Below are 120,848 nucleotides of genomic sequence, written 5' to 3' on the forward strand. Positions count from 1 at the left end.
GTATATTTCATATAAGAAAAAAAAGAACAAAAGAAATACATTTTGGAACCCAGTCTGGTAGTTCCCCAAAAGTTTAAACAAGGGGCTAGGAATGTGGCTCAGTGGTAGAGTGCTTTCCTAGCATGCATGAAGCCCTAGGTTCCATTCCTCAGTACCACATACACAGAAAAAGCCAGAAGTGGTGCTGTGGCTCAAGTGGTAGAATGCTACCCTTGGGCAAAAGAATCTCAGGGACAGTGCCCAGGCCCTGAGTTCAAGCCCTAGGACTGGCAAAAAAAAAAAAAAAAGTTTAAACAAAACCCAGTGATTTCCTTCTTAGCTAGAGACCACCTAGTTGTGAGAGAAACCCCCATGGGAGAAGGCAGGGAGGCTGGGGGCACAAGCAGCAGTCTGGGACAGACAAGCCAGGGGATTGACCTCACAGGCCCCAGCATCCTGGTCTGCCCGGAAATAGATGGAATCAGCAGAGGAGAAGGAAGGGTCCTCATCAAAGAAGTTGTAGGGCCGGAGGAAGAAGCCCACTCCATTCCCCACAGTCACCGTGTTGGGAATATCCTCTGCATGGGGGATGTGCAGAAATCCAGCTGTCACCCAGGCCACCAAGTCCTTAGGAGGGGAGAAGAAGAAAGAGGATCATGAAGTTGTGCTAGGAACATACTCTGCCTCCATAATGGCCTTACAGAAAAGATCTCTGCTCAAGAGCTTGTACTCTTTTAACATCTCAGGGGGAAAAAAATGAAATCACAGAACTTTTCTTTCCTTCCTTCCTTCCTTCGTTCCTTCCTCCCTCCCACCCTCCCATCCTCCCTCTCTCCCTTCCTTCCTTCCTCCCTCCCTTCCTCCTTCCCTTCCTTCTTCCTTTCCTCCTTCCTTCTTTCCTTCTTGCTAGCACTGGGGTTTGAACTCAGGGCCTTGTGTTTGCTTGGCTGGTGCTCTACCACTTGAGGCACTCCTCTAAACCAAAAAAGTGTGAAATCATAAAATTTTCTTCGGCAATTCTCAAGACCCCTGAGAAGTCTGGCTAGGGAGAGAGTGAGAGTAGTTTATTCTTGGCTTCTATGCTCCCTAACTCCTATTCCCACCTTCTCCTTCATCTCCCACTTAGCTTACCTGCCCTGCAATGCTCTCGTTGTTGATGAAGTTGGTGAAGTCCACAGTAGGTGTCCAGGGATCATTCAGATTGTAGATGCTTGTGCTACTGGACTCTTCCTCCTTCCGCTGAGTCACTGCCAGCTGATACCTACAAAAGAGAATTTCATTTTTATTTTTTGGTATGTGCTGATACCAGGGCTTGAACTCAGTACCTCATACTTTCCCTTAGATTTGTTGCCAAAGGCTAGCACTCTAGCACAGCTCCACTTCTGGCTTTTTAGTGGTCTACTGGAGATAAGAGTCTCTCAGATTTGGCTACCCAAATTGCCAGAGCCATGATTCTTAGATCTAAGCCCCCTGAGAAACTAAGATTACAGGTGCAAGCCACTGGGGCTGGGCAAAGAAAAAACTGTTTTTTGTTTTTTGAGAGAAGATCATGCTGCATAACTTGGGTTTGTATTAAAATCACTATGTAGCCCAGAATGGCCTCGTATCTACAATCCTCCTGTTTCACTCTGCTGGGTTTCACAGGCATAATGCCATTACATCTGGCCCTATGGACAATTTTGATTAGTCCTACATGGTCATCCATTGGTCCTACTGCTGGGAACTAAATTATAAAGGGAACATAAACAGGAAATTAGCACAAAGGTCTTGAAGGTACTGAGCATCTTTGTTATTCTCTGCTCAGTTCTTCTTTCCCAACCCCATGGAGTTCATTTCTGCATTTACTCAACCGTATACCTCAACGATCACATGGCCTAGAATCCAAATTTTATCCACACTTCTAGATCAGAATCTGATGTGTATCCTGTTCCTTATATCCATATTTATACAAATGCCCTGATTCACCCAAGGTAAGGTTCAGGATCTCAAATACCTGCATTTGAAGGAATATTGCCTTACTCTTTGGGGGTTTTTGGAGGGTTTTTTGGTCATGGGGCTTGAACTCTGGGCCTGAACTCTGTCCCTCAGCTCTTCAACTCAAGGCTAGTGCTCTACCTCTTGAGCCACTGTGCCACTTCCGGTTTTCTGAGTGGTTTATTGGAAATAAGAGTCTCATGTACTTTCCTGCCTGGGCTGGCTTTGAACTAAGGTCCTCAGATCTCAGCCTCCTGAGTAGCTAGGATTACAGACATGAGCCACCAGTGCCCGGCTTACTCTTTGTTTTTAACTCCAACCTTTATTTTGATTTTTTTGTCAGTCCTGAGCTTGAACTCTGGGCCTCAGTGCTGTCCCTGAGCTCCTTTTGCTACCATTTGAGCCCTAGTACCACTTCTGGCTTTTTCTGTGATTTAATTGGAGGTAAGAGTCTCACAGACTTACTTTCTTTCTTTCTTTTTTTTTTTTTTTTGTCGGTCATGGGGCTTGAATTCTGGGCCTGGGCGCTGTCCCTGCGCTCTTCAGCTCAAGGCAAGCACTCTACGGCTTGAGCCACAGCGCCACTTCCCGGTTTCTAGTGGTTTATTGGAGATCAGAGTCTCCCGGGACTTTCCTGCCCGGGCTAGCTTTGAACCTTGATCCTCAGATCTCAGCCTCCTGAGTAACTAGGATTAAAGGTGTGAGTCACTGGCACCCTGCTTATTTGGAATATTTTAAACACACAGAAACATTGAAAGGCCAGGTGCTGGTGGCCCACATCTGTAATCTCAGCTACTTAGGAAGCTGAGATCTGAGGATCAAGGTTCAAAACCAGCCAAGGAAGACAAATCCAAAGATGTTTTTTATTTTTTGTCCTGGGGCTTGAACTCTGGGCCTGGGCCCTGTCCTTGAATTCCTTTTTTGCTCAAGGCTAGCACTCTACTACAAAAGCCACAGTGCAAATCCAGCTTTTTCTGTGATTAGCAGGCACCAGTGGTTCACCTTGTAATCCTAGCTACTCAGGAGGGTAAGACCTGAGGATCGAGCTTCAAAGCCAGCCCAGGAAGGGAAGTCCTTGAAACTCTTCTCTCCAGTTAACCACCAGAAAACCAGAAGCGGCACTGTGGCTCAAGTGGCAAAACACTCTCGAGCTAAAGAGCTCAGGGACAGTGCCCAGGCCCAGAGTTGAAGACCCACAACTGATTTAAAAAAAAAAAAAAGAGTCTCATGGACTTTCCTGCCCCAGTTGGCTTCAAACCACTATCCTCAGATCTTGGCCTCCTGAATATAGCTTGGAGTACAGGCGTAAGCCACCAGCACCTAGCCCAAGAGACTCTTTTCTCTAACTAACAAGCAAAAAGGCAGAAGTGGAGGTGTAGTAGAGTACTGGCCTTTAATAAAAAAGCCAAGCAAGAGCACAAGACCCTGAGTTAAAGCCCTAGTACCGGTATAAAAAAAAATGGAAGAATTGTGAACACTCACATATTCACAATCTAGATTTTATCATTAACATTTTACTGTTTGTGTTTCAGTGCATAATATTTTGCCATCTATCCATATACCCATCTAGGTGATCATTAAGAGGAGGTTGAAAACCAGGCACCAGTGGCTCATGCCTATAATCCTACCTACTCAGGAGGCTGAGATCTGAGGGTTGCAGGTCAAAGCCAGCCTAGGCAGGAAAATCCATGAGACTCTTATCTCCAAATAACCATTAGAATAGCCAGAAGTAGAGCTGGGAAGGGGGCTCAGTGGTAGAGTGCTTGCCTCATATGCATGAGGCCCTGCGTTCAATTCCTTAACACCACATAAACAGAAAAGGCTCAAGTGGTAGAGCACTAGCTGTGAGATGTAGAGCTGACGGACAGCATCTAGGCCTAGAGTTCAAGCTCCACCCATGACTGACGAAGAGAGAGACAGAGAGACAGACAGAGAGAGACAGAGAGAAACAGACAGATACAGACACAGAGACAGAGAGACAGACAGAGACAGAGAGAAACAGACAGATACAGACACAGAGACAGAGAGACAGACAGAGAGAGAAGAGCTGGAAGTACAGCTGTGGTCCAAGTGGTAGAGTGCTATCCTTAAGCAAAAGAAGCTCAGGGACAGTGCCCAGGCCCAGAGTTCAGGCCCCACAATCAACAACAACAACAACAAAAACCTGGCCACAATAGCTTGTATCATTCTGGATACACAGGAAGTACAAATAGATTCACAGACCAGGCTAGCTCAAGGAAAACGTGAGACTTTATCTAAAAAAATAAAGAGCAAAAAGGGCTGGAGGCACAACTCAAGTGGTAAAGCACCTGCCCAGTAAGCATAATCTCCTGAGTTTGAACCTCAATATCACCATAAAGTAAAATGACAGAACATGTATATGCACCAATGGGGTATAGGGTCCACCTCTCCAGCCCTGTGGGACCGCCCTCCACCCACCTCACCCAGCTGAAGGCTTTTCCCATGGAGCTCTCCTGGGGCACTGGTTTCCCAGCAAAGCTGAGTGTCTGGATGCGGTAGCCCCGTGGGTGACCCCACTTGTTGCTGAGATTGCTAGCCAGGTACACGTAGCGGGGGATGGGACCTCCCATGGGGAAAGCAGCCTGTTCCTCTGTCTCCAGCAGCTTCCGGGTCACCTGCAGCCTCTGTATCTGATACTCAGGATTCCAGGGCACCGCTGTAGGGACAAAGGCCATGTCCTCTGCCCAGACCCAGTTCTCTAGTCCTGTGTGAGATGAATGAGAGAGATGGTCATGCAGCCAAACCATCCCTGTATGATCTCTGCCCCCACCTAGCATGAGGACACCTCTTCCTTCCCTTCTCTCCCTCCAAGATCACCCCCTCTCCAAAGATTTGGAGAAAGCCTTTCTCCCTTATGGCATTTCTAGTAATATTTGTGTGTGTGTGTGTGTGTGTGTGTGTGTGTGTGTGTGTGTGTGTGTGCGTGTGCGCGCGAGTGCACACACGCCACTTCTGAGGCTTGTACTCAGGGCCTGGGCACTGTCCCTGAACACTTTTTCTTAAGGCTAGTCCTCTACCACTTGAGCCACAGTTCCATTCCTGGCTTTCTGGTGATAAGAGTCTCACACACTTTTCTGCCTGTGCTGGCTTAGATTTAAATCTTCTAAGTAGCTAGAATTACAGGTGTGAGCCACCAGTGCCCAGTAACAGTAATTGTTTTTGAGATAGGGTGTGATTTCTTGCCAGGCTCTCTGGTCTATTATTCTTCTATTTCAGGCTTTTCTTTATAGCTGGGATGATAGGTGCACATGACCATGCCCTGCTTCTTCCACTGAGATGGAATCTTGTGAATTTTTCTGTGCTGGCCTGAAACCTCAATCTTCTGAATCTTAGCCTCCCCAGTACCTAGAATAGTCGACTACCATGGACAACCGTGCTTTCCTATGACCTGAGATGGGGACTCAAGAACTTTTCTGCAAGGGCTGGCCTTAAATCACTATCCTCTTCATCTCAGCTTCCCAAGAAGCTAGAATTCCATGCATGAGCCACAGGTACCCAAGTTATAACTTGCATATCTACATCATATGCTTCTGTATGTTTAATGTTTCAGATGAAAACTTACAGCTGGACAAGGAGCATCCTCTGATCCCCTTACCCCTATCAGGATGTCTTACCTGCCACATCCAGATCCACCTTGAAGTGAACACTGTGGGTGTGAACCGTGCCCAGCGTGTGCTCCCCAACTCGGTTTCCATACCTTAGGGCATCACCGAAGAGGAACACTGAACTGATATAGCCCGTGGTGTGGACCTTGACTTCTATAGCCCCATTGGGATGGAAGATCATATCCCATACATAGTCATAGTTGAGCATGGTAGAAACAGATCTGACCACTAACGCTGTCTCCCCAAGGCCCCCAAAATAGTAAGAGTCGAATTCTGAGTGGTGTCGCCGCAGTGGAAGACCCTGGTTCTGTTCAAACACACAAAAGGCATCACGTAGAGTTTTGGGGGTCTGGGACTCCAAAAGGAAGTGCCAGTCCACATAGGTGGCCACGTAGGGGCAGTCAACTCCACGAGTTAAGGGTGTTGAGAAGTGGCCTAAGCCAAAGGCACTATCTATATACCAGGTTTGCAGAGCAATAGGGGAATTCCCACCATACACTGCCAAGGCCTCCTGGACGCTCACTTCATAGGCCACTCTCTCTCCTTGGAACCGGATGTCAAAGATCCTCAGACCGCTGAAAGCTCCCAGGCCAAAGGAGAAAGTCCACAATGGAGAGGACACTTGGCTCCCCTGGACACTGAAGCGAGGACCTTGGGGATAGAACTGCAGAGGAGGAGCCACACCAGGGGCTACCGGGGACTTCAAGGACCAGGACGCACCTGTGCCATTGTCTGGGACCAGCACCACATTCACCAGGCCTGCCTCAAACTGCTCCTCCAGCTGGACCAGGCTGTCATAGTAGCGGCCTTGATAGAAAACCTTCTGGATGGTCCAGTGGGCAGGGTCCAGGGCCTTGTGGTCTACCAGCAGCTCCAGCCCCACAGGGTGCAGGAAAAACCCAGCTCCTGAGAGTTTGTAGTAGAGGCCAAACCAGGTAGCTCTGTCCCCTGATTGTAGTCCACGGGGGGCTGTGTTCATTGCCAACAAGTTTTGGCTCTGGTGTTTGTAGAAACAACAGTGATGGAGGAGCCCAGCAGCCTTAGGCAGCTCTTTGTTGAAGATAATCTGGCGTATGTCCAAATACTCTCTTTCCAGCACAGGGCGTCTGTAATAGGGCAACGGGCCTCCATAATGCTCCACAGTCACATCCCGCATGTAGGAGGGGTGAGGCAGAGGCCCTACAACCAGCTCACTCACATTGGGCTGAGGTTGTCCACCAAAGAAGACGATGGCCAGTGCTTCCCGAGCAGGTGGGGGGCCCCCTCTGTCCAGGTGGGCCAAGGCTGCAGCCTTGGAGGGCAGCTGCAGCTCCACTGAGAAGACACAGTTGTCGGAGGGCTGAGCCTGGGCTGCATCCACCAGCCCTGGTCCCAGTTCCTGGATGAGAAAATCCATCACAGCTGTCAGCTCTTCTGGGCTGAGGTCTGCAAACATCTGGCTCTGGCTGGAATGTGTCCACGGCTGGCCACTGGGAGGGATGCAGGGGCCATGAGGAGAGAGGCCCGGTTGACATTCTCTGTCTATGGTTTTTCTCCTCTCAGCCTCACCTTCACCTGTGCCTGTCACCAATACACTAACTAGGCAAAAAAGCATAAAGGCATCCACAGCTAAAGCTTGTGCCATCTCCAGGCTCCAGCTCTACGCAGATGGGAAATGGAAATGCCAAGGGTTAAACAAGACCTGGGTGCAAGATGGTTCTCCTACTTACCCTCCAGAGGGTCTTGGTCTGTGAATGAGCTAGAGGCTCACTAGGAAAAAAAGAAGCCTTGGGGCAGAGGGGTGGAGCCATAGGGATCAGGCCATGCGCAGTAGTGGGGCTCAGATAGGAACCTAGACTTTGAGTGACCTACAGAGGCTTATCTTTTCCATTCCAAATTAAACAACACATTCAGGGACAGAAGTGGGGAGCCAAGTGGATAGAGGGGTGGGATTTGGAGACTACAGCTGGCAGGAGGCAAGAGGAAGGGGAAGCCACTCTGCCTAGAGACTCTTCTTTCAGTACCCTGCAAATGGAACCAGTCTCCTACTTCCAAGGCTGATGACCAACTTTACCTGTTCCCATCTCTGTTAGCTGGATTTCTTATCTTTCTCTCCTTCCCTTCCTCCTTCCCTCCCTCCTTTGCTTGCTTGCTTGCTTCCTTCCTGCCATCCTCCCTTTTTTCCTTCCTTCCTTCTTTTCTTTAGTTTGTAGCACCTTCTCTGCTCTGTTCCTCAACACTGTCTCCTGCTGCTGAACTTCCAGCAATCAGAATTCTCTCTGCCACACAGTCTAAGTTAAAGAGAACATAAAGCATCTGGGAAGTGTTGAGGGGGATACTTTGAAGGGATGAGTCCAGTGATCCAAGTATTTTAGTCCTTGGAGGGAATCATTGTGGTACAGAGAAAGTCAGAAGGTTGACACTTTTTTGTTGGTGGGACCTATGTAACTGAGACTCTTATTCATTCTCTCCCTGTCTCTGTCTCTGTCTGTCTATCTCTCTCTGTCTCTCTGCATTTACTAGAGATTGAAGTCAAGGCCTGGATACTGACACTTAGCTTTTTAATTCAAGGCTACTAGTCTTGACACAAGGGTCAAGAAACTGAGAGCTGAGGATCATGGTTCAAAGCCAGCCCAGACAGGAAAGTCCATGAGACTTTTATCTCCAATTAACCACCAAAACACCAGAAGTAGAGCTGTGGCTTAAGTGATAGAATGCTAGCCTTGAGCAAAAGTGCTCAGGGACGGTGTCCAGGCCTTGAGTTCAAGGTCCAGGCCACACTCTCTCTCTCTCTCTCTCTCTCTCTCTCTCTCTCTCTCTCTCTCAGAGAGAGAAAGGTGAAGTCATGTCCAACTTTCAGTGGAGAACACAGAATCAGCTGGCTTGCGTCTTTGTCTTGAGCCGTGGTACCAAGGAGAGGTCAAAGATGTTCAGTGTCAGGGGGATCACCAGGGTCTCATATTGGGGAAGTAGGTGTTCTAAGGCTGAGCACTTCACCTTGGTTACCAGTGGGTCAACTGGTACTTTCCAAAGGAACCACCATTTCCATTTTCTCTATCTCTCTTTCACATTGCTCATTCCAGTATCTTTTCACCTTAATTTTATTAATCATCATGCTGATGAGCCTAAAAACTTGTTGAAAGCCGGAGGGGTGTGTCTTGGGAGAAATACTCAGAAGATGGGACTACAACCTCTCTTTCCCTACTAGATTGATTTTATTTATTTATTTATTTATTTATTTATTTATTTATTTATTTTTGTCAGTTGTGGGGCTTGAACTCTGGGCCTGGGCACTGTCCCTGGGCTCTTCAGCTAAAGGAGAGCGCTCTACCGCCTGAGCCACGGCACCACTACCAGTTTTCTAGTGTTTTATTGGAGATAAGAGTTTCATGGACTTTCCTGCCCGGGCTGGCTTTGAACCGTGATCCTCAGATCTCAGCCTCCTCAGTAGCTAGGATTACAAGCCTGAGCCACCGGTGCCCGTCTTAGATTATATTTCTTTTTCTCTTCTTTCTTTTCTTTTCTTTTATCTTTTTTTTTTTTTTGCTAGTCCTGGGGATTGAACTCAGGGCCTGGGCTCTGTCCCTGAGCCTCTCTGTGCTCGATGCTAGCACTCTACCACTTGAGTCACAGAGCTACTTCTGGCTTTTTCTGTATATGTGGTACTAAGGAATTGAACTCAGGGCTTCATGCATGCTAGGCAAGCACTCTACCACTGAGCTACATTCCCAGCCCTAGATTATATTTCTCTGCAAAAAAAAATTCAGCTACAGCCTTTCTGAACTTGTAAAGATGAATTTATCACCTGAGAGCCAGAACCCACCCCAGCCCACAAGGCTGAGGACAGGGCCAAGGACATGATGCCTGAGAGGAGCTGTTGACCCAGTGCAGATGGCAGGTCACAGTCCACTCTGATTTATGTTCCAAAGAGAATGCTATCACAGAACTGTTTACCACAGCGCTTTTCACAATAGCCAAATAATGGGATCAGTCAAGGTGCCAGCAATGAATGGCTAACAAACACGTGAGTCATATATGCGTGTGTGTGTGTGTGTGTGTGTGTGTGTGTGTATGTGTGTGTATGTGTATACATATGTATACACATACACACACATATACACACACACACACACACACACATATATATATATATACACATGTGGAATATAACATGGACAGAAATAAAAATGAAATCATTTCATTGACAGGAAAATGTCATGCAATTTCAGAATAGCATATTGAGTGAAACATGACAAGCACAAAAAACAAAATATCATATGTGTTCACTCATATGTAGACCTAAAAGACACATATATCATAGGCATATATACTTGTGTATATATATATACAAATTATATTATATGGATAACCACAGAACATGAATTTAACTAGAGAACTACTTAGGAGGAGATAAGGAAGGGGAAAAAAGTTAGAGGGTGAATAATTGCAATACTATGCGAGTCTATGTGAAAACAGCATGAAGAACCTCAATGAAAGTTGTAGGGGGATGGGAGGGCAGGAAGGAGCAACAGGCTCTGTTCAGAGGTGAGTCTCAGGGGGAGGAGGTTGAGCTTATGAGGAAGATGAAAGAGGTTGAATACAGTTGAAACAAATTGTTTGCACCTCTGAATATAGAACAGTAAAATCTGTTGCATGGTTTAGGGAAGGGAGGAGGAAAAGTGATAGAAGGAGTAAGATTGACTGAAATGTATGATAAGCATGTATGGAAATGTAACAATGAAATCCTCCTTGTATAATTAATGCAAGTGAATAAAAAATTGGCACACAGGTGCTAGAAATGTGGCTTAGTGGTAGAGTGCTTAGCTAGATCCACAAAGCTCTGGGTTCGATTCCTCAGTAACACATAAACAGAAAAAGCCAGAAGTGCCATTGTGGTTCATAGTAGTAGAGTGCTAGCCTTGAGCAAAAGAAGCTCAGGGACAGTGCCCAGGCCCTGAGTTAAGGCCCCAGGACTGGCAAAAAAAATTGGCACACATCCTTTTCTTTCCTCTATGGTATCTCAGTGTGTCCTGTCCTCCATCCTTTCCTGCCCATCTTTACTCTTGCTTCTGCCCCTGGCCACATTATAAATGAAGTCAGCAGATGCTGGCCCCTGCTCCTTACTGAAGTTTTTCTGCTTAGCTTTGAAATTTGATTTCTCTCCACATGCTGACTCTTCCCTTCCATTGTTCCACTGACCTCAGGGAGAAACTGGGCTTGGAGCAAGACAGACAGAGGCAGTGGAAGGTTCTGTGGTACCTGAGATGCAGAACATGTTGTAAGCTGAGTAGCATTCTAAACTCCTTCTGGAACTTTACCTCCTGGCCTACATCTATCAAATAGAACCTCCCCTTTCCCACTGCCTCACATTGACTGCTCCTTTGAAAGAGATAGAGGTGAGGTAAAGTGGGAAACTAGCGTTTGATGTTTCCTAAAAAAAAAGGCAAAGGAGAGCCAGGCGCCAGTGGCTCATGCCTGTAATTCTTTTTTTTTTGGGGGGGGGGGGTCCGGTTGTGGGGTCTGGGCTTGGGTGCTGTCCCTCAGCTCTTCAGCTAAGGCTAGCGCTCTACCGCTTGAGCCACAGTGCCACTTCCGGCTTTTTTCTTTCTGCTTATGTGGTGCTGAGGAATCAAACCCAGGGCCTCAGGCATGCAAGGCAAGCGCTCTACCACTGAGTCACCTTCCCAGCCCTCATGCCTGTAATTCTAACTACTCAAGAGATTGAGATCTGAGGGTCAGGGTTCAAAGCCACTAAGGGTAGGAAAGTCTGTGAGATTCTTTTTTTTTTTTTTTTTTTGCCAGTCGTGGGGCTTGAACTCAGGGCCTGGGCACTGTCCCTGAGCTTCTTTTGCTCAAGACTAACACTCTACTACTTGAGCCACAGCTCCACTTCCGGCTTATTCTGTGTATGTGGTACTGAGGAATCAAACCCAGGGCTTTCTGAATGTTAGACGGGCACTCTACCAATAAGCCACTTTCCCAGCCCTCTGTGAGACTCATATCCAATAAAGTACTCAAAAAAAATCCAGAAGTGCAGCCAGGCGCCAGTGGCTCACATCTGTTAATCCTAGCTAATCAGGAGGTGAGACCTGAGGGTTGTGGTTCAAAACCAGCCCAAGCAGGAAAGTTGGAGAGACTTTTATCTCCAATTAACCACCCAGAAAACTGAAAGTGGTGATATGGCTCAAGTGGTAGAGCAGTCACCTTGACCTGAAGAGCTCAGAGATAGCACCCAGGCCCAGAGTTCAAGCCCTATGACTGACAAAAAGAACAATCAGAAGTGGCACTGTGGCTCAAATTGGTAGAGCAGTAGCCTTGAGCACTGAGAGGCTCAGGGACAGCATCCAGGCTCTGAGTTCAAGTCCCATGACCAGCAAATAAAAGGAAGTGCTGGAGACCATATCCATATCTCTGGGTCTCAAGAACTTGAAAACTTAGTCTCAGAGCCCACCTTTAACTCACTTTATTTCTTTTCTTTTCTCTTTCTTTCTTTCATTTCTCCCTTTTTTTCTTTCTTCCTTCCTTCTTTCTTTCTTTCTTCCTTCCTTTCTTTCTTTTTCCTGTCCTGAGGCTTGAACTCAGGGCCAGGGCAATGGCCTTAAGCTTGTTTTGTTCAAGGCTAGCACTCTACCACTTGCACCACAGTGCCACTTCCATCTTTTTTGTTTGTAGGATACTGAGGAATCAAACCCAGGGCTTCATGCATGCTAGACAAGCACTCTCCCACTAAGCCACACTTCCAGCACCCCTCTCCACCTTATTTCATACTCTTCACTCACACACATCTGTTCCCAAAAAGCATGTCAAGCAAAAAAAAAAGTCAACTCTTGTCTGGACCGATTTATCATTTATTTTTACTATGCAATACAGTCATAGGGTTTAAGATTCAAAATGTTCAGAAAGGTATATTAAGCTAAATTCCCTCCTTCACTTGATCCTCTCCCCAGAGAAAACCAGTGTTACCCTTTTCTTCTAAATATGCATAGATTAAAAAAACCATATATGTATATTCTCCTCCTTTCTAAAACATGAATGGGAAGTTCCCTAATACACATTTCTGCACCTTTCCTTTTTTCACTAGAAGAGGATTTAAAGACTCACAATCATTTTTTTAGCGGTATAATATTGCACTGTAAGGTTGCAACAGAACAGATTTGACCAATCCCCTAAGGAAAGACATGTCTATTGTTTGGTTTTTGGGTTTTTTTGGGGGTCCAGTCGTGGGACCTGAACTCTGGGCCTGGGCACTGTCCCTCAGCTCTTCAGCTCAAGGCTAGCACTCTACCACTTGAGCCACAGTGCCACTTCCAGATTTTTTCTTTTATACTTATGTGGTGTTGAGGAATTGAACCCAGGGCCTCATGCATGCAAGGCAAGCGCTCTACCACTGAGCCACTTTCCCAGCCCAATTCTATTGTTTTTAATTCCTTGATATTTCTTTGTACCCATCTCAAAGGAAGGCAAAAGCTGTGGTGAAAAGTCCCACCAGACAACTGCAACTTCACCAGAGATCTAGACTCATTTGCATGTGTGCGTGTTATTGTACAGCTTTGACCTGGGGGTGGAGTTCTCAGGACTTTCTGCTTTTTACTCAGCCTTCGTTTCCTCCCTAGCTCTACAATCAGGCTGCTTCAGCACACAGAGACCATTGGCCAAACATAACCTTGGGTTAAAAATGATCATTAGTTATGATCATGTTACCCCCAAACCAACTGCAATGTTAAATTGAGCTACTACTGTCTCTAAGACTATTTTCCTCAAGGGAGAAAATTAAGACAGGCAGAATGGATAGACAACACCTTCTTCAGGACAGGGATAAGAGCAACTACAACACATAAGTGACAGATGTAACACTATGAGATGTTCCAATTGTTTTTTTTTTGTTGTTGTTGGTTTGTTGTTTTCTGGTCCTGGGGTTTGAATTCTGGGCACTGTCCCTAAACCTCTTTGTGTTCAAGGCATGTACTCTACCAGTTAAGCTACAGTGCCACTTCCGGCATTTTTGAGTAATTTATTGGAAATAAGAGTCTCACTGGGACTTTTCTGCTCAGGCTAGCTTTGAACCACAAATCCTCAGATCTCAGCCTCCTGAATAGCTAGAATTACAGGAGTGAGCCACCAGTGTCTGGCTCCTATTGTATCTTTTAGACTTCCACAGGCTCAGGACCAGAAGAGACTGAAGTTGAGAAATGATGGCTGGAGGGAATGTTAGGTATTAGAGGGAAATTCCAGAATGTTAAGAGTAGGTAGGAACTCAAGGAGGGAGTAGGCAAAAAAGAAGAAGGTGAGGAAGGGACTTGCAGAGGGGGAGTGTGTGTATGTGTATGTGTGTGTGTGTGTGTGTGAGTGTGTGTGAGTGTGTGTGTGTGTGTGTGTGTGTGTGTGTGTGTGTAAGGATCCTTCCAGCTCATTTATAGATTTGTAAGACTGATAAGAACCCTGTCATGGAGTCTCTAGGATATAATCCCCATTGCAAAGTTCCTAGAGATGGCTTAATATTTTTAGAAAGCCAGACAGAAAGCATCTGGGGAAAAGCAAGCCATCACTACAGGTTCCTGGTTGGACCATTTGTCTTCTCCCTAGACAGAAACTCAGCAGAGCTGGGGTCAACAAAGCCATGTGTTCCTGTGTCAAGAATCATAGACTCAAGATATTCTTACAAGGGAGGGAGAGGCTAGAGAGGACAGAAGAAGAGAGATGAGCTTAAAATAGACATTACAAGTGTGGGGAAAGAGATGAAACAACCAGGCTGTCTTCACCAGTGCCTAACCATACAAGCAGCACTCTGGTCCTGGGATACCTGGTCAGATTGCCCAGGCTAGGGACCACCTAGTTGTGAGAGAAACCCCCATGGGAGAAGGCAGGGAGGCTGGGGGCACAAGCAGCAGTCTGGGACAGACAAGCCAGGGGGTTGACCTCACAGGCCCCAGCATCCTGGTCTGCCCGGAAATAGATGGAATCAGCAGAGGAGAAGGAAGGGTCCTCATCAAAGAAGTTGTAGGGCCGGAGGAAGAAGCCTACTCCATTCCCCACAGTCACCGTGTTGGGAATATCCTCTGCATGGGGGATGTGCAGAAATCCAGCTGTCACCCAGGCCACCAAGTCCTTAGGAGGGGAGAAGAAGAAAGAGGATCATGAAGTCAGCTTGTGCTAGGAACATACCCTGCCTCCATAATGGCCTTATAGGGAACACAACTCCCTAGTCCATAAATCTTGAGTCTTTAAACATTTTTTCCCTTTCTTTCTCAGAACTCAAAGGATAGAGAGTCCATTTCATGTTGGGAAGAGCTGGTGGCTCACGCCTGTAATCCTAGCTACTAAGGAGGCTGAGATCTGAAGATCACAGTTCAAAGCCAACCCAGGTAGGAAAGTCTGTGAGACTCTTTATTTCCAATAAACCACCAGAAAACCAGAAGTGGCATTGTGGCTCAAGTGCCCTGGCACAGAGTTCAAGCCCCACAACCAACAAAAAACAAAACAAAAAACCTCCACATGTTGGAAAGAACAGCTGTCTCCCTAAGCCTGACCTGCATACTCCCATCTCTTACATTCCCTACCACACTGCCTTCTACCTACACTGCAGTGGTGGTGCCCATAGGCTTCTTCAGCTTCCCTCTTTCTACTTTACTTCTCTAAGAGTTGGCAAACAATAACTAAGGATAAAAGAATGAAGGAGGGAAAATCAGGGCTTGGTAGATAGAAGCTGGCTAACATGAAGAAATGCACCCTTCTGTGGTCAAGGTTGGGATAGGATAAGCTTTGTATTAAGAGTTGTGATCCTGCCGGGGGCCGGTGGCTCACACCTGTAATCCTAGCTACTCAGGAGGTTGAGATCTAAGGATCATGGTTGAAAGCCAGCCCAGGCAGGAAAGTCCGTGAGAGTCTTTTCTCCAATAAAGCACTAGAAAGCCAGAAGTGGCACTGTGGCTTAAGTGGTAGCACACTAGCCTTGAGCTGAAGGGCTGAGGGATTGCGCCCAAGCCCAGAGTTCAAGCCCCCAGACCAACACACACACACACACACACACACACACACACACACACACACACACAAAGAGTTGTGACCTTGGGGCTGGGAAGGTGGCTCAGTGGTAGAGTGCTTTCCTTGCATGCATGAGGCCCTGGCATGCATGAGGCCCTGGGTTCGATTCCTCAGCACCATATAAGCAGAAAAGCTGGAAGGGGTGCTGTGGCTCAAGTGGTAGAGTGCTAGCTTTGATCAAAAGAAGCTCAGAGAGCTAGCCTTGAGCTGAAGAGCTGAGGGACAGCAGCACCCAGGCCCAGAGTTCAGGCCCCACGACCAGATCCAAAAAAAAAGAAGCTCAGAGAAGCTGAGCACTGGTGGCTCACGCCTATAATCCTAGCTATTCAGGAGGCTGAGATCTGGTTCATGGTTCAAACCCAGCTTAGGTAGGAAAGTCCATGAGACTCAAATCTCCAATAAACCAGAAAACTGGAAGTGGTGCTGTGAGTCAAGAGGAAGAATGCTAGCCTTGAGCTGAAGAGCTCAAGGACAGCACCCAGGCACAAAGTTCAAGGCCTATGACCAAAAAATAAAAATAAAAAATAAAAAGTTGTGATCTTTCCTGGTAACTTCCAGTTCTTGAATCCTCCAGCCTGGAAAGGGCTCAGTACACAAATCTGGGACTTTCTGGACTGTATGGGGTCATGAGGACAGTCCTGCTCCTTGCCCAGAATTTACATGTGACTTCCTAGCTCAGGAAGGATATAGATTATATTGACCGGAGCAGCTAAAGTACAAAACATATCTGCTTCACCCCCCAAGGAAATGAGACAATTTTCAAGAATCCTCCTAAAAGAAGGCAAGTTTCCTCCTTGTATTCTACCTCATTCCCATACAACTCACCTCTCCTGCAATGGTCTCATTGTTGATGAAGTCAGCAAAATTCATGGTGGGAGTCCAAGGGTCATTCTGATGGAAGATGTTGGTACTACCGGGCTCCTCCTCTTTCCGCTTGGTCACAGCCAGCTGGTACCTAAGGGGGTACTGGTTAGATCCCTGTGGTCAATAACAATATCCTGCCATCTCAATGTGAATGATGGAAGGGAGCTGAGTACTCTCACCTCAGCTTCCATTTGCACTCATACAGCAACTAGGGGCTGTGGAGTCACTGAGGCCACCCCAGTGAGGGGTGGGAGTTATATCTTCCTGTTGACCCTACTGCTATTGCTCAAGTCTAATACTCTGCCACTTGGGCTCCACTGACACTTCCTTCTTTTTGCTGGTTAATTGGAGATAAAAGTCTCATGGACTTTTTTTGTCCAGTGTTGGCTTCCAGCCAGGATCCCCAAATCTCAGCCTCCTGAGTATAGGATTATAGATAGAAGCTATCAGCACTGTGAGTACAATTTTAAACTATTTCCAGTGCCCTTCCAACTCTCCCTTCTCATGTTCATCCTGACAGCCCGCCACTCACCTCCCCCAGCTGAAGGCTTTTTCCATGGAGCTCTCCTGGGGCACTGGTTTCCCAGCAAAGCTGAGTGTCTGGATGCGGTAGCCCCGTGGGTGACCCCACTTGTTGCTGAGATTGCTAGCCAGGTACATGTAGCGGGGGATGGGACCTCCCATGGGGAAAGCAGCCTGTTCCTCTGTCTCCAGCAGCTTCCGGGTCACCTGCAGCCTCTGTATCTGATACTCAGGATTCCAGGGCACCGCTGTAGGGACAAAGGCCATGTCCTCTGCCCAGACCCAGTTCTCTAGTCCTGTGTGAGATGAATGAGGAGAGGGCTAGTCATGCAATAACATCAGCCTTTCCTGGCTTCAGAGTGGAAGCCAAAAAGCAACCAAGAACTGAGTGTGCTTGTGCCCTCTTCTTTGCTTCTCTTGCCCCCAAATATCTCTATTTTTTTTTTTTTTTTTTTTTTTTTGCCTGAACTCTGGGCCTGAGCACTGTCCCTCAGCTCTTGAGCTCAAGGCTAATGCTCTACCACTTGAGCCACAACACCACATCTGGCTTTTTCTGCTTATGTGTGCTAAGAAATTGAACCCAGGCCTAATGCATGCAAGGCAAGCACTCTACCACTGAGCCACCTTCCCAACCCCAAAATATCTCTAAACCTTCAGGCAAAGGTGTTGACATATAAATTTAAATATTTCTTCAAAGGTATTATTTATTCTTCCTTTCAACTTTTTTTTTTTTTTTGGTCAGTCGTGAGTGTTGATCTCTGGACTTGGGCGCTGTCCCTCAGCTCTTCAGCTCAAGGCTAGCCCTCTACCACTTGAGCCACAGCGCCACCTCCAGTTTTCTAACGGAGATAAGAGTCTCACGGACTTTCCTGCTCAGGCTGGCTTTGAACCACAATCCTCAGATCTCAGCCTCCTGAATAGCTAGGATTACAGCGTGAGCCACCAGTGCCCAGGGCTCTTTCAACTTTCTTTAGCTGAGAAGACTGTGCTTTACCCCTAGGTATGGGTATAGAGACAAGCAAACCACTGCCTGGCCTGCAGTGTGAAAGAGATGCAAGTAAGGTAGGGTCTGGGTTCCAGGAATCCAGATTTAGGCAGGAAAAGGACCCTCTGGAGGTACCTTTTCTTCCTGGCCTTCAATGATGTCATCAAAAGAGGTCACAGGGGTTGGGAATGTGGCTTAGTGATAGAATGCTTTCCTAGTATGGATGAAGCCCTGGGTTTGATTCTTCAAAACCACATAAACAGAAAAGGCTGGAAGGGCTCCGTGGCTCAAATGGTAGAGTGCTAGCCTTGAGCCAGAGAGGTTCAAGGATAGAGCACTGGTCCTGAGTTCAAGACTTGGGACTGGCAAAAATAAAAATAATAAATAATAAAATAAAATGCCTGACTGTACCTGATGGGCTTTATGCCCAGGGACAGGGAGGATGTGGGTCCCCCTCTGGCAGAGCTCAGGGAGAGTCTGCTGGGCAGGTTAGAGCTGTTCTGAGAAGCAAAGGGCCTTGTAGTCATTCTGGTGCTGGGGAAAGTGAGGCCTGTGTGAGCACAGACTGCCATGGATGTAGGAACCTCTGAGAGCAGGAGTAGACACGATCTGAGGACATTGTGAGTGTAGGCAGCACTAAAGTGGTGACACCTCCAAAGGCGACTGGCAGTATGACCCAGTGAGAGTTCTAAGATATTTCAGAGAAAGAGAAGAAAAACAGCTGGTGATGACTCACATGGGACAGGAACGTGAAATGAAAAAGATTCAAACTTGAAGAAATCATGGAATACTGGCTCTCTTCATGACCAAGAACTCCAGAGACTGTCTGAAATCCTCTACCAGGTCCATTCTAACCCTTGCACTAAAGTGAATGGCTCCTAGACAGAAATGGAAAATCAGGGAGGAAAAGCTCTCATCTCTCAAGGAAATGCCTAACTTGAGATTTTCCATGACGGGGCCTACATGTACCAGAGACTTGGCAGAATGCAAAGAGATCCTTCCACACCATAGTACCACAGGCCAGACATAGAGAACACTGAGCTGGATGATAAATGGCTGTATTCTTGAAGTGAGGCTCACATAAGAACAAAAGAGAAGCCGGGCGCCGGTGGCTCACGCCTGTAATCCTAGCTACTCAAGAGGCTGAGATCTGAGGATGGCAGTTCAGAGCCAGCCCAGACAGGAAAGTCCATGAGACTCTTGTCTCAAATAAACCACCAGAAAACTGGAAGTGGTGCTGTAGTTCAAATGGTAGAGTGCTAGCCTTGAGCTGAAGAGCTGAGGGACAGCGCCCAGGCCCGAGTTCAAGCCCCAAGACCCACCAAAAAAAAAAAAAAAGAGCAAAAGAGATAATAAGACAATGGGAACCCTGTTAATCCAGATCCTGCCTTCTTCCTGAGCATAGTCATCAAGACTATGTATATGAACTTGTACAACTGTGCACAGAGCCAGTGAACTAAAAACCAAATGAAACTCAGTAGCTAATTACTTTCTCATCCAGCCAACAGGGAAACATGAAAAAATCACATCATTCTTTCCTTGATAACTTACATGAAACCCAAAGCAAAGTGCTAACCTTGTAAAACCCTGTCAAGATGTCTTACCTGCCACATCCAGATCCACCTTGAAGTGAACACTGTGGGTGTGAACTGTGCCCAGCGTGTGCTCCCCAACTCGGTTTCCATACTTTTGGGCAGCACCAAAGAGGAATGCTGAGCTGATATAGCCTGTGGCATGGACCTTGACTTCTATGGCCCCATTGGGATGGAAGATCATATCCCACACATAATCATAGTTGATCAAGGTAGAAACAGATCTGACCACTAACACAGTCTCCGCAAGGCCCCCAAAATAGTAAGAGTCGAATTCTGAGTGGTGTCGCCGCAGTGGAAGACCCTGATTCCGTTCAAACACACAAAAGGCATCACGTAGAGTTTTGGGGGTCTGGGACTCCAAAAGGAAATGCCAGTCCACATAGGTGGCCACGTAGGGGCAGTCAACCCCACGGGTCAGGGGCGTAGAGTACTTGCCCATGCCAAAATTGCCATCAATATAGTGAGTCAGCATTGCTGCTGGGGAATTCCCACCATACACCGCCAAGGCCTCCTGGACGCTCACTTCATAGGCCACTCTCTCTCCTTGGAACCGGATGTCAAAGATCCTCAGACCACTGAAAGCTCCCAGGCCAAAGGAGAAAGTCCACAATGGAGAGGACACTTGGCTCCCCTGGACATTGAAGCGAGGACCTTGGGGATAGAACTGCAGAGGAGGAGCCGCACCAGGGGCTACCGGGGACTTCAAGGACCAGGACGCACCTGTGCCATTGTCTGGGACCAGCACCACATTCACCAGGCCTGCCTCAAACTGCTCCTCCAGCTGGACCAGGCTGTCATAGTAGCGGCCTTGATAGAAAACCTTCTGGATGGTCCAGTGGGCAGGGTCCAGGGCCTTGTGGTCTACCAGCAGCTCCAGCCCCACAGGGTGCAGGAAAAACCCAGCTCCTGAGAGTTTGTAGTAGAGGCCAAACCAGGTAGCTCTGTCCCCTGATTGTAGTCCACGGGGGGCTGTGGTCATTGTCATCAGGTTTCGGCCCTGGCGTTTGTAGAAGCAACAGTGATGGAGGAGCCCAGCGGCCTTAGGCAGCTCCCTGTCAAAGATCATCTGATCTATGTCCAAATACTCTCTTTCCAGCACAGGGCGTCTGTAATAGGGCAACGGGCCTCCATAATGCTCCACAGTCACATCCCGCATGTAGGAGGGGTGGGGCAGAGGTCCTACAACCAGCTCACTCACATTGGGCTGAGGTTGTCCACCAAAGAAGACGATGGCCAGTGCTTCCCGAGCAGGTGGGGGGCCCCCTCTGTCCAGGTGGGCCAAGGCTGCAGCCTTGGAGGGCAGCTGCAGCTCCACTGAGAAAACACAGTTGTCGGAGGGCTGAGCCTGGGCTGCATCCACCAGCCCTGGTCCCAGCTTTTTGGTGAGAAAATCCATCACAGCTGTCAGCTCTTCTGGGCTGAGGTCTGCAAATATCTGGCTCTGGCTGGAGTGTTTCCAAAGCCGGCCATTGGGATAGATCGAGGGGCAATGGCGAGGCTGGCTAGCTTCACCCCCAGCTCCACTTTTGCTGGCTAGCAGGACACAAACTAAAGCAAAAATGGTGATGACAGCCAGAGCAAGGAGCACCAAGGTGGCCTTCTGGGTCATTGTTCCTTGAGGAGGGGCAAAATCCTACCAGTGTAAAGCATATATTCTTAGGGCAAGATGAGGCCTTCTTGCCTGTTGTTAATCGGGGCTCTGAGAGTCTGGCTGAAGTTTCCTGTGGACTGATGCCTATGCTAGGGTGGGAAGGAGCTGGGAGGATTCGGCCAGGGGAGGAGCGTGCCAGCATTGGGAGGCGGGGCTGAGCAGGCCACAGAGATTTCCTCAGACCTTACATGGCCTTGTCCGCCAGGCTCCAAATTAGGCTCTGCTCTCTGGGTCAGGGTTGGAGTTAGGGAGAGCTGGAGTTGGGGGAAGGGAAGCAACCCAGTCTGTATACAAAATTCCATACCAGCAAGCATCTGGGTCTGTCCAGCAGCATCTGAGCCCCTCAGCCCAACTTTGTCCCCAAGGCCCCCTCCCTCTACCCCTTCTCCAGGGCCAGATGTTCTTTTTCCTGTAACTGGGAACTATTGTTCTCTTCCCAAGGAACACCCACCTCCAGCCCCTTAAGTTTCCCAAGCAACTTTTCTTGGCCAGATCTACCCCCTTGCAATCTTTTCAGTGCTAATTTCCTTGGCCAGAGTCCTTAATACTACCATCCCCCATCCCATGGGAATTCTAGATACTTAAAAATAGGATACAGGCACTTGAAATTCTAAGACTTTTTATTATCAATTATATATAACTATTTCTTTTGTATGCACATATATAAGGGAATGCCTTCTATAATGTGAACACCAACTTCTTTTGAGATGTAGATTTATGACTTTTAATATTTCAACATTACTTTGTGTGTGAAGCTGGGCATTGATGGCTCATGCCTATAATCCTAGCTACTCAGGAGGCTGAGAGCTGAGGATCACAATTCAAAGCCAGCCCTGATAGGAAAGTCTGTGAGACTCTTATCTCCAATTAATCAGAGAAAAAGTCAGAAGTGGCACTGTGGCTCAAGTGGTAGAGTGCTAGCCTTGAGCAAAAGGAGCTCAGGGACAGTGTCCAGGACTGGCAAAAAAAATTGTGGTTATTGCCGGGCACCACCAGTAGCTCACACCTGTAATCCTAGCTACTAAGGAGGCTGAGATCTGAGGATCACAGTTCAAGGCCAGCCCAGACAGGAAAGTTTGTGAGATTCTTATCTCCAATTAACTACCAGGAAACTGGAAGTGGCACTGTGGCTCAAGTGGTAGAGTGATCACCTTGAGCTGAAGAGCTCAGGGACAGTGCCCAAGCCTAGGGTTTGAGCCCCACAACCAACAACAAAAAAAATGTGTTTTTGTGTTGGTCCTGGGACTTGACCTCAGGGCCTGGTAATCTCACCTCAGTTTTTTGGCTTATGGCTGGCACTCTGCCATTTGAACCACACCTCCCTCCAGTCTAACTTTTTTTAACTAGTTAATTGGAGATAATAGTCTCTAGGGACTGTTCTGTCCTGGCTGGCTTTGTACTGTAATCTTTACATCTCAGCCTTCTGAGTAGCTAGGTAGCATGAGCCACCAGCATGTGGTTTAAATTTAAAAATGAGCAAAACTAAGAATTCATCAAAGGAATACATTAAGATTTAGTGTGGGGGATGCTGTTCCTAAGGAACATTCAAAGTGGAGGCCTGGGGAACACATGTTACAGAAACACAGGGAACTAGGAGGAAGAGAGGCATATCCCACACGCCTCCATGTCCCACCATACCCTCAGGCCTAGAAGTCCTAGTAAGAGGAAAGAGGCAAGTCTGGAACACAGGCTGCTAGATGGTGGGGGGGTGCATGCCACAGGATTGACACTGCAGCACCCAGCATCCTGGCCCTTCTCAAGGAGGTAGATGCTGCCTGGGGAGAAGATGGAAGGGACCTCATCAAAGAAGTTGTAGGGTTGTTCACCATGGTCATTGTGTTGGGAACAGCCTCGGCATGGGGAATGTGCAGGAAGCTGGCTGTAACACAAGCCACCAGAGCTGGAGAACTCTGGAGGTAAGATACAATTACTCCTCCAGCATGATTCCCAACCTCTAGCCTCAGCCTAGTTTCTGCCTCCTCCAATCCTCATTTCTACTAAACATGCAAAATGGCCTGTGTAATCAGGTTGGGGGCGGGGAACAGGGTTCTAGAGCTTACCTAGGATGATCTGCATTGGTCATCAGAGAACTCCTTGGCCCCCCAACTCTGAGAACTGGAAATCATTCCCTCCCATCTATGGTCCGAGCCTGGGCAGCCAAGATGCCAGGCATAGAGGATTTCTTCTCCCCTTTGTCCTTTGAGCTACCAACCTCTCTTAAGAGGGTTTCATTGCTGATGAAGTCAGCAAAGGCTGTAGTGGAGCTTCTGATGTCATTCTGGTAATGGATACTACAGCTATGATTCTTCTTCCTTCCTCTGGGTCACAAGCTGGTATCTGACCAGGAACTTTAGGCAGTGTTGGAAAAACATCAAGAGCCTTTACTAGCCTGAAGTCCTATGGATTTGATTCTGTAAAACTACTTCCCGTGGGCTGGAAGGTGACTCAGTGGTAGAGTGCTTGCCTTGCATGCATGAGGCCCTGGGTTCGATTCCTCAGCACCACATAAGCAGAAAAAAGCCAGAAGTGGAGCTATGGGTCAAGTGGTAGAGTGCTAGCCTTGAACTGAACAGCTGAGGGTCAGTCGCGCCCAGGCCCAGGGTTCAGGATGGGGGAGGGGGAGGCATGACACACTTCCCACCCTTCATCTACTTGTATTTAAGGGAAGGTTCAGGGATGAATGATAAGCCAAGGGGTAGAGTTGAGCTCTTAAAGGGCTGGGAGGGATCCTTCCACCCCCCACTGCCCAGGGCCCTCCTCACCTCCCCTAGCAAGGAACTTCTCCCTGTTGCTCTCCAGGGGTACATGTATATAAAGGGGGCTGTGAATCCAGATTTGGTATCCATGCTGGTGACCCTAGGCTGGTTTAGTCTGGTTGCTAACCAGGTAAAGGTAGCAGGCAAGAAGGCTTCCCCAGGAAAATACTTGTCAGGTTCTCCCTTCCTAGGACCTGCCATGTCAGTTGTGGGCATAACAACTGATGCTATGGGTTCTAGGGGGCTGGCCCAGGTTTAAACACCATGTCTGCAGAGTAAAGGAGAAGAAATCCACACCAATAAGGTTCACCTGGTGCCCAGGGGGCACTAGCCTAACCAAAGGCATCATAGAACACACAGTGAGGGGAACTTTGGACAGGTGCTAGCCCATTTTCTTCCCACTTACCTTGTCCAATAGAATAACTACGACTCATATGTGGCTATTTAAAAATTCAGGTCCTCAGTTATGCCAGCTACATTTGAAAGCACTCAAAGTATTGCTGCACTGTGTGCTGCACGCCTATAATCCTAGCACTCTAGAGGTGGAGGCAGGAAGATCCAAAGTTCAAGGCCAGAGGCTGGGAAGGTGGCTCAGCAGTAGAGTGCTTGCCTCGCATGCATGAGGCCCCAGTTTGATTCCTCAGCACCACATAAGCAGAAAAAGCCGGAAGTGGCGCTGTGGCTCCAGTGGTATAGCACTAGCCTTGAGCTGAAGAGCTGAGGGACAGTGCCCCAGGCCCCATGACTGGCAAAAAAAAAAAGTTCAAGGCCAGTTTAGGCTACAATAGCAAAACGAGAGTCTCAAAAGTACAATCAAAACAATAAAGAAGCCATTGGTGGCCTACACCAGTAATCCTAGCTACTCAGGAGACTGAGATCTGAGGATAATGGTTTGAAACCAGCCTGAGGAGAGAAGTCCCCATGAGACTTTTATCTCCAATAAACTGTTCAAAAACCGGAAGTGATGCTGTGGCTCAAGTGGCAGAGCATTAGCTTAGAACTGAAGAGCTCAGAGTTTAAACCCCACAACTGACGAAAAACTAAAAAACCCAAACAAAAAACAATAAAGAATTCAGTAGCCACATTCATCTAGAGGCTCCTGTATATCACAGAAAGTCTATTTATATATTGCTCTACTCAGTAAACCCTGGTCCATTTGCTTCTCTGATATCTCTGCATCAGGCATGATGAAAGTTGTTTCATGGCTCTGCTCAATAAATAGAAAAGCACATCACAAGTGATTAGTCACATTCTTATAATTCTCAAAAGGAACTTGTCCAGGGAAGTTAAATGGAAAAACCTAATCCCCCTTCAGAGTCTATGTTCTGATACTTTCTCAACAGTCTCTTTCCAGAGACTGCCAATATCTACCGATTGTCTAAGAGGACTGTATAGACTTCTTTTTTTTTTTTTTTTTTGGGTCCAGTCGTGGGGCCTGAACTCTGTGCCTGGGCACTGTCCCTCAGCTCTTCAGCTCAAGGCTAGCACTCTACCACTTGAGTCACAGCACCACTTCCGGCTTTTTTCTTTTTGCTTATGTGGTGCTGAGGAATCGAACCCAGGGCCTCAGGCATGCAAGGCAAGCGCTCTACCACTGAGCCAACTTCCCAGCCTGTATAGACTTCTAATGGACCCACAGCCTACATTACCTAACACAGCACTTGATCATTTAATGTGAGGACTTTTCGTCTCTTTAAATGTGACTTGCCACAAGCCACCTGACACACAGTTCCCATAGCAGCAGCCCAAGCTGAAAACACTTGTACCCTATGTTACTTGATTTGACTTCACAAAACAAGGTTCTTGAATGCCAAAAATGCTGAAGAAACTTCCAACTGGAAAAGTCATAGTCCAAATATGTCAGAGAGCGGTCTAGCTAAAATGATTGTTCCAATCATGTTATTTTCTTAGTTCTGTCTCCTACATCCCCACAATTCCAAGCACCTGCAGGTCACATATGATGGCCTTCATGCTCAAGGTTAAGATTTTTCACTGCCTTATACATTGGTCAGAAACTTCCTGCCCCATCTACCCCTGCCTGCCTTGGTTTCCCGAACTATAAAATGGAGACCACCTGGTAGATTTCTAATTTTATTAGATCTAGGTCTGGGCCTTGGTAAGGTTGTTTTCTGTCCTTGGCAGTATCAGGACCAGCTCTATGAGCCTTGAACACCACTTGAGAAAGCCCTGTTACACACTTGTCTCAACATTGGAGGGTTCACTGTATTGGAGGGTTCATTGTATTGACAGGATAGCCCTTCTCAGGGATGAATGGAGTACTAACTGGAGTAACTGCCCCAAGACCCCAGGTGCACCCATGGCAAGACACTCTTGAGCCAGATTGCTCTCCACTGCCCATGTTCGGAATTAGCGAGCAAGAAACAAAATACATTGCTCAGCTCCATCCACTTTTGACTAGGCTAACTTCCCCAGTGTCATCCAAAGCTGGCAGCCAGGCACCCATTATATTCATACTAGTTTCACAATTATAGCCAGTACTAAAGGTTCGTATGGGGGCTGGGCCCAAGAACCTCTTTCACCTTTGGCCAGATACCAAGCCACGGCTGCAGCTGCACACACTGAGTCCTTGCTCCTGCCTGTGGAAACCATTGAAGCTGGAATGTCCTCTTCCCTGAGATTTGATCTGGGGGATTCCTTCCCCTCTACCCCACTCCCAACCTTCAGTCCTCACCCAGAGCACTCACCTGCAACATCCAGGTCCACCTTGAAGTAGAAGGCATGTACACCACTCCCAGCATTTGTTCTCCCATAGGGTTCCCAAAGAGGAGGCTTTCCACTCCTCTGCTCAGGAAAGCTGTTGATATATCCTGTGGCATGGACCCACCTTCAAGGACCCCATTTGGGTACAATATAAAGTCTCAAATGTAGTCATAATTGCCTACAGCTGACACAGACCCAACCACCAGGGCTGAGCTGGCCAAACCACCGAAGAAATGACTCCCAACATAACTGCAGTGCCTTTGAAGTGGTAGTCCCTGGGCCTCCTCAAATACATAGCTCCCAGAAGCAGTTGGACTGTCCCAATTAATACACTGATGTCCACTACTGTGCCTTGATAGCGGCACCATTCCCTGAACCAAGCCTCAGCTGATCCGGCCAAGTTGATAGTTATATCCATTATAACGAGTTATCATCTTGGGTGAATTGGCATTGCAGACACTCTGAACACTGACTTCACAGGCCTCTCACTCGCTCTTGAACCAAACTCCATGGCCAAAGGGGAGTCCAGAGGGGGATATCACCAAGTTACCTTGTACACTGTACTGAAAACCCTGGGGTAAGAACTGAAGAGGGGGAAGAGGGCCTGGGGTAACTTGGGACAAGCCTATTTGGTGAGGGAAGAGGGACTTTAAACAACTTCTGGATGGCCAGCCCCGCCCCCCCCCCCCCCCCCCCCCGCTTCTTTTTCTGTTTGGCAGTTGTGGGGCTTAAACTCTGGCCCCGGGCACTGTCCCTCAGCTCTTCAGCTCAAGGCAAGCACTCTACCACTTGAGCCACAGCACTACTTCTGGTTTTTTAGTGGTTTATTGGACTTTCTTGCCTGAACTGGCTTGAACCATGATCTTCAGATCTCAGTCTCCTGAGTAGCTAGGATTATAGGCATGAGCCACCAGTGCCCAGCTAAGATGGCCAGCTTTAAACTCCTCTTCCAACTGGCCCACGTCTGCATATTAGTGACCCAGGTAGAAGACCTTTGGACAGCCGGTGGGCAGGGTCCAGGGCTGTATGGTCCAGCAGTAGTTCCAGCCCCCAGAGGATGAAGAAAAAGACCAAAACCTGAGATGTTATGGTAGAAGGGTACCCAGGTAATCCAGTTCCATGAGCAGAAGTCAGTCACTAGAAAAGGCACTCAAAGATGTTCAAGTGGAACCACTGTAATTCAAAACAGAAGCCAGGAAGCTGGGTGCCCTGGGTAGCTCCACCTCTTTCAAATGCCTTCCACATCTGGACAAACAACTCTCAGTTGTGGGGGTGTTGGTGACAGAACACTGGACCACCATGATGTGCCAGTCACAACCTGCACGTAGGAGTGGTGAGGCAACAGCCTCACAACCAGCTCACTGACACTAGGTTGGTGTTGTCCAACAAAGACGATGGCAGTGCTTCCTGAGCAGGTGGGGGGCCCCTTCTGTCCAGGTGAGCCAAGGCTGCAGCCTTGGGGGGCAGCTGCAGCTCCACTGAGAAAACAGTTGTCAGAAGGCTAAGCCTAGGCTGCATCCACTAGCCCTGGCCCTAGCTTTTTGGTGAGAAAGTCCATCACAGCTGTCAGCTCCTCTCGGCTGAGGTCTGCAAACATCTGGCTGGCCACTGGGATATACCGAGGGGCAGTTAAGGTGGGCTGAAACCACCTTACTTATTAGTCAGCAAAACATAGGCCAGCACAAAAATGACAAAGGACAGTACCAGGAATATGAGAATCACCTTGAGATTCATGGTAAGAGGTGCCAAGTACTCCCAGCAGCTCTTTCCAGTTCTGACATCAAGGCAGGGCTTATATTAGGATGGTGAGATATGGAGAAAGCTCTACGTTATGGGTAGGACAGGAAATCCCTGACTTTATGTAATTTTGTTCCAATTTTCTGTCCTGTGATTTGGCTCAGGGTATTACTTCCACCTGTACTGTCCTTTCCTTGCCCCATGTAATGACTCCTACTGGTAGCAGTTGGTACCAACTATTCACTTCCTTCATTTAGACCAGAGGAGAAGCCATCTGGACCAGTGATACTAAACTTCACCTTCAACCCAGGAATAAAAATCTCTAATGCCCAATCCTGTCCTGTATATAAGTAGACACTAATAGATCCTTATTAATCTTCTTAGCAGGCATTACACCTCAACAGCTCTAGGATCCACTGCTGGGTTCAGCAGTGAGCACTCAGTTCTGCCTGTGACCTGAAGCTAACTAAACCTTTGATTTTGGAGTCTAAGGCTTTTTTAAAATCTAGTCAGTGAGAAATGAGTAGTTGAGAGCCTAGGCTTAGAACTCAAGTTGTATACTGATCCCAGATTTCTAAGCCATGTGACTTTAGGGGAGATACTCAATCCTGAGTCCTTACTCATAGAGAAGGCATAACTACCCTACACATTCTTAAGAGATTAAATGTGACTGAGCAGATCAAGTGTGTAACAGTCCAACAAAGGGTAAAAAGTTGCTAGCTATTAGTAACTAATCTCTTGCAACAAAAAAGCAGATATACCTCCATCGTTGGAGACCTTAAAACTCTTTGCAGACAATGAGGGGTTAATTGGAAACCAGAAAGCTATTTGCAAGGTAGAAAGTTGAGGAAACTTTTATTTCAGAGGAGATAAGAATCCTAGGCAGCCCTCCAAGTAATTTGAAACCAAAACCAGGAGTCTCCTCAAGAAATTTAAGACATTATTCAGAGAGGAGAATTAATATAAGGTAAAGAAAATGACTAGGTAGGGTACATGTTGAACAAGTAATTCTTCACATGGAACTACAGCAGCCTCTACTGGCAGCTCATGGGTATCACTGAGGAAGAAACGGATCTTGTGCAGGGAGGACAGAAGGCAGCTTAGGTTTGGAAGAGCTAACTTTCCTATTAGTTCAGACTGAACACAACCAAAGGACTCACCCTCTCCTCTTTCTCAGCAGAAGCCTGTCTTTCCTTATCCCAGAGACAAGAGGCAGCTCACTTGGCAAAAGAATACACAATTGGGTGGCTACATGTGTCTGTGGAGGTGGTATCCAAGAATGCATGCACACATCAGTATGTCCCTAGCCACCACAGCATGGCACCAGGGTCTACAGCTTTAGAAAGAGGTCAAAGTACCTGTATTTTTAATAATTTCTTGACATTGTAAAAGAATTTTACATTACGATCCAAGGGTGGTAGGGCGAAGGGGGGCAGTAGAACAATCAAACCAAAAGGGAGATGGAGAAACACATGGTGGGAGGAGGGAAGGGATTTAGTTGGGGCTGGAGGGTGGGTGAGGGGTTCCGCTCAACTAAAATGCTATTGGTTTGTTACTGAGCATATTCATGGGAAGAAAGCATCCAGACTCCTTTTCTACAGAATACTGGGAGCAAAACTGATGCATCCTGGGTGGAAATATGATCAGGGGTGGAAGACAGATGTGGGGCAGAGTAAAAGTCAGAAGTAGACACTGAGTCACTGGTAGGCTGACTACAGATATCAACTCTTGAGAGGGGGGAGAATAAAAAAGCTGAAGGATTAACATAAAAGTTGTAACAATAAATGATATTTCTGGAAGATTCAAGAGGCAATTCTATAGTTTGGACCTGCTCATATTTACACACATATACACACGCGTGCACGTGTGTATGTGCATGCACATACATATACACACTAATTACTGCTTTCCCTGGAAGCACAATACTATAAATAAGAGAAATATTTCCCAAAGGGAAAGCCCAACAGGAGCGGCAGCATCTGGACCTCACAGCTGCAGACACCTCACCCCCATGTACACCTACCCTGGAAGAAAGCAAGCAGGAGTCAGAGAACCAGCTTTTACATAACACCAAAAATAACTTGAGTCTCAGAGGAAAAGGTCTTCCCCAGTCCTCTGCTTCTCAGCTCTTGGTTCTCCTTCAACCTGCCGTGGACACCAAGTGGCTACAATATCAGGAGGAAGGATAAGCCCAGGACTTTTGCCTGGGTGGATGACATTAAGACAGCTGAAAGTTGTCTGTGTGACAGATGGGAGTGGTGGTGAAGGAAGAGGATAGGTTAGGTAATGGAGTGGGAAAATGTATACTCATATCCATATGTGTGTATATGTATACACATGTGTTTGGGACAACCCCAGTTATAGAATCAATTAGGAACATGGCTGAAGGCCTTACATATTCCTTATTAGATCAGGTTCAAGGTAGGAGGAATATAGATAGGAAACCCTAAGTCATCACCAGGAAAAATGGGGCAGGGAGGACCACCCAATGTCCCATACAGAAGCAAGAGACACAGCCTGACAGGAAGCAAGATGTCTCTCCCATCTCCACCACCCCAGTTTCTAAAAAAAACATCTAGCACTTTCCCTATAGCAACCTCAGCTTTTAAACAACCAATCATCAAAAGGAAGAAAAAACAAAGCCTAAGACACAGGAGGAGAGAAGGGGAGAGAGAAAACACAAGTATTCTTGTGCCAATATCCTGCACACACAAATCTGGAATTCTCCAGAAATCAGGGCAGGCTGAGTATGGGGTATTAGGGAAGAAGACAGAGTTCCTGAGGCCTGAAAAAAGAGGTAACACATCACAGAACTAGATGAGAGTTTCATTAGACTCTAACTAAAAACAGAGAGGTGTGATTACTATTTCCAGCCAGTTTCCCCATCACGATAGTCATGTAACAAACCAAGGCAATGTCGGTCTTGAGCCAGACTCACAGAGTCCCCTGGCCCTGGCCCTGGCCCTGGCCTCAGTACAGTGTCTCTGCATTACTGCTCCGGGGCCGTTTGATCTTCTCAATGTTTTTCAGGATCATGTCATGTAGAGTTACCTGGGAGAAAAAGGATCAGGAAATCACATATCTGTTCAATTTTACTATGAAAATGAAGACACCATCCCCCAACTAATCCATAAGCAATTATTCACATCGTCTCAATCTCACTCTCTTGAGTCTATATACAGTATGGCTACATTACTTCTGTTAAACCCTTAAACTGGGTACAACTGGGTATTGCTAAGGCCCCAGTTGTCTAACACCCCTTAGCACTTAACATACTGAGAATTGAGAACTTTCATGTACTAGCCCCCCCCCCATCATGGGGCTTGAACTTTGGGCCTAGGCGCTGTCCCTCAGCTCTTGAACTGAAAGTGAGCACTCTATCACTTGGGCCACAGCACCACTTCCAGTTTTCTGGTGGTTAATTGGAGATAAGAGTCTTCCCAGGCTGGCTTTGAACTGTGATTCTCTGTTCTCAGCCTCCTGAGTAGCTGGGATTACAGACATGAGCCACCAGCACCTGGTTTAGCTTACTTATTTTAAATCCCTTTTTGTGTTGTACTCAGAATTCAAACTCTATTTCAGAGAGAAAAACTTGAAATCTGAGCTTGAACAAGGTCAAAGCTACACATTACAGTTAAGTTTGGTTTCAAACCTACTAAGTCTTCTGACTAAAACCTGCTATATATTTGTTTTTGTGTTGGTACTGGGGCTTGAACTCAGGGCCTGGGTATTATCCCTGAGTTTCTTTTGCTCAGTGTTTGCACTCTACGACTTGTGCCATAGTGCCACTTCTGGCTCTTCCTAAGTAGCTTATTGGAGATAAGAGTCCCAATGACTTTCCTGCCCAGGCTGGCTTTGAACCTTTGATCCTCAGGCTTAAGCCTTCTGAGTAGCTGGGGTTACAGGCATAAGCCACTAGTGTCTGGAAAAACCCACAATATTTTGTATATATCCTCTACCCACTAAGAAAATAGACCGGGCTGGAAATGTGGCTTAGTGGTAGAGTGCTTGCCTAGCAAGCATGAAATCCTGGGTTCAATTCCTCAGTACCACATAAACAGAAAAAACTGGACATGATGCTGTGTCTCAAGTAGTAAAGTGCTAGCCTTGAGCAAAAGAAGCCCAGGAATGGTGCCTAGGCCCGGAGTTCAAGCCCCAGAACTCGTGTGTGTGTGTGTGTGTGTGTGTGTGTGTGTGTGTGTGTGTGTATGTGTGTGTGTGTGTCTGTGTCTGTATGTGTGTGTCTGTGTCTGTATGTGTGTGTCTGTGTCTGTATGTGTGTGTCTGTGTCTGTATGTGTGTGTCTGTGTAGAGAGAGAAAAGAAAAAAAGCCAGGAGAGGGGCTGGGAAGTTGGCTCAGTGGTAGAGCGCTTGCCTTGCATGCCTGAGGCACTGGGTTTGATTCCTCAGCACCACATAAGCAAAAGGAAAAAAGCCAGAAGTGGTGCTGTGGCTCAAGTGGTGGAGCGCTAGCCTTGAGCTGAAGAGCTGAGGGACAGCGCCCAGGCCCAGAGTTCAGGCCCCACGACTGGACCCAAAAAAAAAAGAAAAAAAGCCAGGAGAAAGAGAGTGTAAAAGAAAAGAAAAAAGCCAGGCATGGCAACTCAAAACTATAATCCCAGTAACTTATGAAGCAGTGATTGGGAGATCACAGTTCAAGGCCAGTCAGTGCAAAAAAACACTTCAAGAGACTCCCATCTAGGCCTGGTGGTCCTATCATCCCAGCTACAGAGGAAACACAATGGCTGTGCATAGTGGTATGCCTGCTACCTCTACAACTTAAAGAAGTACAAACAGGAGAATCACAGATTGGCCCAAGCAAGCAATCTAGGGGGGTAAAGCACCTGCCTAGTGAGTGTGAAGCCCTCAATTCTAATGCCACTTGTGTAGAGAAGAAAAGGGAAAGAGAACAGAAGGCAGACATGCAGGCCCCCCAATGATTTCAAATTTCTCAGCATCTGGTTAAAGAGTAGAATGTGCTCTACTTTTTTTTTTAGGTGGAGATCTCTTTATTAAGTTTCCCAGACTGGGCTGGGAAGGTGGCTCAGTGGTAGAGTGCTTGCCTTGCATGCCTGAGGCCCTGGGTTCGATTCCTCAGCACCACATAAGCAAAAAGAAAAAAAAGAAAAAAAGTTTCCCAGACTGACTTCAAACTCTCAATCTTCCTGTTTCAGCCTCCTAAGTAACTGTGATTTATGTCCTTGTGCCTTTCTACTCCTTCTACCTCTCAACTCCAGTTTTTCGCTTTTTTTTTTTTTCCCAAAATTCTCAACAGAAATAAAGTGTAACTGAGCAGAATCAAGAATACTCACATACTGATTCCTCAGCTCTGATATGATGAGCCGAAGGCTGATGTATTCTTTTTCATCAATCTCTGTCACTGTACGGCGATAGTCCTCCTGTGTGTGGCAGAGGAAAAGGCTAGTTCCCAAGGCCTAACTGTGCAGATAGGACATTCCCCATAATGGTCTTTAATCCACCTTCAGGCCACAAAACCCTTACTTACCACATGGGGATATTTAGCTATTTTAGAAACCAATTTGGCTCTTGTAATATAATATCTGAAAGTAGAGAAAAAAGACAATAGCTGAAGACCCTGGCCATGATGACCTTCTCACCATTCTCAATTCCTGGGTCAGTCCTAAGCAGACCTACCTAGAAATCTGGTCCAGATAAGATGCAGCTTCACTCTCAACAGTTCTTAGCTCTGCAACTGTTTCTTCCTGGGAGAAAAAACACACGAGTCAAAAGCCAAAGTTTCCCCAAAGAGAAAGGGAACACAGACAAGCAGGGGATCTCCCAAATCTCAAACTGTTCTCCCCAGCTGGTAATGCAAGCACATTACCTGAATAGATACCCCAAAGTTGTTCCCATCTTCTATCCTGGGAATCAAGAGCTGTACCCACATTTTGACCTGGAGGGCAAGAAGAATGTATGAGTCATGGTGCCACAGCCATACCTAGCCTGGCAACCTCACCTCCAGCCCCTCATCCATCTCTTATCTTTCCTTTTTCTTCTTTCTCTTCTCTCCTTCCTTTCCCCTCTTTAGTGCTAGGAATGACCTAGAGCCTTCCACATACTAGACAAATATCCCAGTCCATCATGTTCCATAGTTCCAGGAAAGCTAGCTGAGGCCAACCCACAGGTTACTATCCCGTCTCACCGTGTTACATTTCTCAATCAGCAGCCGGATCTCAGGTTTTACTTTCTCAATAATGTCCACCAGCTGCTGGTTGCTCTTTAGCATCCCATTGGGCATCACAAACACCTTGGTTCCTGGCAGAGATGTGAAGATCAAATGATTAGAGTGGGAGGAAGCCCAGAGAACCCTCCACCTTATTATCTTCTTCCTCAGATCCATGAGATGCTCCATTGCTGCCTTTTATCTGTCACAATCCTACATGTCACTACTGTCACCATTTTTTAAAAAAGAGAGATAGGTTTATGGGTCAATTGCTTACACTAAAAGGCTTAAGAATAGGACACTACAAAACATATAAAGATTTAACACAGCAACAGCTATGAAAAGGGAAAACATCAAACTGTGACTTCTGAGAAAAACCTGGGATATGTGTGGTCTCTACCTCCAATCATTCTCCTTTGACAGTTCAGAGTTAAATTAAAATCCTCTCTGTAGAGTGCTAGATAATGACTATATTTGGAGAACTTGTGGGTGTTGACTTGGAGATATAAAATCAGATCTTGCTTCCCGGCCAGTAGAACACCAGAACTTGGTTTGTCTGGTAGGATCAGATAAGTATAAAGTAGGAACAGCTCTTACCTTGGAAGGCCTCTTCACATTCATCCAACCTTCGTTTCTTATAAGTGGGCTAAAGATACAAAGAGGATGATTTAGATTGTCTTCAACACTTACTTGCCCATTAAAAGATAACCTTCAAACAAGTTTAATCTTTTCCTCAACCCTATAGGTTGTCATTATATATAAAACTTTAGAGAAAAGTTCTTACCCAAAGAAATGTATACTCTAGTTAGGAAGGACAACTTGAAAGAAATACAATACATTAACGCAATTGAGTAAATCCTAGCTACTTAAGAGGATGAGATCTGAGGATTGCAGTTCAAAGCCAGCCCTGGCAGGAAAGACCCTGAGAATCTTATCTCCAATTAATCTCCAGAAAACCAGAAGTGGTATGTAGCTCAAAGTGCTACAGTGCTAGCTAGCCTTGAGCAGAATAACTCAGGGATAGCACCCAGACCTTGAGTTCATGCCCCATGTCTGACAAAAAAAAAAAAAAAAAGAAAAGAAAAAAAAATTGAAAGCCAGGCACAAGTGGCTTGTGCCTATAATCCTAGCTACTCAAAAGACTGAGATCTGATCTGAGGTTCAAAGCCAGTCTAAACAGGAAAATCCATGAGACTCCTGTCACTAAACACCAATATTCTCGAAGTAGAGTCATGGCTCAAGTGATAAGAGTGCTATCTGGGCTGGGAATGTGACTTAGTACAGTGTCTGCATGAGGAAGGCACTGGGTTCAATTTTTGGTACCACATAAATTTTTTAAAAACAGGAAAAAAAAAAAGGTAATAGCTTTGAGTCAAAAAGTTCAAAGTCAGTGCCTATGCCCTGAGTTCAAGCCCCAGGAGAGCCTCAAAAAAAGTGCAATTGAGGGACATAGAGGATATTATTGCCAAAAAAGAAAAACTAGAATGGGGCTGGGAAAGCTAAGTGGTAGAGTGCTTGCCTCCCATGTATGAGGCCCTGGGTTCAATTCCTCAGCACCACATAAACAGAAAAAGCCGGAAGTGGTACTGTATCTCAAGTGGTAGAGTGCTAGCTTTGAGCTGAAGAGTTGAAGGACAGTACCCAGGCCCAGAGTTCAAGCCCTGTGACCGCCAAAAAAAAAAAAAAAAAAAAAAGGAAAAAGCAACAAAAGCAAAAATAAGAATAATAAAGGAAATATGTGCAAATTTTTGGCTCTATAAATAAGCATACTATCAATCAACAAACATGTAATCAGCACTTGCTATGTGTACAACCAATACTGTGGTTGAGAATGCAAGAGACAAGACATTTCCTGCCTTAACACAAAGAGAAGTACAGGGGCTGGGAATGTGGCTTAGTGGTAGAGTGTTTGCCTAGCATGCATGAAGCCCTGGGTTCAATTCCTCAGTACCATATAAGCAGGAAAAGTCGGAATTGGCGCTGTGGCTCAAGTGGTATAGTGCTGCCTTAAGCAAAAGAAACAGGACTGGTTTAAAAAAAAAAAAAGTACAGTTTCATTAATGTTATATAAGAAGGTGAACAGGTAACTGATAAGTTCTAGTTCTTAAGAGAGCACAGAAAAGATAGGGACTGCAGTTATATAGAAAGAGCAAGTTCTTATCATACAAGACTCAGAGCAGTGAAAAGAGTAAGAACAATGAATATATGCTAAAAAAGAGAATTTCTTTATGCATGCACACATGCATACACACACATACACACACGCATACATACATACATATACATAAATACACACACACACAAATAAAAGAAGAAATTCTTGCTGAGAACCATGGCAGGGATGGCAGGGAACCTATAGTTGATTTAGCCTTATTTGAAACTCAAACTTAACACTGAAAGCATTAACATGTGTTCATCTAGATATTAAAGAAGCAATTAGGGTATAAAAGTATACTAGAATCATCAAATCTATAAATTCTCAGGAATATTCATCCCCACGTCAAAATCCCATTTTCCCCTCTGTAAACCCTCAAAGACACTAGGAAATAGGAGAACCTACTGCTTAAGAGCATGAAAATGTAAGACACTTACACCATCCAGGCCATCGTGGCTATTGGTGAGAAGAATGGGGTCAGGGACAGGGAGATTCATGTCTGAGTGGATCTGAGTTAGGTCATGGATGTTTAGGATTGGTTCCTGAAAGAGATACCCACCCCAAAACATTAGTTTTTTTCAATATGAACAAAGTAGTACTCCATTTGAGGGGAAAGCAATGAGGGTGCTTTACAGTACAAAATAAAATACAATTTACTGCATTTTCCAGGAAGACTAGAGACAAAAAAAAAAAAAAAAAGCAATTTAGAAAAAATATCTCTCACCTTCAAAAAACTATCAAGTTCTAACAATTTCTTTGGGAAAAAATTTGCCACCAAGTCTTCCGCCTAGATGAGAGAAGATATACCTAAATTAATAACTGTGGGGCAGATTCTCGGTATAATCATCTTTTCAGAAAACACAATTAACACTCATTTTTCTACTTACTGCACTTACCTCACTTGTGATTCGCTCTCTGAAAGAATCAACCTAAAATCAACAAGAGAATGATGCTTCAATAAGAGAAATGGAGTACAGAACAGAAGCAAGGGCAAGGATGGGGAACACTGGAATCAGCTATTTTCCCTCACCTTGAAATTATAATGAGAAGGTGAGAGGCCCCCAGACTTAAAATATTTTATTTTTTTGAGGACCCATTTCTCCATCTCAGGAGAGGGAAAGTTGGGGCTTGAAGGTAGCACCCGGCTGTCTCCTCTCTGCTCCCTCCTTCTTCCCTACCTCCCTGTGTTTGAAACTGTTTGAATCTGATAAGCAGATAAAGGCTGGGGGATGTGAGCTCACAAACGTGCCATCTCCCACCCAGACCTCGCCTATCATACGAAGCAGGCCAGCCTCCAAGAGCAGGGTCAGCGGTAGCATTCAGGGGCGGGGATGTCTCTGGGCTGGGAGCGTTCCAGCTGTCACAAGCCTAAAGCACGGAGCCCTACACGTGTCCGCAAAGGTCTCCCTTAGGCTCGCCCATTACCAGCCATATAGTACGGAAAGCCACTATACATCGTCCTTTCAATGCGGTCCCCGGGAGTGGGGGGCTGGGCTGAGCCGAGTGGAAGCTCAAAGCCGGTGTCCCCAGGGAAACAAAGACGCCATGGGGTGTGAGGAGCCGCTCAGACTGCTGAGGAGGTTCGAAGCGAGGGATAAAGAAGGCATGGACGGGTGCCGCTACCTTGAGCTTCACTTCCTGATCCACCTTCAGCAACGAGGCCATGGCCGGACCGGGCCGTGTCCGCTCCGCTGGAGACCGGAGGCGTTGTGGGCTCCGGGGAGGGGGCCAGAGGGACCTGAGGAATCTCGGCTTCCCTCGGGACCCGGCCGCCCTCGCTGGCTTTCTCACTGCTTGCTCGTTCCTTCCCTCCGTGCCGCCCGTCCGTCCGCCCGCCGGTCTGCCTGCTGCCTGCTGCCTGCTCCCTCCCGTGCTCGCCCTCCCGGCTTTCGCCGCTCACGCCGGAAGTTGCGTCACAGCCAATGGCCGGGGCTCCTGAGAAGATGCGCACGTGCTCTGCGCAGCCGCGCTGAAGCTTTGCCCTGGCCGCTCCGGGAGGGGCTCATGACACCTCCCCCCCCCAGGTGTCTGTGCTCGGGTAGAGGTGAAATGAAAGGGGGGCACTGGGGGATGGGAGTTGCTGAGAGCAGTCGTCTGAGACTTAGGAACTATAGGGTCTTTTGTAAGCCCGGAACTCGCCTGCTTGGAAGGTATCTGAGCCGCAGCTGGAACAGGCCTTGCTGTCGCATCCTAGTGACGTAGGCCGGAGGAAGCTGGCGGTCTGAGTGCTGAGTTCTGGGATCTAGAGTGCGCCTCCCGCTTCCTTCTTCCTTGGGCCGAGGCCTAAGTGTTTAAGCTAGAGCCAAACAGAAAACAAATTTCGCTGTATCAGGCATCCCCGGGAAGAGTTCTGCACCACTTTTCATAAACCTTCTGACCTCAGAGATAAACTGAAGGGCAAATTTATGCCCTTTGCCCAAAACAACAGGGTGTTTACCACAAATTCTGGACCAGAACCCGGATCTTCTCACTAGGACAAAAACTGTTCATTTCCCCCAAAGGAAGTTCGAAATGGTATCACTTTGCTCACCAATTCATATATCTCATTGTCTATTCCATTCAGTAAAATGAACTGGGCGACTGCTAGGCTCCAGAACAGCATTGTCCCAGAGACTAGAAATAAGTTGAGTTTGTGTTTAATAGAATATGGAAGCTGGGCATTGTTGACTCATGCCTTTAATCTTAGCTACTTAGGAAGCTCAGATACAGAGGATCAGGGCCCAAATCCAGCCCTTGAGGTTCTCAGCTCCAAAATAACTAGCAAAAGCCTAGACGGGAAGCATGTCCCAAATGAGAAATCTGGAGGAGGCCTCACTTAAGGTAAAATGGCAGACAAATAATAAGATCCAGATGGAATGAGGAAGTGGGTCAGGACCAAGGAAATGTGCCAGATGGAACACTGGGAAACTAAGGGTTCTAGCTATTCTGCTCATGTGAACATTTAAATCATGGTGCAAGAAAGAGACAGCCAGTCAATCAGTTCCACAAAATGCAATAACTAATCCAAAGTAACCTAACCAAACACATAGAACCCGGCTCCCAACTCTGTTTTCACATTGCTGTGCCTCTTAGCTAGCTAGCTACCCTGTCTGTCTTGACCAGTGTCCTAATAAACCTTTTTCATAGTCTCCTGTCTTGCTAAGTTGTGTGTGAGTATGTGTGTGTCTGTGTGTGTGTGCTGTTCCTAAGGCTTGAACTTAAGAGTCTGGACACTGTCCCTGAGATTTTGTGTTCAAGGTTAGTACTCTGTCACTTGGAGCCACAGGACCATTTTTGGCTTTTTGGTCATTAATTGGAGATAAAAGTCTTAGCAACTTTCTTGCTCTCGTTGGCTTGGAACCTTGAGCCTCAGATCTCAGGCTCCTGAGTAGCTAGGATTACAGGCATGAGCCACTGGCACTTGGTGTTCTTTTTGTTTTGTTTGTGTGTGTGTGTGTATTTTGGTGTTTTGTTTTGTTTTGTTTTCTCCCGGTCGTGGGGCTTGAACTCTAGGCCTGGGTGCTATCCCTCAGCTCTTCAGCTCAAGGCTAGTGCTCTACCACTTGAGCCACAGTGCCACTTCCTGCCTTTTCTGTTTCTATGGTGCTAAGGAATTAAATCCAGGGTCTCATGCATGCGAGACAAGCACTCTACCACTGAGCCCTGCACTTTGTGTTTTTGTTTTTTCTGCTTGTCTTAGGGCTTGAATTCCAGGCCTGGGCCCTGTCCTTGAGCTTCTTTTGTTCAAGGCCAGCACTCTACCACTTGAGCTGAAGCACCACTTCCAGATTTTTTGAGTATTGGAGATGAGTCTCAAAGAGGGGCTGGGAGTGTGGCTTAGTGGTAGATAAGCATGTGTGAAGCCCTGGGTTCCATTCCTTAATACCACATAAACAGAAAAAGCTGAAAGTAGTACTGTGGCTCTAGTGGTAAAGTATTAACTGGAAGCATCCATCATTTCCATCCCAGGGGACTACACAGAAGCAGGCAGGCACAGGAGAAAGATTATTACAAAGTTTATTAGAAGAGCTATTTTCACCGGGGAGAGAACACAAGGCAGCAGGGTCTGAAAGGTAGGAGGTGAGGTAGTTGGGAGTTCAGGTGGGTCTGGGTGCAGAGAGGAAGGGGCCAGCTGTATGGTGGGAACTCCAGGGCCGGGAGGGGCTCAGGTCTGGGTGGAGCTCAGAACCAAAGGTGGGCATAATGCTTACACTAGTTTTGAGCTAAAGAAGCTCAGAGACTATGCCCAGGCACTGAGTTCAAGCCGCAGGACTGGGGGGGAAAAGTCTCAAGGAGTTTCCTCTCTAGGCTGGCTTCCAACCTCAATCATCACATCTGAGTCTTCCGAGTAGCTAGAATTACAGGCAGGAGCCATGCGTGCATAAGACTTCAGCTCCAGGCTAGGAATGTGGCTAAGTGGTAGGGTGCTTGCCTAGCATGCATGAAGCCCTGGGTTCGATTCCTCAGTACCACATATTCAGAAACAGCTAGAAGTGGCACTGTGGCTGAAGTGGTAGTGTTAGCCTTGAGCAAAAGAAGCTCAGGGACAGTGCCCAAGTCCTGAGTTCAAGTCCCAGAACTGGCCAAAAAAAAGACTTCAACTCCAAATAGCCATGACAGTAGAGTACCAAACAAACAAGTAAACAAGTTCAGGGATACCCTGAGCTAAAACCCCAGTAGCCCCCAAAATACATATGCACATACATAAATGCATATACATATATATATATATATATATATATACATATGTTTGTTCAAAAACACTTTGAGGGCTGGGAATGTGGCCTAGCATGTATAAAGCCCTGAGATCAATTCTTCAGTACCACATACACAGAAAAAGCTGGAAGTGGCACTGTGGTTCAAGTGGTAGAGCACTAGAGCGCTAACCTTGAGCTGAAGAGCTCGGGGGAAAGCACCCAGGCCCAAAGTTCAAGCCCTACAAAAAAAAAAAGAAAAAGTTTTTATTTTCAAGCAAAGTGTAAGAAGACAGACACACATTCTTTCTCATCTATCTAAACATTGTATATAATACTCCACCAATTTGTTTAGTGAACAATGGTAAGTGCCACTATATTTAATAAGCACTATTCATTTTAGAGGTTTTACAAATGGCATATGGTCACCAATGACTGCTCTTACCTTGAATTCATGTCCATAATTATTGTGAGTGCACAATACTGCTCAAGCACCTACAAGTTTTCTTAAAACACACTACAAATGGCTGTCACACTTTCTCATTTCCCAGAAGATGTATACGTATGCTTTTGTCTATCTCCTCATTTATCATTCTATTCAAAGCCACTGTCATCCTTCTCTAAGACTTTTACAACAGAACCCTATCTGGGCTCTCCATTTCCACTCTTGCCACTCCCTACTATGGTATTCTCCATGAAGCAACAAAAATTATCCTTTGCAATCTCTACCACAGACATGGTTCCATCTATTCAAGTTACATACACATATACAAATATATGCGTGCACATACATATGACCCAGAAATCTCAACTTTAGGATGTACCAAATAGACATGAATAAATTTATTCACCAAAACACATGAACAAAAATGCTCACATCAATGTTATTCACAATAACCCTAACTGGAAACTACCCAAATGTCTCTCAAAAGAATAGATCTACCTCTTAATATAGTGGAATGGAATACTAACAATATGTTGACAACTGATAAAGTAAAACTACACAAATAAAATGTATGTATTTCAAGAAGGCAATACAAAGTGAAAGGAACTAGAAACAAGAGTACATAATGCATGAGTCCATTTAAATGAAGTTTAAAACCAGTTCAAATAGTCTAGTCAGAAATGAGGATATTCTTTATTCTTGGGCTGAATTTCAACTGATAGGGGTTTTAAGGGAGAGGAGTTGATGCTAGTTACACAGGTAAATTTATTTTGTCAATTCATTAAATTCTATACCTGTGATCTCTATGCTTTTCTCTATTCTATCATTTATAAAAGAGTCTCCCTGATACCCAGACTGGTATCATACTCCTTTGCTCAACACCTTAATTATAACAACAAAATTGTATTTTAAAAGTGAGGGGCTTGTGGGGGGATTGGGGGAGGCTGGGAAGGGATGTGAAGGGTAAACAAAGGAGGAGGCTGCAATGCTTGATAAGAAATGTACTCATTATCTTGCCCATGTAATTGTAACCCCTCTGTACAGTATGTTCACTAAAAATAAAAATTTAAAAAAAAGTGAGGGGCTGGGAAGGTGGCTTAGTGGTAGAGTGCTTGCCTCGCATTCATATGGCCCTCAGTTTGATTGCTCAGCACCACATAAGCAGAAAAAGCTGGAGTGGGGCTGAGGCTCAAGTAGTAGAGTGCTAGTCTACAGCTGAAGAGCTAAGGGACAGTGCCAGGGCCAGAGTTCAGGCCCCACGACCAACCAAAAAAAAAAAAAAAGAGAGAGATTAAAATAAAAATAGAAAAAAAAGTCTTTACTATGTAGCCCAGACTGATCTCAAACTCACAATCCTCCCAACTCAGCATCCCAAGTATCTCTACATATTCTACATTTAAGTAAATTGCCTTTTAAAAAACACAGAAAGATGGGGCTGGGAAGGTGGCTCAGTGGTAGAGCGCTTGCCTTGCATGCCTGAGGCCTTGGGTTCAATTCCTCAGCACCACATAAGAAAAAAAGCCGGAAGTGGCGCTGTGGCTCAAGTGGTAGAGTGCTAGCCTTGAGCTGAAGAGCTGAGGGACAGCGACCAGGCCCAAAGTTCAGGCCCCACAACCAGACCAAAAAAAAAAAAAAATACAGAAAGAGCCTGGGGCACTGGTGCCTCATGCCTATAATCCTAGCTACTCAGAAGGCAGAGATCTGAGGATAGAGGTTCAAAGCAAGAAAGTCTGTGAAATTCCTTTTTGTTGTTGTTGTTGTTGGTTGTAATTAGTAGAGTGTTCACCTTGAGCTGAAGAGCTGAGGGACAGCACCTAGGCCCAGAGTTCAAACTCCACGACTGACAATAACAAAACAAAAAAACAGAAAGATAGTCTCTTCCACACTTACTTCTTGTAGTAGTTTGCTAGACATCAGAGGACTTTCTGAATTCCCCAGTTGAAGTGGTTCTACTTACCTGGCTTATCCTTTATCATATTGCCCGCTTTTATTCACACCATACCTATTATTAATTTTCTAGGGCTGCTATAACAAAGTATCAAAAACTAAGTAGCCAAGTACAAAGTTAGTTTATTGTCTTATATTGTCTTATATTTCTTTCTTTTCTTCTAAAAAAAAATTTTTTTTTTCTGGTTGTGGGGCTTGAACTCAGGCCCTGGGCACTGTTCCTGAGCCTCTATGTGCTTGAGCCACAGTACTACTTCTGGCCTTTTCTGTTTATGTGATACTGAGGAAGTGAACCCTGGGCTTCATGTATGCTAGGTAAGCACTCTATCACTAAGCCACATCCCCAGCCCTATTGTCTTATATTTCTGAAGGCCAGAAATCCATAATAAATATGTCATCAGAATCATGTTTCCTCTGAAGACAACTTGGGCACAAAGTATTTTAGAGGAACAATGAAAATGTTCTAAAAGTGTGTTGATAACTGCATAATTCTATGACTATGCTAAAGTCACTTAATTATATACTTTAAATAGGTGAAAAATGTTATAGTGTGTCATTTATATCTTGATGAAGCTATTTGAAAAAAGTAAATGGAAATTTTATTTTAAAAAATATATAGGCTAAGCTGCAATTCATCAGTAAAATAATATTAACGATGGTACCTCTCCACAGGGGTTGCGACATAACCTATGTAATGCATAGTACCCGGTAAGTCCTCAACAATGCTGTATTCCCTCAGAAACATTTAAAACATCCAGGCACTACGGAAAACTTATTTTAAAAACCGACACTGAAGCAAGAATAAAAGTGACGCCATCTGGGGTCATTTTTACCAGATAAATCTGTTGTAACCCCACTAAAGGAGAGAACAGCGGCTCTCCTCTTCCCTTTTTCCCTGGGCTTTCTCTTCCCCACGCAAATTGAAGACACCGCCCCGCCCCGCCCCGCCCCTCCCCAACATCTTCTGCATTTCCAAGCACGTCCTGCGGGGGCAGCATCCGGTGCACCAGGGCCCACCTTCCTGTCGTCCGGTGCCGGCTCGTCGTGATGTCACATCCGGTCACGGGCGGAAGTCTTCTGTTGGCGGACCGGGAAGTACCCACAGGCTGGGCGATGGGATTTCTGGAGGCCGTGTTTGGGGCCAGCCCGAAGCCGCAGTTTCCCCCGCGATAGAGAGGTCCTGAGGGGGCGGACTCCCAGGTCCCGAGGTAAAGATCGTTGGGGGCTGAATCGGGACCTTAGAAGGAAGCCCGGGAACCCAACCTTTACGGCCCCTGTTGCAGCCTATTCTCTGACCCTCACGTCTAAGCGGCCTTTGCCAGAAGCTGTCCGGAAGCAGGTCCACCTGGTTATCGCACCGCGCCCAGAGGGAACGGCGAGAGCCTGAATTCCCCTCACTCCCAACCCGCTAAGGCGGGTGGTGATGACCCAGTGCAGAAGCTTCGGGGGCGCCCATTCTCCCTAACTCCGCCTTCTCTCCACTGCCACAGGGATGGAGGGGTCTAAGACGTCCAGCAGCACCATGCAGGTGAGCTTCGTGTGTCAGCGCTGTAGCCAGCCCCTGAAATTGGACACGAGCTTCAAGATCTTGGACCGTGTCACCATCCAGGAGCTCACAGGTTAGCAAGACCTGTGGAAAGAGGGTGGTCAGGAACGTGAAAGTGGGCAACTTTGGAGACCGTGGGTTTTCTTGTTTTTGTTTTGATGGTAATCTGAGTAGGTCGCCATGGACTTGGCACGTGAATCTAGAAAAGTCACATCTCTGTGGCTGCGTGTTTTCTCATTAGGAACGTGAAGGGATTCTGACTAGAAAAGAAAGCTTTCCCCTCTGCTGATGTCTTCGTAAAAGAATAATGAATACACAATAAACAGCATTTGTTGAGGACTTACCGGGTACTGTGCACTACATAGATTATGTCGTTTAGTTCCTCCCTCAATCTTGTGGAGAAGTACCATCGTTAACATTTTACTGATGAATTGCAGCTTTGGGAGGTCAGTTAAGTGGAAAAGTAAGAGTCTCAAAAGTTCTGAGACTTTATTTTAACTACGTTCATCGAGCCCCTCTAAGCCTTATTTCTCTCTCTCTCTCTCTCCCACCCCCCTCTCCCTCTTCCTATCTTTCTCCCTCCCTCTCCCCCTCTCTTCCTCTCTCCCTTCCTCAACCTCTCCCTCCCTCTCCCTTTCCCCTATCCTCCTGCTCTCCCTCCCTCTCTCTCTCTCCTCCCCTCTCTCCCCCCTCTCCCTTTCTTTTTCCTGTCTTGAGGCTTGAACTCAGGGCCTGGGCTCTGTCCCTGAGTTTTTCTGTGCTCAAGGCTAGAGCTCTACCACTTGAGACACAGTGCCTGAGGAATCAAACCCAGGCTTGATGATACTAGGCAAGCACTCTACCACTGAGCCATATCCCAGCCCCTAAGCCTTATTTCTTTAAGCTATAAGCTGTAAAGTGACCCAAAATGGAAGGATTTCATTATTTTGGGGCTGAATAAGTATTATATGTTTAACTATATATATGTTATTTTTTTCCCTCTATATCTGTGTGTGTTTGTGATTGTGTGTGTTGCTGGTGATTGAACTGAGTTTTGTGCATGTGAGGCCCATTAAGGTACATGCCATCAATACTTTTTTTTTTTTTTTCCCATGCTGGTGCTAGGGCTTGAACACTGGCTTGAACTTTGTTCAGGTCCATAGCACTGGGCCTTGTCCCTAAGCTTTTGTGCTCTGCGCTAATATTCTACCACCTGAATCACAGCTGTGCTTCTGCCTTGCTTTCTCTCTCTGTCTTTCTTTCTTTTTTGTAATTAGTTGGAGATAAGAGTCTCTCAATTTTCCTACCTGGGCTGGCTTTGAACCACAACTCTCAGATCTCAGCCTCTGGAGTAGCTACGATTACAGGCATGAGCTACTGGTATCTGGTTCCTAGCAATACATTTTTGACAAATGGATATACTCATATAACCTGGATCATTATGTAGAAAGGTTTCATTTTACCAGAAAATTCCCACTTGTTTCTTCCCAGTTACTGTAGGAGAAATGAATGTTACTTTTCATGATAGAATTTTTATAGGCAGTAATTAAACCCTATGTACCCATCACCTAGTTTCAATAATTACTAACATAGTTGATCATACTTCATCTGTAAGTCACATCCTCTCTATCCTGAACTGTTTTGAATTGATTACTGGCCTATAAAGCCTAAATATTTCTGTACTTAAAAAAAAATGAGGACTCTTTAAAAATGACACTCATTATGCCTTTCAAATTTCAACACTCCCTTAATCTGATTCAGCTGGGGGGAGGAGAAAAGACAACAGATTCTTCTTTGTGTAAAGGATACTTTTAAGAAAAAATTAAGGGTACAATACTAATGAAGGTTTTCAGATACTTTTCCCATACTTTGATAAGTATCCCTGACTTGGTAAGAGTGTTTCTGACTCAGTATTTTCCTTGCCTTCAGCGCCATTACTTACCACAACCCAGGTGAAACCAGGAGAGACCCAGGAGGAAGAGGCTAACTCAGGAGAGGTAACAGAAATGCCCTTTCCCTTGTCTTCCTCATTGAAGAAATATACAAAATGAGAGACTTGATATGAAAACACAGGAATTCAGGCTGGGTTTCTGCAGGGTACTCCCAGACCGTGGGGGTTCACAAAATGTGGCTTATGAGAGATACTCTACATGATGAGTTCACTGTAAAACATTGAATGTTTGGTTTACCAGAGATCACACAATTACTGAATAATGCCTCCATTCAAAAATGGATGCCTTAAGGCATGACCCTAAAATTAGAGAGTATTCTTGGTTTGCATCTGTTCTAGCAGGTTATTCATAGCCATTCTGCTCTGTCAGTGTTAAGGAACATGTCATTTTTTATTTATTTTATATTTTTGTGCGGGTGAGCTGGGACTTGAAATCGGGGCTTTTTCCACTCAAGGCTGGCACTGTACCACTTGAGCCACATCTCTACTTCTGACACTTTTTTTTTTTTTGGTCCGGTCCTGGGGCCTGAACTCTGGGCCTGGGCACTGTTCCTCAGCTCTTCAGCTCAAGGCTAGCGCTCTACCACTTGAGCCACAATGCCACTTTCAGCTTTTTTTTTCTGCTTATGTGGTGCTGAGGAATCGAACCCAGGGCCTCATGCATGCAAGGCAAGCACTCTACCACTGAGCCAACTTCCCAGCCTTCTGACACTTTTCTAGCTAATTGGAGATAAGTCTCATAGGCTGTTTTGCCTAGGCTGGCTTTAAACTACCATTTTCTGGTATTAGCTTTTTGAATAGCTAGGATTATAGGTAGGAGCTACTATTGCCCAATGAACAAATTATTTTTAAACTGTTAATATGTCATTGATAATTTGTATTGACAAAGATAAGTATTATAAGAGCTGTATATATAACGTATAATTTGTATATAATGTATATGTATAATTAGCATATATTGTTGTACGAGGGGGTTTCATAGAGACATTTCCATGCACAGATACAAGACCCAGTCAGACTTACCCCTTCATTACTCTTCCTCATCCTTCTTTACCCCCTTCTTAAAAGAAATTTCAACAAGTTCCATCGTTCTATTTCATATGTCCTCATAACGAATTTGGATCATATTCAACCTCTGTTAGCTCTCCTTGTGCCACTGATCCCTACCCCCAACAGAGGGGTTTTATTTTTCTGACATTTAGTTAAAATTTTTTCCAGTGCATATTAAGTGTACAAAGGTATTTCACCATAGTATTTCACACATGCATATATTATAATTTAGTCATATTAATCTCTTCTATCACTTTCCCTCATCTTCCCTATTCCCTATATTGTTCAACAGCTTTAGTGAGTTTCCTTATACCTTCTTCATATATCCACACAATGTATTTTGATACTATTTGGCCTCCCTCATGCACCGCTCACTCACTGCTATCTTATTTTTTTTGGGGGGGTGGGGTCCAGTCGTGGGGCCTGAACTCTGGGCCTGGGCACTGTCCCTCAGCTCTTCAGCTCAAGGCTAGCACTCTGCCACTTGAGCCACAGTGCCACTTCTGGCTTTTTTCTTATGTGGTGCTGAGGAATCGAACCAGGGCCTCAGGCATGCAAGGCAAGCGCTCTACCACTGAGCCACCTTCCCAGACCCTGCTATCTTTTTGTTGTTGTTGGTGGTGGTCATGGGGCTTGAACTCTGCCTGAGCGCTGTCCCTGAGCTCTTCCGCTCAAGGCAAGCTTGAGCTGCCATTTGAGCCACAGCGCCATTTCTGGTTTTCTGGTGGTTAATTGGAGATAAGAGTCTCATGAACTTTCCTGCCCGAGCTGGCTTTGAACTGCAGTCCTCAGATCTCAGCCTCCTGTGTAGCTAGGATTACAGGTGTGAGCCACCAGTGCCTGGCTTCTCCGCTATTTTTAGTACCAGTTATTTATTTGAGATGGGATCCCAAGAAACTCCAGTGGGAAGCAGAGGATATGAGATAGGAAGAGGACAGGATCAAGCCAGTAACACCTGTGGGACCCGGAGCTGTTCTGAGGAAGATTGCCCTGTGAAATAGGATGGTGTTAAATACACACCTGAGATTTATCCGGCCCAAGTAGTCACCCCTGCTATCAGTCATTAATCTTAGCTGGTTTGGGGATTCGTTCTGGCTAGCACCTCTCTGCAAAGAGATAGAGGAATGAGAAAAGGCATAGAGCACTGATATAAATTACATCAAAATATTGAAAACAAATTGTCTACTTTATGATGTGGCAGACTTTATTCCAATCTGATCTGATATTTCCCTTATACCATGGTTTAGGGCATTCTGTCCCCTACCCCTTACTGGTAAGTGTTGAGAAAATACAAATTTAACCATAAATGTGTAAGAGAAAATGCTGTTCAGAGGAGGGGTGATCAAATGGGACTTGGGAATTGTTTGTACCATGTGTCCATAAATACAGTTGTGATCATTCCAAGGCTGTTTGTAAAACAAAACTGCCAAAATTCAAGCCAATTCATATTCTCTCTTCTTCCTCTTCTCTTCCCTCTCTCCCTCCCTCCTTCACTCCGTTGTGCCAGATCTAGGCCTTAAATTCAGGGCTTGTGCACTGTCCCTGACCCTTTTTTTGATCATGGCTAGTACTCTACCACTTGAGCCACAGCTCCACTTCCACCTTCTTGGTGATTAATTGGACATAAGAGTGCTGGTGGCTCACACCTGTAATCCTAGCTACTCAGGAGGCTGAGATCTGAGGATTGAGGTTCAAAGCCAGGCCGGGCAGTCCAGGAGACTCTTTATCTCCGATAAACCACTAGAAAACTGGAAGTGGTGCTGTTGCTCAAGCAGTAGAGCACTCGCCTTGAGCTGAAGAGTTAAAGGACAGCGCCCAAGCCCAGAGTTCAAGCCCCACAACCGACCAAAAAAAAAAAAAGAAAAAAAAGGTGTCATGGAGCCAGGCGCTGGTGGCTCATACCTATAATCCTAGCTACTCAGGAGGCTGAAATCTGAGGATCATGGTTCAAAGCCAGCCCGGGCAGGAAAGTCTGTGAGACTCTTGGTCTCCAATAAACCACTAGAAAACTGGAAGTGGTGCTGTGGCTCAAGTGGTAGAGCACTATCCTTGAGCTGAAGAGTGCAGGGACAGTGCCCACGCCCAGAGTTCAAGCCCCACGACTGACAAGACAAAGTGTCATGGACTTTACTGCACAGGCTGTCTTGGAACTGAGATTCTCAGATCTCAGCCTTCCTAGGATGGATTACAAACGTGAACTGTTGGTGCCTGGCTTTCTAATTCTTTCTTATTTCTTTCCTAGGAGCCATTTACTGAAACTCGCCAGGATGGTGTCTCTCGCAGATTCATCCCCCCAGCCAGGTGCCTACTACTTCTCAGCCCCCTGTTCCTTGCCAGGGGCCAGTAGAATTTTACTTGAAACCAGGAATTAAAAACCTGGAGCTAGATGATAAAGATGAATCAGCACCCTTCTGGCTCTTTTAGAAAATATTTATTCCCTTAGGCCTGGCCCATCACCTTTCAGTATTGATTTTTTTCATGCAACCATTCACAGTGTGGGAAGAGATAGTAGCTCTAAAGATGGAAAATTGAAAAATGGTGAAGGAATGGTTGAAATGGGCTCTGTAACTTTTAAAACAGTACATGTTAGATGTTCAGATTCTTAGTTTTCATTGATGCAGCAGGTACAGTTTGCTTGTCAGGAGTAGAATAATTGAAAATGGTCTTTCTTAATTCTCCTTCCTTTTTTTGCTATAGACACATGTCAATTTTTTATGCCCCCTCTCCCTCCTTCCTTAGTCCATCCAGGCCAGCCTCGTGCTGAGTGCCCCTGTGGAAGACCAGCATGGCCTTCTCTTGGGAGAGAGGGACCCTTGGGAGGTCAGTTGGGCTAGGAGTGGGTATATGCCTTGAGGCCCCCAAAGCCAGTGCTTGAGAGTCTCTGCCACTGGCAGCAAGTAAGTGGAGGAGACCTCTCTGCTCCCTCATGTGGCCCATGGGCGGGGGGCTGTCTGCAGGATGATGTCTACAGAAAGTGCTAACAGCTTCACTCTGATTGGGGAGGCATCTGATGGTGGCACCATGGAGAATCTCAGCCGAAGACTCAAGGCAAGTTGGCCTCATTCTGTTGTCAAGCAGACCTGGCTGATATAAGGGTGGCTGCGCAGGTAGCATAACAAGGCCCTACTCTGACTCTCCCATGTTTTCAGGTCACTGGGGACCTTTTTGACATCATGTCAGGCCAGACAGATGTGGATCACCCACTGTGTGAAGAATGCACAGATACTCTTTTAGACCAGCTGGACACTCAGCTCAATGTCACTGAAAATGAGTGTCAGAACTACAAGTGAGTATTCCCAGATCAAGGGCCAGGCAACTGAGATAGATCTGGATTTGGGAAACTGCTTGGCTCTTACCCAGAAATTCTGCTCTTCTCAGGCACATGGAATGACAGGTTCCCTCTGGTATATATATTCCGTCTACTTCTTCTACAGATGCTGTTTGGAGATACTAGAGCAAGTAAATGAGGATGACAGTGAACAGTTACAGAGGGAGCTGAGGGAGCTGGTATTAGAGGAGGAAAGGCTGATCCAAGAGCTGGAAGATGTGGAAAAGAACCGCAAGGTAGTAGCAGAAAATCTGGAGAAGGTCCAGGCTGAAGCCGAGAGACTAGATCAGGAAGAAGCTCAGTGAGTGCTTATCTTACTCATCTGTCTTTCTGCCCATAAGACTCTAGGAGGGGGGCTGGGAAGGTGGCTCAGTGGTAGAGCGCTTGTCTTGCATGCCTGAGGCCCTGGGTTCGATTCCTCCACACCACATAAGCAAAAAGAAAAAAGCTGGAAGTGGCGCTGTGGCTCAAGTGGTAGAGTGCTAGCTTTGAGCTGAAGAGCTGAGGGACAGTTCCCAGGCCCAGAGTTCAGACCCCATGACTGGACCACCCCCCCCAAAAAAAAAAAAAAAAAGACTCTAGGAGGGAATAGCTCCCAACTGCATGTGTCTGATTAGTTTGTAAGCTATAGTCAGAGCTGTCATTCAGCAGTATGTCTGCTTCAAACTCTGTGTTTCTAGACCCTGTTGCTAAAAGACAGGAGGATTATGTGTGAAGGGTCAACATGATCAAAAGAAAAAACGTTATTGACTAAAGTGTTAGCAAATATGGCTTAGTGGTAGTGTTTGCCTAGCCTGCATGAAACTCTGGTTTGATTCCTCAGTATCACACACATAGAAAAAGTGAAATGGCACTATGGCTCAAGTGGTATAGTGCTAGCCTGCAGCAAAAGAAGCTCAGGGACAGTGCCCAGGCCCTGAGTTTAAGCTTCGGGACTGGCAAAAAAAAAAAAAAAAAAAAAGTTTCAACACCAGGGTTCTACTTGACTCTGTCCTGGAAAGAAAGGGCCTGTTTAGATCAGTCAGCCACCTTTCAGCCATCATCTGGAAAGATGAGCATGCTAGTCCACACATGTTCTCTCTCCACTCAGAAATTTCAAGGATCTTCTTGACCTGGAAGAGCCCTCTGTCTAGTGGAAGACAAAATGACCACATTCACTAAAGTTGAAAAGTATACACAGAGTGGTGTAACTAGTTTCATTGAAGATGGCATACATACTAACTACTTAAAGGATAATAACATATAGAAGTGAAGTGCTAATTATGGCCAATTTATGGGAGAAAGGTCTCTTAACTCAGGTTCACCTTGCTTTCAAAATAAAAAAAGTTCTTTTCCCCCTCCTATATTTTTGCATATGGGCAGCTGGAATTTTAAGACATTTTTGTCCTTTCTAGGCATAACATACATGGTCCTCTGGGAGAGCTATGCCAAATACAGAAAATTCTGTGTATCTAAAATCACTAGAGCAAATCATTCAGAGGTATGGTGGAAAAGAAACTGTAGCCCCCAAACTCAACAGCCTTCAGTGGTTCCCTTTTCCGCTCACAGGTACCAGAGGGAATACAGTGAATTTAAACGACAACAATTGGAGCTGGATGATGAGCTGAAGAGTGTAGAAAACCAGATGCGATATGCTCAGATACAACTGGACAAGCTGAAGAAAACCAATGTCTTTAATGCAACTTTTCACATATGGTAAGGGGGAGTTGGAGGATGTGGTCTGCTTGGAGAGCACTGAAGATCTGGACCCTAGCTGTAGAGTACTAAACTAGAACACCCTCCTTCCCCACATGAGAAGTTGTAGGCCATCTTCACCTTGGTATGGTTTCTGTCATTATTGTGATGGGATGAGCACAGGGGATTAGAATCCCTGAGCTCAATAACATCACCCATTCTAGGAAAGAAATTCTGAAACCTCCAGCTGCCTAGTGCTTTGATATCTTCCCTATCCACTTAACGAATAACTATTGAGTATGTACAATGTAGTATGTACTGGGTAAAGTGGCAAGAAGGCTACAGCGAACAATATATTCCAGTTATTTACAATTTTGTAGAAGTGGCAAATAAATAATAGGTAAATGTAATGAGTGTGAAAATGGTAGGCCCAATGCATTGTGTTGGGAACACTACCTAGTTTGGGGAGTCTGTGTAGAATGTTTTTCTCAAGAGGTTGATGTTTAATCTGAGGGGTGAAGTAGTCATTTACAAAGGGGGAGTTATTCCTGGCAGAGAGAACATCATGTGCAAGGAACAGGAAAAAGGGAGTGGTGGATTCAGAGAACAGAAAAGAGCTTTTTGTGACTGAAGATTGATTATGAGGGGGTGGATGACAGGATATGAAACTGGAGAGGTACCAGTTCTTAAGGATCTGATAGGCCTCATTAAGAGGTTTGGCATTGGTCCAAAGGGGAGAGGAAGCAATAGAAGCATTTTAGGCAGGGGAGTGACATAATTACATTTGTGTTTGTGAATGATAGCTTTACCTCAATAGGAGAAATGACTTAGGGGGAGGGATTAAGATTTGTTAGTGGGACTCTAAATAGGAAAAGAGTAGTCACTTTAAGTTGGAGAGAGTTTGGACATATTTTAAGATGCAGGAGGTAGAATCAGTGGGGTTTGTTTTTTTGGGCTAGGGAGCTGAGAGAAAGTGTTTAAGGATGACACCCGTTTGCTTTGGCACTTTCAAAAAACAGGTTGAAAGATGATAACTCAAGTTTTTGGCATGTATTTAAAATGCCAAGTAGCATTTGGACATATGAATCTGAGATAAGAAATTTGTGTTAGGTTTTAGGTGGAAGAGGGAAATCTCAAAAGTTATTAGCAATCACTGTATTCCCTTCATTCTGCTTTTTTCTATAGGCATAGTGGGCAGTTCGGCACAATCAATAACTTCAGACTGGGTCGCCTACCCAGTGTTCCTGTGGAATGGAATGAGATTAATGCTGCCTGGGGCCAGACAGTGTTGCTGCTCCATGCCCTGGCCAATAAGATGGGTCTGAAATTTCAGAGGTAAGCAGTACAGCTCTTCCATGGGGATTGGTATGTTTTTTACATAGTCTGAATTTCCTACTGCTCTCTATTGTGGCTGGAAGCTATCTACAGCTGACTTTTCCCTTCATCACAGTGCTCTTCCCACTGATAGAGCAGTCATCAAGCTGGTGACTATAGCAATGGTTTCCAAGCTACAGTTTCCAGAGCCTAAGTATTTAAGAAAGTTTTAGTTTTAAAAAACCTACATTATTCTATGAAAGACTCCCCCAACCCCAGATAGTTACATAATAAATGTTTGTTTGGTTTTTTTTGTTTTTGTTTTTTAAATAAAGTCTCTTCAAACATTGATCTTATGGGGAGGTGTAGGGGAAGGTGTTGGGTATAGTAAGTCTTTGGGTAGGATACAGATTGGAAAATCATTGTTAACATTTTCTTTGTCAGTTGTGGGGCTTAATCTCAGGGCCTGGGTGCTGTCCCTGAGCCTCTTTTTGCTCAAGGCTAGCACTCTACCACTTAAGCCACAGCACCACTTTGGTTTTTGAGTGGTTAGTTGGAGATAGTGTCTCACAGGGACTTTTCTGCTCCAGCTGGTTTCGAAGCATGATCCTCAGATCTCAACTTCCTGAGTAGCTAAGATTACAGGTGTGATCTACAGGTGCCCAACTTGTTACCACCACCCCCTCCCTCTTTCTCTCCCCCCCCCCCCCCCATTCTTCCTTTTTCTCCCTCTCTCTCCCTCTCTTTCCTTTCTTTTTGAACTCAGGGCCTGAGCACTGTCCCTGAACTGCTTTTGCTCAATGCTAGCACTCTACCACTTGAGCCACAGAGCCACTTCTGGCTTTTTCTTCTGTATGTGGTACTGAGGAAGCAAACCCAGGGCCTCATCCATGCTAGGCAAGCACTCTACCATTAATCCACATTCCCAGCCCTTGTTAACATTTTCTATCAGCTACTTCAAGAGGAGTCCTATATCCATTACTGTCTACATTTCTATTTTAGGTATCGACTTGTTCCCTATGGAAATCATTCCTATCTGGAGTCTCTGACAGACAAATCTAAGGTATTTTTGCATGCCCCATTTTCACTGGACTACAGGGTGCTTATTACTCAACGAAGTGGTTTCATTTAAGGACAGGAAATATAGCTCAGAGGTAGATCCTTGCCTAGCTTATACAAAGTTCTGAGTTTGATTCCCTAGCACTGAAAAAATAAAAATGATCCTGGCATGATCCAGTTTCTTTTTCAGACTGAGAAATCTCAAAAGGAGCCATTTATTATAGAAAATGTTATAGAAAAAAAACGAATTTTATAGTCTGTTGAGAGATATAGACAGATCAAAGGAAAACGTGTAAGAGGATAGGGAAGGAATTACTTTGAAGTAGAAGTTCAGTGCATTCCACTGGTGGGGAAACAGTTCTGGGTGCCTGTATTATTTGTAGCTGTTCAAGATTATAATGGATAGATCCCTGTAGTAATACTTGTTTCTAAAAACACAATACAACTTGAGAGATAGGAACTGGTAACTCTATCTGGTAACTTGTCTTGGTGCACACTCTTAGGCAGTTCTCTCTTCTTGGATAGGAGCTGCCATTATACTGTTCTGGGGGATTGCGATTTTTCTGGGACAACAAGTTTGACCATGCGATGGTGGCTTTCCTGGACTGTGTGCAGCAGTTCAAAGAAGAGGTAGAGAAAGGCGAGACACGATTTTGTCTTCCTTACAGGTTGGTATCTCCCATTGCCTAGTGAACTTGTAGTAGGGCCAAATTGAACAAAATTGGACAGTAAGAATAGAGGTAAAAGCAAAAAATGGTGCAGAATCACATGGCACTAATGGGCAAAGACATACAGCACTGCAAACAAGACAGTGTGACCCCTGGTGCCTGGATACAAGAATGTTGTCTTAGGTGGTTTGGGAAATTCTCTTGGCACAGAGCTTAAGTCTATTCTCTATTTTCTGGAAGGATTTTTTTTACTAAAGTCTTTGGAAATATGTAAGAATGCTTCTTTTGGTCAGATATTGTAGAAGTCTAGTGATGGGTAGAAACTCAGTTCAAGAGTATAAGATTGATAGGTGTGATAGCACAGGCCCATATAATCTTAGTACTCCAGAGGCTGAAGCAGATGACTCTGCCTCAAAAAAAAAAAAAAAAAATTCATACAAATAGCTTGAGCTGCTCTTATCCTAAAACAAAGCATTTATTTTCTTTTGCCTCCCTTTTTTTCCCCTGAGTTCAGAGATGCCTAGGAAACAGTGAGGAGTACTGTGACCCTCACTCACCCTGTTCCAGACTTCTCATCTGTTTGGGTGTATGTCCTGTCCTTGTATTCTGCAATGACAATAAGGCTCTTGTGACAGCCTTCTTGGTTTGGTGCTTTCAAGCAAATCCAAAATACACTACCGTTGTCGCCAAGAGTTCCAAATGAGCTAAGAGTTCTAAAGAGCTAAAGTGATGTGAATGGTTCTGTGATCAGGTCCTTGCCCATTTGCCTGAACTGATTTTACTCAGATCTGTTACTAATTGAGCTCTGCTGTGCCCATCTGCAGGATGGATGTGGAGAAAGGCAAGATTGAAGACACTGGAGGCAGCGGTGGCTCCTACTCCATCAAAACGCAATTCAATTCTGAGGAACAGTGGACAAAAGCTCTCAAGTTCATGCTGACAAATCTTAAGTGGGGTCTTGCTTGGGTATCCTCACAATTTTATAACAAATGACTTTTTTTCCTTAGGGGATATTTGCCTTGATGGTTTTAAATTTTGTTTTGTTTGGAAAAAATGCTTAAAATTAAATTTGATTAATATTAAACACCGTTTACAATACTGAAAGAGACAAAATTCACAAAAAGCCACTTTATTTTAAAATATCATGACAAATTCCAGGGTTATAATATTCCATATATGCCTAGCAGATCTTGTCATGGTTTTAACCTCATGCTTTCCTTTCTTGTCCCCCAAAACAACTAACTTAAGTTTGCTTTTTTTTTGAGTTGAATTGAGATTAGTATGTTTTCACTGGATTTTATCTCTCAACTTCCTAGACTTAAATTATGAAACTTTGGTCTCCACTGCAACAATAAAATGTATGAAACAGGAATAACAGGAAAATGGCATCTACATTCTGCCTGGTCAACATGAGATATGATCAGAAGCTTGAAATTCAACACTTCTCCTCACTCAGTTCTAGCACTGAGTGCCTACTCTGCTATATATGAGAGTTATGAAATGGTGTTTGATACTGTTTGAGACATTATGGAGAGATTTAATTCTTTGTAATAAAAGATTTGTTACAGTCTGATAACAACCTAGAAGTGCACTATTGTGTTTTTCTTTATCTAAAAAAGTATATGGAAGTTCTGTTGAAACATGCATAGAGACATTTTAGTTACAAAGCAATCTGTACTGGAGGTGTGGCTTTTAATGGGTAAAGCACTTACTAGGTAAACACAAGGCATCGAGTTCAAACCCCAGTATCACCAAAAAACAAAAACCTAGTGAAGATGACTGTAGAGGAAGCCATTTGTATAGATCTCAGTAACATGACAGAGAGGAAATTAAAGGGAAATAAAGGCAATTTCAACAATAGTCAACAACCAAATAGTCTATTTTTAAGATCCAGGTTAATACTTATCTCCATGTCTGATGATCCCTGTTCATGAAATGAGGTTAAAAGAAAAGCCATGAACTACTTGTTAAAAAACAACTTCACTAACCTGTTCCTCTTAGTTCTTTGACATTTTTAGTCTGATAGGACCAAAAAAAAAGGCAAACTTGTCCACTTTAGCTGATTCAGAAAAATATGCATGGAATTAGAATACAAAGTACAGTTCAAAGGAGACTTAGAAGTTTTGTACCTTGAATATGAAAGTAAACAAATAGAGGGAAGAGTATAGTGATAGGTGTTTATATTTGGGGGGCTCAGTCTGCCTCATGTTGAGGAAGCAGCACCCCTGCGAGCTCTGTCTGCCAAGTGGGGAGGAGCAGGTTGCTGTCGTCCTGGAGTGTTGGCCCCCACACTGTGAGTCAGGATTGCATAAGAGAACTCAGCAATGCTCTCCACAGCAATGCCAGTGATGCTCTGCAAATGCCCCACAACCTTCAGAAACGGAGACAGATTTTTTGTTATTAAATAACCTCAACATGCTTTTGTATACACACAACTTGGGATATTCTTTCCAACCAAATAAACTCCATTTCTCTGAATGTGCAGGCAAGATTAAATCCAGCTTCAAATGGATGCCTTTGCCCTGAAGCATTAGTGTGAAAACTATTTCCCTCTGTTAGAGTTAAGTTTTGTGAAAGCTAAGGGGGATTATCATTACCTCCAAACTTCCCCACATTCTCATGATCTATCAGCTGTTTCCTGGGTAGTTGGGCCTTGACATTTTCTGTTTGGGGAGAGGGGGTATGCTTTTTGGATTTCATAATACTGGGTCATACTCATAAAGGAAAATGAACATACTGAACTTGGCCTCTATTTCTAGTTTCATAAGGAAAAAAAACTGAAAAACACATTTCAGTCCCAGCTGGGTGCTGGTGACTCATGCCTATAATTCTAGCTATTCAAGAGGCTGAGATCTGAGGATTGTGGTTCAAGCCAGCCTGGGCAGGAAAGTACATGAGACTCTTACCTCCAATTAACTATCAGAAAACTGGAAGTGGAGCTGTGGCTCAAAGTAGAGCACTAGCCTTGAGCGAAAAAGCACAGGCACAGTCCCCAGGCCTAGAGTTTAACTAACACCCTCCCCCCACAATTTTTTTTTTTTCAGTCCTAACCTAGTTTTTCAACCCTCTCATGCTGAGCTCAGCCTGCTCAGCCCTCAGTTCAAATCCTGATCCCGGGTCTTGGCATGTGTCTTCTGTAGATACTTCTGTTTTCTTTAACTGATGGAGGAATGCTTTCTATTAAATGAATTCTGGCCATGCGGATCCAGCTCATTGGTGCATACCTGGCTCCAACACTCATGGTTTTGGATGAAAGCACTTGCTGCGATGATTCCAACTGCCAACAGCATAAAGTCTTCTTTCACTGAGATAAACTTTTCTCTGAGTGATTAAAACCATATTAACTTTGAAGCTAGACTGAAACATGAGCTTTCAAATTCTAGGGTCATAGAATTTCAACTATGAATTGTTTATGTTGAGCATTTGGTGTTGTTTTTTTAAACATGGAAGGACACTGTTCAGTGATAGCTAATTAACCTGCTTTCCCATCATCCCCAAACTCATCTGGGATTAAAATATGAGCCTTGTATCTGAGTGGTTTATAAGCCTTTTGTTGTTCCATCTGTCTCTGAAACAGATGTAACTGAGGCTTTTGACCAACCTGGCTTTATAGTAATCAAACATTTTTGTCTAACTTTTTTCTTATGACTGGCTTTTTTTTTTTGGGGGGGGGGGAAGGGAGATCCAGTCGTGGGGCCTAAACTCTGGGCCTGGGTGCTGTCCCTCAGCTCTTCAGCTCAAGGCTAGCACTCTACCACTTGAGCCACAGCACCACTTCCGGCTTTTTTTTTCTGCTTATGTGGTGTTGAGGAATTGAACCCAGGGCCTCATTCATGCAAGGCAAGTACTCTACCACTGAGCCACCTTCCCAGCCCATGACTGGCTTTTTTATTCCCAAGTGATCAGAAAAAGCAGTCCAGTAATCTTAAATTAGAAACTGCTGTAAAAAACTAGGAAAGAAAATATTATTTGAATATTATTGTAATATTATTGTAAAATATGATTGTTTGAAGTAATTTAAAAGTAAAAGCCTTTTGAGTTTTTCCTGATTGGGCTCAGCCATCCACATTCAAGCAACATGTTGGAAGTTAACAAAAACCAGGTAACCTGTGGAGATTTTTCTGTGGACTGAATGCCTTTGTAAAGTAATTTAATTCCACCCCATATTTTTTTTTTTTTTTTTTTTTTTGGTGTGGTGCTGGATATTGAATTTGACCGACAAGTGCTCTACCACTGAACTAAACCCCCAGACTTCCCCACATTCTTTTTTGTTTTGTTTTGTTTTTTGGGTCCGGTCGTGGGGCCTGAACTCTGGGCCTGGGCGCTGTCCCTCAGCTCTTCAGCTCAAGGCTAGTGCTCTACCACTTGAGCCACAGCGCCACTTCCGGCTTTTTTCTTTTTGCTTATGTGGTGCTGAGGAATCGAACCCAGGGCCTCATGCATGCAAGGCAAGCGCTCTACCACTGAGCCACCTTCCCAGCCCCCTTCCCCACATTCTTATGATCTGTCCCCTGCTTCCTGTTTCTGGAAGGAGTCTATCCTAAATGAGTTGCTCACCCTTGAAGCTGACTGGGTGTGGAGTTCTCAATAGAAGCCCTCAGCAGGCTTTCATATATGGGTTCATGCAGAAGATAGACCAGGTCAAGCAGGGTCAGGCAGGTTGCATGTAGTTGCGTTGCTGGAACCAAACAGCCATTGTATCCTAGATGGGGTATGGGCATGAGAGCATGAATTGCTGTTGTTTCCTGATCACAGCCACCATTGTCTATGACAACACTATTTAGTAGTTAATATGCTTCCCAGTTGCTATGTCCTATAAGAAACTTGTTTAGCAGAAGGTCAGTTGTTTTTTTTTTTGTTGGTCGTGGGGCTTGAATTCGGCCTGAGCTCTGTCCCTCAGCATTTCAGCTCAAGGCTAGTGCTCTATCACTTGAGCCACAGTGCCACTTCCGGTTTTCTGGTGGCTTAATGGAGATAAGAGTTTCACACTTTTCATGCTCAGGCTGGCTTTGAACCATGATCCTAAGATCTCATCCCCCTGTGTAGCTAGGATTATAGGTGTGAGCCACCAGCACCCGCTTACTAGTCACTTTCTTATTGTAAAATCAGAGAGCTGGTCTTACGGAGAAGCATAAAGACAAGAGGAACAAATACACTGTAATTGTATATATACTATAAATGGAAAATTCTCTGTCCCTTTGTCCTTCAAAATTGGCCTTCAGCTGGGCGCCAGTGGCTCACACCTGAATCCTAGCTACGGAGGAGGCTGAGATCTGAGGATCATGGTTCAAAGCCAGCTCTGGCAGGAAAATCCATGAGACTCTTATCTCCAATAAAGTACCAGAACATTGGAAGTGGTGCTCTGCTCAAGTGGAAGAACACTAGCCTTGAGCTGAAGAGCTCAGGGACAGCACCCAGGCCCAGAGTTCAAGCCCCACACTGACTGACAAAAAAGAAGAAAAGGAAAGAAAGAAAGGAGAGAGAGAGAGAGAGAGAGAGAGAGAGAGAGAGGGAGGGAGGGAGGGAGGGAGGGAAGGAAGGGAAGAAAGGAAAGGGAGGAAGAAAGAGACTAATGAGTCCAAATAGCAATCAGTTGCTGAGACTCCTAAGCTACTTTTCTTTGGCAAGTGTCAGAGGGAACTCTTTTTGAGTTATTCAGAGACATCACTGGTTTCCTACTGCTCCTCATTAGCAGGTTCTGCTTGCTATTCCCAAAACCTTGGACACATTTTTAAATTGCCCTCAAGGGAAGTATCCAACCCACATTTCCTTCCTTCCTTCCTTCCCCTCATCTTTTGTCGGTTATAGGGGTCTGGGCGCTATCCCTGAACTCTTTTTGCTTAAGGCAAGTGCTCTACCATTTTTAGCCACAGCACCAATTCCAGTTTTCTTATGGTTAATTGGAGATGTCTCAGGGACTTTCCTGCCCAGGCTGGCTTTGAACCGCAATCCTCAAATCTTAGCCTCCTGAGTAGCTAGAATTACAGGTGTGAGGCACCAGCCCCCAGCCAAACCCACATTTTCTGACCCAGTGAAGTACCTAAAACTTCAAGGAGCATCTCCACATATGCCAGAGGTGTAGGCAGATTTATCTGAAAGTTCAAGGACTTTAAAACATCAAGCTCTGATTCTAGCAGTTCTTCTTTAGTGTACAGATAACCTAGAGCCTGGAGGAAATTCAAGACTGTAATGTTGCTTATTATCTGTGCAAAGAAAACCAAACAGGAAGAAAAATGTCAGGATACAGATCACATACCTTGGCAGAGTGTACAACAAAGTCTTAAACAGTTCAACCCATGTCTTTATTGATAATCTTCTCTCTTGGTCCACCTGAAAGTCTTAAATTTGTCTGTACAGAATTACTTATAATTACCAAACCCCAAATACTCTTCCTGTCTTCCAGCTGCTACACCTCTGCTATCAGTACCTAGACCTACCATCAATTCCTACCCCCTCCTTCTCTTTCTCCCTGCCCTCCCTTTGTTTGCTCTTTCTGAGTATCCTCCCATCTTCCTCCTACCTACTTAAAGAAGTCATTTTCTCTGGGTCTATTTCCTCCTCTCTCCAAGGCTAATGAGGTACATTCTTAACCCTCTATATTTGCATTAACCACAGCACCTTTTTACCCTGTTTGTTTATGTGTCTGTTCCCATTAGATAATGAATTCCTTTGAGTACAGACAACATTTTTACTGTTGTAGCTATGATCCCTGCTACAGCATCTGGCCACTGAAGAAAGTCAATAAATATTTGCTAAATGAATGATATTTTATTGTACAGTGATGCGGAAACATTTTGTTCTTTTAAGTGTATGGTTTTCTTTAATACTAGGTATGTTGGTAATTCAGGTACCTTATGTAAACAAACTCTCCTTGAGTTCTAGGGTAGGAAAGGTGACCTGTATAATGGCATCTGTCCAGAAATTATACTTTGGGAACAGAACTCCAGGCTATTTAATAATGGTGTGTGTGTGTGTGTGTGTGTGTGTAGAAAGTATGCTTAGGAGGCATAATTAGCCTCTGGAATTTCCACATGAGTAACATAGCCTATCTTAGGAGTAGGTTTCTCACAGCCACCTTTGATGGGCTGGTTTCCTTCTAACATAGGGACAACTCAAGTGAACAACTCCAGCTCCTTACTTTGTAGTGGAAGGAAAGTTTGCTCGCCAGCTGAACACATGACACCAGACGGAGGATAAACTTGTTGAAAAGTTGCTCTTTCAGAGCCTTCCAATTCCAAGACTCTGTTTTCTCATTAGCTCTCAGCTGGATTGGGGCTTTCATGCAGATGTCCTCTGCCTGCTTAACCATAAATCTGTAAAGGAGGATCAGGAGGAAAAACAACCCACAGTCACTCAGACCTAAGGGAGTTTGTGCTTTAAATGGCACTATATTTTTTGTCCTCTCAGGTATCAAATGCTAACTAGGGAATTTACATTTGGAAGTTGAGAGTGAGATTGTGTACCTTTGTTATTCCATTGGCCTTATTAGTACTTCCAAAAAAGTTTGTGTATGTGTGTGTGTTTTATGTTTTTTTTATTTCTTTGCCAGTTCCTGGGATTGAACTCAGTGCCTTGTACACTCCCTCCCGCTTGCTTGCAGTTGGCACTCTACTACTTAAGCTATGCCTCCATTTCAGCTTCTTGCTAATTAATTGGAGATGGAGTATCCTGGAGTTTTCTGCCAGGGCTGAGTTAGATCACAATCCTCCAATCTCAGCCTTCTGAATAGATAGAATTACAGGCTCCAGCCACTAGCTGACATGCTATACAAAGTAATTTTTACAAAACTCTTTACTATAAAAAATACATTTTAGGGCTGGGAAGGTGGCTCTGTAGTAGAGCACTTGCCTTGCATGCATGAGGCCCTGGGTTCGATTACTCAGCACCACATAAGCAAAAAGAAAAAAGCCGGGAGTGGCGCTGTGGCTCAAGTGGTAGAGTGCTAGCCTTGAGCTGAAGAGCTGAGAGACAGCACCCAGGCCCAGAGTTCAGGCCCCCAAAAAAATAAATAAAATACAAAAAAATACATTTTATACTTAAGCAATAAAATGAAATACACATGGAAGCATAGAGTCAATAAAAGACACTTATTTAGAAATTTTGAGTGGGGAGGCATAGACTAAGTTGTGACTGACTGACATAATTTTTTTATGCCAGTCCTGGGCTTGAATTCAGGGCTGGGCACTGTCCCTGAGCTTCTTTTGCTCAAGGCTAGCACTCTACCACTTGAGCCCTAGTGCCACTTTTGGCTTTTCTGTTCATGTGGTACTGAGGAATTAAACCCAGGGCTTCATGCATGCTAGGCAAACATTCTACCACTAAGCCACATTCCCAGTTCTGGCTGACATACTTTTGAAGAGACCTTCAATTTGCTAGAACATTTCACTCCATTCTCAAGCTTCTAAATACAGCTCATAAAAGGATTAAACAGCTGTTCCTCTTTAAGATTCTGTTTAATTTCAGTTGTATATTTCCCAAAAAATCTTTCAGCTTTCTTGCTGAATTTGACCTTGCTTTTACCAATGTAGTTGCTATTTGCATCGTAAGGATGTCTTCTACTATATTTACTTTATTTCACAATTTGTTTTTCCAGATCCATGACCATTCTATCAATGGAAGGCATATTTGTCTCATCTTAACGAGTACATTTTTTTGGCTTATTAGCCAATTTAAGGTGCACCACTCACAAAGGCCAATGCACAGGGCCTTACCTTTCTAGGATTTCTACAGCCTGGTAGCTGACAGATTTCTCCAGACACCACTGTTCAGACAGGAGAAAAACAAATTCTGCCAAAACAGGAAAAGAGCTAAAATTCATAAGATGCAACCAAAACCATTCTGTGAACTTTTGGCATTCTATTAAAACCATGATGGGGCTAAGAGAAGAGGGTCAGAAGGTGAGAAAGATGAGATTAAAACAACCAAAACTGAGCTTAGTTTCTCTTGTTGCCAACAGGAAGATCAGAGGCATGAAAAGAAGGCTGACTCAGTACCAAACTCAAGGGCTTACCAAGTCCCTTCACTGACCCTAGAGCCTTCCCGTGGGTCTCAGCTGATAAGTCTTGGCCAGTTACACACAAACATAACAGCTGGCCTAGTTGGCCTCTACACCATGCTGGTAACCCCCAGCTTCAAGGATGATTCTTGGATGGATAAAAACTCTGAGCCCTATATTGTTTTCTGTGGAATGTTAGCAGAAACAGAAAGGTCCCTCCTGGAGCTTTGATAGTCTTTAGGACACTGTTTGTTTAGTAACCACCCTCTGGAGCACTCCCATTGCTTTACAAACATCATTCACCCTACAGCTGGACACCACCTCTCCACTAGCAGTTTGTTGGGTAAATCTATGGTGGCTGGGCCTCTCCCCAGGAACAAGCTTGTTACCGTGGAGTGGCTTGTTTTGAAGAAACATCCCCTCACTCAGGGAACATAACCCAATTTTAGGAGGAAGGAATCATTGCGAGGGTTGAAAGGGCAAGGTACCTTGGCAAGATTTTAGTTGCTTCTGTTTCTCTTTGAAAGAACAGACCCAGATAGAATTCTATTTAGTTTGCAATATCATTAGAGGGTGGAAAGAAGAGTAAATGTCAGTTCTTACCAAAGAAAGCTCTTGCAGACCTAAGAGCTTTCTTTGATCAGCAAAGAATTACAGGTTTGAGTATTCTTAATCCAAAATGCTTGAGACCAGGACTTTGGATTTCAGTTTATTCAGATTTTGGATTATTCTCATACCCAATCTGGAAATCTGAGATCTAAAGTGCTTCAAAATCCAACTGTTTTTTCCTTTTTTCAGATCCTCTACCATTTGAGTCATGCGTCCTCCTGCTATACTTCTAGTCTTTGAGGCTAAACCCTTTGGCATAATTAGCCTTCCCCAGTCCTTTTATGCTTTAGTTATTTTTCCAATACAGTCTCTTATACTTTTTATTCAAGGCCAGCCACAAACCAAGATCTTCCACACAGCTGACACCGCAGGTGTATGCCACCACACTGAGCTTATTGGTTGCGATGGAGTCTTGCTAACTTTTTGCCTGGACTAGCCTCAAAACAAAATCCTCCTGATATCCACCTACTAAGTAGTTGGGATTACTGGTGCTTACCACCATATCTAGCCAAAATCCAAAACTTTTGGAGAATCATGTTGACATGTTTCAAATTTTGAACTTTTAGATTCTCATCCTGTATACACATGGCCAAATTATTGTGCCTTCAAAGAAAAATTGAATTTTAGCCAAGCGCTGGTGGTTCATGCCTGTTATCCTAGCTACTCAGGAGGCTGAGATCTGAGGATCACAATTCAAACCCAGCCTGGGCAGGAAAGTCTGTGAAACTCTTATCTCCAAATAACCATCAGAAAGCCAGAAGTGAAGCTGTGGCCCAAAGTGGGAGTACTAGCCTTGAACAAAAGAGCTTAGGGACAGTGCCCAGGCTCAGAGTTAAGAAAAAAGAAAAGAACATTTGAATTTCTTAGAATACAAAAAATTGTCAAACTAGCACAAATAGTTAAACAATCTACTTGACACAAATCACACAGATTAATGCACAATACCTTACTATTTGGAAAGTTGTACTTGGAAGGATGGCTGTTTGAAGACAGCCCAGACAAAACACACTGGATTTTAAACTTAGGACCTCATACTTGCTCAGATTGTTCTCCACCACTTGAACCAAGCCTCCAGCCTCCAAAACTCCTTTGTGTGACTGTACCAGAGCTTAAATTCAGAGCCACAAACTCTGGCTTGGCTTTCTTACTTATATTTCACACTCTATCACTTAAGCCATTCCTCAAGTCTGGCATTATGTTGATTATTTTTGGAGATAGCCTCAGGGACTATTCTAACTGGGCTGGCTTCAAACTGTGATCTTCTAGGTCTCTGCCTCTTGAGGAGGCAGGCTGATATCTTTTCATAATGCAGAGTAGGATGTGGTAGCTCCCACCTGATATCCTAGTTACAACTGGAAGCCTAATTGGATCACACTCAGGTACTCATTGGGACAGGAAGAAAGATCCTGTCAAAAAATAACCAGCGGCTGGGTGCCAGTGGCTCATGCCTGTAATCCTAGCTACTCAGGAAGCTGAAATATGAGGATCACAGTTCAAAGCCAGCCGGGGCAAGGAAAGTCTGAGAGACTCTTATCTCCAATTAACGGCCTGAAAACCATAAGTGGTGCTATGGCTCAAGTGGTAGAGCACTCACCTTGAGCTGAAGAGCTCAAGGACAGTGCCCAGGCCCAGAGTTCAAGCTCCATGATGGAAAAAAAAAATGTCAGCAAACTCGGGGCAGGGAAGTTATTCGGTAAGAGCTCCCACCTAGCTAGCATGGGGCCCTGAGTTCAAACCCTTGGCATTGCCATGTAGTTATAGGAACTACAACTCCACTACCAATGTCCAGTTCAGGACTTTAAACAATTCAACAAAATGCCCTAAGACATATAAATGTATGTTAAAAGCCAGTCCTTTTAGGTGCTGGACTTAAGACACTGTGTGTGTGTGTGTGTGTGTGTGTGTGTGTGTGTGTGTGTGTGTGTGTGTGTGTGTGTGTGTGTGTGTGTGTGTGTGTGTGTGCGCGCGCGCGTGCGTGTTTTCCATTTTATTTTTCCAATGAAACAGCTTTGGGTTTGGTGGAATGGAAAATGCTTTTACAACTTCTCCTTGCTACTGACTCTCCCTGCTCTATTTACAAAAATACTGAAATCTAGTATTGGAAAAAGACTCCCCTTCTAGTCTCTTTCATTTAGGGCTTCCATTCTCTCTATCTCACTGGTGAATTTCTTGAAAGCCTGGTTTACACACCTGCTGCTTCCACTGAATCATTCACTCCCTAATAGCCTGCAATTTAATTTTTGCCTTTCTCAGTTTGCTAAAATGATCATCTCAAAAACCAGCAAATAGGTCTGGTAAGGTGGCTCAGTGGTAGAGTGCTTGCCTTGCATGCATGAGGCTCTGGGTTCCATTCCTCAGCACCACATAAGAAGAAAAAGCTGTAAGTGGCACTGTGGTTTAAGTGGTAGAGCACTCACCTTGAGCTGAAGAGCTAAGGGACAGTACCCAGGCCCAGAGTTCAAGCCCCATGACCAAAAAAAAAAAAAAAAATCAGCAAATACTGGACACTGGTGGCTCACACCTATAATCTTATCTACTCAGGAGACTGAGATCTGAGGATCCCAAAGACAGCACCCAGGTCCTGAGTTCAAGACCCAGTACTGGTATGTACAGACACATGTGTGCCCCCGTATGCCTCCCCCATACATACAACACATGCACATAAATTAGCAAATATCCCAAACTGTTAAGTACATTTTTTGGTTTGGTTTGGTTTGGGTTTTTTTGGTTGTGGGGCTTGAACTTAGAGCCTGGGCACTGTTCCTGAGCTCTTTTGCTCAAGGCTAGTGCTCTACCACTTTGACACAGTGCCACTTCTAGTTTTCTGAAAATTGGAGATAAGAGACTCATGTTCTGGGTTGGGAAGGTGGCTCAGTGGTACAGTGCTTGCCTTGCATGCATGAGGCTCTCGGTTCGATTCCTCTGCACCACATAAGCAGAAAAAGCCAGAAGTGGCTCTGTAGCTCACATGGTAGAGTGTTAGCCTTGAGCTGAAGAGCTGAGGGACAGCGCCCAGGCCCAGAGTTCAGGCCCCACAACTGGCAAAAAAAAAAAAAAAAAAAAAGTCTCATGTTCTTTCTTGCCCAGTTTGGCTTTGAGCCACAATCCTCGGATCTCAGCCTCCTGAATAGCTAGGATTTATCATGGGCTTTTTTTTTAACTGTATTTTTTTTGTCCTTTCTTTTTTGGTACTGGGGATCGAACTCAGGACGCTGCACTTGCTAGGCAAGCGCTTTGCCACTGAGCTACATCCCAGCCCTATCATGGCCTTTTAACAATCCTCATTTCTGTTGATATTCCAGAAGCATCTGGAACTTCTAATCATAATCCTTCTGGAAACTTCTGTTGGAGTCCAAAAGTCCTTGGTTTATCTTCCTAACTAACTCATTTAGTTCCCTTGTGACTCTTCTCTAATCACTGAACACAATGTGTTTCCCAAGAAACTGTCTTTGACTTGCTTTTCTTTTCTCCTTCTAGGAGTTCATCTCTGTCATAGTTTCAACAATATCGTTATGAAGAAAACTAAAGAAGTTTAGTTTTAGTTCTGACCTTATTAAGCAGCCTGCTAGAAATCTTCCTCTAGATGTTCTTCAAGCACCATGAACTTAGCAGATCCAAACCCAAAGCACTTTTCCCCAAACAAAAGCCACATTTCCTTTTATTTTGTGTGTGTGTGTGTGTGTGTGTGTGTGTGTGTGTGTGTGTGCGTCTGTGTTAATGGCACAGCTATACTCCTAGTCTCAGACTCAGGCCTTTGGCATAATTAGCTTTCCTATTTTCATTTCTTAAATTCACCCAAATCAGCTTTTGTCTCTGAAATGTTTTTGGCTGTTTTGTGTGTGTGTGTATGTGCCAGTCCTAGGGCTTGAACTCAGGGCCTGAGTGCTATCCCTGAGCTACTTTTGCTCAAGGCTTGCATTCTACCACTTGAACCACAGATTCACTTCTGGCTGTTTTGGGGGAAGCATGGTTTATTGGAGATAAAGAATCCCACAGACATTCCTGCCTAGTCTGGCTTAAAACCATGATATGCAGATCTCAGCCTCCTGAATAGCTAGGATTACAGGGCATGAGCCATCAGTGCCTGGCTCTGAATTCATTTTCTTTTTTTTTGTCATTCATGGGGCTTGAAGTAGTGGCTTGGAAGCTGTCCCTGAGCTCTTTTGCTCAAGGCTAGTGCTCTACCACTTTAAGCCACAGCCTACTTCACTTTAAATACAACCTTCCTCGTTATTCCCTTGCCCTATCACCTAGGCTACCAACATAGACTCCACTGGTCTGTCTCCCTCCTATGCCAATCAAATCTATTCTTTATATCACATCAAAAATAATTTTTACCAAGGCAAAAGTAAGAGCCACAACATTCTCTTACTTTAAAACTTGCAATGTATTTACATCTCTCTACTAAGCAAAGTATAAATTCTTCCCTCTTGATGTCTGTATGCCCATTTGGGATGTCTCCAACCTCCTGTGTTCTTAAATTCAACAACTCTTCTACATGCTCTGTTCAACTTGGGCGATAACTGTACCTATATATTCCCCAATCTTTTCTTTTCTTTTCTCTTTTTACTAGTCCCAGGGCTTGAACTCAGGGCCTGGGCACTTCCCTGAGCTGCTTCTTTTGCTCAAGGCTAGCACTCTACCATTTGAGCTACAACACCACTTCCGACCTTTTTTGTTTATGTGGTACTGAGGAATCGAACCCATGCATGCTAGGCAAGCACTCTACCACTAAGCTACATTCCCAGCCACATACCCCAATCTTTAAGCTTTATTAATGCTATCCTGTTTTAGTAGAAATGTTGTCCCTTTTTACAACCTACAACCAACCAAAATATCACCCTTCATTCAAGGTCTACCTCAAATGCCACAAGTGGACCACTCCCCCAATTCCTCCTATCACCAAAAGCTTGTTTTATCTTTTGTGCCAATCGTCTCACCACATTTGTACCTAGCATTGGCCTATTTACCCTACTGTCTACCCCACAAGGTAGTATATAGTTTAAGAATAAGGACTCCATTCCTAATTCATCTGTCAGTGTCAATAACAAGCACGTTAAACATGAAGAAATGTAAGATATGGTGCTGATGTGCCTTGTTAAATGTTAGTGTTATGCTCACCTTTGGTCCTCAGCTCCACCCACACCTGGGCCCCGTGGCCCCCTCCCATTCCTGGAGTTCCCACCATACAGCAGGTCCTTCCTTCTCTCCACCCAGACCCACCTGAAATCCCACCTACCTCACTTCCTATTCCCAGACCTCCTGCTACCTGGATAGGGACGGAGGCCACGGGCTCCCTCTTGGGGGAAATATGGCTCTTCTAATAAACCTTATAATAATCTTTCTCCTGTGCCTGCCTGCCTCTGGGTGGTCCCATGAGATGGATGTGTGGGATCCTCCTTCAAAATCACTGTTACCCCATGAGCTGGCATGAATTATATGAGAATAAACACACACAGTATCTCAAGATCAGTGCCTCAAAGACTCCCATAAACCCCGCTCCCGGTCCCTGCATTCACACCCACGATGCGGGTCTCCCTGAAGCTGCCCGTGCGTCCCGCAGCCTCCTGCACGGCTTGTTCGTTCTGCTGCGCCAAGTGAAGCAGAGTGTCTTCGATGGTCTCCGTGGCAACCGCTCCAAACTGGAAGTCACTGACCGAACCCAGTCTCGGCCTCAAAAGCCGGTCCATATTCAGAAGCCTTTTGGCACACAGCGACAGTTCACTGGATCCATAAACCGGCCATTTTAGCTTCACTCCACAGTCCTCCGCCAACACCCGGGTTCCTCGTCATCCACTAACGTGCCTATTCTCGCTTCAAGTCTGACAAAAACCCGGTGCCCACCACAGCCTCGAGTTCCCCAGCTTTTCTCGCTCCAACGGCCTGCGGGACCCCTCAGCCAATGAGAAAGCAAGCTGCTTCCCGCTTTTCCAACTCTTCCGCTAGGCCCAGCACTACAACTCCCAGAACCCCTCGCGTTAACCAAGGACTACGATTCCCATCGAGTCCAGCGCCGAGAGACTGCGAAGGGCGGTGCAGCAACATGGCGGCGCCGGGAGCTGGTGAACCCCTGGATGCGAAAAATGAGAAGGCCCCATTCGCTCAACGCATCGACCTGACGCGGGAGAAATTGACTCCAGCACAGCTGCATTTCATGCGGCAGGTGCAACTTGCCCAGTGGCAGAAGACGCTGTCACAGAGGCGGACCCGAAACATCGTGACCGGGCTTGGCATCGGGGCCCTGGTATTGGCTATTTGTATCCGTGCTGGTTGTACTGCATGTGGAAATGGGGCAGAGGTACATAAGTGTGTAGGAGAGCTGAGCCAGAAGTTTAATAGTTTAATGTAGGATTAACTGGGGTCAATACCCACCTCTCTCTCTCCCTCTCTTTCTCTCTCTCTCTCCCTCCCCCTCCCCGTCTCCCTCCCCATCCCTCTCCTTCTCCCTCTCTTCCCTTCCCCCTCTCCCTCCCTCCTCTTTTGCAAGTCCTGGGGCTCGAACTCAGAGCCTGGGCACTGTCCCTGAGCTGCTTTTGCTCAAGGCTTGAGCTCTACCACTTGAACCACAGCACCACTTCCAGCTTTTTCTGTGTATGTGGTACTGAGGAATCAAACCCAGAGCCTCAAGCATGGAAGGCAAGCACTCTACCACTTAGCCACCTTCCCAGTCACCCCCCCCCCCCCCCCCCATCTCTTAAGACTAACATTCTACCAGTTAGAGCCACAGCTCCACTTCCATTTCTCTGGTGGTTAGAGATAAGAGTCTGCCTGGGCTGGCTTTGAACCCCAATCCTCAGACCTCAACCTCCTGAGTAGCTAGGATTATGATATGAGCCACCAGCAGCCAACCTTTCTTTCTTCCTTTCTTTCTTTTTTTCTTTCTTTCTTTCTTTCTTTCTTTCTTTCTTTCTTTCTTTCTTTCTTTCTTTCTTTCCTTCCTTCCTTCCTTCCTTCCTTCCTTCCTTCCTTCCTTCCTTTCTTTCTTTCTTTCTTTCTTTCTTTCTTTCTTTCTTTCTTTCTTTCTTTCTTTCTTTCTTTCTTTCTTTCTTTCTTTCTTGTCGGTCATAGGGCTTGAACTCTGGGCCTGGGTACTGGGTACTTCAGCTCAAGGCTAGCGCTCTACCACTTGAGCCACAGCGCCACTTCTGGTTTTCTCATGGTTAATTGGAGATAAGACTCTCAAGGACTTTCCTTGCCCGGGCTGGCTTTGAACTATGATCCTCAGATCTCAGCCTCCTGAGTGGCTAGGATTACAGGCATGAGCCTCCAGCACCCAACTGGCTAACCTTATTTCTAAGGTGTGCTCTTTTAATATGATTTAGTAGTAATAACGGAGTTGAGGTCAGGATTCAAAAAGAGCAGAGGTCAGGACTCCAGAATCACTGTGGGGAGAATAACAAGTGGTATAGGCAAAGAGAATGTCCCTATTTGCAAGCAATTTCCTCAATGCATATCTCCAGATGGTTACACCTTCTACTCAGTATCCCAGGAGCATTTCCTAGATGAACTGGAAGATGAAGCTAAAGCTGCCCGAGCCCGAGCTCTTGCAAGGGCATCTGGACCTTGAAATGGGTGATTATTACATATCTTCAACCAACTGGAGCCCCTCACATGGTGGATGGTGCCCTATGACCGGGTAGAAATTGGTTGGTTGCTCACATCATCTTTGGCCCAGTTACTAACTTTGGAGCATGATCGAGCCCAAGAAGCTAGAGACTGTGCAATGTTGGCCACTATCAACAGAACATTTCACATGCATTGTACTGTCAGAGTCCTCTCCTTTGTTTCTTGTTTGAGATGTATGCAGCCTTGGCTTTTCTGTAACTTTCTGCCTTTGTGATTTACTCCTTTCCTCCCAGGGGCCCAACTGTAATGGGAGTGGGTGTGGCAATTTTGGGGCAGTGGTTGGAGTGTAAAGTGGGAAAGACAGGGTCAAGTTAAGAATAATAAACTGAGTCATATCTCCTGAAGCCAAGCTAATGTGTGGGGGTGGAGAGAGACACATGGCACTTCATGCTGGAAAGCTCCATGGGCAGTAGCTACAGTTGTGGCCTTGCCCCAGGTAGCTGTAAATGTTTAACTAGAATTACTTTTTCCGTGAGATCTTTCCACCTGATTTGAGAGAGAGAATACTGGGCTGTTTGAGACTGAACTAGGGGAAGGAAGGTCACTCTTCTGCCCTCTATCCTCAAGAACACACTCTAAGGCTAACTTCAGTGCCTTTTCCCATCTCTAGGTAGGGGGATGAAGACTGAGATGAATAATTTTCATTCTTTTAACTTTCACTGGTGCTTGCCTATACAGACCTAGGGTTGGGTCTGGAGGGTATCTTAGCCTGGCCAAGTGGATCATTGGCCTTACAGTTTCCTCATGACTTGATGGCAGGAAGCCAGCAGGCTGGGCAGATTCCACCTTGTCTGCCATTGTGGAAGGAGTCCTTTCTAAGTCTTTCCCTGCTTCACACCCACAAGTTTTTGCTCCCAGTTCCTAAGGCATGACTTAATAGACTCACATCCTTATTTCCAGTAATTTTTTTTTTATTGTCTGTTGCTAATTCTGATATTGAGTACACCTCCTACTCTCCCAGCTGGGAATGGGCCCTTAAGAAGCATCTAGGCTTGGGTGGGATTGCTTAGTGGTTGACCCTTGGCTGGGGAAGGGATTGCAGGTGAATTCAGTAGGCTGCAGAACAGGCACTTCCAACACAGGAAATCGTTTTTACATGTTTGAGTCTTCGGTGTAATACAGCCACACTCTTCATACCCTTTGACCTTCTCCCCCCTCAGTTCTGGGGTCTTCCTTGCTGAATTGAGTTGGTCAGAAAAGCATCAGACTGAGAGCACAAGCGCCGTGGTGGGCCCTGGTATGGAGGAGACATAGAGCTTCTGTTCTGATTTCACTAGAGGAGGAAAAAAAATGCTAAAGAAATCTCCAAGATGGGAGGAAGGTGAAACTGCTGCCGGTTACCATTCCCTGGGCTCTCCCTCTCTTGGGCCCGCCCTCACCATCCTGCCAATATCCCCGGCGAATGTCACCCCCTTGCTTGCCCGCTGCTCCTGGGAGCCGGTGCTGCTGCCACTCAGAGAATTCCTTCGCATGATGCCTGGGAGCAGGATGGGGAGGGAGAGCACTAAGTGAGGGAAAGGGGCAGACCCCGTAGGGCCTGGAAGAAAACCAAGTCAGTAGATGAAGCTAGGTGTCTGCAGTCTCACCAGGGCCAGGGGGCTCAGAGCGCTGCAGACTGTTGCGGCGGGAGGTGGGGAAGCTGCCCTTGGAGAGGCGGCGCTGACGGCTGGAGAGCATGGCAGCTGGAGCCACGATACCAGGTGGGGGCTGCTTCCCAAGCCGGGTATACAGGTCCTCAATTTCCTTTTTCTGTAGTGTCTGTAGTGCTTCCACTTCTGACAAGTGCCTAGGGGTGCACAAGGACCATGAGAGGGCTGGCCACATACTTTGCTCTCCCAGTTTCACCTCTTACTCCCGCCATTTACCCCAGACTCACTTTTGCCGAAGATTCTGCAGCTTAGCCCAGAATTCTTCATCCTCTCCACTGCTCTCTGACTCCTCACTGCTCAGACACAGGCTGCTATAGGAGTAGTTCATCCACACTGGGCTGGGATGGCTCAGGCGTGGGGAGCAGCACCCAGCTCCAGGTTCCTTCCCATAGTCACCATTCTCATCCACTCCATCTCCCAGGCCCTCAGCTGCACGGTCACTCTCAGCCAGAGCCTCCCTGGTCTCTGGCCTGCCTCCAGTGCTATCTTCTGTGTCTGAGCTTTCTGAGGTCTCTGAGGTCAGGTGAGGGGTTGGAAGTTTTATAGAACTGGAAAAAGTTGGGGATGGTGGTTGAAGGAGAAGAGACTCAGCTGGTTCCTTGGATGAAGTCACTTGGAAACGCCCAACAAGTTGGGGCTTTCCCTCTGTAGGGAGACAAGGAAGGGAGGCATGGAGGATGGGAGAAATCTGGAAAGATAGGAAGCAGGTTGGGGTAATAGCCAGGAGTTGGTCACTGATCAAGAGGCCTCACCTTCAGAGATGGGCGCTAGTCTTCCTTCACTCGTGAGTGGCTGAACAGGATTTGGGGAAGCCTACAAGATATGGATTCATGAGATGGGAAATAATCCAAAATGGAGCCACTGAGTCCCCCTCTACATCAAGTCAAGAGGACTTGATTTCCTACTCACCTCATTCTCCATCTCAGCTGTTTGGGGTAAAAGGCTCTCCTGACCACAAGGAGCAAAAGGAGGGGGAGAGGGAAGGGGCAGGCTAGGCAGAGGACCAGGAACAGATGGGGGAGCCTGGGAGAGAAGTCCAGGGGAGGGGGCCAGCAGAGACTGGGCCACAGTCATCACAGCCAGAGAGAAGGCACTAGCCAGGGAGAGGAGAGGGGCTGCTGTGGTAGAGGGGAGTGGTGGAGGAGAGGGACAGAGAGGAAAAGAAGGACTAAGAGTGACCTGAGAACTACACGGAGAGAATGGAGGTGGAGAACTGGTGGAGGGAGAATTCAGGGGATATGGAGAGGATGGATATGGAAACTCAGATGCATTCGGAGAGAATGGAGGTGGAGAGCTGGGGAGGTGTGGCAAGGGACTAGAGGGGATCTGGGGAAATAGGGAGGGGCTAGAATGACAAGGCGGAGAAGTGATAGGAAACATAGGGACTGGGAAGATGGGGGCTCCAGGGGAAAATGGGTTTCCAGGAGACACAGGAGTTCCAGGAGAAGACAGGGAGGTGGAGAAGGCTGCCCAGCTCTGTTCCAGGGAGGTACTGCTCTGGAGCTCTGCTATGGAGGAAAGAGTATTAAGATTCCAGTCCTCCATACCTTGTACCCTTCCCAGCAACCCAGCAGGGTTAGAACTCAGTACATACCACTGGATGGGTCAGGGAGGGAGCCTGGGAGGGCAGGCAGTGATGCTGACTCCTGAGGGAAAAAAAGGGACCCCCCAGTCACAGAGGGAAAAACTGAGTCTTAGATGGAAAGTTTCAAGCTGGGATTCTTCAGCTAGGACCTGTGAGCCTTTAGGACTCCAGACATGAGTGTTAAGGAACTCAAGTATATATGCTGAAATATTTAGGGGTGAAGGGAGCATATGATCTACTAATTTGCTCTCAAGTGATCTAGAAGGGTAACTTGAATACATACACACAGAGAGAAGAGAGGAAGAGTGGTAAAGCTAGTCAGAAAACACCGTTGGCAAATCTGGGCAAAGGGTATTCAAAAGTTCTCTCTATGATGATTGCAACTTTTCTCTGCAAGTCTGAAACTATTTCAAAATAAGTAGCTGAGAGTATGCATTCAACACATTTTTTCTAGACCAAGAGTCTGTGGCTTTCTTCATATTCTCAAAGTGGGTAATAGCCACTGTTTTACAGTTCCAGAGATGAAAAGGAAACAATCCAACTCCAAGAACTGTTGAGGGCAACTGTTTCTCCTGGAGATGTCCAGAGGTCTGACCTGGGGGGTTAGTGCATCTTCAGCAACCTCGGTGGCACCAGTGTCTCTCTTCAACAGGGTTTCCACTCGCTGGATAATCTCCCGGATCCGGCTCAGGAATCCATCTCGCTCAGAAGGCAAAATGAACTCATTATATACCTGGCAAGGATCAACAGAATGGGGAGGAGTCTTGGTTATTTCACTCATCTCTACCATCTGCTCCTGCTCTAAAAGCAACCATTCAAGCTAGGTGTGGTAGTGTACACCTGTAATCTCCAGCACTAAGGAAACAGGAGGATTTCGAGTTTGAGGCCAGCCTGGGCTATATGGTGAGTTCCAAAGGTTAGAGATGTAGTTCAGTGGTAAGAGCCCTTGCTTAACCTGAAGCACATCCCCAACACCACAAACAAAGAATCAAAGCTGGGTGTCAGTGGCTCCTACTTGTTAATGAATGCTAGCTACTGGGGAAGCTGAGATCTGACTATTGCAGTTCAAACACAGCCAAGGCAGGAAAATTTGTGACTCTTATCTCCCATTAACCACCAAAAAAGCAAGAAGTGGAGCTGTGGCTCAAGTGGTAGAGCACTAACCTTGAGCAAAAAAAGTTCAGGAATAGTGCCCAGGCCTGAGTTTAAGCCCCAAGACCAACATACACACACACATTTACACAAAAAAAAATTCTTATCACTACTTCTGCCAACTACCAACCTAAAACAGGTATTGACTTAAGTATCTGTTGTGTGACAATGTGCTGTGTAGTTCTTAGCAGGAAAGAACTAACATTCCTACAATGTATCTACATATCAATGCTTTAAGTATCATCTTCTTTTTTTTTTTTCTGGTGGTGGGGCCTGAACTCTGGACCTGGGCGCTATCCCTCAGCTATTCAGCTCAAAGCTAGTGCTCTATCACTTGAGTCACAGTGCCACTTCCAGCTTTTTCTGCTTATGTGGTGCTGAGGAATCCAACCCAGGGCCTCATGCATGCAAGGCAAGCACTCTACCACTGAGCCACCTTCCTAGCCCCTTAAGTATCATCTTTTAACACCAACAACTTCCTGGTATCTATATGAACACCCTCATTTTAGAGATAACCAAGGCTCAAAAAAGTTAATTTCAGGGTGCCCAAGATCACAGGATTTGAATCCAAACCTACAGAAAGCCAGAGCCTGAGTTCTTTCTACAGGTGCCTTGCATGGTTTTGGATACAATTTCTGGTCTCATAGGGTTTGCACCAGCACACATGCCTGGTGCCCGTGGCTCACGTCTATAACCCTAGCTACTCAGTAGGCTGAGATACGAGAATCAGGGTTCAAAGCCAGCCTGGGCAGAAAAGTCCATGAGATTTATCTCCAATTAACCACCAGAAAACTGAAACTGGAGCTGTGGTTCAAAGTGGTAGAGCACTAGCCTTGAGCAACAGAGCTCAGAGACACTACCCAGGCCCTGAGTTCAAGCCCCACGACTAATAACATCAACAAAAGTCAAATGGTCACCTATACAATAAAAATTTTATTTATACAATAAATAAAATAAAATAGGGAAATAAATGGCACACTCCATGAATACTCACTGAATATCTACTCTATGACATGCATTATGCTAGGTACTATGAAATATATGGAAGCATGAAACAAGGTCCTAGTCTTCATGAAACCCAAAATCTAATGGAAGAGTCAAATACATAACATACTGCAAGTCACCCTGTGATAGGTAAGACACTTAAGAACCCTACCAGCCGGGCGCCAGTGGCTCACGCCTGTAATCCTAGCTACTCAGGAGGCTGAGATCTGAGGATTGTTTAAAGCCAGCCCCGGCAGGAAAGTCCAAGAGACTCTTATCTCCAATAAGCCACTAGAAAACAGGAAGTGAGTGGCGCTGTGGCTCAAGCAGTAGAGCGCTCGCCTTAAACTAAAAAGCACAGGGACAGCGACCAAGCCCAGAGTTCAAGCCCCACGACCGACAAAAAAAAAAAAAAGAACCCTATCTGGGGTGAGTATAAAAATACTAGAAATAAGGCTGGGCTCTAGTGGCTCACACCTGTAATCCTTTCTACTCAGGAGACTGAGATCTGAAGATCACAGTTCAAAGCCAGCCCAGGCAGGAAAGTCCGTGAAACACTTGTCTCCAATAAACCACCAGAAAACTGAAAGTGGCGTTGTGGTTCAAGTAGTAGAGTGCTCACCTTGAGCTGAAGAATTAAGGGACAGCACCCAGGCCCAGAGTGCAAACCCCACGACTAAAAAAAATACTAGAAATACTATTGGACATAGCATGTCATATTTGCAAGATGAAAACTTAGAGATCTATTTGACTACAATATGAATATGCTGAATACTACAAAACCATACATTTAAAAATGTGTAACTCAAGTAATAATGTATCTGCTTAGCAACTCTAAGGCCCTGAGTTCAAACACCAGCACCACAAAAAAATAAAGTTAAAATGGTAAAATTCATAATGTTTTTTGTTTTTCTAAAATTAAAAAAAATGCTAATGGGGCTGGGAATGTAGCTTAGTGTTAGAGTGCTTGTCTAGCATGCATGAAGCCTTGGGTTCAATTCCTCAGTACCACATAAGCTGGAAGTGGAGCTGTGGCTCAGTGGTTGAGTGCTAGTCTTGAGAAAAAGAAGCTCAGCGACAGCACTAGGCTCTGAGTTCAAGCCCCAGGACTGGCAAAAGAAAAAAAGTAAGCTGGGCATAGAAGCATACACTTGTAATCTAACCACTCAGAAGGCTTCTAGATAATCAGGAAGATTTCAATTCAAGGCTAGCCCAGGCAAAAAGTACAAAGACCCTATTTCAATTAGTAAAAAGCTGGATATGATGGTACACATCTGTCAACCCAGCATTGCAGAAATTGTAAATAGGAGGATTGTGGTCAAGGCCAACCTAGGCAGAAAGCAAGATTCTATTTGAAATATAACAATGGCACAAAGGAGGGGTAACAATGCTTGATAGGAAATGTACTCATTACCTTACTCATGTAACTAACCCCTCTTTACAATAAATAAATAAAATAATAGCAGAAAGGGACCAGAGATGAGGTTCAAGTGACAGAGCACCTGCCTAGTGAATGCAAGGCCCTGATTCAAACTCCCATACTGGAAGAAAAAAAAATATGAGGGGTTGGGAATGTGGCTTAGTGGTAGAGTGCTTGCCTAGCATACATGAAGCCCTAGGTTCATTCCTCAGTACCATATAAACAGAAAAAGCCAGAAGCGGTACTCTGGCTCAAGTGGTAGAGTGCTAGCCTTGAGCAAAAGAAGCTCAGGGATAGTGTCCAGTCCCTGAGTTCAAACTCCAGGACCAGAAAAAAACAAGTAAATTTAAAAAAAAAAAAGCTATTGCCAGGCACTGGTGGCTCATGCCTGTAATCTTAGCTGCTCAGGAGGCTGAGATCTAAGGGTCATGGTTCAAAACCAACCCAGGCAGGAAAGTCCATGAGACTCTTCTCTTCAACCAACCACCAGAAAAGCAGAAGTAGTGCTGTGGCTCATGTGGTAGAGCACTTGTCTTGAGCTGAAGAATTCAGGGACAGCGCCCAAGCCCATAGTTCAAGCCCCATGACTGACAAAAAAAAAAAAAAAAAAAAAAGCTATTATTTCAGTAAGAGAGCAGATCAAACCCTGGTAGGGCAGAATCTGACACTTTCACCAGAAAGTCTTTGAAGCTGAACCTTAAAAGCAGCCTTTTATTGAGGACCTACCACATGTGGAACTGCTCATGCATTATACCGTATTATATCAGAACATCTCTGCAAAACAAGTATTATCATTTGATGAGCAATAGAGGCTAAAAGAGGTTAGGAAACTTGCCTGAGGGGCTGGGGATGTAACTCAGTGCTAGTGTACTTGCTAGCATGTGAGGCTTCAGGTCTGATCCCTAGACCCAGGAAAACAACAACAACAACAACAATAATAACTTTCCCTAGGCTCACCAAATTTCAATAGCACTGAAATCTGATCTCGGGTATTAATGAAAGTCTAATCTCTCTTCTGTTCATCAGAAAGAAGAGAGGAGAGCAGAAAACAGTTTTAAAACATTTGAGGAATGGCACATTCTGAAAATAAGATGCTGGAAGGGCTGTGATTTTTTAAGACCCTGCTTTGTAATTTGAATCCCACTGTATAACCACAAGTGGCGGCTAGACATTTTAGGGTGAAAAGTATCAAGATCAGATCTAAATCTCAGGAACACTGCTTCAGAAGAGTGGATGTAAGGACAGAAAAGAGGGGGAAGGATCCTGGGTTCAAGGGTAGGATTGCTTAGGATGTGTAGGTTCTGAATGGACAGAGAAAACTCAAGAGATGATATCCCTGAACAGATGGAGGCAGAGGCAGGCTGGAACTCAGCTTTTTTAGAAGACTATTCTGAAACCAGTGTTACTGGAAGGAAGATTCTGAAAGAGTCAAGAGGCTTGAAGGAAAGTGATAAGCCCATGTCAGGTGCATTATTTTTTTTTTGTCCTAAACAGAAGGTGATAGAGGAGCTATTTAAGAGAGCTGATGATGCCTCATGGTTTTTGTTTTTGTTTTTGTATTTTTCTTTCCTTTTTTTTTTCTTTTTTGCCTGTTCTGGGGATTTAACTCAGGGTACAGGCACTGTCCCTGAGCTTCTTTTGCTCAAGGCTAGCACTCTACCAGTTAAGCCAAGCGCCACATCCAGATTTTTCTGAGTGATTTTATTTTATTTTATTTTATTTTATTTTGTCAGTCCTGGGGCTTGAGCTCTGGGCCTGGGCGCTGTCCCTCAGCTCTTCAGCTCAAGGCTAGCACTCTACCACTTGAGCTACAGCGCCACTTCCGGTTTTCTGGTGGTTTATTGGAGATAGGAGTCTCACAGTCTTTCCTGCCCAGGCTGGCTTTGAACCACAGTCCTCAGATCTCAGCCTCCTGAGTAGCTAGGATTACAGACATGAGCCTCCAGCACACAGCTGTCTGATGCTTTTCTACTCCCATCACCCTAGAGGCTGGTATCTACTACCCCACTCTATTGGAAATGGTCACTCACAAAAACCTATATGTGTGGGCTAAAATTTGAACTCAGGGCTTCATACTCTTTTTCTTTTTGGGGGGGGGTCCAGTCGTAGGGACTGAACTCTGGGCCTGGGCACTGTCTCTCAGCTCTTCAGCTCAAGGCTAGCACTCTACCACTTGAGCCACAGTGCCACTTCTGGCTTTTTTTTTCTGCTTATGTGGTGCTGAGGAATTGAACCCAGGGCCTCAAGCATGCAAGGCAAGCGCGTTACCACTGAGCCACCTTCCCAGCAGGGCTTCATACTCTTGCTTAGCTTTTTCACTCAAGGTTGGCACCCTACCACTTGAACCATATACCTCCACTGCCAGCTTTTTTGCTGGTTAATTGGAGATAAAAGTCTCTCAGATTTATCTGCCTGGACTGTCTTTGAACCCTGATCCTTACAACTCAACCCTTGAGTAGCTAGGATTAGAGGCATGAGCCATGGGCCCCTGGTTCATAAAGACCTAATAAAAGCTTACCATATGACACTTCCTTGAAAGTCCTCAGTTTTGTTTTGTTTTGTTTTTGTTGTCAGTCGTGGAGCCTGAACTCTGGGCCTGGGCGCTGTCCCTCAGCTCTTCACCTCAAGGCTAGCACTCTACCATTCGAGCCACAGTGCCACTTCCGGTTTTTTCTGCTTATGTGGTACTAAGGAATCGAACCCAGAGCCTCATGCATGCACGGGAAGCACTCTATCACTAAGCCACCTTCCCAGGCCCGATTACTCAGTTTTTTAGTAACATCTTCCTACCTTTCTGGCACTATCTCTGTGTCCTTCGCTGCCCTGTTGCCCCTTATGCTCTTCCCTTTCTAGAACAGATAATATCCACTGAGACAATCTCAAATCCTCTATGTCTCTGATCTTGCAGTCCTGTTTCTTCACTCTCAATTCTGTATCGACAACTTTTTTTTTTTTTTTTTTTTCGGTCGTGGGGCTTGAACTCTGGACTTGAGTGCTGTCCCTGAGCTCTTCAGCTCAAGGTGAGTGCTCTACCACTTAAGCCACAGCACCACTTCCGGTTTTCTGGTTGTTAATTGGAGATAAGAGTCTCCCAGACTTTCCTGCTTAGGCTGGCTTTGAACCCAGACCCTCAGAGTGACTAGGATTACAGGCGTGAGCCACCAGCACCTGGCTTGTATCAATAACTTCTAAGTCCACTTCTCTTTATCTCTGTCCCAACTCACATCCCACTGCTGTGAAGGACCTTGCCTAACCACTACTCAAGCTCATCATGATCCTTGAAAAAGACTAATTTCTTTTCCAATTGCCCTTCTCATTGGGTGGTTTACTCCTCTTCCTTCCTCCAAACTAGAAGTCGTCCTTGATGTCCCCTCTTCTTAACCCCTTATCACATCAACTCAGCAAATATTTGTTGGGAAATGTACTGTACTACTTCAATAGGTTGCTAGATTACAGAACAACTTATTTTCCTGAATCAGCCCTCAGATTCCTGCCTTCTTTTCCTGACCCTATAATCCATTTTCTCCTTCAACACATCTACATCTACGTCTGGCTTCTTTTGTTCACCTCCCAGCTGGATTCCCTATGGACAATCCCCTCCCATGTTCCATGTCTGAATGGTCTTTATAAAACCTATTCTTGGGCTGGGAAGGTGGCTCAGTGGTAGAGCACTTGCCTTGCATGCTCAAGGCCCTGGGTTTGATTCCTCAGCACCACATAAGCAAAAAGAAAAAAGCCGGAAGTGGCGCTGTGGCTCAAGTGGTAGAGCACTAACCTTGAGCTGAAGAGCTGAGGGACAGTGCCCAGGCCCAGAGTTCCAGCCCCACGACCGGAAAAAAAAACAAAAAAAAAACCTATTCTCATCATGTTACATTCCACCTAATGCTTAAGATAATAAATGATCTAGGGCTAGGAAGGTGGCTCAGTGGTAGAGCGCTTGCCTTGCATGCATGAGGCCCTGGGTTTGATTCCTTAGCAACACATAAGCAGAAAACACCAGGAGTGGTGCTGTGGCTCAAGTGGTAGAGCCCTAGCCTTGAACTGAAGAGCTGAGGGACAGCACCCAGGCCCAGAGTTCTGGCCCCATGTCCAGACCCCCACCCCACCCCAAAAAAAAAAGATCTGTTGCTAGGTGCTAGTGGCTCACACTTATAATCCTAGCTAGTCAGGAAGGTGAAATCTGAGGATCAGGGTTCAAACCAGCATGGGCAGGAAAGACTTTTATCTCCAATTAAACATCAAAAAGTCAGAGTGGTGCTGTGGCTCAAGTGGTTGAGTAAAAAAAAAAGATACTATATGATCTGTGTCCACTCTAACTGCCCATAGTTACCTCCCATACTTTCCTGTAACAGCCCTTACTTCCGATGGCAGTGGTTTCTCATGAAGTTTTTCCAGTGCCATAATCCGTCACCCCCTACTTGCAATGTCTTTACTTATGCTACACTTCTGGATAGGCATGCTCTTACAATCTTTTCTACTTCTCTTACCCGTGAATCAAGACTGATGAGTGGGAAAGTCCCACTCCTTCCCCGGCTGTCCTGGCCAATCCTTTATCTCCAACCACAGTATCACATGTCTACAAACACTTCACACACACAGCACTTATCACTACCGATGTCAGTCTCAAATTGCTCCCAGCTGAGGAGCCAAACTCAACTGGATAAACAGAAAATCTCCCTCCATACAAGGATGAAATATCTTCAGTCTCACCATTCTAAGTGGTGTCAATGAGTATTTTATAAACCCTTATGGGATTGGGGTGGTCCTGCCTCAGTGGACATCTTGTGGCAATGCTTGTCCAGTATCCAATTACTATGTTCTCATCTCTCTCCTTACCATGGCAGCTGCAATCTCTTCCGGGCTGTCCCCATCCAGATCAAACCGGAAGGTCACCATCTTGCTGTTGTGGGTCTGAAGCTGGCATTCAACCACTCTGTCATTCTGGTCTGAGACCTTCGGAGTCAAAGTCAGGAGAGGAGGAGGTCAATGCCCCGGTCTTCATCATGTGTTCAACATCTTACTCCAGTCAAGTAATGGTGGCCAGAATAGACTTGGAGAGTAGACTCTAACCCCAAAAGTTCAGTACTAGAAATTAGACTGGCTGCCTCACTGGGTACTAACACATACTACTACTACTCCCCCTGAAGCTGCCTTCTGGCCCTGTAGATTATCTCCATCTCCTCTGCCCCTCCTTACACTAGTGACCCGAAGCCGGGATCGAGGTCTGCGCCGGAGATTCTTCCCTGGAGGTCTCCTCATCCGTCCCATACCTTCTCCCATGTCACTGAGGCCCGATGCTGCATCTGAGGCATAACTAGAAAAGGGCAAGGAGATAGGTATGCCTGACTTGACACTGGGATCTCAGCACTCCCTATGTTCCACTCTAGTACCCTCCAACTCATACCAGAACATACCTGTCCCCAGTAGAAAAGTCACTGCCAGGGCCAGATCGTGGAATGGACAAAGCAAAACCCTGAAACAGGATAAGAGTTGATGAGATCAGGGGACAATAGTTGTTGGGATCCAAGGAAATGGTGGTAAGAATGCTCAGAGGACTAGGGAGATAGATCTGGAGAAGATTAGGACAAGAGTGGTAGACTTTTAGGGACATAAGGACAGATTTGGGGAGAGGTGTCACATGATGATAATAGTCATTGTCTTGTCATGTAACCCCTTCTCACCGAGGGCAGGCACAGATGGGACTCCGCTGGGCTGGGTGGCACCACCACAGGGGGCTGAAGGGCAGGGTCTGAGGCATCCAGGAAGCCAGAAGAGCTGAGGTAGCCATCAGTCTCACAATCAGCTGATGGAGAAGGAAACAGATCAAAATAAATAAATAGACCTGGAGGTGGCTTGAGTGAGCAAGGAGAGAGCTGTGGGAGAGTTCTTCCTGAGAGGGAAGTCAAGGTATGTGTCAGTGTTGCTAGGTCAGACTTTGGTGAGGTGTCAGAGGCTGAATGTTCTGGGATCCAAGTCCCAAGGTCTGGGTAACTTACAGGTGGTAGATGAATAGCTGGCATGACGGAAGAGGAAGGACTGGTGCTGGTCTGCCTCTGGCTCCTCAGACTCAGTGGGGAAGGCAGTGGAAGGACCAGGAGCCATGGAGACAGTTGCTGGTGGAGGTCCTGGCTCTGGTGGGAGGGCCTCCAACTCTCTAGCTTTTCGAAGCTTCTCACGCTTTCGCTGGATGGCAGCAACCCGTTCACGAACTGCACGAGCCACTGGCTGGTAATCAGCTTCACACACCAAGCCCAGGGCTACCTGGAATCAGGAAGGTGAGGAAGACAGTTTGGAGCTCCTCAAAAATCAGGACACTTTGAGACCTCCAAGATTTGGGAGGAAAATAAAAATAAATACAGATTTAGGAAGAAGGAAACTGGTAGCAGGGTTTGTTAATGATCACATTGATTTCCCATTACCTTGGTTAACCAGTGACTCCTAACATTAGAATCATTAAATCCTGGGCTGGGAAGGTGGCTCAGTGGTAGAGCGTTTGCCTTGTGTGCATGAGGCTCTGGGTTCGATTCCTCAGCACCACATAAACAGATAAAGCCAAAGTGGTGCTATGGCTCAAGGGTAGAGTGCTAGTCTTGAGCTGAAGAGCTGAGAGACAGCTCCTAGTCCCAGAGTTCAAGCCCCACGACCAACAACAACAAAAGAAAGAATAATTAAATCCTGTTGATAACATTGTGTTATAGTCCTTTTTTTTTTTTTGAGATGGAATCTTGGTGCGTAGCTTAGTCTAGCCTCAGACTCCCAATTTTCCTGCCTCAGCTTCCTGAGTGCTGAGGTTACAGGTGTAAAGCACCTGCCCCATCTGGCTTATATAGTTATTCACCCATTTTAGAGAAAAGAAAATTAAGTGACAAACTCATGATTACACAGTAAATCAATGGTTTCAATGTATGTGGGAATGGGGGTGACAATATCTAGTTGCCACAACTAGAAGGTAGGTGCTACCAAATCTTTTAGGTAGGACCTAGCATCTGCTGGGTGCTAGTGTCCTGGGTGCTAGTGTCTCATCCTGTAATCCTAAATACTCAGGAGGCTGAGATCTGAGGATTGCAGTTCAAAGCAATTCTTTGGGCAGAAAAGTCCCTGAGACTCTTATCTCCAATTAACCATCAAAAAGCCAGAGGTAAAGTGAAGGTATGGTTCAAATGGTAGAGCACCAGTCTTGAGTGTAAAAGCCAGGCAATAGTAGAGTGCAACGCCTTGAGTTCAAGACCCAGACCTGGCAGAAAATGAGGGGGAGGAAGAGGGGGAGGAGAAGGAGGAGGAGGAGGAGGAGGAGGAGGAGGAGGAGGAGGAGGAGGAGCAGAGAGGTTGTTCCTAGCATCCTACACTATCCAGCATAGTACCCAAACAAAAATGCCAATAGTGCCAAGTAACAATCCATTATAAGTACTGGGCCAGTAGTCAAACACACTCTCAGGTTCTTGACCCATCACAGATGATCTTTGCCCTCGAAATTTCAGGTTCTCTACTGAGAATCCCACACTTCCCCCACTGAAGACCTTCCTGAACCAGGTCCCAAGCTTCTGTCCCAGCATCCTCTACCTCCCCATATATTGTCTCCACTTATGCCAGCATCCATCCATTGTCTCCTCTTCTCACTCACTTCAACCTCTAGCCTTGCTGGGTAAGTCAAGCAAGTGGGGCAGGGTAATAGGATCTCAAATCTGAATTACTTGAGTTTAAATCCAGCTTTGTCACTTATTATTCACTTGAGACCTTGGACAAGACAGTCAACCTCTATAAATTTGCGCTTCCTCATCAACGGAATAAAATTATCATCCATGAAGGATTGGTAGCCATGATCAAATGCACATGGAAGTGTTTTTAAGCCTTGGAGAATCTGGCTATTAATGAGTTCCTATTGTGAGCTGAGTACATGAAAAATCAATTTTAAAAAATACACTCTTTGCCTTTAGGGAATTTACAGTGTAGTGGAGAAGGAAGACTGGAATGTATTAAAAAAAAAAAAATCAAGACCTACAGCTTGGGGCTGTAATCGAGGGCCCAGTGACAGGGAAAGAAGTATTTTAACTTTGACTCTAAAGCGAAGGCTTGCTGAAATCGGAAACTTGCCAACACTTGGCAACTGGTTTTATTTGAAGTCCTAGCCCTCCGTGGTTCTGATTACAGACAAAGAAAAAGAAGGGGGAGATGAAAGAAAGGGAACAACAGAGACATTAGTTAGAAGAGTGATCTAGGATAAACACATCAGCAGGAGGTAAATCAAAAGAGGTGGAAGGATTCAGGGCTCTGCCAAGGAATATTGTGCTGCCCCATGCGTGGATGAATGGGCAGGGGGAAGGAGGGGACACCTGCAGGCGTGCCATTAGGGTGTAGAGGGACCTCACAACCATTCTAGTGCCCCTACCTCGTCACGCTGTCCGGTTCTGGTCGATGGAGGTGTTTTGGATAAACGTTTTACACAATCGGCCACAGCATAAAGCTGTCTTCTACTCACCATCTCCTGTGCCACCTCCTCTGCCGCGTCCTGACCTAGCTGGAACAGGAACTCGATGGCCTGGTTGTCCCTCGGGCGCCCCCCACGCCGCGCATCCTCCATCCGCAGCCAGAGCTTGAGGCCTGGCTTCTCGCCATCATCCTCCTCCGCTAGCTCCACGTGCACGCCGCGCTCCTCCCGGAAGAAAGCATGGGCCAAGAGATCCTGGATGGTGAACCTGGGGACCTCAGGGCAGTGAGATGAGCCTGTTTCCATCCATGCCTTTTTCTCCCACCCCTTTCCCCCTCCAGCTCTATCCCTATACCCCACCTCTCATTCTTATCCGTGCGAATGCAGCCTTCAATGATCTCCTTCACCTCTGGCATCTTCACTTTATAGAAACTGTTGGGCTTGGTGCCCTACGGGGAAGGGAGTGGGGTGAGGTAGAGGAGGGGGTTGTAAGAGGCCGAGGGTCTTCTGTGTGTCCCAACTTTCTCGGCTTGACACCTCCACCGTCCCGCAATGCAGTAAAAGTCGCCAAAGCTTGGCGACTGGGATGGAAGATTTCATTTCAAATCCCAGTCTCCAGGCATAGTGTGACCTTGAAACAAGGCTCCTGCTTAAAGAAACAAAAATAAAAACAAAACAAAAACGCAGGGCAGAACTTTTGCCACGCTCACTTCGAGGGGCAACTCAAAGGATTGCACAAACTAGGGTTCAAAAACGTTCATAAACTCTTGGAAGCACTACACATTATTATTACTATTATTATTTCTAAAATAGCTTGTACTGGGGGAGGGAGGCATGTGTGTGCATCCTGAATTCTTCAGGGTTCACCAATGTATCTCGGTGTCTAGTCAATCTTCCTAACAGAAAAAGGCATTCAGGGCTGGCAGCTTGGAGCAGAAAGAGGGAGGAGCATCTGGAATCCCTTCCTCCACCCGGCCCAATCCCCACCCCCTCTCACCGAAGTGACCTTGCGGTAGATTTGTGCAGCATTCTGGCACTCGGAATAGGGATACTCCGAGGTAGCCATCTCCAGCATGCACATGCCAAATGCATACACGTCCACAGCCTCGTCGTACTTTTCTTCGTACATCTCGGGGGCCATGAATTCCGGGGTCCCTATAGAATACACAACAGGCTTCAGGCTGCTGAGCCTTCCTTCAGGCCTGGTCCCTCCACTTGGGCATACCATGGGTCAGGCAGCCCAGGGGGAAACCCCAGGAATTCTGGAGTGCAAGTGACTAATCCTGGCCTTACAGTGTGTATTGGGGTCCTCTCAGTGTCCCTATGGTCTCCTAGTTCCATGAATGGAGAAGGGAAGGGGGTCCTGCAGAAGGGAAGGGAGTCCCAGGTTCTCAGGTGTATAAGAATGTAGTAACAGCAAGGACCCTCCAGGAGGGACGCACCAATCACGCTCTTGGCAAAGGAAGCACGCTTAAGAGTGGCCAGGCCCAGATCCCCGATTTTGACAGAGCCTGTGGGGCCGGTGATGAAGACATTGTCGCACTTGAGGTCCCTGTGCAGGATGGGAGGAACCCGGGAGTGTAGGAAATGAAGGCCCCGTAAGATCTGGCGACTCCAGCGCTGAAGGACCCGGGGCTTCATCTCTCGAAACCGCCTCAAGTACCTAAGAGAGGGGAGCAAAACTAGAATCATTGTGGTCCCTGCTGGAAAGTTCCCTCTGACCCATTCTTGACATTGTCTCTGCATCCTTTGCCCTCAATTTTCTAACCTAGGTCCTTGCAGGGCCCCTGAGAGAAAGGGGGTAGGGTAATTGAGTAAATAGACATGGGGTTACAAAATTGTTTTGGTGTAAATTTGCAGATAGGGCTACAGCCAAGGTGCTGTGGGAACAGAGGAAGGGATGACTAACTGTCTCAAGCATGGGAGAGGGCTTCACAGAGGAAATAACTTTTCTATTTTGAAGGAGGAGTAGAAGTTCAAGGGTGAAGAGGGGACGGGATGGAGACTTTCCAGGCAGAAGGGACACCATGCTCAAAGGCGCAGACAGTTGCAAGGGACAAGGCTGGGTGGGAGGAGTGCCCGGGGATTCTTTGTTTGGAACTTAGGCTGAAGAAAGATGAAGTAGGATCCTATGGACTTTGTAAGTTAGCCAATGTGGACTTTATCCCCAGGACTGTGGGAAATCTTGCAGAGATTTTAAGGAGCAAGTCAGAAGGTCAGATTTGCCCCTGGAAAAGATCCTCATCTCCAGGAAGATGGGGTAGATCTAGGAAGGGCAGAGCCCATAAAATCGCTTAGGTCAAAGAGGCGACAGCAAGGTGGGGCCAAGGATAGAGTGGAAGCCCAGTGGGAAGAGAGATCAGTTTTAGGGTAGTGGCAGAGCTAAGACATCCCAGTTTTCAACTGCCATTCTGAGTGAACATTGTCATCCCTCCATCCAGCCAATCTGATAGGAGGGGGATGGTAAAACTGATTTTGGACAACGGGTATAAGGAGTTTTGAGGAGACTGAGACCGGTTTAGGAAGCAGTGGAGAGACGTCCCACCCTCTCCCACCCACCCAGGCCAGAGCTCACGTCTTGAGCGTGCCCGAAGTCATGAGTTCCGTGACCAGCACGATGCAAACCTGGCCCCTCAGCACCGACTTCCAGGAGTCGTAGAAGCGGACAATGTTGGGGTGCTGCAGCCCCTTGAGCATCTCCACCTCCTCCGAGAAGCGCTGCCGCTCTGCTCGAGATAGTTTCCGAGTCTGTGGGATGGGTAATGGGGGGGGGTGCGTCAGACCCAGACCCTCAAGAAAAGGACTGGGGACCTGGAGTAGAGCAGGGGCGCGGGGGGGGGGGGGGGGGGGGGGGGGGGGAGGTGCGGAAGGATGAGGATTGGAGTCCACTGATGCGGTCGAGTTGATGAGATCACTCCCCCGAAAGGCTGCACATCCCCAAGCTCCTGGTCCTTTTGGGTTGCTCTACAGATACACCCATGCTGGGCCAGGGTCGGCCCCCTAGAACCTCTTCTGGATACAAGCGTCTTTATGCAGCCCGGTCCGGGAACCTGGAGCTCAATAGCGCCTTTGTGGCTGTCCTGGCCGGCCGCGGGGTAGGAGGGGGGTGCCTGGGGGCCGGCAGCGGGCAGGCAGGCAGCAGGCGGACCGCGGGCAGAGAATTGGGGCCGCCAAGGGGCTGACCCCAGAAAGTAGGAACTGGTAGATTCAAAAAGAAGGCGGAGGACTGGGGAGTAAGGTACAGAGAAAGAAAAGATCCAGAACTAGGCACTAAGAGACGCCTCCCCCCATGGCTGTCCTGCTCCCTCCCTGTCCTCCCCCCCTCCCCAAGATTGGCCGCTTCTCCTGGACTGGCCTACAGCCTGGGGCGTGGCATTGGCAGGCGCAAGGGCTGAGACCCGTGCCAGGGCCAAAGTGAAGGGACTCTTCTCCCAGGCTTTGTCCTCCAGGCTGGATCTGAACTTTCTGGCTCCCCATGGAAGGAAGGACCCAACCACCATCTTTCTGAAGTTCAAGAGCTTAGCTAAGGCCTTTTGGATCTGGGAGGAGACGGCTCAGGTAGGCAGAGGGTAGAAGCAGGAGTGATCTCAGAGCTGGAGTTTCCTGTCCTCCCTCTCCCTGCAGCTGTGGAGAAGTCCAGAAGTCTGCTCCAGAAGGGGCCGAGGAAAGCACCATTCTGCCACAAGTACCCGCCCCCCCCCCCAAAAAAAAGAGAAAAATCCTTCTGCAGGTGGAAAAGACCCTGGCCCAACTCCGGCCTGCAGTATCCCTGTCTCTTAGTCTACAAAGAGGACGGAGGAAGAGCAAGAGGATCAAAGTTACAATTTCTGGACTTAGGGGAAAGACAGAGGTAGAAACAGACAGTAGGTACCTAGGGCAGGAAACTGGTGGGGCCAGTTCCCCACAGATCTAACCTGGCTTTCCCACCCGATTTCTCATCCTGTTTTCCAACTCTCCGGGATTTGTAAGACTTGGAAATGAGAATGTTCATGCGACCATGAACAGTATAAGGTGGAGGAGAGCAACCAAATACTGTCTGCCTGGGTTCCTCCTTTTGATCCCACCCAGAGCCAAACAGCTGATCCCTGCAAGGACAGGAAGACAGGTGGCAAGAAATATACATCTTTCCCTTGATGCTGGTGACCCGGTCTCCCTTCCTAATACCTCTACAGGGTCCCAACCCCTGCCACTGAGGGGGCGCCCAGCCGCACCTGCAGCTCACACCAGGCCACCTCTACCGTGGTGTCGGTGTCTAGCCCTCGATACACGGTCTTGAAGGAACCACGTCCAATCTCGATGTCAAATTTGAGGTATCGGCCGTCTGGGGACGTTGCCACAGCCTGCGTCTCTGTGTCCTCCTTTTCTTGCTGCTCGCGCCGCCGCTCCTGGGCCGCGGCGTCTGGGACCCTCGGGGGCTCCCCCAGCCCCGGGGCTCCTGTAGATCCCTTGAGTTCAGGGCGCACGGGATCTGTCGCCTCCACAGAATTCCCTCCAGTCCACGTGCCCTCAGGGGGCTCTTTGGAACTGGGCGGTGGGCTTTTCGTGGGGCCCGGACAAGCAGAGTCCGGAGGATCGGGGGGTTCCGGAACGGGCGAGGTTGGCTGGGACCAAGAGCTCAGCAGACCCAAGTCGACGGAGCTGCGGCGGCTAGGACGGGACGAGCGCGGCCGGGGTTCTGCCTTCCCGGAGAAGCGGCGCGCGCGGCGAGGCGGGGGTCCCAGGCGGGGCGGCCCCGAGGGGGCGAGGAGCTGTAGAGGCCGCAGGGCCAGGTCAGCCTCCGTCTGGGACATGGGGACCGTGGTCTCTGTGGTCCTCGGTGCTAGCATAGGGAAGGGCCGGGCACCACAGCCTGGAGTGGTGGCGGGACTGGCGGACCGATCGGGTGCGCAGCTCTGGCTGAGCAGCTGGGGCCCCAACCCCTGGCTGGGCGGCCCGGGACCCCGCCCCCGGCCCCGCCCTCACCCCCCAGGGCCGCCCTTTCGGAGCCAGGACCTGCCCGGAGCCAGCCAAGAGCCCAAGCCTCTGCGGCCGCCACGCGCCCTCCTCTGCCCAGAACCCGCTTTCCGCCTCGCAAGAGCTGAGTGGTGAAGCGGTGGCGTCACCTCCCGCCCGCACTGTGTCTGCAAAACCTGTTTCGGGTAGCAGGGCAGGAAGATGACATTGCGGCAGGGAGAGGAAACAGTGACCATGGCCCCCAGACCATGGTCCGGGGGTGTGTAGTGGGAGGCCACCACCGGCCTGTACACCCTAGATAAGTCAGCACTACCCAGTCCTAATCTGCTGGAGTAGCCCCAAGCTGAACAGAGGTCAGTGGAATGGCAGTTTTCTGACTTTGGTGTCTCTCCGGACTGCACACGGATGGGTGCTTGTGCCCCAGGCCACCTACCAGCTCTGCCCTTCTTAGCCACAGCCTAGCCTTGGCCAGAATGGCTGTTTTCACTGTGGGTTCTCCTTCCTCCCCGTTCTGTTTGCCAAAGTCTCCAATAAACCAAAGTCCATATCCGGTTTGCCGCCCCCCCTCCCCAACTCTCCTTGGCCTCAACTACACCACCCAGATCAGATGGGTGGAGGGAGGGGCTTCAGAATAGTTCAGGACTTCCATGGGGGAGCCATTAAGTGTGTTCACAGAGCAAGCAGTCTGTCCCCAAGCTGTGTTCCATCAGCACTCCTCCACACAGCCCACCAACACATGTGAAACCACAGGCTCACTCGAACCCCTAGGCATAGAGGCTCTTCTCCTTCTCAAAGGCCCTAGGCTTCCTCTCCTCTTGGCTGAGTTTCATTCAGGTGGAACAGTTCACAGCCCTCCCCAACCCAATTCAGCAGTAATTTAGGCAGGCAGAGGGAATTGAGATTTTAATATCATAAATCAGTGTGGGCCTGCCTCTCACTGCCAGGCCCCTTCTGGGGCCTCCTGTTTTCATATTGCCTGGAAGGCTGCCTGCAGCCAGGGCTTCCCCCAACCCCTAGGAAGGATCGATCCAGCACCAGCCTGATAAAGGGAGGCAACAGCAGCTAAGGGGGAGGGAGGGGAGGAGACAGAAGCTTGTGCAGGCTCATGTGTGTATTAGGTACTTACGTGTGAAGACACATGTAAAGTGACAGGTTTACAGACTATGCCTCAGGGACAGTCTACCATAGGAGGGGAGGTAGGGCAAGAAGCACAGCCTTTCTTTGTGGCATCTTGGGCTTAACCTATCCCAGGGACAGATACATAGAGAGGATAAGGGAAACATATCCCTAGGTCCCAGCCTTCAGGCCTGGAGCCCTTTGAGTATAGTGGAGTCACAGATCCAGTCTATAGAGACAATAGGTCTGTCTCCTTTTGCAAGCCCTAGAAAGGTGGGAGGTAAGTAGTAAGGGAGAGACAGGTCTTCGCTAGAAGAACTTCACACCTCGGCCATCGCTGATGGTGATGATCTCAGCCTTATGTTCCTGCTGTAGGGCCTGCAGAGCTCTCAGTAAAGTCGCCTCATCCAGCCCATGGAACTCTAGATAGGAACAGATGGGTAGTCAGGGACACTCAGTACCTTGGGGGGGCGGGGACTGAGAGAAATAATCAAAATGGAAGCTGAGATGTTCCCCAGCTAGGAAATGTGTATGCCATTAACACTGCTGCAGCCACTACCCACATCTCCTGGGGACTCCTTGGGAGTCTGGGATGGAAGAAGGCCTGACTCAATATGAAATGAACTCTGCTTATTTCCCCCTTCCTCATTCTGCAGCCTCAGTCCCCATAGCTCACAGATGTCCTTCCCCTTTACTCCCTTTAGTGTCTGGTGAATATCTCCATCTGCTTTGAGGATCACAAGAAGCCTTAAAACACACACAGAGAAAAGAATAAAAAGGATCCTGAAATCAGCTTTGGGGAGGTTAGGGCCTTGTTAGTAGACACTGAACTTAACTGCACATTTGTACAAATCAGGAGGACCTGTCCTAACAAAAAGTATAGCCAGCACCTCTAGCTAGGACACTGTTAAAGTCCAGTATCAGTATCTGTCCTTTCTAATTGAAAAGGACAGGGCTAGGAGCCAAGGGCCAATAGCTGGAGATATGGTAAGATATTGTGGAGAGATGTGAAAGGCAGGCAGTAGGCAAGCCCTAACAGGCTTGCTCACCTCACCCCCTCTGAGAGCCCAGCTCAAGTCAGGGAAGTTTGCATTCTGGAGAAGCCTCCAGTTTTACTCAGCCTGAGTGGTGGGCTGGGCCAGGCTGCAGCGCTGAAGTCATGGGGTGATGGTGAAGTAGCAAGCAGAAGCCTGCAGGGAAGTGGGGGAATAGCCAAGAACTTTAAACTCTGCTGGGACAACCAAGGCTTGGCAAACACCCCCTTCACATTACTCCAGAGAAGACTAGAACTTTTGGTGATTCTGCAGATTAGAATAAGGAGTCAGGGAGCCAAGAACTATGAAAGTATTTACACTGTGTGAAAATCAAAGCATATACAAATCCTTTCCTGGCCAGAACCCAAAGTATTTAAATGGGCTGGGGGTATTGGCCCAATCTCTTCAGCTGACACCCACAAATCTTGAGCCCTCTAAAAGAAGCAAAGGTGAAAGAGAGCCTGAGTCAGCAAGAAATGAGATTTCAGGATTAATCCCCTGCACTGGTTCCTCAACTGGGCTTCTATAGCAGTAATTCTCAACTTTTCATTGGTCACTCAGGACCTTGAAAATCTTGTAATTCTACCCTCAAAAAAAAAAAAAGTACATACACCCACACAAATAAAACTAGAGTATTTTTGCATGTGAATGTGGGCAGTTTATGGTATCTTTGGACATGGATTAAGAACTTTTATATTATGGAATTCAGAAACAGAGAAGTGGTAAGAATATCAATTAAACTAGAATTTGAGAGAGAATTATGACAAAATTGGAAGAAAACAAAAGCATTACCCTCTTCCTCTGTGTCTTCTCCATTGGTTAGTTCATACAAGGTAAACACTGAGTTGTTCTGGCCACTCCTGGAAACCTGTGGACATCAAACATGAGGAAGGAATTAAGAACCAAGGATCTCCTGGAAGAACATAAAACCCACCAACACTAACCCCCCTTGCTTTTTTTTCCCCCTGGTACTGGAGTTTGAACTCAGCACCTTGTTTGGCTGGCACTTTAATATTTGAGCTATGCCTGCAGCCTGGTTTTTTGCTGGTTATTTTAGAGATGGAATCTCATAAACTTTTCTTTCCAGTTTGGCTTGAAACTAAGATATCTCGATCTCAGCCTGCTGAGTAGCTAGGAATACAAGGCATGAGCCATTGGCACCCTGCTCAACTCCACTTACTTTTTTTTTTTTTTTTTTATATCCAGGATGGTACCTATTCCCAAACCAGGGCTGTCACCTCTGCAGTGGTGCCAAACCCACAAACCCTACAGGTACTATATTTGTATGTGTACACACACATTTGGAACCTCTAAACCACAGTTCTTCACGTGTCTGAAGAGTGACCTCTCATTCTGGTTGTTTTCCTTTCAGGAATGGGTGGTGTGTATTTGTTATATTTAGGTTGTTGATGCTTCCTCCCCCATCTGCATTCCCTTGGGAATATTTGGGGATGGTGGTGGTGAGGAATTAGGACAGTGTTCTGGCCCCACACCCACACTGGTTCAGAAAACCTCACTTATGTGGACAGACCAATAAAGGCACAATAGGGGAAAGGCACTAGGTTGTTTTTGTTGTTTTTTTTTCTTACTCCCCTACCCCCTTCCTTTCCCCATTTATCTCCTGTGGCCAGAGGCTCCAGCCAACAATAGCAATGATGGTTCCCAGTACTGCATTCTCCAAATACAGCCTCATGTAGCCTTGGTCTCCTACAGGCAAAGAAGGGAGGTTCTGTGCAACCACAGAAATTGAGTCACTCTGGGACATTTACATTTCCTCCTTCAGCCCCCTCCCCACTTTGTTAAGTCTGGATCTGGGAACATCAAGTATCTGTTGGGCACAGATAAAATTCTCCTTTGCCATAGGTCATTGCTTAGTACTTAGCAGCAGGATGGCCTCACCCACTGATAAATGAGTTTCCCCCATTCTTCTGGCCTCCGCCACATGATCAGGAAGCTAGACTTGTTCTTATCCAACCATTCGAGGTTCCCTGAAAAACAGATACTTATGAAAGCATCATGCTCTAAAAATGGGACAAGAGGTAAATACCAAGGTGGGACATAGTGGAAGAGACTTTTCAGATCGAGAGTCAATATTTATTTTACTATTTTACTATCCTATTTACTAAGTTCTCATTTTCCTTTGCCCACCTCTTTTCAGGTTTAGGGTACAGTTAAGAGTGATTTCAATTTCTGTGTACTAGTTAGGGGAGGGAGGAAGAAGACCAAGGAATTGGGCTGTCTACTGTACTGAAAGCTGCGGGCTTCAAGCCAGGGAAGAGAAAAAAGTGATTAGTGAGAAAATACTTATCCAGCCCACAGACAATCCCAACTAGGAAGAAAAATAAAGAATCTGGGAAACTGAACCCACCTTTTTTTCTCAGTTCCTCTAATACAATCTGAATTGATTCCACAGGAAGCTTCCCTGGTTTAAGGTTAAGGGCATGGCTTACACATGAATTATATTAGATAAAAATCTGTCACTTGAACGTTGAGAATGAGTTATCCTTTCCTTTCCACACACATAAGCATGAAGTTTCTGAACAAGATGGAAATTAGCCAGGCACTAGTGGCTCACGCCTGTAATCCTAGCTACTCAGGAGGCTGAGATCTGAGGATAATGGTTTAAAGCCAGCCCGGGCAGCAAAGTCTGCAAGACTTATCTCCAATAAACCACCAGAAAACCGGAAGTGGCTCTATAGCTCAAGTGGTAGAGTGCTCACCTTGAGCTGAAGAGCACAGGGCCATTGCCCAGGCACAGAGTTCAAGTCCCACAACTGACAAGGGGAAAAGAAAAGATGGAAATTAAAATTTTCTGTTGTGGGGAGAAAGATTTTTTTTTTAATGCTTAGACATTTTTATTAAAATACAAAAGGATGAAGCTAAGTAGAAAAACATAGTAAATATTTATAAAAACATTGATGATATCACTCAAGAAACACATATAAAAAGATTTTTTTTTTTTGTCAGTCATGGAGCTTGAACTCTGGACCTGGGCACTGTCCCTGAGCTCTTCAGCTCAAGGCCAGCGCTCTACCACTTGAGCCACAGTACCACTGCCAGTCTGGTAGTTAATTGGAGATAAGAGTCTCCCGGACTTTTTTGCCCAGGCTGGCTTTGAACTTCGATCCTTAGATCTCAGCCTCCTGAATAGCTAGGATTATAGGTGTAAGCCTGGCTCAGGAGAAAGATTTTTAAAAAAGGCTTCACTGGGCACCAGTGGCTCACACTTATAATCCTACCTATTCAGGATGCTTAGATCTGAGGATCATGATTCAAAGGCAGCCTGGACAGGAACGTCTATGACTCTTATTTCCAATTAATCAGCAAAAACTGCAAGTGGAACGGTAGCTCAAGTGGTAGAGCACCAGCCTTGAGTGAGCACCCAGGCCCTGAGTTCAAGCCCCAATACCAGAACACAAGAAAAAAAAGATTTCAATTAGAAGATGTGGCACATAAATGTAAACTTATAATCTCAGCTACAATGCAAGTAGGAGAATTTCAAGTTCTAGGCCAGCTGGGTTAAAGTTAGCAAGATCCTATCTCCAAAACAAGGGCAGGGGACATGGCAAGTGTAGAGACTAGACTCAATTTTTTTTTTCCCCCAATAAGGAAAAAAAAAAAAAAAACTTTGGAAAATGAAAGGTATTACTATTCCCCTCATCCTGTCCTGACCTTCAGCCTTTCTCCACAGATATTTTAGGGATGAATCAGACAACAAAAACAAATGATCCTTACTTCCTGAATGAAGTGAGATGGGAGGGGAAAATTATTAAAGTTTCACACAGGAAGGACAGGAGATACAAATAGCCTAAAAAAAAGGCTAGGGCTGGAAAGTCTGGAACTTGGGTTTCAGGGCAGACGTTCTAAAAGCCAAACACATCAATGACTCGGGACAAGAGGTTTTGGTACTGCACGCTGCATGTCAGCTACACATACGTGTTCTTTCTCCTTGGGTAGGAATCTGTCTGTTACTATGGGGAGAAGGAGCGAAGGGGTGAAGTCTGAGCTTGTGGGAAGGTGCGTGGGCTGTGGGAGAGCCGGAGGGAGGATACGCTGTAGCTTGACGTTGTTGAAGAGTGGGCTCTCCTGCGCTTCCATCACCGTCATGCTGGACTGTTTGTGCAGGCGGCAGAAGGACAGGACCAGCGAGCACCAGGCGGCCAGCTGCTTCTGCCGAGTGTCCACGTTCGGCTGTAACCTGCCAGGTGAAGGGGAGCGGGGCGCAGAATTAGATGGCGTGAAGAGACGAGAGGGAGCACTTGCCCAGGGACGCGTCTGGGGGAGAACCCGAGAGACTGAGGATGGTGGCGGGCGGGTCCTTTCTCCCCCTCCCCAAATAAAGCCTCAAAGCTGAGCCCAGGGGAGGGGAGGGAGGCACAGCGGGGCTTCTCGGGGTCTGAGCCTCACGTAAAGAAGGGCGGGAAGCGATACTGCCACGGCCACTCGAAACTCATCGCCATCGTAGTAGCCCAGGAAACCCGGAACCTCCCGACAAGGGACTTCCTGTCTCCACTTCAATACTTCCGGAAAGAAAGCACGGCAGAAAGGTTCCGGAGCCCCTGTCTCAGGAATGGCACGGTGAGTCTGGGGAGTTGTCATTGTCATCAACGACCCTACAATGATCCTAAAAAATTCTCTACTCTGTGGAGTAGAAAAGGCCTGGGGCAGGTAAGTCTTCTGACTCAGACTCAGAAGAGGGAGCCGTGGAATGCAAGTAGAACCCAGGTTTCCAGACACCAGGATATGGTTGTTTCCACTGACCTAGGATTTAATTAATTTTAACTATTATCCCCCAGCCCCTGGCAGTACTGAGGACTAAACTCAAGACAGGTGCGGTACCACTTGAGCCATGCCTCCAACCTCTTTTTTGCATTGGTTATGTTCAATAAAGGGTCTCCCTTTAGGCTCAGGCAAGCCTATGCTGCCATTCTCCTCTTGGTGCTTCCTCTTCAGGGTCTCTGGAGATGATAATAAGCCACTGCATCCAAACATTGTGCTTCTCCTGTAGTGGGGATAACAGGCAAGCACAACTGAGTCCAGCCAGTGAGATGAAATCCCCATCTCCTATGCATTACAGGCTTGAGCCACCACACTAACTGAAACTGGATTGGGCCACTTATTTTCATTTAAACTCTCAGGATCCCGTAATCTCCTCCATTCCTATGTCCTTTGACTCTACCATTTCTTAGTCTTCTGCAGCACCCATGGGAGCATATTTTGTAGCTTGTATCACTTAGCAATGGCTCTTTCCCTCCAAAGATCTGGAGCTACCATCATCTATCTCCAAGAACTCCTCGAGGTCTCACCTGACTTCTTTTTTTGGGGGGGGGGGGTCCAGTCGTGGGGCCTGAACTCTGGGCCTGGGCACTGTCCCTCAGCTCTTCAGCTCAAGGCTAGCACTCTACCACTTGAGCCACAGCGCCACTTCTGGCTTTTTTCTTTTTGCTTATGTGGTGCTGAGGAATCGAACCCTGGGCCTCAGGCATGCAAAGCAAGCCTGCTCTACCACTGAGCCACCTTCCCAGCCCCTCACCTGACTTCTTATCCAGCCCAGACTACTCAATTCTACCTTCTTGCTTGCCTACCAGCTGGCTAGTTGCCATAGCTCTTGGCTATGGAGAAATCCTGGGACAAGGGGTAGGGGGCAGGATCAATGGATGTTTACTGAGCCCTAGACTCCCTGTCTAATCTCACTACTAGACTCTCCGGGCAACACCATGACTGTTTGTTTTCATTGATTCTTACGACCCTCAATTTAACTATTCAGATTTTTTCCATGTTCATCAAGCCATTCCACTTGTCCCCACCTCTCTGCTTCCTACTAAGTGACTTTTACTCCTGTTTTATGAGAGTAAAGCCAGGCGTTCAATGTCCTCATCTTTCACCATATTTATTGTAGCCCTCGAAAATTACTCTCCACTTTTATTCCTTCTTTCATTTTGCTTCAACGGAAGAAATGTCTCTTCATAAGGCATATCTTTGGTGTATCTTCTTTTTTTGGGGGGGGGGGGAGGTCCAGTTGTGGGGCCTGAGCTCTGGGCCTAGGCGCTGTCCCTCAGCTCTTCAGCTACCACTTGAGCCATAGCACCACTTCCGGCTTTTTTTTTCTTCTGATTATGTGTTGCTGAGGAATCGAACCCAGGGCCTCATGCATGCAAGGCAAGTGCTCTACCACTGAGCCACCTTCCCAGCCCCTGGTGCATCTTCTTGTTTCTCCTTTCCAACTTTTTCTAGGACCTCTGTATCATCTTAGCTCTTCCCCTTTCTCCTGGTTTCTCTTTCTCAGGCTACAACCATGGGAATATCTCTATTCAAAAATATATATGGGGGGAGAGTTGGGTGGGGGGACCAGAGGAGGATGAGAAGGGATAGGAAGGGGAAACAAAGGAGGAGGCTACAATGCTTGATAAGAAATGTACTCATTATCTTTCCCATGTAATTGTAAAACCTCTGTACAGTATTTTCACAATTAAAAAAAAAATATATATATGTATATCAGCTGGGTGCCAGTGGCTCACCCTATAATCCTAGCCAATCAGGAGACTGAGATCTGAGGATCCCAGGTCAAAGCCAGCCAGGCCAAACATATCCTAGAGACTTCTTATCTTCAATTAATCAGCAAAAAAGCTGGAAGTGGAGGTGTGGCCCAAGTGGTAGAGCACCAGCCTTGAGTGAACTAAGCTAAAGGACAGCACACAGGCCCTGAGTTCGAGTCCCAGTTCCAACCAGCACACACATACACATGCAGGCACACATACCACTATACACACACATATATGTCCACACACTATACATGAATACACACACATGCACACATACCTATGAATCCCCAACCTTCCACCTCTTTTTCCTATCCTTTAACCTTTTCCTCCCTCCTTCATGGTGCAGTTTTTGGCACAATATAACTAAAAACATTTGCTGAATGAATGCACATTGACAATGGTTATTCAGATATCACCATTACCTTTGTTCCTATGACATAATTTTATCCTTTCTGCTACTGTTTCTCTGATCTTTCCCTCTGTTTTCATTTGCCCTTCTCATTCTTTTTGTTTTTTTCTTGAGACAGGGTCTCATTATGAAGCCCAGGCTGGTCTCAACCTTATGACCCTCCTGAATGCTGGGATTCTAGGCATGAGACACCACACCAGCTTCCCCTTCATTCTTTGTTGTTGTTGTTGTTGTTGATGGTCATGGAGCTTGTACTCTGGGCTTGGGCGCTGTCCCTCAGCTCTTCAGCTCAAGGCGAGCGCTTACCACTGGAGCTACAGCGCCACTTCCAGTTTTCTGGTGGTTTATTGGAGATAGAAGTCTCACGGTCTTTCCTGCCCAGGCTGGCTTTGAACTTCGATCCTCAGATAGCAGCCTCCTAAGTAGCTAGGATTACAGGTGTGAGCTATCAGTGCTCGGCCCTTTTCTTTTCTTTTCTTTTTCTTTTTTTGGTCTGTTGTGAGACCTAAACTCTGGGCCTGGCCACTGTCTCTGAGCTCTTCAGCTCAAGGCTAGTGCTCTACCACTTGAGCCACAGTGCCACTTCCAGCTTTTTCTGCTTATGTGGTACTGAGGAATCAAACCCAGGGCCTCATGCATGCAAGGCAAGCACTCTACCACTGAGCCACCTTCCCAGCACCCCCCTTCATTCTTTAAAGGTATTTCCTAGGAGTCAAACTGAAACCCTCTTTTCAATGCACATTCTCTCTTAGTTCTCATCCCTCCTATGGGTTCACATCCCATTTCTGTGCAGAAGACTCCCAAACCTACATTTCTAGATCCAATCTCTTTCCACCCTAGCCACACCCATTGCTAAATCTTTGTAGGACATGACCACTTGTTCCATTTTTAAATTATTTTGAACAAATCCTTTTCTTTAGGCCAGTTCCTCCTCCTCCTAATGACTCTTTTCTATTGCTGCCATCTGTGTCCTAGTAACTCAAGTTCAAAGCCTAATTCATTCATTTCCTCACCTTCCCCTCTTCATATCCAAGTTTTCCTTTTATTGCTTTAAATCATATCCCCTACTTTATAATTATTTTCCATTCATTCCTTCCTTGGTGCATGCATTCATTTTCTCTGGTATGGATTACTACAATAGCATCCTACACATCCCCCTTTCTACTCTCTCCCTTAGAGGAATGCACTCCATTAAAAGTTTTGTCAAGCCAAGCACTGGTGGCTCATACCTGTAATCCTATCTACTCAGGAGGCTGAGACTTGAGGATCAGGATTCAAAGCCAGCCCAGGCAGGAAAGTCTATGAAACACTTATTTCCAGTAAACCACCAGAAAACCAGAAGTGGCGCTGTGGCTCAAGTGGTAGAGTGCTAGCTTTGAGCTGAAGAGCTGAGGGACAGCGCCCAGGCCCAGACAAAAAAAAAAAACCTTTGTCATATACCAACCCTGTAATCATTTTCCACTAACTGTATGGTTTTGAGATGAAATGTCCCCCTAGAAGGGCCATGTATTCAAGGCTTGCTCCCCAGCTAGTGGTGTTAATGATGGACGATTGAATCATGTGGGCACTGACTTCATTAATTGTTTTATCCATAGATGAGCTCATACTGAATGGTCACTAGTAGGTCACTATGGGCATGCCCTTGAAGGTCCTATCTTATCCACAGCCTCTTGTGTATTCTCTCTGCTTCCCAACCATCATGAAGTAAGTAGCTCTCTGCTTTGACATGTTCCCTAGCATGATATTCTGTCTCTCCATGGCCCAGAAATCACAAAACCAAGTGACCATGGACTGAGCCCTCGGAGGCCATGAGCCAATGTAATATTTTGTCCTTTATCAGGTTTTTTTTTTTTTTTTTTTGGTTACAAGCAATGGAAAAGCTAATATACCAACTAGGAACTTGGTTCTCACTACCGAAGTCTAATAATGCCTCAGTCCTGAGCCTTTTCCAGATCACATACACATATGGTTGTTGGCTTCAATGGACACCAGGGGGCAGTGTGTAGCCAGGCTCCAGGCCACACCCCGTTTAGGACAATGGGGAATAAAGACCAGAGACCTGGAAGTGGAGTGGTGAATCTTGCCCCCAATGTCTTTGGCCTCGGTCCTGAAGTTCTTAGGGATGGATTACCATTGCTAGTCAGATGTCCATTTCCCAGAATCTGAGAGTATAAAGAGGCTCGAAGAAGGGGCAGCTTCTCTTCTTTCTTGCAGGAGTCACAGCAGAGACTCCACCCTTGCCCTGCCTCCAAACACCTCCCCAGTTACAATCCCCCAGCTGCAGTCCAGACCGGAAGGGAGTCTTTTCCTGCTTATTTCCTGGAGCTGAGTTTGGATAGGGGCAGGAAAGGCCCCTCCCTGCAAGGAAAGAGTATAGGGGTGCAGTAAAGGTGGAGGTAGGTGAAATGAACAGTACAGTGAGAACATCTAGATGCTTCCAGTTCCATCTTCCAGAGTTGACAGTCTTAAGAAATGATCTGGATTATGGGAAGGACACAGGCCCCACTAGGGAGGGGCCATTGTACAAAAAGAATTTTTATTTTGAAGATTACAAAATATAATTATACCATGATCCTACCTGGCTTCCATTTCTACCAATCCAAGGATCTGCAGCAGGGATGAGGGAAGGGCAGAAAGGAGACGTAACTGGGAGGGGGGGGGGGTTGTTGGCAAGGGGAGAAAGATCACCGTTGAAAAGCTTGTGCCACATTAGGCCTGGGCCTCGTTGTCTTTACTCCTCCACACCACAAGAGTGACAAGGAAGGGGATGAGGCAGATGGGGGCTATGATCATGGCCAAGAGTACATCCTCAGGAGGATCAGAGAAGGTGGGCTGCATCAGGGAGCAGTTGGCAAAGTGAATCAGGTGAGTCTTAAAGATGAACCTCTCTGCCCAGGGATTGGGGAAACCCAGGCCAAACTCCTCTGCGTTGTACTCTAAGCAATACTGCAGGTCACTGTAAGGCCTGAGGACAGTAGAGGACTTGAGTGAGTGAGGGAATGGGTCTAGGGAGAGCAGTGTCCCCTATTCACCCACAAGGAGGAGGCCCAATCCCTGGCCTGGCAGGAGCCAACTTCCAGGACTGCCCCTACCTGCTGATTTTGGTCCAATCACACCAATCCTTTTCAATGGAGTCCATTAGAGTCTTATAATTGTTCCAGCAGTGTAAAGCATTTGTCTCATAATCCTCCACCATCTTTCCTGTGGGTACAGATTTTACACAATGATCACACCCCTGGCCCTCCCTCCAAATCCTCAGGCTCGTGTACTTTCAAGGTGAAGCCCCTGACTTCAATTATGGGAGTCCCTACATAAGTTTCCCTAACAAGACATTTGTGGGTGAGGAGAGCTTCCTGCATCTGGAAGCCCTTAATGACTTCCATGTGCCCATCACTTCCTATCCCAGCCTTAAAAGCTCTTCCATATATACACCTTGTCTTGGTTCTTCTTGCCCCCATGTGGGGAGGGCCAGCTCAAACCAGGCTAGGACCATTGTGGGATAAGAGGAGGAAAAGATCACAAACAGAGAGTTTAGTGGGGGCACCCACTGGGGCTGGGTCTCCCTTGTGGGAAAGAGATCTTGCCTTTGAACTGGCTCTCCTTTTGCCTTTCACAAGAGAAGGCTGTGGTCACCCTCCCATAGTCTGGGGGTACCCACCTTCTGACATCAAGCTGTCCAGGGTGGGTAAAGGCTGAGCCAGAGAGTCCTGAGGATTCAAGACAGCTGTGGAAAGAAATTAGGAGGGAAGGGTGGGGATGGTGGGAGTCTGGGCCTGCTTGAAAGGGTAGGAGCTGAGCCCCTGGGAAGTTTGGGCCACCTTGGTAGAGGGAGAGAAACAATCCATCTGGGCCCAAGGGTGACTTAGTGGCAAGAAGGGGGTCTGGGGGTGGGGGCTGGAACCAGCTGCTTCCCTCTCGCTGCCGGCCCCCACCCCCCTCCCTCCTTGCCCACCCCTGGCCTCCTAGGACTTCTCCCCGAGGCCCTGGCCCGTGCCCCAACTCTTCCAAAGTGGGGAGCCACAAGCCTTCACTCGCCCAGAGGTGGGGCCCCCGGGGCCATCTGAAGGACAGCTCAGCTCTGCACGTCGGTCCGCACTCGCACCCCGGGGCCCGGTGCTGGCCTCAGCAATCCAGCCTCCTCCCCGCCCCCTCCCCGGGGGCCTCCCTCACCTCCCACCCGGGTCCGGGACGCCGTGCTCACCGCCCAGCAGCAGCAGCAGCGGCAGGAGGAGGCGGGGCGCGGCCGGCAGCCCGGCGCGGAGCGCGGGGAGTCGGGGGCCGCCCGCAGCGCCCTGCGCCCGGAGCGAAGCCATCGCGCGGCGAAGTCGGCGGGGAGCGGGGCAGCGCTGAGCCGGGCCCGGGCGGGGGCGCCTATATCCCCGGCCCGAGCCGCAGGAAGCCGCGCCGCTTCCTCGGAGGGGCTGGGACGGCTGCGGCCACGTGGGGGGCGGGGGCGACGCCCGGGGCCGGCGGGCTGGAGGGGGAGTCGCCGCCGCTCCCCGCGCCTGGCGCCCGCGGCTCCCTCCGCCTTTGGGGGCGTTGGCCCATGCTCTTATCCCGTTCATCCCGAGCGGCTGGACAGCTCCCCTAGGAACCCCAGAACCAAGATCCACTTTCTGGGCCCAACTGTGTGGCGCCCCGGACTGTCTCAGGTCTCTCAGCAGAGGCTCCCCAAGTCTAGTCGTCCCCTTCCCCTTGGGTGGGAGGGGTCGGGGTCCAGGGCTCCCCGGCCTTCGAGGGGAGGAGGGAGGGGCGGGAACCCTAAGGGCCTCTCACCATCTCGGGGGCTACCTTAAAGCCGGGGGTTGAGCTGGCCTGAGCCGTGGGGGAAGGGGCGCCTGGAGCTGGGCCCGCGACTCAGAGTTCCTTTTCCCTGGGAACACCCTAAGATGTCAGCCTGTCTGCCAAAACCGGGAGAAGGGGGAGCCAGCAACAAGGAGGCCGGAGGAAAAAAAAGTCTGGAGAATGGGTTAGAGGGGTAAACAAAGTCTAAATACCCTCCCTTAAAGCCCTCCTTTACAGGCACATCCTGGGTCCTAGACCCACAACTCTGATGTGGGGGGCGGTGCAGCGGTGGGGGGGGTGGCAAATTAAGAAGAGTACATTCCCGAGAGGAAGGTTGCCACACTCTTCAGAACTAAGGTTGTTAGAAAAAAGGGAGGGATTTAGAATAGCGTGCTACCTCATGTATGAGATGGGCTGGCTTTTAAAAATGTGTGTGTGTGAGTGTGTGTGTGTGTGTGTGTGTGTGTGTACTGGGGCTTGAATTTAGACCCTGAGTGCTATTCTTTAGCTTTTTTTTTGCTCAAGGCTGGTGCTCTACCACTTGAGCCACATCACTATTTCTAGCTTTTTGCTGGTTAATTGGAAATAAAGTCTTACAGACTTCTCTTGCCCAGGCTGGCTGCTTATGTTCGAACCTTGATCCTTAGATCTCAGTCTCTTGAGTAGCCAGGATTGCAAGCATAAGCCACCAGTACCAGGTTTGTTATAATTATAATTATTATTGCTAGGGATAGAACCCAGGTATATGGGGATACTTTCTGTATTCCCAATCCCCAGGAAGAACACATTATTATCACCACTTTACAGAGGAGGAAGCTAAAGATCCATAGGAAGAGCCAAGGATTTGAATTTGGAAGCTCTGGGTCCTAATTTTATCCTCCCACTCCTCAGCTCAATTTGGAAAGTCACCTTTTTGCCTTATGGGCTTCTCACGTAAAAATGTTTTTTTCATTTTTTTCTCTCCCTTTCCTGAGTGACTTATCTAAGATCACAAAGATGGGGAGCTTCAAAGGTAAGCCTGGGCCCCCAGGGACCTGCCTTCTTCCACAGCCTAGCTGCCTCTGTGCCCTGGGCCAATGCTTCATTAGCCTGAAGAACCCAGGAGCTGATTTGGCCATGATGTTCAAACTCCAGACACACAGCTGTCAGCACCAAACTTTCCTAATTACTCCCAGACATTGACCCTTGGAGTCAGTGCTGCTGTTGTCCCAGTTTGCTGATTCCTGTCCCCCACAAATTATTTTTCATGATTGCTCTTAAAGTTGTCATCTTAGAATCTGAGGCTCTTGACTCTTGGCTACAGATAGCCTGTGGTCCTTCATAGCTAGAATCATGAGACTGTGTTAACAAGGCATTAAGTAGAGAGAGGAAATGGCCCATTAACATGAGTCCCCAAAGACCTCCTGATAAGGGTCATTCCTGCAATGGTGCAAAAGAGCCAGGTGGTCTCTGAGCCTCTCCAGGCTAGAACCCAAATCTATCCCTTCCCTCCAACCTAGGGTTGCCTTTTTCAAGCAGGAATGAGTAGGGTTCCTGGATGATATGGTGGGAGGAATGGGGAAGGAACAATGGAAAGCCTTTTCTACTAATGGGGTCAAAAGCATAGGAATCCATCATGAGTTAGGGCTGGGGGAAGTATGGGAAAATGGATAATAAGAACAGACAAGCTAGTGTCTATGGCTCATGCCTATAATCCTAGCTACTTTGGAGGCTGAGACCTGTGAATCTGTGTTTTTGTTTTTTGGTCTATTGCGGGGCTTGAACTCAGGGCCTGGACACTGTCTTTGAGCTTCTTTGTGTTCAAGGCTAGTGCTCTACCACTTTGAGCCACAGCACCACTTCTGGTTTGTGAGTAGTTAATTGGAGATAAGAGTCTCATGGGGACTTTTCTGCCCAGACTGGCTTCGAATCATGACCCTCAAATCTCAACCTCCTGAGTACAGGCATGAGCCACCAGCATTGGGTTGAGAATCACAGTTTGAAACCAGCCTGGTCAAGAAAGTGTGTGAGATTTATTTTTTTCTGCTCCTGGGGCTTGAAACTGAGGACCTGGGGGCTGTCACGGAGCCTCTTTGTGCTCAAGGCTAGTATTGAGCCACAGAGTCACTTCTGATTTTTTCTGAGTAGTTTATTGGAAATAAGAATCTCACAGACTTTCCTGCCAAGGCTGGCTTCAAACCATAGTCCTCAGATCTCAGCCTCCTGAGCTAGGATTACAAGTGTGAGCCACCAGTGCCCATTTCTGTGAGACTCATCTCCAATTGACCACCAAAAATCTTGAAGGGGAGATGTAGTTCTATTGGTAGAATACGAGTCTTGAGTGAAAAAGCTAAAGGATGGAACCAGTCCATGAGTTCAAGCCCCAGCACCGGCATACACACAATAAAATACAGACTTTGGTAAGGAATTATAGGTGTGAGCCACTGGTGCCCAGCTTTCAGTGACTTTTTGATACTTAGTAAGTCTTGATTTCTTTCCATGATACTTTATCGATACACTGTTTTCCTTTTAACTGTGGTATAATAGGTACAAATTTATGCCCTGTCTCCCATGAGGTAGTAGAGTTTAAGTCTTTAAGGTTTTTCTACATTTTCCTATTCCTCTGGTTCCTTCCTACACCCCATGCCCCAAAGAGAATGATCTGGTTCTGGCCCAGCTGGACATTATCCTGAGGTTTCTTGTGTCTCTATCCGAATGTAGATTAATTCCTGATGAGCAGAAAGCTTATTGCCATTTAAGTTTCCTTTCTTGTTGCAGGCCAAGGGCCATCCTGCCTGAAGCAAGGGAAGAGGTGACTCAGTCCTTTGAAGAAGGGCCATTTCTACTCCTCAACCTCCCCCTACACACTCACAAATCAAGAATGACACCGAAGGGAGTAAAAAGCACTGGGGGCCTCCTTCTTTGTAGAGCATCCTGCAGTTTATTTCATACATGCTGGCCTCTTCCCCAGCTGTCTGCAAAATAAAAAACAGAGTAAGAGAAGATGTGGAGGAGAGTCAGGGTCAGTAAAGACCAAAGTCCTAGCCAGCAGGGGCTGATCCTTCCAAACCAGAGAGAGTGGGGAGAGAGACTTCTTCAGAGGGAAGGAAACAAGCAGGGAGGGCAGAGGAACTGTAGCCCTGGAAACAGCTGGCTAAAGGAGGAAAGATTAATGGGTAGGGTCTCAAACTACGTTATGACTCCCCCAAGCCTTCTCATGTCTAGAATGATGCCACCCCTGGATGGAGGAGCCTGAATACCTCTCAGAGGAAAGCATCATTTTTGGAGAAAATCCTGACTCCTGAGTTGTTTAAAACACAAAGAAAATGATCAAGCTCTAATTCAAATAGAGTTATGAGTTTCAAATGAAAAAATGTATACGAAGCATGGGGTATCCCACATGGCAAATAAACATGAATTAACCCCCATCATGTTATATAACATCAGGTTTTTAGGGGTGCTGAGATGGTACAGAAGTGATCCTGGGTGTGGTTGCAAAGGATTGCCCTGAGACTGAATCTGCATTGGATCTTGACAGAAGCTCTGAGCCACTAGCTGTGTTCTCAGTGTGGCTGGGCATGTTCATTGGCTGATGGGGACTTAGTAGTAGCTAGTATTTATTCAGCGCTTATTAGGGCTGCGTGTATGTTCTTTGATACAGGTGCTGAGAGCTTTGCACACATCCTTGGGGTTTTTGTTGTTGTTGTTTTGTTTTGGTCCGGTCATGGGGCCTGAACTCTGGGCCTGGGCGCTGTCCCTCAGCTCTTCAGCTCAAGGCTAGCGCTCTACCACTTGAGCTACAGCGCCACTTCCGGCTTTTTTTTCTTTTTTGCTTATGTGGTGCTGGAGAATCGAACCCAGGGCCTCATGCATCCAAGGCAAGCGCTCTACCACTGAGCCACCTTCCCAGTCCTACACACATTCTTGTGTGTGTGTGTGTATCTTGCTAGTGATTGACCCCAAGACCTCATGGATGCTAAACACTCTTCTATCAATCTACACAGCAACCTTCTTTACATACTTTCTGTGTTTGTATGTGTGTGTGTGTGTGTGTGTGTGCTGGTACTGGGACTTGAACTCATGGCCTGGGAGCCTTCTCTTTTTCAAAGCTGACACTTTACCACTTAAGCCACACCTCCACTTCTGGCTTTTTGCTGGTTAACAGGAAATAAGAACCTCATGGACTTTTCTGCCTGGGCTCACTTTGTTGTTATTTATTTGCTTGTTGGTTGGTTTTACCAGTTATGGGGCCTGAACTCTGGGCCTGGGCGCTGTCCCTCAGCTCTTCAGCCTAAGGCTAGCACTCTACCACTTGTAGCCTCACTTTGAACTGTAATCCTGGGATCTCAGCCTCCTGAGTAGCTAGGATTACAGGCAAACAGCACCTGACCTTTGCAGAAATTCTTTTGTTTTTCCTTTTTTTTTTTTTTTTGTCATGGGGCTTGAACTCAGGGCCTGGGCACTGTCCCTGAACTTTTCCACTCAAGGCTAACACTCTACCATTTTGAGCTACAGTGCTACTTCTGGTTTTCGGGTCTCATAGACTTTTCTGCTCTGGCTGACTTCGAATGCAATCCTCAAATCTCAGCTTCCTGAGTAGCCAGGATTACAGGCATGAGCCACCAGCATATGGCTGCAAACATTCTTAAAATATCAGCAGCATAACATCAGAATTATCTTCTCCATGGGTGAAATGGAGAAATAAGCAGAATCTAATGTTCCAGAGAGCTGGGAATATGGCTTAGTGATAGAGTGCTTGCCTAGCATGCATGAAGCCCTGGGTTCGATTCCTCAGTACCACATAAACAGAAAAAGCCAAAAGTGGCGCTGTGTCTTAAGTGGTAGAGTATTAGCCGATAGCAAAAGCCCAGGGACAGCGCCCAGACCCTGAATTCAAGCCTCGGGACTGGCAAAAATACATAAATAAATAAAATACATAGTTCCAGAGAAGCCCAGGACTGGAAAATAAATAAATAATACGTTCTGGAGACTTATGGCCAAGTCAGTATTTGAACCCCAACAGAACTTAATACTCATGTTTATGTCTTAACCATTATGACTTATCACCCACCTCTCCTCTCATTCAAGTACAAAGTGTTGACTACTTTCTTGGTCTTTTTTTTTTTTTTAGAGCAGGTTTTGGGGATTGAACCCAGGGCTTCAGGTATTCTAGGCATGTGTCCTCCAGTTTCCCCTTAACGAGTCTTGAGAGGAAAAGAGAACGATAGTTTCTCCCAAGGCCAGATGGATGCCTCCAGATATGAGAAGATCCCCAGACATGTGTACAAACCTCTTCCCCAGTTCTTTCCTGACAAAACTAGATCATGACATCACAGGGTAGAGACTGTTTTTCTAAAAAGAACCCAGGCCAGATTTACAAGAATGACATTCAGACAGCATGACTGAAAAGGACCACAGCCAAGTGACCATAACATACGCCCAGCAGTGCTGAGAACACAGCTAGTCCCGCGGCACCTGGGGCTGACTCATGATTGCTGTCAGGACTCAGTGCCCAATGCAAGGATTCTGTCTCCTTCCTCTCATTTCTCAGGTCTATCCTTTCTAATCATCTCCAGGATCACTTTTACACCATTCTAGTACTCAGCCTGGGTTACTACTGTACATTTACCAGGCTCTAAAGGATGCCATGCAGGAAGCCCAATGCTTCATATAAATTGTTTTATTTAAAATGCGTTAACTCAGGCCCAGCATTGGTAGCTCACACCTTTGTCTAGCTACTCAAGAGGCTAAGTGAGGATCATGATTCAAAGCTAGCCCAGGAAGGAAAGTCCATGAGACTCTTATCTCCAACTGACCACCAAAAAGCTGTGGCTCAAGTGGTAGAGCGCTAACTTTGAGCAAAAAAACTCAGGGACAGTGCCCAGCCCTGAAGTCAAGTCCCAGGACTGGCACATACAATAAATAAATACATAACAAAGAAACAACATGCTAAGCAAATATGACAGTTAGTAATAGCTCATTAGTATTTAACATGTGGTGTCTGTAATACGAGCTTAAGTAAATTTTTTTTTTTCGGTCGTGGGGCTTGAACTCTAGGCCTGGGCGCTATCCCTCAGTTCTTCAGCTCAAGGCTTACCACTCTAGCACTTAAGCCACAGCGCCACTTCAGTTTTGTGGTGGTTCATTGGAGATAAGAGTCTCATGAACTTTCCTGCCCAGGCTGGCTTTGAATGGTGATCCTCAGATCTCATTCTCCTGAGTAGCTAGGATTATAGGCGTGAGCCACCGACACATGGTTTGAGTTTAAGTAATTTTTATAAAAGGCAATTATTTTTCTCCTTTGTAAAATAGGATAGTATCTCTAAATTATTAGATATAAAGCATATAAAGCCAAACTTGGTCCAACGTCAATGTACATTATTATTGAGGCTTTTGTAGTTCTTATATATATTTAAATCCACAGCAACATCTATTATGTTATGTAAATATAAACATTATGTAAATGTTAAAAGCAATTTGCTAAATATGTACATAAATGTGATTTTTGTTGTTGTTTTGTTTTGAAACAAAGTCTTGTTATGTAGCCGAGGCTTATCGAAAATTCACAATCCTCTTGCTGGGATTATAAACTGGCACCACCACACCCAGCTTGTGATTTATTTCTGTTCCTTTATATGCAATATCATTGATATAATGGGCTGATTAGTTATTGTGAATAGAATGCTCCTTTAACTTGGAGACCTCTGTCCCATCCTAACCACGGTCAGGTTCAAATAGTATCAGAAATATGGGGCCCAACTGATAAGCCAGGAAAGAGAAAATGGAGAGTCGTGGAATCAAGAGGAACTCCCCTTTTCCTTCCTGGCCAGGATTTGTTTGTCTTCTACACAGGCTGTTCCCTGCTGATATGGGGATCTGTGGAGTGTCCAGCTTTCATTGGCATCTCTAGTACACAGGAAAAGAGGAGCCCCTCACAACTTGTAGGAGCTGTTTTCCTTGGGATCTGCAGACCAGAGTCCCAAATATATTTCCTCTCTCTGGCGCCACCGATGAGAACAGAGAACCATGGAGAGAATCCAGAATCATGATGTCAGAGGTAGAAGACCGTAGAAAAGGGAGGAGGGAATAGTGGAATGGTTCTGAGCATGGATTGAGGAGTCAGAATGACAGAGCACAAATCCTGGTGATACCATTTACCAGCTGCATGGCCTGAGGAAACTTCTAGAATCTTGTAAAGCACTACTTTGCTTAGCTATAAAATAAGGATAAGAATATTACATTTTAGGGGTGATACAGATCAAGATGCATTGTATTCATATACTGCTTTGTTAAATGACATCTTCCTTGTCAATTTTTTTTGGGGGGGGGGTCTGGTCGTGGGGCCTGAACTCTGGGCCTAGACACTGTCCCACAGCTCTTCAGCTCAAGGCTAGCGCACTACCACTTGAGCCACAGCGCCACTTTTGGCTTTTTTTTCTTTTTGCTAATGTGGTGCTGAGGAATTGAACCCAGGGCCTCAGGCATGCAAGGCAAGCACTCTACCACTGAACCACCCTCCCAGCCCTCCCTTGTCAATTTCTTAAAGATAATTTAAAAACTAAAAAAATGAATATTATTATTATTGTGTGTGCGTGCGTGCGAGCGTGCACACGCATACACACATATACAAATGCACGAGCACGCACACTGGTACTGAGGCTTGAACTCAGGACCTGGGTACTGTCCTTAGCTTTTTCCCTCAAGGCTGGCACTTTAGCATTTGAGCCATAGCTCCATATCTGGCTTTTTGTAGTTAATTGGAGATAAGAGTCTTACAGACTTTTCTGCCCAGGCTAGCTTAAAACCACAATCAGTTCTCAGCCTCCTTAGTAGCTAAGATTATAGGCATGTGCCACCAGCACCAGGTTAAGATTATTCTAGACTTCATGTAAAATGAGATGATCTCAGTAAAGCACGTAGCTCACATAGTGAGCCCTCAGTACATGTAGGCTGCTATTACATTTTCTAGTTCTACCATTTCACTTGTATAGTTGTGGATCCCAATGGTCAGGAAGGAAGCACAGATCATTAGCTGTCCAACCAACCAGGACTACTTTCCAGACAGGGCTGTGCCAAAGGCGTGTCCTGGGAGATCAAGGCCCTGCATTAACTGTGGTGAACTCAGAGTGAGAACTGGGCAGCACCACCCTAGCTGTGGAGTTAGAGCTTTTAAGAATATACACAAATCAAGGCATGAATCCTACCCAAGTAATCCCAGAAAGAGAATGTCCCTTCCTGCTGGAATTATTTATTTTGTAATTAACAAAAGTTAAGGAAGTCCTGTCTAATATTTTGGCTTGATGGCTCAGAGCTTGAACTTCTAACAGTGGTAGACAAGGGTTTATTGTGGGCCTGTTCTTACTTGCTGAATTGAATGTATTATTATGATCCCCAAGCAACTAAGGGTCAGGAGCTAAATACCTAAGGGAAAAGCAGGTTTTCTGAGATCAGAGGACAGAGTGTCCAGCAGTGAAGAGGCTTGGAAAATTGAACCACGTTTCCAGGCTCCATAATGTCCAGACCTTTGAGTTGCATTTGCCTCAGTGTACAGGGAGGGGTCTGGCATTAAAACTGGCCCCAAGTCCTGGGCAGAGCCCCAGTTTCTGGTGACCTTTGTGCAGGAGTTTAGGTTGTGCCTTGCTTTGTTTTCTTGTTTGTTTCCTCATGGCAGAATGGCCTTTCCCTGGGTGGGAACTGGGGGAGGGAAGGTTGCTCTGCGCCCATCTCCACAGCTGTGTTTATCCTTCCCAGTCAGGGACCAGCCAGGGGGCCTAATCTTGTCCCCTCTAAGACTTGCAATTTGATATCTTTGTGGACTTTCCAAGGGAGGGGATAGAATGGACGGAGGGTCACCATCCGAAGGGAATTCAGATTTGGAAGGTAGGAAAAATTACTATAGAAAGCCCTTGGGGTTGGAGGCCTGGCTCTGTTGAACAAAACCATCAGGTACTGAGTTAGAGTCATGGTCTCCAACCCTTAAAAAAAAAATGCCCTGTTTGAATTCTGGGAAACATTATCTTCTTCCCGTTCCACCAGTGGTCTGAGGACCAACAAGACAAAAAAAAACAAAAAACCAAAAAACACTTAGAACTCACCCAACTCCTCCCCCCACCCCCTAAAAAACACAACAAAACAAAAAACACGTGACATGCTTCTAATCACTGGGTTGAACAAACTCTTTCTTTGTGTTGAGGGTGTGAGCAGCTTGAGCAGGAAGTCATTCCTCTAGCTTCATTGGGGCTAGAGGTCCAAGACACAGCTTGTGAAAGCCAAAACGATTATGCTAAAATATAAGCAAATTAAAAAGGATTTAAGAAAATAGTCAAGTAAATAATGCTCTTCTCCAGGGAGCAAGTTGAGCTGGTATTAATCAGTATACATGTGTTGCCAGACTCTCGGCCAAGCTGAGGAGACTAGCTGCCAAAGCAAATCAGGCATTAGGTTTCAGAAATTAAACACATAATTTTATTTTTCCGCAATAGGGGATTTTTCAGAAAAAGAACCATTCCTATTAGACTACTCCAGCACATTCTGTCCAGTTCCTGCCAGCCCCAGAGGCCTCCAATTTGAGCATCACTAAGATGGAGCAAGGAGAAGCCAAGAGTGACACAGCCATTCCTTCCTCTCATTAACTGCCTGAGGGGTGGGGTGGGAATAGTGGGACAGGGGTGGTGGACCATGATCCCACTGGAAACTGCCTTCCAACAGTTTTTCTATGAATTTATAGGACAAAGACCTGAAGGGTTGGGGAGGGGGGGTGGAAAAAGGGAGAAAGACGTAACCAAACAGAGGCTGACTGTGAGTGTAGAGAATCTGGTCTCACAAAAAAGTTTTCCCAGTAAAAGGAGGAGGAACAAGATGACAACAAACAAACAAAACCAACTTGTCCCCAAGAATCTCATATTTATTGGAGATGTAGAAAGTTTTTACAATCCTCCAGTGAACCAGGATTACTAAATGGCATTTAGTCCTATGCCAAGTATTGTAGTGCATAGGAAAGAGGTGGGACTGGAACTGAAGCATGGAGGAAAGGTCCAGGGTGCCAGGGAAGTTTAATGAGGGGGTAAGACTTGAGTTGGGTTACATAACTCAACTTCAACTTCAGCATAAACTCTTTAACTGATTTCCTTACCATCTCAAAATATGAAGTATGTCTAATTACATTTTTCTCTGTCTCTCTCTCCTTCCTATGTGTGTGTGTGTGTGTGTGTGTGTGTGTGTGTGTGTGTGTGTGTGTGCTGGTACTGGGGCTTGAACTCAGGACCTCAAGAACTTGCTCTGCTTTTTCTGTTCAAAGCTGACACTCTACAACTTGAGCCACGTCCAGCTTTTTTGGTGATTAATTGGAGATAAGAGTCTCTCGAGCTTATTGTCTGGGCTGACTGTAAACCTCAATCCTCAAATCTTCACCTCAGATAGGAGCCCAGGTTTGAGCTACTACAGCCCTGCTATACTATTTTTTTAAAAAGCTCTCTCTTGCTGGGAAGGTGGCTCAGAGGTAGAGTGCTTGCCTTGCATGTATGAGGCCCTGGGTTCGATTCCTCAGTACCACATAAGCAGAAAAAATAAAAAAGCCAGAAGTGGCGCTGTGGCTCAAGTGGTAGAGTGCTAGTCTTGAGCTGAAGAGCTGAGGGACAATGCCCAGGCCCAGAGTTCAGGCCCTATGATTGGATCCAAAAAAAAAAAGCTCTCTCTTGTTAGTTGGGCCACTCTCATAAGGCAAGTTAGCAACTTTCATGGTTTCAGTTATCATCAATATGTTGATGGTTCTCAAATCTCATACTAGTCTCTCTCCTGATATTCAGATCTTCTAATCATCTTTTCTTAGCTAACTTACATTCTTATAAGGCAATCAGACCACTACAAAAGACAGAAGGCAAGCAAACCCCTGGGTCCTTAGCTAAAAGCATGGGGTTTTTGTTCTTATTTTGTTCTCTCCATCTTCATGTTTATTCAACACCTGTAGCAGTTTAAGCACCTGAATCCTTTAGGCAAGATGCTTACTTTTTTTGCTCAAAGCCAGCATTCTACCCCTTGAGCCACAGCACCACTTCCGCCTTTTTCTGTTTATGTGGTACTGAGGAATTGAATCCAGGGCATCATACATACTAGGCATGCACTCTACTACTAAGCCACATTCCCAGCCCCCTCCCCCGCAATTTTCTTAATTCCATTTTTACATATATACATCAAGTTTTCTGACTACATTTTTCTTTTTTTTCCTTTATTTTCTGACTGCACTTTTCTACCATTCCTCTTTTCATTCAGCTATCCCCTCCTTCTTGACCTTGCCTCCACACACACCTCAAGTTCCATTTTGTTAAGACTGTAGGTTGCTCAAAGGAGTTACACCACTGGACTTTTCCCTTGTGTATACTATACTTATGTTAACACATTGTGTGTGTGTGTGTGTGTGTGTGTGTGTGTGTGTGTGTGTGTGTATGTATTCATATGACCCTTTAAATGTTTACATATATATTTATATATTCAATTTAATTTCCATATATCAGGGAAAACATGCATCCTTAGTCTCTCTGGGCCTGATTTACTTCACTTAGTATAAGTTTTTCCAGGTCCATCTATTTCCCTGCAAATGACATGACAATATATTTTGTGCCAGTCCTGAGGCTTGAACACAGAACCTGGGCACTGTACGTTAGTTTTTTCACTCAAGGCTGGCACTTTACCACTTGAGCCCATTCCTGGCTTTTGCTGGTTAATTGGAGATATGTGACTCAAGGTCTTTTCTGCCCAGACTGGCTGGCTTTGAACCTTGATTCTCAGATCTCAGCCTCCTGAGTAGCTAGAATTAGATGCTTAAGTCTGTGGTGCCAGACTCTAGACAGTTTTCTTGTCTTCCCTTCCTTTCTTTCTTTCTTCCTTCCTTTCTTTTTTTCCTTTCCTTCCTTTCATTCTTTCTTTCTCCAGTGCTTTCTCATGATTAAATTCAGCATATGCCTTTTTGAACCCTTCTCATTACATCATATTGTGGTACCTACTAAGGATATCTTCTGCTGGGCGCTGGTGGCTCATGACTGCAATCCTAGCTACTCAAGAGGCTGAGATTTGAGGATCATAGTTCAAAGCCAGCCAGGGCAAGAAAGTCCGTGAGACTCTTAATAATAAATCACAAAAACTGGAAGTGGCGCTGTGGCTCATGTGGTAGAGCACTAGCCTTGAGCTGACAAGCTGAGGGACAGCGCCCAGGCTTAAGAGTTCAAAAAAAAAAAAAAAGAGCACCAAAAAAAATATAAATCTTTCATTGCTAATGATATTAGCACCTGAAAAGTTACCCTCCCCCCTCTTTTTAGGGCTCCACCACTTGAGCACAGCACCACTTCCAGCTTTTTTGCTTATGTGATGCTGAGGAATCAAACTCAGAGCCTCATTCATGCAAGGCAAGCGCTCTACCACTGAGCCACCTTCCCAGCCCCCCCACCCTTGTAACTATATTATCTGTGGGAAGATATTTTGATTCAACTTACTTTTTTTTTTTTTCCATTTAAGTGACCGGGAGAACTATTGACAGAAATGGAGTAGTCAGGAGTAAATAAAGCAAGAATTTAGAACCCGTACATCAGTGCTTGGGGTAGTGGTAATTGTGAAGCATCGAATCAAGGGCATACGGGGCTGGGAAGGTGGCTCAGTGGTAGAGTGCTTGCCTGGCATGCATGAGGCCCTGGGTTCTATTCCTCAGCACCACATAAGCAGAAAAAGCCGGAGGCAGGCACTGTAGCTCAAGTGGTAGAGCACTAGTCTTGAGCTGAAGAGCTCAGGGACAGCAGGCCCAGAGTTCAAGCTCCACAACCACCAACAATAAGAACAATAAACAACAACAACAACAACAACAAAAACCAAGGGCATATGTGGCTTGTCTCCAGCACATGGAGATAGTGCACAGCTAGATCTTCAAGAAGTTAGCCGTGAAGCCTGGCATTGGTGGCTCAGACCTATAATCCCAGTTACTCAGGAGGCTGAGATCTGAGGATTGAGGTTTAAAGCCTGCTCAGACAGGAAAGCCTGTGGGTCTCTTATCCCCAATTAGCCAACACAAAAGGTCAAAAATGGAGCTATGGCTTAAATGCTGGAGCACTAGCCTTGAGCAAAAGCAGCTCAGGGACAGTGCCCTAGCCTTCAGTTCAAGTCCCAGGACTAGCACACACACATCAGTGACTCTAGTTC

At 46.2% G+C, this 120,848-nt stretch overlaps 9 protein-coding genes and 2 pseudogenes across 14 annotated transcripts; 2 read left to right on the forward strand and 9 right to left on the reverse strand.

Annotated features, from left to right (window-relative positions):
• Positions 1-325: 325 nt before the first annotated feature.
• On the reverse strand, positions 326-7,203 carry LOC122103597 (membrane primary amine oxidase-like). The gene is made up of 4 exons (XM_042674207.1): positions 5,589-7,203; positions 4,393-4,678; positions 1,111-1,240; positions 326-606 (listed from the first exon to the last, which is right to left on the reverse strand). Exons 1-4 carry the CDS (start codon positions 7,201-7,203, stop codon positions 331-333), a joined length of 2,307 nt encoding a protein of 768 aa, XP_042530141.1. The 3' UTR covers positions 326-330.
• A 6,413-nt stretch (positions 7,204-13,616) lies between these two features.
• Positions 13,617-21,297, reverse strand: Aoc3 (amine oxidase copper containing 3). The gene is made up of 4 exons (XM_042673662.1): positions 19,575-21,297; positions 16,996-17,281; positions 16,425-16,554; positions 13,617-14,663 (listed from the first exon to the last, which is right to left on the reverse strand). Exons 1-4 carry the CDS (start codon positions 21,172-21,174, stop codon positions 14,388-14,390), a joined length of 2,292 nt encoding a protein of 763 aa, XP_042529596.1. The 5' UTR covers positions 21,175-21,297; the 3' UTR covers positions 13,617-14,387.
• A 1,574-nt stretch (positions 21,298-22,871) lies between these two features.
• On the reverse strand, positions 22,872-27,111 carry LOC122103598 (annotated as a pseudogene).
• A 67-nt stretch (positions 27,112-27,178) lies between these two features.
• LOC122103599 lies at positions 27,179-31,316 on the reverse strand (annotated as a pseudogene).
• On the reverse strand, positions 29,269-38,680 carry Psme3 (proteasome activator subunit 3). The gene is made up of 11 exons (XM_042673594.1): positions 38,393-38,680; positions 37,666-37,698; positions 37,494-37,556; positions 37,207-37,311; positions 35,212-35,260; positions 34,594-34,706; positions 34,276-34,344; positions 34,086-34,153; positions 33,937-33,991; positions 33,743-33,829; positions 29,269-31,481 (listed from the first exon to the last, which is right to left on the reverse strand). The coding sequence occupies exons 1-11, from the start codon at positions 38,432-38,434 to the stop codon at positions 31,401-31,403; spliced, it is 765 nt and encodes a 254-aa protein (XP_042529528.1). The 5' UTR covers positions 38,435-38,680; the 3' UTR covers positions 29,269-31,400.
• Positions 38,681-44,906: 6,226 nt separating this feature from the next.
• Positions 44,907-57,984, forward strand: Becn1 (beclin 1). Of its 3 annotated transcripts, none has more exons than XM_042671787.1 (12): positions 44,907-45,188; positions 45,325-45,453; positions 47,289-47,356; positions 50,603-50,661; positions 51,318-51,408; positions 51,510-51,646; positions 51,795-51,989; positions 53,237-53,383; positions 54,548-54,697; positions 55,679-55,739; positions 56,261-56,403; positions 57,228-57,984. In XM_042671787.1, the coding sequence occupies exons 2-12, from the start codon at positions 45,327-45,329 to the stop codon at positions 57,394-57,396; spliced, it is 1,347 nt and encodes a 448-aa protein (XP_042527721.1). In that variant the 5' UTR covers positions 44,907-45,188; positions 45,325-45,326; the 3' UTR covers positions 57,397-57,984. The 3 variants fall into 3 exon arrangements, with proteins under 3 accessions (XP_042527721.1, XP_042527727.1, XP_042527713.1); XM_042671793.1 differs by having other exon boundaries at positions 44,907-45,133; positions 45,320-45,453; XM_042671779.1 differs by having other exon boundaries at positions 44,907-45,042.
• Positions 57,985-58,018: 34 nt separating this feature from the next.
• On the reverse strand, positions 58,019-71,934 carry Cntd1 (cyclin N-terminal domain containing 1). Of its 2 annotated transcripts, none has more exons than XM_042671806.1 (7): positions 71,529-71,934; positions 65,115-65,190; positions 63,542-63,716; positions 62,444-62,606; positions 60,961-61,105; positions 59,628-59,724; positions 58,019-58,774 (listed from the first exon to the last, which is right to left on the reverse strand). In XM_042671806.1, exons 1-7 carry the CDS (start codon positions 71,695-71,697, stop codon positions 58,607-58,609), a joined length of 993 nt encoding a protein of 330 aa, XP_042527740.1. In that variant the 5' UTR covers positions 71,698-71,934; the 3' UTR covers positions 58,019-58,606. The 2 variants fall into 2 exon arrangements, with proteins under 2 accessions (XP_042527740.1, XP_042527749.1); XM_042671815.1 differs by having other exon boundaries at positions 71,533-71,580.
• An 84-nt stretch (positions 71,935-72,018) lies between these two features.
• LOC122101496 (cytochrome c oxidase assembly factor 3 homolog, mitochondrial) lies at positions 72,019-73,977 on the forward strand. Its single transcript, XM_042671828.1, has 2 exons — positions 72,019-72,264; positions 73,468-73,977. Exons 1-2 carry the CDS (start codon positions 72,051-72,053, stop codon positions 73,572-73,574), a joined length of 321 nt encoding a protein of 106 aa, XP_042527762.1. The 5' UTR covers positions 72,019-72,050; the 3' UTR covers positions 73,575-73,977.
• Positions 73,978-74,522: 545 nt separating this feature from the next.
• Wnk4 (WNK lysine deficient protein kinase 4) lies at positions 74,523-93,735 on the reverse strand. 3 transcript variants are annotated; one of them, XM_042671369.1, is made up of 19 exons: positions 93,060-93,735; positions 91,424-91,596; positions 90,291-90,511; positions 89,846-90,003; positions 89,209-89,297; positions 88,900-89,116; positions 86,420-86,684; positions 86,105-86,226; positions 85,838-85,896; positions 85,620-85,737; positions 85,260-85,376; positions 77,463-77,600; positions 76,877-76,928; positions 76,192-76,787; positions 76,035-76,095; positions 75,510-75,927; positions 75,220-75,419; positions 75,013-75,110; positions 74,523-74,867 (listed from the first exon to the last, which is right to left on the reverse strand). In XM_042671369.1, the coding sequence occupies exons 1-19, from the start codon at positions 93,672-93,674 to the stop codon at positions 74,790-74,792; spliced, it is 3,795 nt and encodes a 1,264-aa protein (XP_042527303.1). In that variant the 5' UTR covers positions 93,675-93,735; the 3' UTR covers positions 74,523-74,789. The 3 variants fall into 3 exon arrangements, with proteins under 3 accessions (XP_042527303.1, XP_042527295.1, XP_042527308.1); XM_042671361.1 differs by having other exon boundaries at positions 76,192-76,790; XM_042671374.1 differs by having other exon boundaries at positions 74,523-74,906; positions 76,192-76,790.
• A 952-nt stretch (positions 93,736-94,687) lies between these two features.
• Positions 94,688-100,466, reverse strand: Vps25 (vacuolar protein sorting 25 homolog). Its single transcript, XM_042671390.1, has 6 exons — positions 100,359-100,466; positions 100,004-100,149; positions 98,320-98,373; positions 97,851-97,939; positions 96,744-96,819; positions 94,688-95,339 (listed from the first exon to the last, which is right to left on the reverse strand). The coding sequence occupies exons 1-6, from the start codon at positions 100,409-100,411 to the stop codon at positions 95,227-95,229; spliced, it is 531 nt and encodes a 176-aa protein (XP_042527324.1). The 5' UTR covers positions 100,412-100,466; the 3' UTR covers positions 94,688-95,226.
• A 4,953-nt stretch (positions 100,467-105,419) lies between these two features.
• On the reverse strand, positions 105,420-107,259 carry Ramp2 (receptor activity modifying protein 2). Its single transcript, XM_042671379.1, has 4 exons — positions 107,104-107,259; positions 106,561-106,626; positions 105,995-106,103; positions 105,420-105,867 (listed from the first exon to the last, which is right to left on the reverse strand). The coding sequence occupies exons 1-4, from the start codon at positions 107,213-107,215 to the stop codon at positions 105,612-105,614; spliced, it is 543 nt and encodes a 180-aa protein (XP_042527313.1). The 5' UTR covers positions 107,216-107,259; the 3' UTR covers positions 105,420-105,611.
• Positions 107,260-120,848: the final 13,589 nt, after the last annotated feature.

Source organism: Dipodomys spectabilis, unplaced genomic scaffold (genome assembly GCF_019054845.1).
Source record: "Dipodomys spectabilis isolate Male_0828 unplaced genomic scaffold, ASM1905484v1 ptg000018l, whole genome shotgun sequence".
Taxonomy (NCBI): domain Eukaryota; kingdom Metazoa; phylum Chordata; class Mammalia; order Rodentia; family Heteromyidae; genus Dipodomys; species Dipodomys spectabilis.

What these genes read in the sequence shown, in the direction of transcription:
- LOC122103597 (XM_042674207.1), bottom strand. Translation starts at nt 7,203, where the DNA reads ATGGCACAAGCTTTAGCTGTGGATGCCTTTATGCTTTTTTGCCTAGTT. An exon ending in AAAGCCTTCAGCTGGGTGAG is followed by an intron (nt 1,241 to 4,392) that starts GTGGGTGGAGGG and finishes TCTCTTTTGTAG; the next exon opens with GTATCAGCTGGCAGTGACTC. An exon ending in ACGAGAGCATTGCAGGGCAG is followed by an intron (nt 607 to 1,110) that starts GTAAGCTAAGTG and finishes TCCCCTCCTAAG; the next exon opens with GACTTGGTGGCCTGGGTGAC.
- Aoc3 (XM_042673662.1), bottom strand. Translation starts at nt 21,174, where the DNA reads ATGACCCAGAAGGCCACCTTGGTGCTCCTTGCTCTGGCTGTCATCACC. An exon ending in GGTGGATCTGGATGTGGCAG is followed by an intron (nt 17,282 to 19,574) that starts GTAAGACATCTT and finishes CATCTCACACAG; the next exon opens with GACTAGAGAACTGGGTCTGG. An exon ending in ATGAGACCATTGCAGGAGAG is followed by an intron (nt 14,664 to 16,424) that starts GTGAGTTGTATG and finishes TCCCCTCCTAAG; the next exon opens with GACTTGGTGGCCTGGGTGAC.
- Psme3 (XM_042673594.1), bottom strand. Translation starts at nt 38,434, where the DNA reads ATGGCCTCGTTGCTGAAGGTGGATCAGGAAGTGAAGCTCAAG. An exon ending in GCCACGATGGCCTGGATGGT is followed by an intron (nt 35,261 to 37,206) that starts GTAAGTGTCTTA and finishes TTGTATCTTTAG; the next exon opens with CCCACTTATAAGAAACGAAG. An exon ending in ATGTGAAGAGGCCTTCCAAG is followed by an intron (nt 34,707 to 35,211) that starts GTAAGAGCTGTT and finishes CATCTCTGCCAG; the next exon opens with GAACCAAGGTGTTTGTGATG.
- Becn1 (XM_042671787.1), top strand. Translation starts at nt 45,327, where the DNA reads ATGGAGGGGTCTAAGACGTCCAGCAGCACCATGCAGGTGAGCTTCGTG. An exon ending in AGATTCATCCCCCCAGCCAG is followed by an intron (nt 50,662 to 51,317) that starts GTGCCTACTACT and finishes GGCTGTCTGCAG; the next exon opens with GATGATGTCTACAGAAAGTG. An exon ending in ATGGGTCTGAAATTTCAGAG is followed by an intron (nt 54,698 to 55,678) that starts GTAAGCAGTACA and finishes TTTCTATTTTAG; the next exon opens with GTATCGACTTGTTCCCTATG.
- Cntd1 (XM_042671806.1), bottom strand. Translation starts at nt 71,697, where the DNA reads ATGGACCGGCTTTTGAGGCCGAGACTGGGTTCGGTCAGTGACTTCCAG. An exon ending in GATGCTCCTTGAAGTTTTAG is followed by an intron (nt 61,106 to 62,443) that starts GTACTTCACTGG and finishes TACCCCATCTAG; the next exon opens with GATACAATGGCTGTTTGGTT. An exon ending in ACACCCAGTCAGCTTCAAGG is followed by an intron (nt 59,725 to 60,960) that starts GTGAGCAACTCA and finishes TTAATCACTCAG; the next exon opens with AGAAAAGTTTATCTCAGTGA.
- LOC122101496 (XM_042671828.1), top strand. Translation starts at nt 72,051, where the DNA reads ATGGCGGCGCCGGGAGCTGGTGAACCCCTGGATGCGAAAAATGAGAAG. An exon ending in GGCCCTGGTATTGGCTATTT is followed by an intron (nt 72,265 to 73,467) that starts GTATCCGTGCTG and finishes GCATATCTCCAG; the next exon opens with ATGGTTACACCTTCTACTCA.
- Wnk4 (XM_042671361.1), bottom strand. Translation starts at nt 93,674, where the DNA reads ATGCTAGCACCGAGGACCACAGAGACCACGGTCCCCATGTCCCAGACG. An exon ending in GACTTTTCTACTGGGGACAG is followed by an intron (nt 85,738 to 85,837) that starts GTATGTTCTGGT and finishes GCCCTTTTCTAG; the next exon opens with TTATGCCTCAGATGCAGCAT. An exon ending in AAGAGATTGCAGCTGCCATG is followed by an intron (nt 77,601 to 85,259) that starts GTAAGGAGAGAG and finishes GATCCTTGCCAG; the next exon opens with GTATATAATGAGTTCATTTT.
- Vps25 (XM_042671390.1), bottom strand. Translation starts at nt 100,411, where the DNA reads ATGGCGATGAGTTTCGAGTGGCCGTGGCAGTATCGCTTCCCGCCCTTC. An exon ending in CGCTTCCCGCCCTTCTTTAC is followed by an intron (nt 100,150 to 100,358) that starts GTGAGGCTCAGA and finishes TTCACCTGGCAG; the next exon opens with GTTACAGCCGAACGTGGACA. An exon ending in CAACAACGTCAAGCTACAGC is followed by an intron (nt 98,374 to 100,003) that starts GTATCCTCCCTC and finishes ACCTTAAACCAG; the next exon opens with GGAAGCTTCCTGTGGAATCA.
- Ramp2 (XM_042671379.1), bottom strand. Translation starts at nt 107,215, where the DNA reads ATGGCTTCGCTCCGGGCGCAGGGCGCTGCGGGCGGCCCCCGACTCCCC. An exon ending in GGACAGCTTGATGTCAGAAG is followed by an intron (nt 106,104 to 106,560) that starts GTGGGTACCCCC and finishes CTGTACCCACAG; the next exon opens with GAAAGATGGTGGAGGATTAT. An exon ending in GATTGGACCAAAATCAGCAG is followed by an intron (nt 105,868 to 105,994) that starts GTAGGGGCAGTC and finishes TACTGTCCTCAG; the next exon opens with GCCTTACAGTGACCTGCAGT.